This window comes from Pseudopodoces humilis, chromosome 5 (assembly GCF_049639895.1).
Source record: "Pseudopodoces humilis isolate 2021_Gansu_Grassland_sample_001 chromosome 5, ASM4963989v1, whole genome shotgun sequence".
NCBI classification, from domain to species: domain Eukaryota; kingdom Metazoa; phylum Chordata; class Aves; order Passeriformes; family Paridae; genus Pseudopodoces; species Pseudopodoces humilis.
Window position 1 is genome coordinate 69,534,894 of NC_142204.1, and position 120,638 is coordinate 69,655,531.

General features: G+C 46.3%; 2 protein-coding genes across 11 annotated transcripts; both read right to left on the minus strand.

Moving 5' to 3' along the window:
- Positions 1-52,148: 52,148 nt before the first annotated feature.
- PFKFB3 (6-phosphofructo-2-kinase/fructose-2,6-biphosphatase 3) lies at positions 52,149-91,891 on the minus strand. Of its 9 annotated transcripts, none has more exons than XM_088054812.1 (18): positions 71,680-71,812; positions 71,211-71,325; positions 66,863-66,988; positions 66,464-66,560; positions 66,154-66,220; positions 65,946-66,020; positions 65,583-65,639; positions 63,783-63,907; positions 62,838-63,045; positions 62,439-62,585; positions 62,194-62,298; positions 61,092-61,221; positions 60,851-60,913; positions 60,629-60,693; positions 58,995-59,165; positions 57,898-57,920; positions 56,020-56,067; positions 52,149-55,055 (listed from the first exon to the last, which is right to left on the minus strand). In XM_088054812.1, exons 2-18 carry the CDS (start codon positions 71,287-71,289, stop codon positions 55,049-55,051), a joined length of 1,593 nt encoding a protein of 530 aa, XP_087910938.1. In that variant the 5' UTR covers positions 71,290-71,325; positions 71,680-71,812; the 3' UTR covers positions 52,149-55,048. The 9 variants fall into 9 exon arrangements, with proteins under 9 accessions (XP_087910938.1, XP_087910935.1, XP_087910941.1 ...); XM_088054809.1 differs by having other exon boundaries at positions 56,020-56,070; XM_088054815.1 differs by lacking the exons at positions 71,211-71,325; positions 71,680-71,812 and adding an exon at positions 91,753-91,891 and having other exon boundaries at positions 56,020-56,070.
- An 11,771-nt stretch (positions 91,892-103,662) lies between these two features.
- RBM17 (RNA binding motif protein 17) lies at positions 103,663-114,832 on the minus strand. 2 transcript variants are annotated; one of them, XM_088055820.1, is made up of 12 exons: positions 114,678-114,832; positions 113,330-113,470; positions 112,090-112,206; positions 111,083-111,249; positions 109,093-109,187; positions 108,510-108,566; positions 106,707-106,848; positions 105,609-105,760; positions 104,915-104,988; positions 104,482-104,580; positions 104,089-104,161; positions 103,663-103,943 (listed from the first exon to the last, which is right to left on the minus strand). In XM_088055820.1, exons 2-12 carry the CDS (start codon positions 113,450-113,452, stop codon positions 103,840-103,842), a joined length of 1,203 nt encoding a protein of 400 aa, XP_087911946.1. In that variant the 5' UTR covers positions 113,453-113,470; positions 114,678-114,832; the 3' UTR covers positions 103,663-103,839. The 2 variants fall into 2 exon arrangements, with proteins under 2 accessions (XP_087911946.1, XP_005533950.1); XM_005533893.3 differs by having other exon boundaries at positions 109,093-109,190; positions 114,678-114,831.
- Positions 114,833-120,638: the final 5,806 nt, after the last annotated feature.

Genomic DNA, 120,638 nt, shown 5'->3' on the forward strand with positions numbered 1-120,638 from the left:
AGCCGCGTGAGATCAACACGTGCCATTGGAATCCAGGCAGGAGGGGCACTGGGGTTGGATCTTGTTTATTGTTCTTGCCTGCGCCCGGCCTGGAAGGCGAGGGGGAGCTCAGGAGGACACAATGTACCCTGCTCCCTTCCTGTGTCCACCCAAAGGCAATTTATTCTCAAGCTGAGCCACGGCCCCAAAGCAAAATAAATTCCCGTGTTTGGCTCTGAACACAGAATACACTGCAGCTAAGGAAACCTTCAGTGTAAAATGCTTCCCATATGAGAAATGTTGATGGAAAATGGTGGACAAGGGCTTGTCCTGAGTTATTGGCACTCCTGGCTGTTGCAGAGGGTTTCTTCTACCCTTAGGAGGATTTCAATAGGGTTCATGCTCTTGTCTTACCTTCAACTCCTCCTTTTGGGTTTCCCCAACTATCCAGCTTGTGTCCACAAAGCTCCCTCTGTCCTGGAAGGATTCTGGATATTTTAAGAAGGTCATGAGAAGGACTGGGAAGGATCCCTGGCTATAGGGATGGGCTGTGTGCCCCATAGTCCTGGTTCCCCTGTTGCCCAGGTCAGGGTCTCATGGTCTTGGTGTCACACTGAATCTCATGTCCCATGTCCCAACAGGACACAGAGGTGTCTTGGTGACCAGGGCTTCAAGTAAACCATGAATGGTAGTGAACACCATCCTATGCCTACAGGACCCAGGTCTTACTCATATTGGATAAATGGCTTAATTGATGCAATAATAAACAATTATATTCTAGATATAAACACAAATCACACAAATACATAAAACTAATTGAAAATAGAACACTGGCAGAGAATATTTCCCCACTCAAACTCACTTTGTCTCTTGAAAACATTCCCCGTGGATGTTCAAAATCCATTTTTTTCCCCTTGGATTTAGAGGAAGGGGGAATAGGCAAGAGAACTGGAGATATTTATCCCTAATTATCTAAGCAGAAGAATGAAGATGAACCTCTTGGTGTCATAATCTAAAGAGATGGACAAGCATCTGTCCTGTCAAAGTAATGCAATGGAGGTTGTTTGCTCCTGTCACCTCATCACTGTGATGAGCTTGTCAAACCAATGTCTCACAGATGTCTTCTGCAAAAAAACCACCAGAGTCAGACTCCCTCCGCCGCCAGGGAACACTTCTAGCACACAATTTATCTGCTACACATCTGTGTTTGGAAAACTGAATTGAACATGGCAGTCGATAAGCAGTGACATAACTCACTCTGTGTCAGGCACCTGCATGTGACTGGCTGGATCCCTGCCCAGATTCTGTTGGCCATTTCAACTGAATCTCCTTTGGGCTCCTAAATCACAAGGAGACACCTCTGGATGCATACAGTGGGTGCCTGTGTCACTAAGAAGGATCAGATCCCTGTTTTTGCTTTGTTTGTGAGGTGGAAAGAGCAGCACTGAACATCCCTGTGGTCTCTGATCCCCACTGAAAGGAAGGGAAAAAAATGGCAAATGGAAATTTTTCCCGCCTTGCCATTGGCCCTGGGATTTGCAGGTCCTTCAGTGTTCTGTGGACACAACAGGTAGGCTCATCACCACTGCAAAAATAGAACCTGTTTTTAGACCAGATTAGATTACCTTCATGGTAGGTTGTGTTACACTATTCCAACATGACTGTGCAAGTAGCCATTTCCTTCCTTAAAATGGCAGCACCAAGGAAAATACCTTGATATTCTCTTACATGGAAATGGGTGGAGGTGAAGTCTGCAGAGGTGAAACTACATAGAATCACTGAATGTCCTGAGCTGGAAGGGACCCACAAGGATCATTGAGTCTGACTCCTGGCCCTGCACAGGACAGCCCCAGGAACTGCCTGAGAACAGTGCTACACTTTTCCCAAGGGACACCCAGTTAGTTGGAAATGGTCATTTGGTTTCTAAACAGGCAATGAGGACTAGGCAGGAGCTCCAGGCATCCCAGATTGTGGATAACCATGGAAACTGCTGTCAGATCTGCTGGCACATCACACCATAACTTGTATCTAAAGAAAAAGAACCTGCATTTCATCCCTAGCTGCACACCCTGCCCTGAGCTGGTCTTCTTCATCAGGAAAATATTTGTGGGATGCTGGGTTTTGATATGTTCAAGTGTCAGAGTTACAATGCACCAGCCCTTGGGCACCAGCTATTGAAAAGCAGCCCTTCTCTTTATATGGTCCAGCTCTTACCAAGACTGCAACCCCTCCTTCTCAACAGGATGGAATTTGCTGGCACTGCTGCCAGCCTATTCCATCTTTTCAATAATTGCCATGACCGTGCAGCATCCCAGGGTGTTGGCAGATGCTCTTCAGAGGAGGAGGGCATTGCTCTACATGCCTTTACTTTCATTAAAAAAATTCCCCAGAGTTATTATATTTGCCCCTATTCCCAAAACATGTCTAGACTGAGTTATTTAGGGTGGGCTGTATTACAGAGTTCTTCCCCAAAGAACTAACCACCACTGAATTGTTCATGATTTGTTTATTGACGGTATTGCCATCAGAGATCCCTGTCTCCCTACATGCTAGTCAACTAGAAAAAAAACTTGAAACACAGATACCCATCACCTACAGCATATACAGCCTTAAAAAGATGAAATAAATAAAGAGAGAAAAGACACCCATGCATAAGAGTGCAAAATTATTTAGGTTTTAAAGACCTTGGGCAAGAACAGAGAAATTCAAGGGCAAAATTGATGGTGTTACCTGCTTTTTCTCAACCAAAACTTTCAGAATTGGTTTTTAGGGCAGTCTTTAGCAAGAGGGAGTGGAGAGAAGTATGAGAATTGTTTAGGTTTTGTGAATCTTTTGAACTTACAAATTTGGAACAAAGTGTAGCCAAATATTTTTTGGAATGGTGGGTATCATGAAACATTCCTCAATGCAATTTAAGACATTGTTTGTACAAGAGAGATGCCCTGATTGATTTCTTTGACTTTGTAAATGAATGCAAGACTCTGTTATGCACTCTTTAATTACTCTTATTTGGAAACAATTTTCTCTTTTACTTTCAGGGTTCTTTGGGGAATAGGAGGCAGCTCAAAACAACAGGGTTTGCCAAAGCTAAAAAAATCTTCCCAAAAGTTTCACTTTGTTCTGAGTCTGTGTTGTAGCAATTCTGATAAACTTTAATTTTGGCAGAAGAATGTGTCTTCTCCTAATCTTCTCTTAGGTACCAAATATTATCCCAGCACCATTGCTTCAAAGTAAAACTCTCTGGGATTTAGTACACATGAACACTTTGGGGTCTAACAGTTTCAAGAGAATAACACCAACTTCACTGAGATTGGAGAATCAGACATATTAACTTGAGGGTTTACACATTTTATAAGAAAAACAAAGGAGTAAAAAATATCGGGCTGGCTGGAAATTCAACCAGAGTTGAATCCTAGTTTAAGCCTCTGCACCAAGGACTTGTCTACAACAGAATTCTAGTTGAAATGTCATTCTGCTGCAGCCATATTGATTTGATATGTCAAGCAGTTCTGTATATGGTCAGTAATATCTATTCTAAATATCATGAAGATACGTCCCTGAGAAAGTAGAATCATGAGTATTTAGTCTTTCCACTTTGGACTGTGCCATTGAGGAGAGTATGTTCATCCTACAGCTGTGGAATAGGTTAACCTTCAAGATCAATAGATAGAGGGGTGATATTTTAAATATGAAAGTCTCACTCCAGATCCCACTTCTGACCCAAAAGATTATCGTGATAGGCAATGTGGGGTTTTGGGCTTTTTTTCAGGATGAAAGTAAACTCATCTGAGCTTGGTTGCTTCCATGCTGGGTTTTTGGTTTGCTTTTTTTTTTTTCTATAGTGAAATTCATAGAATCACAGAATGCCCTGGGTAGGAAGAGATCTCTGTTCCAGAGTCTGAAGTCTGTACACCGCCTTGCAATCAGTCCCACTTGTGCTCTGCTCCTAATGGCATTAGTGCAATTTTCTGAGAAAATCTATGGCAAATGGGAGCACTGGGAATGTCCTAAAGGTTAATCAGGTTGTCTTGTATCAACCTCCATCTTGTCTACCAGGTCACTGTTGCACATCTGGGCAGGGTACCTGGGGGATCTGTCTCTACACCACTGCTGGGGGAGCGACGCCTCCCAGTACGGACTGGGATAGACATAACCTGCTATGGAACATGATATATGATGCTGTCTGAATGTCCTGACAAGGTTTTGCTGTTGAGGTCTTCCTTTCTTTCCTGTTTTCACAGCAAACAGCAAAAATATCAACCCCTCCTTATCCAAATATTGGACATTTCCTACCACTGCATGCTGCAGATGGTTGGGCACACCCAGCCAAGAGAAGACAGGGAGCAACCTGGTCTAGAGGAAGGTGTTCCTGCCCACAGCAGGGGGTTGGAACTAGATAATCTTTAGGAACCTTTGCAACCCAAACCATTCTGTGAGTCTATGATACTTTGATTCTATGATTCTATGATCAGTGATTCTATGATTCAGCTGTTCTGAAGCTTGTATCATCCAAGCTGCTTCTTGCAGCCCCATCCCATGCATCCACTCTGTGCTTTGCAAAGGGCATTACATTTGTCCCCTTCATGCTCCTACCCACCCACAGCTGCAGCACCAGGAAATTTTGGACCAGACCAAGGAGTGACAGTTACCTCCATGGTGTCCTATGCCAGGCAGCCTTTTCCAAGGTTTTTCTTACCTTTTGATCCCAGGCGTTGCTGTCTCATGCCTTGAGGGTCTGGAGCACATCTTTTGAGGAACAGCTGAGGGAACTGGGGTCGTTTAGTCTGGAAAAAAGGAGGCTCAAGAGGGATCTTAGCACTCTCTACAACTCCCTGAAAGGAGGTTGTAGATAGGTGTGGGTCAGGCTTTTTTCATAACCAACAATAGGTCTGGAGGAAACAGCTTCAAGTTGTGTCACGCAGGGTTTATACTGAATGTTAGGGAAAACTTCTCTTCTTCACCAAAGGGTTATCAAGCACTGGATCAGGTTTTCCAGGAAAGTGGTGGAGTCACCCTCCCTAGAAGGATTTAAAAGACGTGTAAATGTGGCATTTGGGGATGTGCTTTAGTGTTGGGTTAATGGTTGGACTCAATGATATAAGAGGTGTTCTCCAACCTTAATTATTCTGTGATTCTATGAGCATATTCCTCCAGAGAGCTGTCACCTTAGGAACAGCACCACCCCTCTACCCTTACCCCTCTGCCTTCCCTGGAAAATGACATCACTCCAGACAATTTACTGCTAATCAATAGGATTTAACAGAGGCAGATACAGCCCCAAAAGAAGCCGCTGATGCAGCTGTATCCCGCCAGCAGCGAACACCTCCATGCGAGCGGAAGCAGTCTGCCTTTGTTGGCATTTTCTGCTTTGTCTCTCACCAGCATTTGCATCTCCTAATTAAAGAAGTATGGGAAACTGTATAAATATATATATGGCATTGCATTAAAGCCCTGGGATCTGTCTGACAGCCCAACATGATGCAGCAGCATTAGCAATGTTTGCTGGACCATTTCAAATGACCTCATTTGGAGGGGAATTGCAGCCAGGCTGTGCATGCTCTAACCCAGACAGTTGCAGGCACATGGATTTTAGTAGAAATACATCCACTGAATTTCGTTTGGCTGTTCTTTTCTTTGTAAAGGCCATGAGGGCTCTTAGTGAAGTTAATCTGTGCCTGCACGACTGTGGATTACATTCTGATGTGTTCCATCAGATAAGTGAGCTGTCAAGCTGTGATGGCAAACTATTGGAAGCTGACAGATGATTGATGCTTGGGAAACTGCGATTTGGCCTCCTCACACACCAGACTAGGTCTTCAGCTTCTTCTCCTCCAAAATGTCTTTCTCTTCCATGCACAGGATGACCAGGTCTTCAAGGATGGATCAGTGTTCCACTGGGGGAGGAAGAACTGGGATGAAGTAAAAGTGAAAGAAGCAACTACTTGCTTTGGAAGGTGGCCTTCTCCTGCAAGCCTTAGCTTTGAAGAGGATGATCTAATCATTTCTACAAAAGTCTTATGCATTATTTCCATATCACCTTTTCCTGAGCAAACAGTGCAACTCCAGGCTCATTTACACACAGGTCACTTTCGTGCAGGGCAATGTCATGTGCAGCCCAGGCTGGAGATGCTTTTCCTCTGACATCAAGAGTTGAATTTGGTCCAGAGGTGACTTTACAATCTCAGGAGTCATCCCTCTTCTCTACTGAACATGGCCTCCATAGTTCACTGAACAGCATGACCCATGTCAGCTATTGCTCAGCAGAAAACAAACAGGGAAGGGATGATTTAGATTTCTTGGGTTACCTACAAGCTGATTCTTAGAGCATCACTGAGGGTGACAAGCAACCCTACCCTCCCAGCTGCCAGTGTATAAATATGTTTCTTAGTCTTCCAAGCAGGAAGCAGGATGATAAGTTAGATTATCTCATCGTTATCTCCAGGAAGGAGGCCAGCTGGGTTAGTACAACGCTGCTTAGCATGACAGCCCGTGTATAAATAGGATCAGGACTTACAGATGGTGACCAAGGTTAAAAGAATAACTGGTGTATAAATAAGTTGTGATCATGCTCAAATTCTGCCTGTATTTCCTGTGCAGGGGGCTGAGCATGATGAGCATTCCTAAACAATCTTGTTATGAGCATCAGGGGATCTCTGAAGGCACCACAGGCCGACAGGAGAGGGCTGGGTGCCTGCCAGCTGGGCAGGGTGGATCTATACTCCCCATCAACTCCCCAGGCAATGATGGAAATTGGAAATCAGCTTTCCCCTCCCCTTGACCTGGGACAGATGCAGCACAGGACTGTCATGAGGACCAATTAGTTAATAAGATGCCAATGTCCCCAGGCAGGCAGAAACACGGAATGACGCAGGGATGTGCTGTCTGTGGAGGCTGGATTGCTGGCATGGATCTGGAAGGTTTTCTCTGGGTTCATGCTTCAGTGGAATCCAAACTAAAATGTCTTCTAGAGTTCACAGCACCATTCACACAGCACAGGAACCTTCTTGAATAACTGACACAGCTGAGGAGATCAAGACAGATGGAAGGAGAGGGTCAGGCTGCTCCCTGCCAAGGAGCAGACTTTGCTCCTCTACACTCAGTTGGCAAAGGCAGGGAATGAGGGCAAAAACTCCCTAGTGGCTTCAGGAGGCCTTAAGGTGCCAAAGAGTTCAGCCTAGTCCACAGTCTGCACAGCCACTGTGCCTTGGGAGGCCAACAATCGTGCTTTCTCTTCCAAAATCCATGGGCACTTAGTGCTTGTTGCCACAGAGGTCTTGAGTTTGTGCATTCCCTGAGAAACCTCTGCCTTAGCAGTGACCTGCAGCCAATGAGAACAGCCTTAGCTTTTGATGGTGATTTTCCATTCTTTACTTCCCTCACTGCCAAAAAAATTATATAACCCCATCCATTTTTAGAAACACAGACCCAGGGCTTAGCAGATCAGGCTAATATTGATCATTTCAGACTTCATGAATTCAAAAAGCCAAGTCTCCACAGGATAGGATAGGACAGGGCAGGGGAGTGAGAACAGAGCACTTCAGGGGCATGGACAGCATTTTCTGTGTGCCTTGGTGGAACAGGGGATGTGTTATCCTGCTTGCACAGCATCTTCTGACCTGCTTTTGACCCAAGAAGCATTTGCATTCATAAATACTGGAGCTGTACCCATGGGAGGTGAGTGAATAAGAGGGAAGGAAAAGAGTGAGTTTATCTAATCTGGGATCACTGCAGGGCCTGAAAAGAAAACTTTCTTCCTCTCCCTTCCAACCCAACTGTAAACTATACTGCATCCAAGAGGACTTGTTTATTAGCCCGTAGACTGGACAGTTTTCACCAAGACAGCTCCCCATTTGGTAACCTTTCGTTGAGAGCACAGAAAAACAAATTCACAAGATCATCCTGCCATGCCTCCAGGAAGGTGTTGAGTGAATAACTTAATTCTCTAAGACTTCACTCAGTGTTGCTATTCTTTTGGGCAGAAAAAGGCTTGAGAAGGTTCTATATCAGAAACTACTCACCTCTCCACTTTGCCATGTGAGAACCCAAAGAGACAGGGGAAAAGTTTGGGGACAGCTCAAGGTGGGTGGTGAAGAACATTGGAAGAATGGGAATGAAAGCCAGCATCAGGGTACCACAGATATCCAGAACCTTTCCCACATTTGGAATATGAGGCACAGTTCTTGTTCTCCAAAAAAGACAAGCAAAACTGGAAGACATACAGAGAGGAACAATAGGAGAGCTGAGATACAGATCTGACCTTGCATTTCAAGAAATAAAGCATTTCAGCTAGAAATGGGGTGTTGCAAGTGGAATAAAATGCCTAGAAGATCATGAGTGCCCTGAAAGGTAAAAACTCAGGGGGAACACCAACCCCACCTCCAGCTCCTGAGCCTTAGCTGTGCCACTCTGACTGACAGAGCTGCCAGTGGTTTTCTTCACAAGGGATTGCACTTGCTAAGTCAGGCAGGCATAGCTGAAAGATAATGGTTTTCTCCTGTTGAAAATTATTTTATGCCTGCAAGAGCAGCCAAGGCACGCGATGAAAAACCAACCAGAGCCCTAAGGATGCACCTAAAGGACATCTATTCACAAATTTAAAACCTATAGGAACTTGCTCCTGCTGTAGAGATTCTGTAGCTTTTGTTTAGGGTTTCTTTAAGATAAGGCAGCTCAGTGGACAGCAGAGATCTAAATTCAATTCTTTACATTCTTTGGTAGTTATTTCCTCTGGGATCTTCATTACATTTCTCTGTACACTTCAACTTTCCCAGAAATAACTCTAACTACCTGCCTGAAGAGTTGGGGGAGATACAATAAAGGTTGTAAAGAGCTGAGATAATGCTGTAACAGAAGCTGTAAAAATACCTACAGAAAACAGAGATGCCTTTATATCACCACTGGAGCTGATATGTGATGCAGCTTGCGGAAAAGGTGCATGGCTGCTGGAGTGTCTTGGGCTCACTGTGGGAATCCAGTTACACTCAGTGCTAAAATCACATTGTGTTGTTTCCCAGCCTCTGGCAGAGCAGCCAAATGTTTACACACAACTTCCACTTCAGACACTGTCTGAAAGCTCACCCCGTGTCTGGGGAAGCAGCTCTCACCTGAACACACAGTCCTTTGTTTTGTTGCTGGTGGTGGTTTTAGGGGACTTTTGGGGGTTTATAAAAAAGAGGGAAAGAATCTTGTACAGGCAGTGATGTGATAGGATAGAGGGGAACAATTTTAAACTAAAAGAGAAGAGATTGAGGTTAGAAATTATGAAAAAATTCTTCCCTGTGAGGGTGCTGAGGCCTTGGCAAGGGATGCCCAGAGAAGCTGTGGCTGCCCCATCCCTGGAAGTGTCCAAGTCCAGGTTGGATGGGGTTTGGAGCAATCTGGCTGTGGCAGGTGGGTTGGATCTGGATGGTCTTTAAAGTCTCTTACAGCCCAAACTATTCAATGATTTTGTTACTTTTTTCCATTTAGGTAACCACATTGCAAAGTGAATTTTGCTTACACAAAGTCATACTCATGAGGGTGAGGGAAAACCTGATTTATCATCACCAAAATATTTTCTTCCTCTCTTTGAAGCTCTATCTGAGATTATGGGCTCCATTCAAGGACGCATTCCTCAACGCCAGATCATGTGTTGGGAACGTGGGAAGGAGTAAGAAACACAATCCTGTTTCACTTGCAGGCATTTCATTTTATCAGAATTTGATTTTTTGCCACCCCAAGGAATTCTGTGCACGAGTAATTTACTACGAGAGAATGTGTCATAAAGCCTGGTTGCAAAAGGGCAGAGTCCCAGGGCAGATAGAACCCCAAAAACATCAACAGCAGAGTGACAGCGCTCCCCTCGGAGCTGCATGTCACCTGAGGAAGAGAGGACGGTGCAGCCTTGGGGACAGCCACTAGATGGGAGCACGAACACACATGTCCATAGGGCCCCAGCTGAACCCCAGAGCACGAACACCAGGAGGTGACACATCTCCCACTTTCCCTGCCCCTTGGCACGGAGCAGGATTCCCCAGGGAAGTGGATCTGCTATCCACCAAATTCACCTGAGTGAGCCATGCATGCCTCCACTCATAGTCCCCCCACTGGGGTAGTAAGACCTGACTGTGTTGTGGCTTTGGGGAGCTTAGGCTGGGCCATGGACAGCAGCTGGACACCCCATGTGGCTTCCACTTGAGGTCTTTATGGAGCCACAGAACTTTGGTCTCAGAATCTGCTCCAAAAGGTTTCTTTGTTCAATACTTCCAGCCAGTTCTCCCTGACACTACTCAAAGGTGCCTGGCTGCTTCTCTGGAGAGCTCAGCTCTTCCAGACCATCACTGGAAACAGCCTGTGGGTGCTCTCTGCTGCCTTTTGACAAGGTATCCCACAAATTGGCTCTGACTGAACACAGCGCTGCTTTCACAGACCCTGGAGGGATGGGAGCATGTGAAACCTCTTCCCGACCCCGACACATCTGACATGTTCTCTTGGTGAAGGACCAAGTTCATGAGGCTGCCAGACACATCAGCCCTGGAGCCTGAGCAAATCTGTTGTGAACTGCAGTTCATACACTCACAAGTATATTCCCTCCTCCAAAAGGAGCTGTGGAGGGAGGGGGGATTTTTACCCTTCTGGGAATGCTAAGCCCTGTTTGACTGACCAGCTTTGCAGAAACATAAAGAGGCCCTAAGCAGTTTCCACTAAGATGTGTCATAAATTAAGCAGTTTTATGAGGGAAGAAGATTTGGCTAATGCACAGGCCTGATGGCATATCCACGGAAAGGCTCCTTGAGCAGGCGCCACTGCGTACCCATCCTTCAGATGATGAATAAACCAGTGAGACTGGGAGCCACTTGGCTTCTTGACCCAATGATGAGGCAAAACAGTGGAGAGCAGCTTCCCTCCTTGTGTTCTCAAGGATGCTCATAGCAGTTTTTCCAGGAGCCCTTGGATGGGAGCCTACACAGCCAGCCTGTCTCTTGAAATGACTTTTCTCACCCCCAGACTAGAAAGGTCCCCATCGTTTCTTGTGTCCCTGATGACTGACACTGGTCCAGCAGGTTTTCCCTCTGCTCTGAGGCAGAGAATCCCTGCCATTCACTTTGAAAACCTCTGGGAATTTAGTAGTATATAGCAAGTTCATATGTCACACAGAGGTTACAATAAATCCACATCCCTTTTCATCCTCCAGCACCTCATGGTCACCACAGTTTAGAAGCACTTGATCTGAGATCTGGGAGTTGCAAATAATTCTGTCCAGACACTTCCCAGCCAGCCTGACCCTTGATAGCCTCTGCCAACTGAGGAAACAGAGAGTTTTTCAGATGATATTGTTTTCTCCCTGTAACTGAGGCTCCTTGTTCAATGCAAGAAGAAAATAGCTCATTGTCAAGCCTGTCTTTGCCACTGACATGTGACCAAAATATCAGTTTCTTCTTTTTGCTAAGGCCCAGTTGCTCCTTTGCTGATAGAGGGGAAATCCCTGGAAACAGAGAGCAAAGTCAACGGCACGCAGGCTGTACCCTGTGAGTCAGCATGGCAAAGTTCTCCCATTCCCCCTCTGCCAGCCCAAAGCTCCTGGGAAGACCTTGTTATTGTTGTTATTATTGTTGTTGTTGTTGCTGCTGCTGTTCTTGGGTGGATTTGGGTTTTATTTACCTCAGCATTTTCTGGAGCAGGGCACCTGACCCTGACTTCTTCAATTTTGCTTGTGGTGTCTTCATGTGCAAGCACTGAGCAGCTCTGGGTCTACTTAGCATCTGAATTCAAAGAAAAAGCTGGTTTCAGCCCCACACAGCAAAGCACCAAGGAGTCTCAGTTCTGCAAGGTTACATTTTACTTCGGGGTGAACTTAGAAGCAACTTCTCTTCCAAGACCTTCTCTCGCCTTGAAACACCCTTTTCTCTTTCTCCTATTTTTTTTGTTTGTTTGTTTGTTTTGGTTTGGTTTTTTTTCTCTTTTGTATTGAGACAAAATCTTTTCTGTGGCAATGACATCTGAGGATGGCAGCTTCTTTTGAAATTTTGGCTTCACTCCCCTTCTTGAGGGATTCAAAGGTCTTAGCTCTGCATGCTTAGAAAACCTTTTACCAATAGCTGGGCACTCCAGGAGGGCTGGCTGGGCTTTGTGCCCTGAGATGGGCAAAGATTTTCTCCTTGATTCCAGGAGAGTGGAATGGGCTTGTTTGGCCAAGGTCAGCAGCCTCTTTATTTTCTTGTTTACAGGCTGGCAGAAGGAAAACGCTGATGCAGCAGGCACGGGAGAAAATATCAACAGGGGAAAATGCACAAGGGGTATCCTGGCTCCACTCCTGCCAGTTATTTCTCTTTTTTTTTTTGTCATCCTGATTTCTTTGTTTCCTGCACAATTTGACAGTCAGGTTTTCAAAACCAAGGATGCTCCACTTTTTCAATTTTAAAGACTTCCTATCCTAAACCACAGAGGGGGTTGGTAATTGTGCCTGGAGTCAAACTCAAACAGAGCCAGTATTTCTCAGAAATTTGAGCAAAGTTGTAATACAGCTATACCGAGACAAAAATTGGTGACATTTGCTTCTGTGAAGGTTTTTGTGCTCTGAGGCTCTTTGGGAGTGAGTTTCTCTTGATCCTCCTAGGCAGGACATGGACAGTAGTGGTTAAAAAGAGAGATTATATCCACACATCCTCCTGCAAGTCCTGAGCTGATTTTCATAGACCCATTTTGTGCTCCAGCTCCGGGTGTCCCAGTGACCCACTCCTGGCCCTGCCTCTTGCAGACTGCCCATCTTGGCTTGTTGCTTGTATTCATTTCCAAAAACAACTCAGTGTGAGCTGTCACATGCTCAGGGCAATTGTCCATCTGAAAGACTTCATTAAACATTTCTGGTAAAATGCATGTGTCACTAAATGCCTTTAGATGAGACTTTTAAATGAATCTATGTCTTTCATCAGGTCTTTGCTCCTAAAGTAGGCATAATTTTTTTTTTCTCACATAAATAAACTCAGACATTTAGGCTGAAAGAGGGATTCAATGAGTTCAGTCAGGTCAGGGGGATTTGGAAAACCTCCACTCTTCAGATTTTGAAGAAATAGGTCTTTGCTAGAAGCAGCACAGCCAGAGCATCAGCTACAAGAAACCTTCAGGGTGAATTTGAGAAGACTTTTTACTTCTCTATGCTTCTCTTTTTCCCTCTGTAAAATGAGGATCTGGTTCTTCACCCCTTGCTTTGTAAAGATCTTTGAGCTCAGGGGCTGAAAGTTCTGCATAAAACCTTGACAACATGATTATTTACCTACTCATACAAGGGAACTTGGTTCTGCAAAGACATAATTTTCTTTTAAGTCGTTCCCCAGCTCTTCAGGAAAACAGTCTGTGAACAAACACAGAATTAGTCACACAAGGAAAACAACCTGTTGGACAAACTTGGCTTTTTTTTATCTCCACCTGCTGCCCAAGTTTCAGGTGTTTCTCTTGGGGAAACACTCTCAACCACTATTGCTGCTGTTAGAGAATCATGAAATCCTTAAGGCTGGAAAAGAGCTCTACATAGTGTGTGAGAGACTGTGAGAGTTGCCTTGCTTTTGTTTCAAAACATAATGAAATAGAGTTTCTAATTGTTTCAGGCCAAAAAGACAAAAGGAAAACACTCTAGAAAATAGCTGACATCGTTTTGGATATTACTCAAGGCAACAAAGGTGCCTTGTGTGTGCATGAAATGTTTATCTTTGCATTACTTTCTTTCTATATTTGCTTTATAACCACACTTTTCCCTTGCCTTCTCCTCTTGCTGTGTCCTCAGGTGCCTGCACATCTGAACAATTAAACTGAGATTGTCTTCTGTCACCCGTGGCATTTGGAGCCACAGAACCGTGCTGCAGGATTTTGAGAAAGCAAAGGGCAAAGGCCTCGTATTACACCAAGGCAGAACTTTATGGGCTCATTAGAAAATTGCCTGTTATTAATCCTGCTGAGAGTAAAACCAGCCTGGTGTAAAACAGCCCAGCAACAACCCTTCCAACCCATCATGTTGATTTATTCCAGCATGTTGTCTGGGCCAAACTCAATCATGGTCAGCATTGCTGGACCCTTAGATAACAGGTGCCAATCTGCCATGTGTGAAACATCATCAGCTTGAAACCTGAGATTTAACTGAAGCAAGAAAAATCAGCCTGAAGCTGAAAGCACTTGAATTACCAAATCTAATTTGAGGGGGAGCAGGAAGCGAGGAAGATGACAGAGGATGCAATGCTCCATGGCACTTCTTCAGAAGCTTTTTCACACCCATATGAATATTTGTCAAACCAGACCATAAATCAGACCCTGCTAAAAATTTTTATCTGCTTTTGGCTTCAGGCATCTGCTAGAAAGAACCCCTTGAGTCTGTGTTATGCACATCTTGTGAAATTTGCAGCAGTTTTATTCAGAATTAGGCAACAATACACAATTCATCCTTTTTTTTTTTTCTTGTGTGTGTGTGTGTGTATGTTATCAGCCTGCAATAAAGGGAATAAATTAACAAAACACTGTGAGATCATTCATAGCACCCTCATTCACTAAAAAAATTTAGCATTGCAGCCTGACCCAGCGAAGGAACTTCAGCACAGCTGTGTGACAACCACTCCAGGTCAGTGCCAGGGTGCAGAGCTGCAGGGCAAAGGCAGGAGGGGATTTCATCCCGTGTAGCCCAGGGCAGGTATTGCAGAGCCACCACTCCCACGAGTGGAGATGCTCCCGCTGGAGCACACTCGGGATTGTTGACTTTGCTGCAGACAGTCAGACTGGGGCAGACTCAGACAGCAACAAACCCTTTATGAAAGCAGCTGGGAAAGAGAATCAAAGACTTCCAGTAACCACCAGTTCCTGCTGGACAAATTTAACCCATTCAGCATTCCCAAACCACCAGTTTTCCTAACTGGCACCTGCTCAGTTCTTGCCTTGGCTCAATTAAACACCTAAATTCAATGTCTCACAGAACATTTCCAGGGTCAATTCCATAGTCATCCCATAAACCAATCCCCACCTTAAGTTTCTACAGCTTCTTTTTTAAACACTGGTGTGTGCCATGATCAGTTTCCCCTCCCCAGGCTAGCTGAGAAGCTGTCACAGAACTCCCTGTCCATGTTGTTGGCCCTTATGGATAAAAGAGCACCTGGGAGAACATTTGGACTGAAGTTCCATGTTGCTTGTTTTCTTCAAGCCATGATTGCCACAGAAACTGTGAGCCAGGGTGGCCCCAGCTGCAGGTGACATCAGTGAGTCAGAAGGATTGGAGAAGAGTGTAGGAAATTAAATCAGGGCAGAGCTGAGGGAAGAGGAAGAGCTGCCTTCAGCCTTGGAGACCATCTGCTTGGACCTTTAACTTCTTCCACTGTGCTGTGGATGTAAACACTGGCTTTGGGGAAAACAAAACGCAGCACAGTTTATTCTGAGCTGGGGTAACTCAGTGAGTGCAGAACCAGCATATGGGTGGACAGAAGGTGACATCCCAGACAAAGCTGGGCACTCCCACAGAACTCTCCTGGGAGGGACATGGGCCTGCATTAGGGGTGACAACATGCTGTGCCCATCTGCTGCAGATGGCACCTTGCCACTTCACAGCTTCATTTAGCCAAGGGATGCTGGATTTGGGGAGCAACTAGCTCAGCCCTGCCAGGGTTTCTGTCCCAGGGGCATGTGGTGACCTCTGAGCAGGCAGCAAACCAAGCAAAACCAAGGGGGAAGTGTGGTTCAATCACAGTGAGATGTTGGAGGACAACATATCCTTGGGGATACAGTGCCTGTTTCCCTCAGTCCTTGTGAGGAATCCCAAACCCAAGTTTGTACATGGATGTTTGCCTGTGCCAAAAGCCTGGGAATGTTCTTATCTGTGTTGGTTATAGTTTATCTCTCCCAGTTTATTACATCTGTAGTAGCTCCTCGCCATTAGGGCCACTAAGAGTGCACACAAGCCCTTCTGTACTCTGTCTACACTGTCCTGAGGGAAAGTTGTTCATGCTGAAAGTTGTAGAACTGAAGTTCCTCTGTGGCAGGTCCTCATTTAAAGTTTCAGTGCAGTGCCTCCTCTTCCTTAAAATGAGATGAGATGAGATGAGATGAGATGAGATGAGATGAGATGAGATGAGATGAGATGAGATGAGATGAGATGAGATGATGAGATGAGCTGGATGCTTCTTTCTGGGTCACACCAGACATCAGTCTGCAGGAACCACTTATATGTAACACGAGTTTATTAGGAATCCAGTGCTTTGGGGCTTAAAATGTTATTCTGACTATATAGATTGATCAGAAATTAAATACATTACCAGATTTTTAACCACAATCAGATGTATTTATGTATATACACGCATGCAGAGTGTGTTATCAACATTGATAATTGCAATGATATGAAGACTCGATGTTCTTGGAGGCCTTTTCCACCCTTAGTGATTTTGTGATTTCAGGAGAGACCCCCTGGCCATATCACAGAAATCCAAGTGTGTCTTGGTCATTTTGGCACAGGAAAGGTCAGCCTGGATGTGTTCCTCAAGGACAGCAAAGTCCTCCCTGCTTGTGGGATCTCCACCTCCAGAGGACTCCCAGGACAGCCACACTCACACACTTGGAGAGGACTTTTGATTGGAATTGTTTACCTTTCCCACTTTCCAGTAAAACTGGGAGACTCCACTGGCTGTCTGACAGCCACAGGAGGGTTTTGTTAAAATGCACTGGAATTAATTTGTCTGATCGGTGTGAGTTGCATTAATGGCCAGAGCAGGAGGCAGCCAGTAATTTGGATATTTTTTGGCTCTGGGAGAGGTTAAGTGAGGACAGTACTGAGAGCTGCATTGAGATTTGGCAGCCCCAAAGGGGAAACCTGTCTCAGAGAGCAACTGCCTGTTTTTTAGCTGAAAATATATTTCCTCAGCTGTCTCTGAAAGTAAAAGTTAAGCTTAATTTAAAGCGGAGTTTTAGCAGCCTGGAAAACAGAAGTAGCAAGAAAAAAAACTTGTTTCTCTTTTCTGCCAGTCTTAATGCCATTTCCTCTATCATTGCCCTCTCTTCTGTCATTGTAACCACTCCCCTTCTTGCCCTAACAAAGATTTTTTTTTAAAGACTCAACAAACAAGTCATCCAGCTTTTCTTCCAGCTACATGAAGAACTTCCAGATTTCCCCACTAAATCCAGGTAAACAATTCATCTGAGTACCCCTTGAGCTTCCCTGTTACTACCTGGCACTGCCTTCTTTTGCAGAGCAATAACCATCCCCATCTGATTGGGTTGTTGAGGAAAAAACAATGGAAATGCAAAAAAATATGTGGGAATCGCAGCTTGTGGTAACTTGAAATTTGTCAGCAGTGTTGATAAATACGATTTGAGCTGCTGGGCTGGTTTAAAATCTTGCGGTTTACTGGGGGAATGAAAGGGAAGGCAAGTGATCTCCTTGCACAGAGTCACACCTGTGCCAAAGCATGGAGCTGACGCCATCTAGAGTGGCCAGGAAAAGGAGGGACAGAGGGATGAGTGAGGAAAGGAGATGACAGGTTTTGGGTTGTACTTATGCTAGAGTATGTAACATCTGGCACTGTCTGGACATGATGCAAGAGGAAGATAAATCCAGCAGTCTTTAATGGAGCCTGCACTGATAGTGGTTTTGGACATAGTAGCATCAAACACCCCACAGTTCAGATAAGACAAGAAAAAACTATTTTTAAAGGAATTTCCTAATGCAGAAAAACTGAGAGCTAGAATAAAATAGTCACATATAAGCACATGCACACAAAAAGGTAGAAGTCCTGGAATTTGGTGTTTCCCTCCCTCCCTGTATAAATATGTACAGTAAATCTAACAGAGCAGGGACAAATGAGGGGGGATTTTGCCACTGCTGGTCTGATCACTCATCTCTGCAATTATTGAGTGTAACTCGGACTCAGCTCAGGGTGGATGAGATGCAGGAAGACAACTGACCTTTGAGAGCCAAAGAAACAGCCCTGGATCTCATTAAAACCCTGAGTTTACCACTCAGCAGTGATTATTCACAGACACAAAGGTTGGAGCCTGAAGGGTCATTGTGACCATCTCATCAGCCTGATAGTGACTCAGCTCTTCTGTCCTGATAGAGCTGGACACTCTGTAGGAAAATATCCTGTTTGGTTTAAGGTGTAGGGATTGGACTCAACAGCTCAAACACAGTCAGATCTATCAACATCTGAGCCAGTTGTTTCCAATGTCAACAAAGAGAAACTGTCTGGATTGAGGGTTATTGAGCCTCAATAGGGCAAATGAATCACACTTCCAAGTGCCTGGTGCCTTCCAGGGATTCAGATGGAAGCTGTCAGTGGTTAGCTGGAGGTGACATCTGCACAGCAGACACTGAAAGTGCAATTTAACACTAAACACTGTTGTCTGGGGATAACAAGTCAAGTAAATGTCCCCCTCCATTTTCACACATCATTTTCTGGGTGTGTGTGGTTTCCTGGGGTGCAGGAGAGTGAAGTGCTCACCACAAGTAAAGCCCTGGAAGGAAGCACAGGTGGGAGCTGGACAGTTGGATTCCTACAGATCCACAGATTTTGGAAAGCAGATCCAAGCTGTCCTTGCCTCCAGCCAGCTCCCCACATCCCTTGGCTTCCCTCACCTGGGACAGCAGGTAAGGACACAGCCTTCCCAATGTGAGTAAAATCAACAGGTGTGGTCAGCATTGGCTTCTCAGTGGGGATTGCTCTTCTTGGGATGGGGCAGGAACCAGTTAGATGCAATGGGATTGGGAGAGAAGGAAAACTTCTGTCTCTTTACTTCAGCTTTTGTGGTCCCAAATTCTTTGTCACCTCCTGGGAAGGGGAATATACCAGGCTAGGGGTCAGGAGAAGCCTTCAAATCTTCTCTGGTCCTTCCATGCGTGGGGAGAGAGAACTTTCCTCTTCTAGGCCATAGGTTCAGCTGCAATGCCAAAGAATGCTGATCTCAGACCTTGCTGCAGGACTTAAAACACAGGATGGAATAAATTGTCTTGTGACAGGTGTGAAGGCCAGAATAGATTATCATGATGGTCCTTTCTGCCTTACAAAGTTGTGACTATTTAAAAACCAGCATGCCAAAAGGGGTCAGAGAGACCACACTGACAGGTTGCTCTTTCAGTGCTGAAGTGCAAAGACGTGTCTGAGCCTGTGCTATTTCACCTGACATCCAGAATATCAGTTATAGCAACAAAACAAAACAATTGCTTTCCCTTCATCTAAGGGATGTGACTGCAATCACAGCATCGTACCCAGAGCCTGCCCAATGGTTTTAGGCACTGAAAATGCTTGGATTGAGAAGGGAGACAATCAATCCTCACAGTCACAAGTGTGTTGGATGTGGCCAATAATCTGATAGAGGGCAGGTTTGGATTAGCTACTAGGAAGAAGATATACAGCATGAGGGTGGTGAGGCCCTGGCATGGGTTTTTCCAGAGAACCTGTGGTTGCCTCACCCTGGAAATGTCCAAGACCGGGTTGGATGGAGCTTGGAGCAACTTGGGATAGCAGAAGGTGTCCCTGCTCATGGCAGGGGGTTGGAACTAAATGATTTTTGAGGTCACTTCCAACCCAAACCACTCTGTGATTCTGTGATTGCGTTTGCCTCACAGCAAGGCCACAGCCCTCCAGTGTCACAACACCACAGGGAGTTCATGTCTGTGAGTCCTGGGAAGGCATCAATCCCCTCCATCCAGCCCAGAGCAGGGTCTGTGTGATCATGCCATGCTGGCAGTGTGAGCTACACCAGCCACTGTGGGGCAAAAGGGATGAAAACTTCATTAGTATTGCCCATCTCTCTTCATCTGTCCAGTAAATCCTATCCAAAACAGTGTAGGGAGAGAAGCTGATTTGTCTTTGGGTCCATTCCCTCACATTTCTTTCTTCAACCTCTGAGATTCTCCTCTCCCTCTTCACTGCTGTCCTTGGCCCTCCACATTCCCACCTATGTAGGAGGTTGTTTTTAATGTAATTTTATTTCTCCTAATTGCATTCCGGGATGTGAGGGAGGCTGGCAATCCACTCTTCTTCCTAGATAAAGAGGTTTTTTTAATTTTTTGAATTTTCATTCATTTCTCTTGAATGCTCATGAAACCGAGCATGTCTGAGAAATCAAATCACCCCACAAGCCTGAGGATTTTCTACCCATTTCTGTGCATTAGGTTAATGGAAAATACATTCTCTGTATAGCTGGAGGTTCATATAATTTGCCTGTGAATTTGAATTCCCACATGTAAGCACAGTTTTACTCTTTTCCCTTGGGGAAGATGAAAACAAACCACTTCATTTCTGCTTAAAATCACTTGAACTCATTTGTTTTGTTTTGTTAAGCAGAAACAAAGCATTTTGCTTGGGTCATGCTGACCTCATGTTCTGCCTATTTTCATTATACAGGGACTTCATAAAAGTGCTTTCCAGTGTCTTAGACCTTTTTTTTCAGCTGGGAGGCAACATTCCAAGATAGACAACATTTTCCTTGTACACCCTAGACCTTGACATGCACTGTGTCCATGTGCATCCAGTAAAAAAGGGGAATGCAGTATCTGGCTGGGGATAGAGGGGAGCCTGATATCATTAAACCCAAACACAGATGGTCTCTGACAGCTCAGAAAGATTCAGGTTAATTGTTATGGAAAAATACACCCCCCCAAAAAAACAACAACCCACAACAAAAAAATAACGATTTTTAAAATAAATAAATAAATAAATAAATAAATAAATAAATAAATAAGAACCCAAACCAAACCCAAACAAACAGAACCATTATTAAATCCAGGAATTTGAAAATGTTTCCTTTGGACTATAAATACCAAAATAAGGTCTTTCCAGAGACATGTTTAAAGGGAGGGACAGCTGTTCTGGAAATGAGAATATTTCAGACTGGTTTTGACAAATTTGGGAAGAAAATAACGGCATTTTTCTGGGTCCTCAGCTCTTGTTTTGACTGCCCACATCCAGCACCTCCAGACCTTCTGGGAACTGGACAATCCACATCTTTCATGAGAAACACAGTTTGTCCAGGCTCTTTGGAGGTTGGCTCCTGTGCTGGTGGGCGCAAGAAGAGATGAAGCAAGTTTGAGGAAAGCACTGCAAGAAAAATGGGGAAAGAGGATCTGTGGAGAGCTTGTAGAGCCAGAAGAGGAAACCATGAGAATGGACTTTGTCTAAAAGGAGGAGGTACAAGTTGAAATTAGAGTGCGTAGCTGAAGCCTGCACCAACGATTCCCTTTCCAGGATCGTAAGAGAGTCATGAGTCACACGCTGTCCCCATCCTTACCTTGGAGGGATGAAGTGCAGCATTACAGTTTGCAGTGCACTTGACTAGAAATAATCTCTTTGGGACAAAAAGGAGTTGTTGGAAGTGGCTGCCATTTCCAAATGCCAGCATTTGGAAGCGTGCAAAGAATGACAGTCACAGGAACTGGGATTTGAACAGGAAAAGCAGTGCCAAGTGCTATATTTGGTCATGGTTATTGCTGTGATTATTATTATTATCACCACTTGAACTATAGCTCTGTTTGGAGACCATGCTTGAGATCAGATCTCCTTTTAGCAAGGGCTGTCTGCAAATATTGTGAGAAATGGTCCCTTCTCCCAGAGCAAAAATAAACAAAAATGTTAAAAAATATTCCTTTTCAGTAACAACAAGGTTGCCCTGTATGTACAAGGAGAGGGGACTTCAGGATATGCAAGCAAGTTCTGATAAGTGCAGCCCAAATCGTCTATCTGAGAGATAGCTCCTCTTATCAAGGAGTTTTATCTCCTAGTAGATAAGAAAGAGTGAACTACTGCTATCTCCTTCTGAGGCACAGGGAGATGAAGCAGTCTGCCCCAAAACCTACCAGAAGATCTCCCTAAGCTCAGCCTTCCTTGTTCAGAGGAACAGAAACCTGGTTTCTTCTAAACTGGAGTTTGGTCACAGGTGGTTTTGATTACAGATGTCACTGCCTGGACACCTGACCCAGGAGAACCCACCTCTTAAAGTCAAGCTTCCAAGGAGACTCACTAAGGGAATTTGGTTGGGCTGGTCTCCTTCAGAATTCCATGCCAATCACAGCCCAGTTGGGCATTAAAACAGGCATCTGTTTTCTAGGGCACCAGAGTATTGGGGTGTACAGGAGACCTACAGTGCCTAAGGTGACACAGTGACAGGATTCAAATCAGTAAATATAAGCATTGTGTGTCATTCTTTCCACACCACACTTTCCCAGCAGCTCTCCAGCTGCTCCTCCTCAAGGCATGGATCTCTCATAGACCTCTGTCCTATCTGCCTGCCCCATGTGGGGACATCTCAAGTGACAAGACACCTCTGTTTAAGCAGCAGATCCTTCTACATGTGCGGGTATCTCCCAACAGCCTGTTACAGCCAACGGAGAGGGCTCCACCAAGCTCTTGGAGCTGCCAAGAGACAGGTGAGGTGTTCTGGCTTCCCTGAAACATCTAAGCAGCACAGATACAAAAGACATAAGACCTTCGGGAAAATTATTCCCTCCTGGAGTGGCAGCTGAAAGGTGGGAGGTCCTCACATATGGCACAAAACACTTCTGCTGGGAAGCTGAATCGTGTCCACAACCTCTGAGAGAAATCCCTTCCATCCATGCTTCCCTGTTGGGTGTTAAAAATCTCTCTTCACTTTCTTATGCGTTCATCTGATCTTGTGACTGTTTCCCAGCAGCATCCCAAATGACTTTCCACAGGAAAACGATCTATTTCATGGGTGAGGGAAGTGTGGCACAGAGAGGAGAGATGAGATGCCTGTGGTCATCCAGAAGGCAGAGCTGGGAGCAAAGCCCAGCTCTCGACCATCAATCCAGGCCTTCTAACCATGAGGTGTAGCTCTGCATCTCAGCCTCTGATCCTCAGATCCAGCACAGGAGCCAGTGCACTCCAGCTGCTGGCTGAAGGATGCTTTTTTCCCTTAACCAGAGTTTGAAAAGTAGTGAAGATTCCAACATTCATTTTATCTAAGCCCCTACGCCTCACTCCTGAATTGACTGGAGGACAGATGTCCATCCCATTTGCATTTTGGCACCCTCAGAGGAAGATTTGAAGCATGTGAGCATATCCAACTGCTTTGATGCACCCAGGAATTCCCACTCCCATTTGCTGCTGGGCGCTGAAAATTCAAAAATTCCCCTTCCCCATTCCTCCTCCTGGCTTTGTGCATTGGTATTCTCCACCACCCCAGTGCACTGATGTGACTCTGTGCACTGAATTTCAATTAGTGGGTAAGGGGTACAGTCCTCATGCAGAAATCCATTAGAAGCTGCTTGCTATTGAAGGGCAGTGAGCAGATAAATGTGATTGTCTATGAGTCTGAAAACAAAGGGGATGTGCTGTGATTTTACTGGAAGAAAGTACTGTCAGTGGAAATGGTTCAATATGAAAACTACTCTCAGCTGCTGCATTGAAAAGTCTGAGAAAATTGAGATGAATAAGGAAAGCAATTTAGCTAGGAGGGGAAAAAATGGGGGGAAATGAGCTTTATTTTATTAAATTACAGCTGTAGCTTTCCTTCTTTTTTTTTTTTTTTATTTTTTAATTTGTGGGATGGTTGAGACAAAGGTCAGGAGCCTCATTCTTCAAAGTTGATGTTCAAGCCCCACGCACAGCAGTTCAGAGCAAAAGTTGCCTTTTCACACTGTGTTCCTAATGTGCCAGACATCCCTGGGGCTTCCTGAGCAGCTTCCTAAGAATTTTCTGGCAGATTCTCTCAGCTTTAACTGGAGCAGCCACTTTCCCTGGGTGCAGGTGAGTCAAATAAAGCCTCCATAAAGACCTGTGGTTGGCTGCATGCTAAAGGAGGCACCACACCTCATTATCCCTGTGGATCCACCCCTTAGAATTCCACTTTTATCACCCTTATCATGGGGAAGTCCCTTGAAGGGGCCACCCAGTGTCAACCAACATGACCTGTCTGGTTTCCAGCTGCCAACCCCAAAGGCAGCCTTGTGGTCCTGTAGATCCTGGGTCATATCCTCAGCTCCACGTCTCATACCTCATACAAACTCACATACCTGGGGTGAGTTTGAGCTCGTGAATCAAGGTCCTGAAGTGGGGTGAGATTATTGCCAACCCCATCCCTAAACAACTGGGCAATTCACCTGGAGCTGGGGAGCGCAAAAGTAAGGCAAAAGCCTTGCCAGCAGCAATCCCCACAAGCTGTGCTGGCATCTTCACCTGCACTCAAAAAGGTGTGATATTAATTTAGTTTTAATTCTTCATAACGCATCTCAGTGGTGGAAAACGCAATTCCCAGCTAGGGCAGGAAAAAGCTACAAAGTGACTCAGACTCATCTCTGCTTCACCTTCCTGTGCCCTCCAAATATGAGATTTCAACTTCTCTGCCCTGCAGGCTCCATTTCCCAGCCTTCAAACAACAGCCACGGCACAACATATCTGTCTCTAAGTGTCACAGCCATAATTTACACTTTAGTGCAACCCTCCAGGGTTTTACAGAACCACTAAATAGCAGGGATGACTCTTTAAAGTGGGGAACATGTCCATTGATGGTGTTTCCTGCTCTGCGTCCTCTGACTTTTTAATAGACTGTCAGGAAGGAAGTTTGTCATTCCAACACAAACTTTATGCCCAAAACACAGTTTTCTGCATGGTCCATGTTGGTATCAGCACCATTGCTTGAAACAGGTGGAATGAGTAAGGGATCAAAGAACGAGTGTAGAGAGCTGTTTTAGCTGGCAGAGCACTTCCCTTCTGCCTTTATTTCTGCTCTCACCCTTAGCTGTGTGGCCTCACTGCTCTGTGGCTCCCTGTTTTTACACATCCAGGTCCCACTGATCAGCTCTTCCAAGCAGACACAAAAATCCCACTTATGGTCCCTTCTGCCTTGTGGAGTTGGCTGGGACCAGATCCAGGAGCTTGATGCTTTACTTGGTTGTTTCAATAGCACAGAGGCACCCAGGGCCATTTGAGACACCCGTGGGTAACAGAAACATCTGCAGAGGACTTGCAGATGTGACACATCATCTGTGGAAGGTCAGGAGCAGATGAAGAAGGTGGGAAGTCCCACTTTGGAGCAAATATCTGAAAAAGTTCAGAACCCTGCACTAAAATACACAAATAGTTCTACAGTAGACACTATTCATCAGAATGAAAATAGTGTCAGTCCCTATTGCTCTTCCTGCCTGTTCCCCCAGATTTCTCCACCCAAAACACATCAGATGGTATCCATTTTCCCTTGACTTTTAAGCTTCCATTCACCTTCTGCATTATTTTCACATATCCCTTTCAGTCAGTACAGGGTTACACATCTGCTCTCATTTCTTACCCTTCCACAACCACACAGCCTTTTCTGTAGCAATAAAGCTACTCCATGTCTCCATCCACATCCCAATTCCTCCTTCAGGACACCCTGTTCCTGGCAGATCTTCACTCAAACACCTCCTTAAGACAAACACTGGAGTGTCAGTATTAGGATGACACATCCCATCATGGAAACAAACAAGGGGAAGAAGTTCAACAGAAACTAAATTTGGATTGGTGCACATTGTGTCACCACTTAAAGACCTGAAGACCTGGTGGGGCTGAAGGAGAGCCCAGCTTTCAGTTTTTGGGTGTTTTTTTTTTCCCTGTTTCTGCAGAGACCACTATTTTATGGGTGCTAATTTTACTTCAAAAATCACATGGTAAGAAATTTGCATGTCCTGCAGGCTAAATAAAAGCACTTAGAAACCCCTTGTGTGTGGCTGATCCTTTTTAGAAGGGCAAATGAGCAGCTGTGATCAGTCAGGTCTTGATTTCACCTTTCCACCATGTATCAATACAGGGTGTGCCACATTTTTAGGCTCTTTACTAGAAAAACAACAACCAGAAATGCTGTTGCTGTCTCCCATGACTCTTTTTTTTCAACTGGGCTGTAGCAATGACAGATAAAACTGGGATTGCAGGGTGGCCAAAATATTGGAGCAGCATGAAGTCATGTGGCATTAATGCACCAGAAAGCTTAATGCTAAACTTTTCCTTTAATCATTAATCATCTTGTAAATAGCATTAATCTGAGTCTCAAAGGAATTACTCTGCAAAGGGCTTTGATCCCAGCCTTTTTGGGGAATAAAGCCCTTTGGGAGTGGTTTTAAAATCACTTTCATTCTATTAAGTATGATGAATTTTATGGAACCAGCACTTCCAGTCATTTTCACTGTGCTTTAAAACACAGTTAGCCAAAAAAGGGGAAATTGCAAACACCTGAATTCTCCTGATTTTATTAAAAGTTTTTATTTCCAGACATACTTACAAGAGATTATGCCAACCTTCACTGCCTTATCCAGAGCCAGCTGTTCCAGCTTCCCAGGGCATATCACAAGTTGGCATGAGGAAGAGACAAGCCTCGCAGGAGGTCAGCAGGAGTTCAAAAGAGCAGAACGAGGACAAAAGGCAAGAAGCATCCACAATAAAAAAATGCAAATGCATGAGACCGAGCAGAAAGGCACATGAGGTGCAGCTGTATCCACTCACTCTGAACCTTGTGGAAGGGCAGGTTGTCTAGACTGCAGCTGCAGGACTTGGTGAGGGATGGAGCCACATGTAATGAAGGAAGGGCAGCAGGAGAGCAGGGAGAAGCATGGTCTGGTAACAGCCCCTGCAATTCCCATCTGCCTCAACCCATTTACATCCAGTTTAAAAGAGATGCAACCATGACACAGCATCAACTTTGGGATTTGTGAGAGGCTGGAGATTATAAAAAGCTTCTCTCAGTAACTTTGAGAAACTGGAGAAAAGGTTCATGATTTCTGGTGCAGGCCAGTCTCATTGGGACATCCTTATATTTGTTCACGCACCACTCCATCACCTCCATACTGCACACACACATCCCTCAGAGGCAAGAGATGTTCTTCCTGGCTAAAAGGTTTTTTTATTTTAGACAAAAAAGCTGCTAAAACTACGTGGCAAAGATGGGCACAAAATGAGTCATGCTGTGAAAGGATGCGTCTGAAAGGAAACTTAAACCAGCAGCTTCCTCCTCCTCGTCGCAGGCTGCAGTGTGCTGCCACATGCAAGGGGTCGAGAGGAAAGTGTGAATGTGGCCTTTCTGCTCCATGGCCAGGCACAGCCAGTGCTGGAACCAAAGTCCTGGCCTCTCCCTGTGCTCACACTCCATTTCCCCAGTCAGGGCTGCAGTTGCAGAAGTGAAATCAGATTAAATTCTGTCGTGCTTCAGAACAGGCGAGCGAAAGCTTTGTATCAAAAAATACGTGATGCTACAAGTGATGGCAAAGTCAGACCACAGGCAAAGTTCCCTGTGAAGTGAAACTCAGATTTCTTCACCAGATCAAGCCGAAACACAGGTTTACCTGAAGTCATCAGACAGATGTTTTCTCTTCACTGTTGCAGGAGAGGACAAATCTCTTCTTCCCTGGTCCTCTGCTTGTCTGTACAAAGCCCTGCACCCCTGTAACTAAGATGACCTCATGAGGGAAAACTGAAATTTAAAATAAGAGAAAAGTTAAAAAAAAAAAAACTTGTCTTGGGGTTTTGTTCGTGGTTTGCTTCTGTGGGTTTTCTTCAACTTTTATCAGAAGCCACAGTCTGCCTTAGTCCCATGTGCTTTCAGACACTCTGCCAAGCCATCTGGAACAGGGGCAGATCAGTCTGAATTTCTACTCAGTGCAGACCATCAGGGTCTCATGGGTCCTTGGTTTCTCTTCTCACCCCAAGATTCACCCTTTCTCCTATTTATCTAGTGACAAAACACCTCCCACCAATACAATGGGTAAAAATGAGGAAGAAAAATTAAAACTGCATGGATTTTAGCAGGCAGTGACTATTAAATGATGCCTGAACCCCATATTTTAAAAAAATTGTTTCCAAAATCTTCTTCACCTGTGATCATTTTCTGAATTCATGCAGAATCCACAGCAAGATTCTGCCCATCTGAAGCTCTGATTCTTGCCAAGACCACTCTCTAGGCCTGAGCTGGAGCATTTAAAGTCACTGGAACACCAAAGCCCAGTCCTAACGCACATATTGCAAGGCTGGGTCTGCTAGGAAAATGAACAGAGATGGAAATTAATTCCCCATGCCCCCATGGAGGCACTGACTGCTTTCTCAATTATCTGAAGTGGTGAAGAAAAAAGTTTACAATACAGGACCTTGGATCACATAAAAGCATGTTGCCTCCCTTTTCCTTTACATCCTTAGGGAATCATCTCGGGAAACATTCCGCCTTAATTTGTCAACCAAACTGAATATTGACATTTAGCCCAAGGCCACTTTGCTCCAGCTTCCCCCAGCTTCCTACAGGAAGCTGCCACCAGCTTCTAACATCTTTCACCTTAATATTTACTCCTTTTCCTTCTGCTGACATTTCCTGGCTCCGCACCTTCCACATGACTCAGAGACTTCCCGGACCCCAGCTCGGCAGTGACATCAGCTCTGAGAGCTGAAGTTAATAAACACCACTCGTTATGTCAAACTGGAATTACAGGGGAGGCAGAGGGACAGGTTGTTTGGCTTTTTTTTGAGTGAGTGAGTGAGGATGTTGAGTTTCCTCTAAAGCCATATTTAGACCTGAGCTGCAGCACGCCTGCTGTAAGGAATCACTGTGATTTTAATGACCAAAGGACAGAAAGGGGATCACAGGGCTTTGTTTTGGTCTCAAGAGACAGAAGTATGTGTAAAGCAAACTGTGCTGCAGAACACCTGGTATAGACATAAGGCAAAAGTCCAGCAGAGCTTCGAGGTGATTTCCATGTCCTGAAGTCACCTCTGAGAGTGACTTCATCTCCAGGAGACTCAATGACTTAAAAAAAAAAAAAAAACCAAAACCAAACAAGACCATGAAGACATTTCAGACATGCCCAGCATCTGCTGGCTCAAGCAAACATCAGTAACTCTATAAATACATCTGCTTTCTCTGCTAGATGTTGTACATTCACTTTCTGCTGTAAAAAGAAGCAGATATCTTGTCCTAGACAGGCAAGGTGAAGCAGTACTGGGGCAGCATGTGAATGTCAGTGAATCATAGAAAGGTTTGGGTTGGAAAATCATCCAGTTGCAAACCCCTGCCATGGATGCCACCCAGTAGATCAGCTTTCTCAGGGCGCCATCCCTCCTGGCCTTGAACAATTCCGTGGAAAGTTGTAGTATTGATATTGTTTATAATGGGTTTCAGCGCAGCAAATTTTGCACCAGCTTAAGCACAAGTCCCCTAAAATCCTTCATAATTTTAGAGATTCTGAGTTTCCACCAAAATTTACTTGAAATCACAACTTTTCTGTATTTTTTATATTATTTTTGTATATTTCTTTTTTTCTTTGCAGGGTTTTCAGGATCACTTCCCTGATATCTCAATTCTTCAGCCAGAGTTCAAACAGAGCCAGCTGCAACCACATCACCTTTTCTTTCCAGGACAAGGTGACACACCTGCAAGCACTAGCAGGAGTCATGAGCCCCAGGGACCTGCCAGGCCACTGGTGACACGTGTCCACACCGGGGAGAGGTCTGAGCTGTCACGAGAACAAGGCGTGAACCTGTTGGAAATTGGAGCCAGGCATCTCCTGTCAGCACAAGAACCAACGAGATTACAGAGCTGGGGAGGTTCTTGCAGCACTTCCAGGCTGCAACAGGTGACTTTTAATCTGGTTTATCAGTAGGTCCTGTGAATTTCAGAGAAGTAATTGAATCTACCTCACCCCATTAAAAAAAAACCAAAACAAACAGACTTCATAACATAAGCAAGATGTTATGAGAAATGCCCCAGAGTTCTGGTAGAGATATTTGTTTTTTCAGCCTGGATTTCTTTTTTCTTTTTCCTTTTTGGGTGTGTTTTTTAATCTTTTAATAACTCTGTCTGGAAATATTTCTCTGTGAAAACTGCCACCCTGCTCATAAAAGGTAGAAATAATGTTCTAAGCAAATGCAAACAGGCACTTTTTCAATGTCTAAACTATTCGGGGAATTCAGGGTTGACATGTCCAGGTAGGGAAATCTTGCCTAGTGTTTCAAGGGGAGATTTTGGCAAATATCAAACTTTCAGGGCAGGGATTTTGGGCCGCCTTTTCCTCCAGGGCTGGTGGTTTATTGGCCAGGTATGGCGAAAAAGCACCTCTGCCATGGATTCAGGTTGAAGTAGCTTCCCACATTTCTGGGCCTGGGCTTGGAGGTGACAAAACACCTCTTTAGTGCTTGCAGAGGTGAATCTGTCCCCTGCCCTGAGCCCTCTCAGCTCTCCCAATTTATCCCCTCCAGTGTCTGTTGTGGACACAACCACCTCAACACCTGTTGCTCACAGTCCCACAGGTCCCCATGAATTTCTGCTCATCTTCCTTGCTGATGTTTAAGGTCAGTGCTTTACACTGAACAGCTGAGACTCAGAGTGGAAGAAACAGGATTCAAAACAGCCAGCAACTACATCCAGAGCTGATGAACCTCACTTTCCAAGCTGCTCAGACCAAGACTTTCCCTCCAACCTCAGCCCTTCCCATGAGTATTCTGTGACTCACAGCCACAGGTCACTGGAAGGCTGTCCTAGGAGAAGGCTCCCATATTCTGCTCAGTCACTGCTGGCAGTGCTTCATGTGGACCATCAGTGTGATCCTGTACAGCTGCTCTCATGCCCATCCTGTTCTTACATGTTTGTTTCCTTTAATTTCAGGAATGACATTGGCCTGATCCTCTCACATCCTGCTCTTGTGCTCGTCCTGTGCACTGTGGGCTGGAACCAGAGAATACAAACACAAGTCTTGTACTTATTTGTAGAAAACAGCATTAAAATGACTAGTCAAGGGCCATCTAGTCCAGTATTTTGGTTTACAGCAGTGATCTAAGGGAAAATATGACAAGATAAACACATGGTCACATTTTTCCTGAATGCTGTCCCAGTGAATTTGTGCAAATAACTTTCAAAACCCTGAAAGCAGCAGGACTCTATCCGTGGCATATGTGGTGATGGAAAACATGTCCCTGGCAATGGAGAACATCTGTGGATACACAGAGCTTTGCTTTTTCATCCCTTGTGCTTTAAAAAGACTGAGGTGAAGGTGCTGCAGCTCCGGGAGCAGCACCAGGATAGGGGTGAAGGTCCCAGGGGAACAGGAGAGCAGCACACAGCACAGAAACACATCAAATGTTAACACTGTTCCTTTCCTATAGTCAGATTTGGGTTATTTCGGGATGTCTAATGGGGCCACTACTATCAAATAAATAGGATTTTGCCTAAGCTGTGTTACTGGAATAATTCTGTGAAGGATAGTCCTGCTGCAAGAGCAGAAAAGAATGAATGCTTTGATGTGCTGGATAAGAAACTCTTGTGTCCCCAAAAGTTGTCACACCTGTGTTGTACGTCCTCCTGAGCAGACCTTAGATTTTTCTGCCTGGTACATTGAATATTTTAGTGTTTGGCTGCAAATATCCCAGAAGAAAGGCTACAACGTGGCTGTGAGTTCTGGAAACAACAACAAAAAAAATCTGAGGTTTTACAGGTGACCGAATGATTTTTGAATTTAAATAGTGTGGGAAAAAACTTTGAAGAAGTATGAAAAGGAGTCTGCAACAGGCTCCCCAGAGAAGTGGTGGAGTCACCATCTCTGTCAGTGTTCAAAAAACTTTGTAGATGTGGCACTTCTCAATATGGCTTAGTGAGAATGGTGATATTTGGTTGAAGGTTGGACTTAATGATCTTAGAGGCCTTTTCTGACCTTAATGATACTGTGATTCTGGGATATTACAGGACCAAATAACTCTTCTTTAAACCTTAAAAACGACAGGAAAATTTACTTTAAATGACTGAAACTGTCAGTGCAATGTCAAGATTTGTTTCAGATCTGGTTGCAAGCGAAATATGAACACTGCCAGCCTGTGTGGTGAATATCTGTTTCTCAGACAAGCTGCTACTTGAACAGAGCCTGTTGAAGCAAAATAGGTCCCCTCACACCACTTCACTGAATAATCCTGCAGAGGAACCGTTTTTGCCTGCCTTATTAGCAGAGAAGCAAAGTATTCCATGGATACATGAAAAGCATCACTTGGAAGACCTTGGTTTTTGTCACAGTCACGAAAGCAAAACTCCCTTGACAGTGTTTTGGTCCCTGGAGCTTCATCACTGTCCCTGTGAGTGCTTCCTTCTGTCTGTATCCAGCAGCCTGGAAAGGTACAGCTAATGACAGCAGGAGTAATCTGGCATAGAGGAGGGAGCCTTCAATGAGTCTGACCCATTAACCCTAATCTTGTAATTACCCCGCCATTGATCAGGAAGTGTGCGCTAATTAGCAAAGCGTTAGAGCAGAAATTCGCACCCAAGGCATGAGTCATGAGCCTAATTATCAACACCTCCTCGCAGGCCTCACAAAGGCTGGGACTGTAGCAGGTGATGTATATTTGTGTCCCTCTCCTTTTGGACAGGAGTAGCTCACAAGAACATGAGAAAATTAGTTTTGTCATTTATCTTGCACCATGTTGTCCTTCTCAGCTGCTTTAGTGGCAACCTGGTCCCAAAAGTATTTATGTGACAGAAATGTCATGAAATAACCAAAGAATGGTTTTGTTGGAAATGAACCTTAAAGATCATCTCATTCCAACCCCCTGCCATGGGCAGGGACACCTTCCACTGAACCAGGCTGCTCCAAGCCCTGTTCAACCCGGCCTTGGACACTTCCAGGGATGGGGCAGCCACAGCTTCTCTGGGCAACCTGTGCCCTCAAAGTGAAGAATTTATTCCTAATATCAAATTCAAACCTATTCTATCAGTTTAAAGCTGTCCTTCCTTGTCCTGTCACTGCATGCCTTTTGCAAAAAGTCCCTCTCCAGCCATCAGGGTCAGCCAAGAAGAATCCAGCCTTGTTTTTTGGGTGGCACTAACTCAAAAGCTTGGGGACTAGTTCTTATTTATGTTGTCTCATTTTCTTATGCAAAATAATCCACGGCTCCTGCACAAAGTAAAGCAGCTCTATAACAATAATTTAAGACCACCAGGCTGCAGAATCCACATTGGATCCATGTCTTGCTTGCTTTCTCAAGCCTTCCCCTTGCTCTGCAGGGCTGCAGTGGCCCACTGTAGTTGATCCTTGAAGACGTCTGCCACTGAATTCCTCTAGGTGACAGGTTTGTTCCTCCTCAGAAGGGATATGGGCTTCATCCAGACACATGTTCACCTGGAAGGGTTCCTGTGGAGATCTTGGGGAGGGGGATTGAAGGTTTCACCAGGGGAGGACGAGCTCTATTCCCAGTGCTGTTCTCACAAAGATAATGGGAGCTTTTGGGAAGGAAAAGCCTCCCTCCTGAGCTCTGCTGGGCCCAAGGGAATGGCAGGTCCATGGAAGATCACTCTGCTGTTGCTGTACAGTCACATCTGGGTTTTATTTCAGGAGTTCTTAGATGTCTTCTTTTGGCAGGCACAAGGTCCAGGTAGAGACATCACCCACCCTTCCACATGTTGGTGATCTCCAGGGGAGGAGCTTACTCTTCCCACCATCCTGAACTTTAGGCCCAGGAGATCTCACAGAGCCTGGGGAGCTGGGCCAGAGCTCTGATGGGGGACAACGAAGAGGAGAAAGGAGCCTTGGGCTTTGCAAACTTTCACTTCTCACCTCACATTGTCAGTGCACTCACCACAGTGGTGCCTGAGACCAAACAACTTGATTTTCACCTGTAGGGTCTTGTGCAGTGCTCAAGAGGAAGAGCCAGAGGTAAAAGCCGTTCCATTTGACATCAACATTCCTACTGAAGATAAAGCATTTCTGATCAATGAATCAAAATAAGGCAGTTTTTCTTGATTTTGTTAGTTAATTTTGCAGCCAGAGGCGATTGCAATGTGGGATTGGAGCACTTCTTGGCCAAGGTCTCCAGTAGTCCTCAGGTGTAGGCAATGAGCTCCAGAATACAGCCCATATCAAGCCCTTCCTTGCTGCACGACCATGAGTCAGGAATGGATACACATAGCTCCTCATGTGCCAAATGCAGTTTTACTTTTGGTTTTATTTCCTCTAATTTCTGGTGTGGAAGGAAAAGAAAGTAAAAGCAACAAACAAAACTGCACATGGAATATATCATTTTGCTAATAATGCCTGAAAAGTGAGATTAAAATTTTGCAAGATTCCAGGAGCTGTCGAAGTCCAGGTCAGCTCCCACAGCAAGAGATTAATTTGCTAAGAACAGTGTTATTCTGCCTTGTGAGTTTGAGAACATCTTGGAAATAAATCTCAGGTTTTTTTGTACTGGGCTGACAAATTATCTGCTTGCTTTAAAACTCTATTTTCAAGTCTTGTAAGCAACCTGTGACTGGAAATGTTGTCTGAGGTGGTACAAAGTCCAAATAGCAGCTCACCCTGCAGCAAGGATCAAATTCCACTGCTGAATGTGACGTGCCACTCTCTTTTGCCCTGACCTTGGGATCTTGCTACTTCATGTGCTTGGAGAGCAGAATTTAAACTGGTAATAATGATAATTAACAACCGATAATAAATTGCCCTTAGAATCTGTTTTTCTTCCAAGAATCTTCAGGTGTTTTAGAGCTCCTGGGAGGCTCTGGCCAAGCTCAACATCACACCTCTCCCTGAATTGTTTTTGTTCACTACTGTTTCAAGCATCACCATGTTAGCAGGCTCTGAACAAGTGGGAGTGGTGAGAATAATGGAAACTCTTTATGTTGGATTACTTTGTACCACATGTGTGACTCATCTTTATTCCCTATGATTTTGGTGGGATTTCCCACCGCAAATTACCACAATTTCATTAAATCCATGTGTAAAGTGGCCCTGAAAAGATAATTCTGCCCCAAATCATCCTTGAGGATGGGTGAAAGTCATGGCAAATCATGTCTTTCAGGAGCTTTTGTTACTCTTATAAAATACTTTTCGTATGTCTTCCACAGATAAGTCAGAGTAGACAAGAACCTGAAAAAAACAAAATGAAAAGGAAATAAAGAAAAAAAATTGCTAAAGCACTACTGACAGCAAAGGATGAAGGGCAGGTGTAAGAGATGATCCTGTGAGGGGTAAGGACAGATTAAACGTGTCCCTTTTCTCCCACAGAGGGAAATCTGAGCTGCTTTTAACTCTTTGCTTGGAAATGTTTATCTCTGTAAATCTGGAAATAGCCACATCTCTGGGAAGGTGGCCCAAAGCTATCATCTGACTAATTTAACCTGTGAGTAAAAGAGAAGCAACTTCTCAGTGGAGAAATTTCCTGTGGAAACCACCCACGAATAGAGTCAACGTGACAGGCAATCTTAGCTCAGACCAGAGCCCACATCAGCAGAATTCAATTGCTGTGGCTACTCATAAAGAGTCACTTGTTCATCAAGTTAGAGCCTATTAATATAAAAAGCTTTAAAAATCTCTGTTATTTTGTGTTTGAAACAGAATCACAGAATGGTTTGGGTTAGAAGGGACCTTAGAATGGTCACCTAGGGCAATCCCCCTGCCATAGGCAGGGACACCTTCCACTAGATCAGGTGAAAAGCCCCATCCAGCCTGATCCTGACTAGGGCAGAGTAATACAAGCTTTTACTTTTTCCTCTTGATTTTGGAACATTTTCTACCAGAGGTGTGGATCCCTTTGTTCCTGTCGGTTGCCATAAGCCAAACCCAAACTTGCCATCACAGGCCACTCCAGAGCACGGCCTGGATGCTGAGGTCACAGACTGAAGCCACAAACTGAAAGTGATAAGGGCCTTTGCACTCCCTGGCACTCAAGGCTTCTCCAGTCGAGCTGCAGACAGGGAGGAATTCATCCCTCCCGCAGAGTTCTCATTGTTCTTCCTGTTTAACACACAGGTAACGTGAGCCACAGAGATGTTTAAACATCCTGGCCAAGGTCTTGGAGGAGTCTCAGCCACAGATTCCGAAACGGATCAGATGTCTCCTCTCCAAATCCTGCTGATGGAACATGGTCAAAAGCTCCTTGTCCCATCACCTCAGGTAGATTCCTTTGTGCTGAATCACTGTTAGCAAAAGGAATATAATAATTAGAATAATTAACTCCTACATGAGCAGGGCATGATGCAGTTTGCAGAGAGCTCCAAGAATTCCTTATCAGTAATTCATATCTGCGTAAATAAAAGCACTGGAAAGTCAAATCACTCAACCCGAGGCCTGTCCTTTTCAGTCACAGGCATTTCTGGGATCAGAGAGGTCGATGTGAACTCCTGAAACCCAGCCCTCCTCCTGCCAAGGTGCTGGAGTGCCAAAGGGGGAGGTGACACCAAAGGTGAGTGAGAACACAATCTTATCACATGCCTACAAGCCATCCCAGAAAGGCTGCTTGCAACACCTCATCCTTGGAGCATTCAGCATGTGATCAAGGCCACATTTTGCATGTCCAATTTCCCAGCTGGAGACTGGGCAATGCCCATGAGGAATTTGGGTGTGTTTGCATAAAGTGTACCTTTATCCAGACGTTCAGCATGTCAGGAGGAGCAGCACAAGCATGTCAGCTAGAAGAAATGCTACTCAGGATTTGGTAAAAACCACATTTTTTTCAGGAAGTTATGCATGATTGACAAAAGTCTGCCTTTCTCATGCCCTTTTAGACTTGTCTTCAGAAAAGGGACAAAGCCAATGCTTCAACAGGAGTTCCATTCCTGCAGAAACCACACTGAGGTTTTTTGTTTGTTTTCCTTGGAAAAAGCCTACAGGTTGCTATGCACAGCATTCCTAATTTACCCAGCCATCTGCAGCACAAGGCTGGTGGTGAATCAACACCAGCTGGAGCTCAGCAGAAGCATTTAAGTTGCAGTTATGCCGGGCTATGTTCTGAACCTTCATTAATGTGAGCCTCCCAACTGCTTCTAATATCTACTGATGTCCTGATTGATCAGATCCTCACCACAAGAGCAAGCAAGAGGTCCTGACATTGTATTTAACTCACAGTCCGCAAGCATTTCTAGATGACTGTTGGTGCCACTAAGCAAACTGGTTTTAATAATCTCCAATTTTCAGTTCATCTTCCAAAATCTACCCTCCTTTTGCTCTACAAGTTCCTCAAAAGCTGCTTCCTTCAATTTTCCAGGACCCAGAGAATCTGACAGCATATTAGACCTTGGGGAAAGCAAAGTTGTTTGTTTGTTTGTTTGTTTGGTGTGGGAAGATGCTGAGATCAGATCCCAGATCTTTCAATCAATATGTTAGATGAAGTCCAGGTCAGCTGGAGGATTCCCTGCCCTGTTTGTGAATCACAGGAGAGGAATATAAAGTTGAATGTGTACATTTTGTCAAAACTGCGACTTGGTGTCATCCCACAGCCCCTCTCATTTGGTCAAACTGATCCAAGTTCCTAATAATGGTTTCACTAACCAGAAGAATTAAGTGCAAACAAATGTGTGGGGCTTTGAGGTACCTGGTTTCATGGAAGACGTGAACTCCTCGCATGGCAGGAGTTTGGAACTACATTATCTCTTCTGACCCAAACCATCCTAGAATTCTCTGAACTTGGCTATTGGCAAACACAAGTGTATGAAATCAATCATTATTGAGTAAATGAGCTGAAATCCATCATTTTTACATCTGAAAGGCTTTGTACTCCATAAATAAGGGCAAGTTCAACTAAAAATGGTTGGTATTTTCTCTGGAGCCCCAAATATCTATGCTCACACCAGAGGAGACCTGGCTGTTGCTCATCTCCCTTATGTTGAAACCCTTTTAATGCTCTCTGATGGTTTTATAGATGATGTAAAACACTCACACTTTGTGGTTCATCTTCCCCTTCGCCTTGAGTGTGGACTGGGAGATGCCAAAGCTTTCACATGGCCTTTGGCTTCATCTACAGGAGCAGGAGATCCGAACAGAATCCATTTTGAATTTCTTCATTTCATAAAATTAATAACCACATTCTGGAGCAGGTAGAGAGGAACGTGTGTATTTTGAACTCCTGCTACACCTGAGAGTATATCACAGAATCACCAGGTTAGAAGAGACCTTCAAGATCATCGAGTCCAATCCAGCTCTAACATCTCAACCGTGACACTGAGTGCCACATCCAGTCTTTTTTTAAACACATCTGGGGATGGTGACTTCACCACCTCCCCAGGCAGACTGTTCCAATACTTTAACACCATTCCCACACTTTAAGACCACACTTTAAGAAGGGCAGGAACACACCCACAGAACGCCTTAGAACAACTCCAGCTCCTTAATACTGGAAGAGGTGGATTTTAGGTCTGGCTGTCAAGGCTCTTCTCACAAGGATTAAATCCTGGGACACGTCAGAAATTACTTGTTGCCTTGCTCCATAAATTCCATCTTTCCTAGGCCTGGGACAGTTTTGAACCACTAGTTTTTTGGCCTGAGAAAGCACAATCAAGTTCCATTCTTAATACACGGTATTCAGTACTGCAAATTCAATATATCTTCACTGAATTCAATTGATTTGATTCAAGTTGGTTGAGACTGGAACATGACATAGAGACAGACCCATTTCTTCAGCTTCACCTGTCCTGTCACAAGTCCCTCTAACATTTCTTCACTTATTTTAATGTGAAGGATGCTTTGTATCTGCTCAGTTAACTCAACAAACCCATTATTTGACAAACTCTGTTACAGAATCATAGAAGGGTTTGGGTTGGAAGGGACTTTTAAGATCATCCAGTTCCAACCCTGCCATGGGCAGGGACACCTTCGACTAGACCAGATTGCTCCAAGCCCCATCCCACCTGGCCTTGGACACTTCCACGGATCCAGGAGCAGTTACAGCTTCTCTGGGAAACATATCTTTGTTTCCCTCTGACCTTCACTGAAGGATCTGCTCAAGCTTCATAAATTTATGCTGATAATGAAGAACATCCTATAGGCAGACACAGATCAGAAAGAACAGCACTGTAGCTCCCAGTCACTATCTTTTGCCTGGGGCTTGCTTATTCTCAGATAACAGTCCTTAGGTATTTTCTTTTGCTTTGCTATGAATTTTGAAGGGAAATGGCACCAGGTTTTTATCACCATACACTGTTTTTTGTTGTTGTTGTTGTTGTTGTTGTTGTTTGTTTTTGGTTTTGGGTTTTGTGGGTTTTTTTTTGCAGTCAGCCCATAAAAATAGGATCTATCTACTAATTATTCAATCCGATGATCCTGGAAGTATCCTCTAAGCCCACTCCTGGAGGGATCACAAGGGAGCCAAGACGTGGCATGGCAGTAGATGGCGCTGAAAGCCTTGAAGCCCATCAAGGAACCCTGATCAACCCACTCCCACCTTTTAGGGCTTCCCAAAAAATCTTCCATCACTCTGTTCCCCTCTTACAGCAGAACACAGCTTGCCACTGAAACCTGGGGCATCCTGAGACCACGTGCTGTGGGTGATGGTTAGAGGGTCTAACTGGGAGTATGAAAGTGGCAACGAGCCAGGGACCACAGAAGATGCCTGGTTTTGGACAGCAGCCCTGTGTAGAGCCTTTTCCACTACCAGTCTGTCTGGAGGGTTCCACAGAGCCACAAAGCAGCTGATGGCTCCTTGTTCTGATCTCAGTAATCTCTCCAGAGGCAATTTATGTTTATAGATTCAGAAGTGTGTCTCCAGTTATAGAAGTGCTGCAAGGTGGCTCCAAGGCACTGTCTGCCACTGTCACCATGAAACTCCTGGGGACTCGTGACAGCACCCAGATCAGGAGCCATCCTACTTCCTCTTATCTGATAGAGCACTGCTGTATCTTAGCTGGAACTTGACACATGATTGAGAAAAGAATGCTGTGACCTCCCAGACTTCCCTGCCTGTTCCTCTGATGGTTTCAAGAAAATAAAAGCAGAGGAAATTATTCCTTTGGCCTGCTCTGTAGGTGATACTCAAGTGGTGTGGCTGGAGGCTGTATCTCATGGTGACTCAGACCTGGGACCACAAAGGTTTCTTAGCTGAAAAAATGCAAATTTGTGTCTATTCTACTGGTGGGTGGAAGAAATGCACATTTCCAGGTACCCACAGCAAGGAGCAATGTAAGGATGACTTCAGGTGGAGAATGTGCCATATTGAAGCACTTTCTGGCATGACTGAGTTGTGCCTTCTGTACCTCAGAGAGAGCAGAGATGGCCAGATCTGCCTGATCCTGGCTCCCTGTCCAATCAGCTGAGTCAAAGGCACACGGAGGTTTAGTCACCTAAGTCTAAACTGGACATCACACCTGCTGCTTTCTCTGGGAGCTGGGCATCACCCACGTTTCCCTTGAAGTTAAATTGCAATATGGGCACTGCTGGGGCACCTTGGTTAAGTACTGTGTGTTCCTGGCAAATTGGTGTCATAGAGGCACTAAAAGTAGATAAGGATAAAATATGTCCTTAATTGCTCATGAGGCTGGGAACAACCAGACTTGCGCCAGACAAGAATCTCCATGCTACCCTTAATGCCCCTTTGAGTTATCTGTTCCAATTTGGGAGCCTCACCAGGGCAGTGGAGAAATACCCTGAGGATCATATCAGAATAAACCCCAGCTCCATAAAATACTCAGGAGAGTATCCCTCTTTTTCACACCCTTGTAGACACTGGGAAAAACCTTCCCCTGGGGCCAGTTCCCTGACCTCCAGCAGCCCATGGTTACTCATCACATCGAAGCTCATTGTGACCATTTTAGAGAGGAAATTAAGCTTCTCGCTGAACACCCCTTATCTAATCTCCATGGTCAGTATTTCCACCTTGCTTGCACTAAAGATATTTCCTGAAACATCCATAAAGCTGGGACACTTCAAAGGACAGTTATCATGGTTTTGTGCCTGCTCACAGTGAGGGGAAGTTTTTCTCACAGCTGCAACACTTCCACGTTTTACCTGCAGCCTCATTAAATCAGACCTTGGCTGGAACTCTTCAGTGGCTTTGTGGTCAAGCCAGGAACTTACCCTCTTTAGTCACATAAGGACATTTCATTCTTCTCATGGCAGTTACCTTGAGATGATCAGGACATTGATGCCTGCACTGGATCCATATTGATTCTGCAAAGTACAACAGGTGTGTGTTGTTGGGTTTTTTTTATGAACAGGAACAAGGGCATGTGGTGACAGGTCAAGGGGGAATGGCTTTTAATTGGAAGAGAGTAGGTTAAGATTAAGTATTATAAAGAAATTCTTCCCTATGAGAGTGGGGAGGCCCTGGCACAGGTTGCCCAGAGAAGCTGTGGCTGCCCAATCCCTTGGAAGTGTTCCAAGTAAGGTTGGACAGGGCTTGGAGCAACCTGGTCAAGTGGAAGGTGTCCCTGCCTGTGGTAGGGGGCTGGAATGAGATGGAATTTAAGTTCCTTTCCAACCCAAACTATTCTGTGACTTTTAATTAATTGCTCCTGCTGAGGTTTACTCTGGCTGGGATAACAAGCGCTGTGTGCTAACTTAATTCATCCCAGAAATATTCCCATAAAAGCCCATGCTGGTGTTAAGCACACCTCAATGTTCATAACTAGACAGATGGAGAAAAGATGCACATGTGTGTGTGCCAAGACTGAAATGGCATCATCTGTCATGCATTCTTACAAATTCTCATACTCTTGCAAACATCTGATTTATGCATTATTAATGCCAAGGCACCCAGATTATCATTTCCAGCACTGTGTACTCATACGTAGGTGAACATGGGTGGATAGAGATACATGTATGTTAAATACTTTAGCATACACACATGAATATGTAAACATTTCTGGGTGCAAGATTAGAAGTGGATAGGCAAATGTGTGGTGCAGAAGAAAAGCTCAGATATCCAAGAAGAAATCTTGTGCACCTAGATGTCAAATTGCTAGAAATCCCAGCATATTTATAACAGATCTTGCCATCTCCTTTCCTCCCCTTCCTTAGCAGATGAAAGTGTGCCCAGGTTTGCTGGGATCAAAGGCATCCATCATGCACGAATGAGTGTGCTCCCCCGTGACACAGAGAAACAAATACTTGGATGCTGACTGGCAATAAATAAATACCTGCCAGTGTTTATTCCACACCCCAGGGTGGGGCTGGCACTCCAGCTGATCAAGTGAGTCCCTTTTGTTTGTTTTGTCGGTCTCCGGGGGGCTTTTCCCGTGATTTCCCAAGCCCTCTGGCAGGGTTTGGCAGGCAGGGTCTGACATCCCTGCTCTGTGTAACAAGAAAAGCTGCAGAGGTGGGCTGGGGACCGGCTCATCAGGGAGATTTAATGAGCAGTGTGGGGAAAGGAGAAGCATCTCCCTAAATACAGAGTGAGTCAAACTCACCACTGGCGAAGGGAGAAGAGGACCTGGAGCAGAGGAGGCGTTGACAAGGCACCGTATGTGCTCTCAGTCACATCCTCTGCTGTTTACTCAAGCTGCAGGGATGTGAGCAGAAGTTAAACCTCATTTAGGTCACATATGCCTTTCTCTTTGCTCAGTGCTGGAGTCAAAACATCCCGTGGGCAAGAGGAGGAGATGAGGACCCAGTGCATTGTCTGGGAGATGAGATAGGACTTGATGCACAGTCCTGGACTAGGAACCAGGCCATTTCTCCCAGCAGAGAGCTGGTTTTGCTTCTCTCTAAAACCTTTTTTTCTGTTGTCATTGTTGTTGTTGATTCATGACAGGTAAGTTTGGCTTATCTGAGACTTTATTTTCATAATCAAGCAGATTTGCATAACTAATAAACTCTGTTCCCAGCTTGTTCTGCAAAGCAAACACTAGCTGGCAAGGAATTTGTTAGATATATGCAGCTAAACAATAGGTATGGTTTGCTTCCTCATCTCCTGCCCACCCACCCAGTCTTTCCAGTGCAGCCTCTGGGCTCTGCATAAAACCATGTGCCCCTGGAGTCAGAGAGTCAATCTGGGACCTCTCACATCCATCTGCTGAGCAAAACCAGAAGGAGCTGTGCCAGGAGCCCCACTCCAGGTAACCCAAATCACCTGACCCCATCTCGTGCAATTTAGATGTGGGGCAGTGCTAGGGCCATCACTTCCAGGGATGGGGCAGCAACAGCTTCTCTGGGCAGCTTGTGCCAGGAACTCACCACCTTCCCAGCCAAGCATTTCTTCTTTTTATCTAATCTAAATCTCCCCTCTTTTAGTTTAAAACACTTCCTCCTTGTCCTATGACCATCTGCCTATGTAAAAAATCACCCTTCTTTTTATATGCCTTCAGGTACTGGGAGGTGTTTTAAGGTCTCCCCAGAGTCTTCCCTTCTCCAGGTCATCACCCCCAGCTCTCCCAGCCTGTCTCCAGAGCAGAGGACCTCCAGCCTTTGGAGCATCTCCATGACCTCCCCTGCACTATCTGCAACCCTCTGCTGTTGGGGTCCGGGAGCTGGAGGCAGCTCTGCAGGTGGGGTCTCACTGGAGAAGGGCAGAGAATCCCCCCCTTGACCTGCTGCCCACACTTCTTGTGATGCAGCCCAGGATGCACTTCAGTCACAACTCCAGGGAATCAACTGGAGGACCCCTCTCACCAGGAGGCCACAGGTAGGGATGGATCACAACGTCAGTGCTGCTGCTTGTCTCTCTTGCGGCAGCAGCAGAGAAGAAAAAGGAGCCTTCAAGCCCTGTGACCAAGCAGTGGGAGAGCTCTCCACCATCTGCCTGCTGGTAAATTAAACATGAGCTTTGCCTGAGTACACGCCAATTACTGGAAAAGGCTGACTGTGACATGTGGTGACATCCTCCCCCTCGCTTCCTCTTTCCCCCGTGTGAGCGCAGCCGTGACTCTGGTTTTGAGCAGCTGAGCCAGCGCCAGGCAAAGATGCAAATCTCAGTAGTTTCTTCCACTCACCACGTGTGACAGGGCTGCATTTGCCAGAGAAATAACCCCCCTCTGCCTGAAACACCGCTGCACTCACAGCCCCTGCCTGCCCCCAGGCTTCCTCCTCCTGTGGAGGAGCCAAACCTGCCTGCCTCAGGCTTTGTAGAAATGAATGGACAGAATGCACCTGAAGTCCAGCAGTTTTATGGCTTAGGCTGGTTGCTGTTAACCTTTTCCAACCTGGTGGAGAGTTGGGAATACAACAAGTAATGCCTGGTTGTCAACTGCAAAAGGAGCTGCAAATTTTGCCCCTGGCAGCACCTGCCAGGCAAGGCATAGATTGTAAATCAAATCATCAGCCCTAATAACTGCAATCTCAAGAAGCTAAAGAAAGTAAATATCCAGTTTGGATATCAGTTAGAGGTTGTCCTGTGCTTTATGACTACTCTGGTCCATCAGGAGATAGTGATAGGACAAGGAGAAGCAGTTTTAAACTAAAAGAGGAGAGATTTGGATTAGATGTTATAAAGAAATTCTTTACTAGAAGTGTAGTAAGGCACAGGAATAAGTTGCCTGGAGAAACTGGGACTGCCCCATCCCTGGTAGTGTTCAAGGCCAGGTTGGATGGGGCTTGGAGCAACCTGGTGTCATGGAAGGTGTCCCTGTCCATGACAGGGGGTCTGGAACAAGATGATCTTTAAGGTTCCTTCCAGCCCAAACCACCCTGTGATTCTGTCAGCATCTGCCCCATTAGACAACATCCCTTCTGCTGCAATCCCCCAACCACAGCAGTTCCTAAACTAGAAGGCAGTGACTGAAGTGAGGTGAGAGCACAAGGCTGATGTGCCCTGTGGGAGCACTGCTTGCTTGGGATTGCCTAATAGCAGGTCTCAGGATTGCAGAAAATCTGTTACTGGGACCATGGGGGAGGAGGAGGATGTGTTTCCACCTTGTCTCTCTTTTGAGAGATGCCCTGGCTATTCTTGAAAGCAGAATGGGCTCCACATCCGAGCCCTGGTTTTGCTCTCTTCCCATACAGGTTCATGAATCAAACTGCTGCAGATCCAGGTGGGTGTGTGACTCTTCCTAGAGGCCCTAACAGAAATTTATCCCTCCAGGAATCACTGAAGTACCCCTGGGGATCACAGACAGTGAGAAATGAGACAATTCACCACTTCTGTCAGACCATTCCTGGACAAATAAGCCAAACACAGGGTTTGAGCTCCAACAGATCTATCCTGAATCCACTCTTTGGATCCCTCTCTGGCCTCCTGGCTCCCAAGATGCACAGATGAGCTCATGCCACTCCTCAGGCATAATTACAGTGATACTAACAAAGGCAACAATGATAATAGTAATAATAAAAATACAACTTTTCTGTCCATCAAGGCCAGACCTGCCTTGGGGTGATTTGCACACGCACAGACCCCAGCACAACACACAACTTTCAGTGCTTCAACAACCACAGCTGGCAGCTGAGGGAGGAAATATTTTGTGCCTCTGCCCAAAAATGGTGTAAAACCAGGTGTTTTCCCACACCTCTCCCCTTCCATGTGCAAGCAGTGGGGATGGAGTTTCCCTCTGAGTCCCCTCTGGGACTTTCCTGGGCTGTGCATGGTGTGGCCATGGTGTGCATCATGCTCATGTGGCTGCAGCTGCTCCCAGTCCTACCCAGCTCATCCATCTTCGTTATTGTCCCCCTGACAGCAGAATGCCGCCCTCAGCTGCATTCACAGACCTTGTAGTTACAATCCACACAATCCTGTGGTCCACAGGCTGCACCTGTGGTCAAAATCCTTCTCAGTGTGCCTCAAATCAGGAGCTGATTTGAGCACTCTGATTTATTCTGGGAGAGTAATTTTGGGCAACAGACACCCCCAGCTGATGCATGTACCCAAACTGGGTGATGGGTAGGGTGTGACTGCACCCTGGCATCCCCTGCACTGCTCCTGGTTAGTCCAGGCCACACACCAGGGACACACCAAAACTCCACTGATGACCCCTGCCCTGACCCTTTGCCAGTAGAAACACAGCCTGGCATGTAGATGCAGAGAGCTTCAATTTTTGACAAACCAACATTTTCATCTAGGAAAAAAGCTCACACAGAAGAACCTTGCGTGGCTCTGCCTGCATTCCCAGCCTTACTTAAACACAGATGATTTCTCCCAGCAGCCACAGCCCTGCTCTGATCCCTGCCTGCTCGGATGAGCTCCTACAGACAGTGGCTATAAATAATCCCAGCCAGCTTCAAGAATGACCTCCCTGACAGATTTATTTACTGCAGGCATGACCAGCACACAGTGATTTTGCTCTTTGCACATAGTTGCTTGGGCCCTTTGGTTAATTACCTAGAAGAGGATGCTACTGGATTTCCACCCTGGAATATATCAGTTTTTGATGGCTTCAGTGCTGTACTCTGTCTCAGCAGAGGTGATGATAACCCAGAGAGGCTCGCAGCTAATGGGATCTGTCTGAAACACATCCAGTTCACCTGAGGACACTGGGCCTGACCCTGATACAGCCATTAGGTCCATTTCCTTGGATGGATTTATTCCTAAGCCCTCCCAGTAAATGTTTCCTTATCCAGAGGTATCTTGATCTCTGGCATTTGCCTGCTGAGGCATGAGGTGATTGTGAGTGAGAGTGGATCTCCCACGCAGCCTGGCCTCAGACTCCACCCTTCAAAATTGGACCCAGACCTCTTCCAGAGATGGATTCCACAGCTGTTTATCTCAAATCAGCTCTTCAAAACAATACAGGAATTTGGCAGCTGCTTAATATTTCCCTTTACCTTTACATAGGGGCAAACACATCCCCTTTTGGAGCAGGGACAGTTTGCTTGTGCTCATTTAGCACTTCAACATTGATTTTCTGGACAGTTAGTGTTTGTTAGCTGTTGCTTGTGTTTCTTTGGCACTGATGGTTTAGTTTTATGTGGTTCTGTGAGGAGCAAGGAGTTGGATGTAATGATCTAAATGGGTCCCTTCTAACCTGAGATGTTCTACACTTCTACAGCTTTGATCCATAGCCTGCAAGAGATGCACAGGCATGAGAATTCCATCCACAGCCAGTGGATAGGCTGGACATTGGGACTGTGTGGGCTCCTGCATGCTTTTGGCAAACATCACACTTTCCAAAAATCCTGGCTGTGCCAAAGACAAGCCATGAAACCAAATCCTCTCCTCCAGGCTAGCACAAAAACCCTCCAGAGCACCCAGAAAGAGAAATACTTTGCAATACCTTGCAGTGTCATCGGGAAGTACCAGAGGGGCAGATCCCCAGGCTGCATTTGAGGGGGAAAAAAAAATAAAAATTTGAAGAGGCTCCTAAAGAAGCTGCAAAAATCAAATTTTGTGGCTCAGACACACAAGCAAACCATGTCAGTGGCAGCACATCAGGCAAACCCAACATGTGCACGGGCTCACCCCGTGGCATCCCTTCGATTGCCTGGCTCAGAGTAACCCTCCCAGCTCTGCTGAGTCAGCCTTTCTGCAGGAAAATCAGCTTCACAGCCATCCCGGGCTGGCTGACACCCTCACAGCCCTTAATCACCCACCAGCCTATCCTTCCTGGCCCTTGGAGCAGCCGTGCAGGCACAGGGCAGCAGAGCTTTGCTAGGAGAGGCTTTGGGAAGAAGGTGCAGACAGGCTCCGATCAGCTCAGCAGATAGGAAAGTAATTAATACCCGGGATAAAACCACCAAGGGCAGACAGGTGGGCTTTGTGCTTCAGCCTAGACCTCCCAGCCACTCTCCCTGTCTGGGGCACTGCTGACAGAGCTGCTGAGAGCATTTCCAGGGATGACAGTGCGGTGCCAGAGACACCAGGCTGAGTCACATCTGCATTCCTGAGGCTGCTCCTCTCTGCTGGGTCTCCCAGGAGGTGCCTGGGGTGTGGACAAAGTGGGTGTCCAGCCCTGTGCAAGATAAGGGCAATGAAAACCCCATTTCATCTTTAATGAGTGATAAGGGGTCACCTCCATTCTCCCATCAGTGATTCTTCCTCCCCCACCAATGTGGTCTCCAACAAGGGAATATTTTTTCAAAAAAGGCCAACGTTTCTTTAAAAACATCTTCAGCAAAACAGGGAAAATGATATGTCAGTTCACGAGGTCAAAAAGAGCTTCAGAAATTTTTAAAAATATCAGTTTCCATCCCATTTGGACTGGAAGGTATTTTTATTTTTATTTATGTTTATAAAAGAAGATCTCTGGTGAACCGAGATCCTTGGTTTTCAGCCAACTGTAACCATGAGTCCTTCAAACCCTTTATTAAAACTTTTCTGGCTTAATTCACTTTCTTACAGTCCCATTTCTCTCCAGGGTTTGCAAACTCCTGCAAGTGATTTTATTTAAGGGTTGCAGGTGGACTTTTTTCCCCTCTGCAACAGACCCCATCACGGGCAAAATTGTGCCTAAACCAGTCCCTGCACAGTGGCCATGCTCAGAAATATTCACCATAAACCAGTTACCAAGTCTGGAAAGGCATCCCAGTCATTATTTCAAATCAGTTATGGTGAATATAAATGCTTTATTATTTTCTTATGCCTTGCTTACACAGCAGCCAGTCCTTGCTAGGTAAATTATAGACAGATAATAACCTCCCTGTACCAAGTGACTTCAAAAAGGAAGGCTCATCCACACCAGTGATGGTGTAAAAATGTCACTGAAAAAGTGCCTGAGTGGATAGTAGGAAAGACTGGGGCAAAATACCAAAACAATGCTGAAGGATGAGGCAGGCAGAGAGAATAAGGTGGATGTGTGGCAGGCGAGCACATCTGAACTTGTCACAGGTGAATCAAGGCTGGCAGGAGGAGGAGTGAGTGAGTCAGGGCACCAGTGAGGTGTCACCGATTGGAGAGGGTGACATTAATGCTGCCTGAAAGGGAAAAGAGCAGCCCTGGACTGCCAGGGTAAGCCACAGTCCCTGCAGCAGCACCAGTGGGAGAGGCAGGGAGGCAATCAGCCGTGAGCACTGGTGCCATCACCCTGACATCCTGCTGAGTTGTGTAGGGACACCTGAGGACAGCGTGCCTGAGCTGTGTGATGGGGTGATGTAGTGGGTCTCACACAGGTGACAGAGGTGTGTGAGAGCCTCAGCCTCCTGTTACTCTGTCACTGATGGATCAGTGCCCTGGGGCAATGAGTGGCTACAGATGGACCAAGAACCAGAGAAATGCAAGGAGACATTTGCTTCGGCATGCTGCCGCACAATGGTCCCAAGGGAGGACATTGGTATTTTTAGGTGCCACCAACCTCTAAACCAATGCATCCCCTGCTATCCAGAAAGCCTTCTCCTCTCTTCATCTCCAGCTCTGCCCACAGGTTGGCACCCAGCTTTGGTGGAGGCATCCAACACAGGCTCTCCAGCCTGGTTTGGATGACATTTATCAAAATGCTGGGTTTTCTTTCTGCTGATGCTCAGGCAGTCATTTGGGTGGATAAAGGCAGCAAATGGCAAGACACAGCTCTGGAAATATCTCCTCATAATGACCAAAATCACAGCTTAATTGTGGGGTTTGAGCTGCAGCTAGAAATATCTGGATTTGGGGCTGTGCACATTCTTGAGCTGCCCTCCCCCGTGGTAATTATTCGTTAGGTCTTAATTACTGTTTCTCTCTGTAGCTCTAATTCAGATGCATTTTTTGGTCACAACCTCTGCCACCCACTTCTCGAACTTCTTCTCTGAGCCACCAACATCAAATCAGTACAAAGAACACTCAGAGAATCACTCTTAAAGACCAAGTAATGTTTGCTGGTGTCTGTCCAGGAGTGGATGCCATATCAGTCTGCACCTTCTACTAGAGGAAGAAGCAATTCATAAAGCTTGGGGAATCCCAAATACTGTCCCTTCAGACCATGTTAGATATTAGATCAGCAAGAAAAAAGTCTCACTGCTCAGCAAGCTGGGTGACAGATACATCAGCTGGGTTTTATCTGGCTTGCCCTGAGGCTCACCGGACTCAGTAACATTGTCCCAGTGCCAATTAGATTTTCTTTAGGGTTGTAGGAGATAACATCCACAGAAGACCTCTCAAGGCATTCAGGCCACCATCAGCTGAGCTGGAGCTGCTGGGTCCACCCATGCCCACCCCAGAGCAGACACAGCTCCTGGGGATGGGCCACAGAGCAGGGCACGTCCGGGTGGAACATGAGAGGTGAAGCTGACTTTGATGTAGGCACTGCAAATTAATTTTCTAGAACAGGATCATGGGATAGTTGGGGTTGGAAGGGACATTTAAAGGTTATCTTATCCAAACCCCTGCAATGAGCAGGAACATCTTCAGCTAGATCAGGTGTTTTGGGGTTATGTCAATGTTTTTGGTGTTGACTCTTACCACTACTCTTCCATCCACATGTTCTAGGGTCTTCCAGCATTGCCTACAAATAAATCCAATTTTGATACACTTTCTCTACCCACCACACCACTCAGCCTCAAAGAGGACACAGTTAGACACAGGAACAAGGGAAGTGTGAGGGACAAATATTCACATCCACACAGCTTTCCATTAACCATGAATGCTCCCCTGGGGATGGGGAAGGGGCCCTGACACTTGGCAGAGTTTAGGCATGGAGCAGCAAGACGGTGATTTACACAGAGCTACAAAATAAATTTCCCATCTCTCAGCATAAATAACTACCTTCCCAGGAAGTCTTGGTTGCAGCAAAGCTGCACAAGTGCATCTAGACACCTGGAAGTATTGCAAATAATTCCTACTAGAGGCCCTTGCAAAGCAATTCCCAAAAATAGCCTTTTCTTTTTATATTTTTTCTCAGAAATGGATAAAAAAGAAGAAAAATCCCCTCCAATCCCATGACATGAGGGCAGCCACTCCCCAGCCAGAGGCAGGTGAGCCGGGGCTGGCTGTGCTTCACCCAGTGTGTTGCATTGTAAAGGTTTGCCCGTGGTTGAGTTAATCCCAGACACATTCCTGAGCCATCAATCAGAGCTGAGTCAGCCAGCGTGATTGGTCTGCCCTTTTTATTTTTTTTAGCCATCACAAGTTCTCTTGCCTTGTTTGCCAGCAGTGAGCTGGGAGTTTATTCTTTTATTTTTTTTTTTTTAATAAAAATGGGACTTGACTGGGAGCAGGGAAATGTTCCAGCTGTCGAGTATAACCTTTAAAGCTCTACTGCCTCAAGGAGTTTTCTCCTCTCTGGGATGCTGCTACAAAATGCACCACATGGAAGAAAAATAAAGGATGCTGCCTGGGATGGCACTGATTCCACTCCCTTACTTGGGGGTGGCGTGACACAAGCCCCATCTTGCACATGGAAAGAGGAGAACAGATTTTTGGAGGCAGGGGGGGGCGGAATTTTCTTGCAGAGCAGCCTTGGAAATGCTGCCCAAAGCCATTTTCAGGGAGGCAAAACCTTCCCCCGTGCTCTTCCCACAAGGACAAGGTTTTATCACGGCTTCCAAACAGCCCCTGCCTGCCGTGGGGAGGGCAGGGGAGCTGCGCTGATGTTGTGGCTTCGTGTGACCTCAGCCCACCCCGGCTGGAGGTGTTATCAGAGCCCCTGCAGGACTCCGTGTGAGGTGGGTGCAAGGCTGCACTCTTTGCCCTAAAACAAGTGTTTTGTCTCTGCCTGGCTCAAGGAGATAGCCAGGTTGCTAGAGATAAAAAGAACAGCTAAAAAAAAAATAAATTCAAATCTTATGGCTGCTGCTGGATTTCCCAGAGAGCACAGGTCCTCCCTACCCTCAGGATGTGCACAGGGATGAGTATGGCCACAATCTCACACCTCAGCAGGTCCACCTAGAAAATATTATTATTGCAGATGCCTCAATCACTTAAAATGAGAGAACACCCTCCTTGGTGAAAGGGCTTGGAGCACAGAGCAGTTGGGAGAAGGGGGATGATCAGCAGCCAGCAGGAGCCAAACCACAGAGCTGAGCTGGGATGCACAGCACTCTGCACCTTTTAGCCCCTTTTGCTCCTTACAAGCTTTTAAAGATACAAATCCTATAGTGGGACAAGCATCTCAACACAGAAAAAGCATTCACTCAAGGTGGGCTCCCGAAAACCATGTCAAATTACACCTTTCCCTCCTTCTCCCACTTCTTCTCTGGAACAATGAATTAATATTAATTAATAAAAAGTCTACACACAACTCTACAGGGAGGTTTTCTTGCAGGTGACAGCTCCTATTTTCCTGCCTTCAGGGCAAAGACAGCCCTGATCTCAGGGGACAGCTCTTGTCCAACCCTTCATTCAGCAGCCAGGTATTTGATTTCAAGAACTAAGACTAGGTTTGAATAAAATGCCTAGTCCTGCCTAAATTGCAGCCTAGGTTTAGATCTAGGCAGGACAAGTCCCAATACATCACTTTTCTAATCAAGAGTGATGTAGCATGCAGAGCTTGGGGGGGCTTTTGCTTGTGCTAAGCAGGTGTTAACACTTGTAGAATTCATAGACTGGTTTGAAAAACACCTTCCACCAGACCAAGTTGCTCCAAGCCCCCTTCAACTTAGCCTGGACCACTTCCAGGCATGGAGCATCCACAATCTCTCTCCTATGAGAATTTTTGTTTATGAGGCAAAGGAAAATGTGTGAGGCAGCACAGGGTGGCACATGGTGACCCCTAGGGTGTGAGAGCATGATTTCTAACACAAGGAGAAACCAGGTCACATCTGTATTTCAACAAGATATTTTATTGGTCCAGCAACTGCAAAATATACAAATTTCTGAAAGGCATACCCTGTCTTTAAGCTGGCACAGGTTTTTAATCAGGCAATTATTCCAGATGTCTATACAGAACAGTTAACATACCACAAATCAAAACAAAAAAGTAATTCCAAGTAACTACACCCTTCTCTCCAAGCTTTGCAGTATACATTAAATAAATAAAGAGCACTTTGCTATAAAAAAAAATTAAAAAAATAAATTCAAGTATTCACAAAGGAAAAAAAAAAGAGGGGGAAAAAAAAATGGGGGAAGAAATCATTGGTGTGGTTTGACATGTCCTCTCTCCCAGTCTGCCTTGTTTGAGGCATCAACTGCCCAGTCCTTGGCTCTATTAACCAAAAAGAAGGACAGCAAGTTTTTTGGGGCAGCTGTGATGGTACAGGGTTGACACCATCCCACCAACCCCTCCAGCACAAGAGGAACTCAAGAGAGCAGCTTTCCCAATGATGGAAAACACACCTTAACCAAATTTCAGGTTTTTGTAGACCTACTGAGACATCTATTATTACTAAAGGATGAAAGTTTAGGGCCATTTTGTTGGTTTTTTTTCTGTTTTATATCTATATATTTATATATATACCCACACACAAATGCACACCAAAACATCTGCAGAATTACACGTGTACAGGATTGATCTGGGGACAGCCAGACGTCATGTTTGTATTTGCTGGCTTATCTTTTTGCAGCAGGAGGAGAAGAGAGATAAAACTCCCCATGAAGGAGGAAGTTGAAAAGAGCCAAGTGAGTGGCCTCCCCAAAACATTCATTTATCTGAAAGGCAGAGAAACCAAAAGCGCAGATGCCACCCCGGGCACAAAGGGAGAAGTTCATTTTTAATGAGGCTATTAAAACAGAAATAAAGCAGGGGAAGTGTTCTTTTGTTTTATCTATACAGGAATATGATACACATATGCACAAGCTCACACAGGCAGGGCACTGCCAGGACTTCCAGCCCCGTGGGACATGGGCTGAACACGGTCCTGGCCCCCTCCCGCCATCGGTGCCGCTCCGAGCACGAGGCTGAAGCGTGAGGCACTGTGGTTCGCCTTTTCCCAAAGGAAAAACAGACCAAACCCACCCCCAAAACATACACACAACTCACAAAAAAAAACAATTTCTCCACCAAACCTCTCCACCCCCATGGCTGGGGACGGTGTTCCCCACAGAGGGCACTGGGGAAAGCCATGGGAAGGGTGAATCCAAAGGGTTGCTCACCTCCAGCTCCCCAGCCTAGTGCTGCAGGAGCAGGGGCTGCCTTCACCTCCTGCCTCCAGCAAAAAAAAACAAACATGATGGGCATGGAGACAGTGCTGCACATAGGTGGGGGAAAAGACCCAAAACCAAACCCAGAACCCTAAAAAAAATTAAAAATAATAATAAAAAAATAATCCAAAATCCACAGACTCTTGCAGAAAGCAATAGTGGTTAAATGCCACTTAAAACTGCTATCTCCCAGCCCAGGTCAGGCTGTCAACAAGGGATCTTATGGATCAAACCACTGGGAGTTGGCTGATGGAGTCAGTCAGGACCTCACCCTGTTCCCCCCACCTCAAACACTGTAACAACTATTATTTTGTAGTCCCAGCTTTCCAGCATGCAAAATACAATTAAAAACAAACAGAAAATGTTGCCTGTATTCAGGCGTCCCCTGTTAAGGGGCAGAACTCAGAAAAAAATAAAGTAGTTATGCTTCTGCCACAAATAAAGTGCGAAAACCAAGCAGTTTCTAAGTATACACATATACACACACACACGTGTGCATGTATATATAAAATTAAAAAAAAATACAGACAAAGCTGTCCCTTCTGGTGGCTTTTTTGTAGTCACACAGGGACTTCTGCAACCCAGCCAGGCATCTGGCCACCTCCATAAGACCTGTGTGTCTACAAACTGCATCTAAGCCTAGGGATTCAAACCCTTCCCAATACCTCCACTTCCATCTAAAAAAGAAGAAAGGGGAGATGAAGTACCAGCACAGGACCCCAAACAGTGCTCAGCCTCCCCAAAATTCAGCCCCTGCCTGAACTCAGACCATCCCTGGCTGCTCCCCAACATGAAAGCATCACCCGAGCCCCTGCTGGCATGGTTCCTCATGCACTGCAGGCAGCTTTCAACCAGTTTTAGCAGCAGATCTACATTCTCTGCAAACCCCTTTAAAGTACGTTGATTTAAAAAAAAAGTGAAAGAATGGGTTATTTTTTTTTTATTAAACCCAGCAGTTCTTGCAGTGAAGGAGTTCACACAGCTGCTTTCCTGGTGCTCACAGATCTCCATGACCCAGGCTGGCATGTGTGACCAGTTGTAGTGTGGGTGAGGGACTGCAGCACAGCATGTTAGGGGCTTATTCAAAAGTAATTAACATTAATAATAATAATAAAAAAAATGCAAAACCCCTTTACCCACCCCCCCTTCCCCCTATTTCTCTGCTAACCCCACACCATCCACATATATACACACCCCACCCAGAGATGGATGGGTACCAATCATCTATACAGAAGATCCAAACCACTGGAAAGGGAGGAAAATTAAACTCCTGTGCACTACAGAAGCACTTTACAGCTCGCTACAGGATGCTGGAGAGGAGAGCAAACGCTGCAGCCTGAAGAGCTGGTGGTGACCCCGTGAGGGAGCTGGGCTCCTCCGCCGCTCTCCTGCATCCCTCCCCCCTCAGCAGCGCGGGATTTTGCAGATGAACGGGCAGCGTGAGCGGAGCCTCACCGCGGCCGGAGGGGACCGGTTTGTAAGCAAGCTTCGGGAATGGCGATGGGATGAGAAGCTGGCGGCACCGGCAGCGCCAGCGGCCTCGTGAAGGTGCCCACGGAGTCACGACAGCTTCTGGGAGTTGCTCATGTTCTGGAACGAGAGGGGAAGGAGAGGCGTTGGGGGCTGTGCTGGGGTCAGGCTCCAGCCCAGCAGCGCCTTCTAAGAACACATGAACGAGGGGACAAGGGGGAACAAAGCCACGCACGGGTCACTACGAAGCACCCACCATAGAGGAGAGGACACTGCCCACCCGAGGAGAGAGGCAGCTGGCTGACTCACTGCCCACCCCCTCCTCAAGCATTGCCTGGCTTTAATTACAGAGTTAGAATTGAGATATCCCTTAAAACTGAGCTAAACCCAAGGCAACCCTCCCACCCCACCCTGTCTGTCCTTCTGAAGCTGCTCTTTGGTCCACACAAGGCAAGGTGACAGGGGACCACAGTGCTCATTCAAGCAGCCAAATTCAACATCTCTCTCTTGCTCCCTTCAAGGGTGGGCAGTGTCCCCCCACATCTGCCAAGGATGAGGCCATTGTTTGTCCATCCTTAGCAATGCCAAGAACAGGCAGCTCCCAATGGCCATGCCAAGGACCACCAGTGGCAGAGCAGCAGCACAACTCCCCTGGTGACACCCCATGAGTTTTCATGGGCCCAAGAGACACTCCAGACACAGCCCTGGTACAGAGTGACAACAACAGGTACCCACCAGCACATGGTGAGGACTACAAAACCAGAGACGATCAGCTAAACAGAAGCAGGACCAGCCCCGAGGAGAACATCTTCTCCAGGAGAAGCCCAGGGAACGACAAGGACATTTCCCAACTCACAGAACTACATGAAACAAGGTAGGGAAAAAAAAGGACTAGGAAACAGCTAGGAAGGGTTCTTTTTTTTTTTGAGGTTTTTTTTTTAATGCTTTTACTACCTAAGCTGCCTCTTACAAGCACCAGGAATCCTGACCAGGCTAAGAGGCAGAGTGGGCTGAGCTGTTCTCTCTGTTATCTAAGGAGACAGGAGGAAGGTTAGGAAAAGCCGCATGCACCACAGCCATTTACCTTGGAAATATTAGCAAAGAGAAAACTTTGAGAAAGTGACAAACGGGTCTTCTTTTTAAGCATGAAAAGTGAAGGGGAGAAGAAGGGAGGGGATCAGGTGACTGTTCAAAGGTGCACTTTGGATCACAACCAAGCAAAAAGAAAAGAAATCATCACGCCAGCTAGTCCCACAACCCCCAGCCAGCTCAATCCCACAGCCAGGAGGACTCAGAGGTACTCAGCCACATCCCCAGCCTCTCCTGGTCCTCCTGGATGGGGATCAAGACCCCCAGTGTGAGGGCTGATGCAGTGAAGCCCCCACTACCAACCCAGGTCCAGGATGCAGGTTGTGAAGGAGGTACCTTCCACCTCCCCATACAGGTGGTGACAGTGAAGGACTAAACCAGTGCACAAGACAGCAGCCTCCCAGAGCTAACAGCAGTGTGAATGTCACCAGGCCTTGGGTTTGGCAGGTCCTTGTAGGTCCCACAAAAGCAGCCTTTAAGTCCCACGCTAGGAGGTGGAGACAGGCTCCCAGCAGGTGGAGATTTTCAACTTGCTGCTGCCAGCCTATACCTGGTGTGGGTAACCATCACTGCCTGCTCCAGCAAAATCTGACACATCCATCTCCCAAACTCATCAGCAGAGTGTGTTTTCAGTGTCCCAGCCAGCACCAAGGCATGCACCGCCCTTTGTTACAATACAGATGTGAAAACGGTGGAGGGAAGGATGGACAAAAATGAAAATACTTTCAAGTGCAACCCAAGAGGATCAGGTTCCATCAGGGGCTTCAGTGGCCATGAGCAGCAGGAGAAGGGTCACAGGCATGCAGGCCATGCTGAGGGACTCAACCTCTACACTCGTGCAGGAGCACGGTGATCTCACCCAACCCATCCACCAGCAAAGCCAAGTGCAGCAGTCCTAACTTCCTTTTTCTCAAAAATGTTTACTCTAAAAGGGGAAGAAATATGAGCTTCAACAGCTGCTGCAGGGAAGCAGGGCTGAGCTCTGGTCTGGTCATGTTAGAGCAGATCCCTCTATCTTCAGCCCACAAAACAACCCAAGCCAGGGATGCTCACAGGCTGATTTGAACTGACCCTCAGAGGGCAAAAAGGCCCCCTGGACACCAGCCAGCATCAACTTAGCCGCAAAGTCTTCCAAGCCTTTGAGAAGACACCTGAACACATAACTGCTGCTCTCAACTCAATGTAGCATTAATTAAGTCCAAAGGCTTCAAATTTATCCAGGAGCTATCCTGTTCCTCGGGGATACAACAGCACTAAGCCAAACTGCCAGAGCCTTGATTATTCATAATTAGTGCATTGAATGCTCAACGTGTTCTGCTTTCGTAACAGAGGTAGAGAAGGACAATTTCCATTCACTCTGCCTACAACATCTAGACTGGGTGTTTCCAAAACCCAGGTTTGCAGAACTGCAGTTGGCTGGTCCCATCCAGCTCCAGGAAACACATTCCTGAGAAGGTCAGAAGCTTCTCAGATACCTCTCTGGTGCCAACACTCACAGGCAGAAGTCAGAGCCCTCAGGAAGGACAGAGCACCCAGGTCTCTCACAGTACAACATGCTATCACAGAGGACACAACTCCAGGAGAACCCAACAGCATCACCCATAGGCATCATCATCAGAGTGAAAGTGATAATTTGCTTAATTTCACAACACAATTGGGACCATTTCATCAAGCTAGGATACAAACCAGCACCCACAGTCTCCTCTTTACTTTTCCTAAAACAAATCCCACTCCCTCCATAAACAGCAAAATACTAACTCCCAAGAAATCCACACCCCGTCTGGATTTTGCAACAACAAAACAACCCAGCAGGATGGCAACAGACATGGAAAAAGAGGTTGGAAGGGGGAATAAGACGCAAGAAGGTACTTACAGGCATGCCTTCCCTAGTAAAGGCTGCAGAGAGACAGAGAGAACAGAGAGAGGTGTCAGTAACCCTGCACCACACCAGGCAGAGGACAGTGGGCAGCAGCGAGGGGCACTGGGCAGCCAGAGTTGGCAAAAGGTTTCCTTGTGAGGATCAACCAGCCCAAGCAGAGCCCTGGGAGCTGAGACAGACCCAGCTGCCCTGGGAGGCTCATGCAAAGCAGCAACCAAGCAGAGCAATGGGGGAGCACAGAGCCATTCCTAACCTGGCCAGGATCTGGGTGAGGAGGGGAGAAAGGACATCACACCAACATAGACAACAGAGAGAGGGGCTGGGCATGACAGTGAGATCCAACAGGCAGCTGGTGGGAAGGGCAGCATGGCAAAGGCTCCTATAGATTATATAGGATTCCTTAGTGAGCTTAGGAGAGGGGTTTGTGCCTGGAGAAGTGAGCAGCAAGCAAGGCCTCTCTTCCTATGTCCCTTCTTGGGTGGGTGAAAGAGGAGAGGACACATGAGCACCATGGCAGCTACCCACAGGGTTTCACCCAGGCTCACCACACCCAGAGCCCTCTATTCAATTGTGATCCAATTTGTCTACACCTCCAGGATGAAGGAGACCCTTCCAGCCAAAGATGAGTCTTGGCAGCTCCTCCTTAAGGAGCAAATGAAAAAAATGCACAAGAGCATTTGATTTATTGCCATGCCCAGCCCTACACTGGAGCCAAGCGTGCCTAGAGGAAAGGCACGAGCTCTTTGTTCCTGCTCACTCCAGGGAGGAGACCCCTCAGGAGAGGTTGATTCTGGATAGTGAAGGCACTAAATTAATGCAGCCTAGAGCTTGGTGGAAGTTCATGATGCTCTCAAAAACCCAAGAGAGGATCAACAGTGACCCAAGGCGGGGAGGGACAGCAGTCGTGGGAGGAAGATGCATCTCAGACAGCAGCACAGGTTACGACAAGTGCAAGCAGTTCCTCAGCTTCAGGAGTGACAGGAGGACAACAAACAATAAAACAACAAGAACAACAACCAAAAAAATAAAAAGAAAAAAAAAGGGAAAAAAATAGAGGGGGGAAAAAAAAAAAAAGTAAGAGTTCAACTAACTTGTCCCGGCATCTGCGTGGGCACTTCCTGAGGAACACAGCCTGGCAGGGCAGAAGAAACAGCCACATGCTCCTCAAAGCTGTTGATGCGAGGTTTTTTGGTGGGCTCTGGGCTTGCTAGAGGGGTAACGCTATTACGTCTCATGAGCGGGTTAGGTCCCTTCTTTGCTTCCTAAATTAAAGTGAGACAAAGAAAATAAAAGTAAATATAAAAAAATAAAGCAAAATAAAGAAAAGGGAAGAAGGCGACAGTTATAAAGGAAAAAAAAAAAAGAAGCAAGTTGCTTTGGTTTTCTCTTTTTTTGATTTTTAAGTGGCCTCTGCTTTTCCCCATAGTCACTGTCAATAAGCAAAGAATGCACTGGAAGGCTCTGGACACAAAAAACCCTGATACAAAATGTTTAAGAGAGCAGAAGGGGAGAAAAAAAAAAATGGCTCTGCACTCAGACATGAGACAGACTTTCTCCTCATCTGAGTCTCAGCTGACAAAAGAGAGTAACCACATGTAGCTAAACACACCCAGCAGCAATCAAGCCATGGCTCTGCACGACAGAGGTGCCCATCGGTCTCCTCCTCAAAGCCAGTCCCTCCACCCAGAGAGAGGAGTGAAAGCAAGAAGAGGGAAGATGAGCCAGCCCAGGCTGACCAGGAAGATTTGGGAAATGGGAGCAGAGCAGCCAGCGAGGGTCGGCACCGCACCAAGCTCCAACTCAAGCGAGGAGGGATGGAGGCAAAGCTGAGCATGGGGCACCCAAGCACTTGGCACCTGTCTCACCCCATCCTACCCGAGGCCTTGCTGCCATCCCCAGAGAGGGCAAAGCAGGGCATCAATGGCTCCAAGCAGGGGGAAGGACTGGCTTCCCCCTACAGCTGCAGGGGAAGCAAAGGCAAGGAGATGTGGGCCAAAGGGGGACAGCCCAAACTGCTCAGCATCACTTTGGGCTCCACCAGCACTAAGCACAGGTTAGAAATGTCCCAGCATCTTGGGACATGGGTGCTGCCAGGGTCCCTGTGGCCCACTCTGGGTGGCTGCCCAGCCCTGACACCAAGTTGGCATCTTCCTGTTCTGGCCTCTGAGCTCCAGTGGAGCACTTGGCAGACAGACCCAACCTTACAGGAATTTTTCTCTACAGGGGGGGTCTCCTCCACAGAGCATCCCCAGACCAGCACTGCTACTTCCCACACTGTAGAATGACAGAGAGCCACGGGCATACCAGGAAAAAGACCCTCAGAGGCAGAGGTAGGGCAAGCATTGAGCCCAGGCTCTGCCAGCCAACTGGGAGACTTGGAGGAAGTCATCTTCTCCATTCTCAGCTCCATTCCCTGCTCAGGCGAGTGCATGACTGTGCAGGTGAAAGTCAGAGACCAGGGAGGAGTTTTCCCTGGGCAAACACACTGGGAAGCAGGAACATGCAACAACAGTCCTTTTCCCATGGAAAACCCTCAACTGGCCACAGCTTTGCAGAGCAATAACATATCTGATGCTCCCAGTCTTCCAGCAGCACTTCCAAGCACCCAGCTGAGCAATCTCCCCATGCCCACCCCAGGCATGATTTGGCAGTTCCCACTGCCAGCTGACCACAAGGGACAGGAGGGGGACACCCAAGAACAGCTCCAGGGAAAAGCAACACTCACCTCTGGCCGATCTCTGTGGGTGTTGACTGCTTCAATGTTCAGTGAGATGGATTCCACACGGCAGCCTGCAGAAGGAGCACAAGGAGACAGATCAGCAAGCCCAGCAGGCACAGGATGTTACCAAGTGCCCCACCATGGATCCCTGCTTTTCTCCCAGCCAGCCTGGATTCAGGATGAGGTACAAATCAACCCCCCTGGCATGTTTAGGCAGGTCTCACTCACCATAGGCTACAGGAGTCAGCTTCAACACTGTGTGCAGGGGACACTTCAGGTAGGGCATTTCATCTGCAGAGACAGCAAAGCAGGAGGATTATCTCACCTCCTCCCCAAAGGCAGGATCAGACACCCTCATCCCACACCAAAGAGATGCATGCTCCAGGATGTGAACACAATCTCCCCAGAGCTGTATCCAGCATCCCTCCTCCAGCAGGGCCAATCCTCTCCCCAGAGACAGGGAGCTCACCTGCACTCTTGTCCAGGAAGTACGCCAGGAGACAGCGCATGACAGCCTGGTGGCAGATGACAAGGACGTTTTCTTGCCTCTCCAGCTCCATGATGACTGGTTCCAGGCGCTGCACCAGGTCTTGGTAGGACTGGGACAGAAAGGAAGGGAGATGAGGCATGGAATCAATGCAACGAGCATCCCCAAAGAAACAACAGCTCCTGTCTTGGTACACCTCCTGATTTCATGCCTCTGAGTAAACCAACAAACTGCTAAAAACAAATTGATTCTCATCCTCAGGCTACTCCGAAACATCTTCTGTCAGAGAAGGAGCCATTCACATCTCAGTGAATCACAGCTCAGTCCTGGAGAATTAATTAAGGTAAACAACAGGGGCCTTGAAGATAGAGCCTCTCCATCATCTTGATATTTGGTTTTGTAGAGGATTTCAAAGTTCTGAGAAGTCTGGAGCAACCTGAGAAACCCCAGGGTTTTGAAGGGCCTCCAAAAGCCATGACAGGCAGCCAGAAGGAGCCCAGACACCCAGAGTTTGTGTCTGGTATTGCCACATATTCGTCTCTTAGATACAGGGTCATATGTCAACAACAGATTTTTCTGAACTGTCTATAGGCATGACTTTCAATTTGGGGATAATTAGCTCAATTCACAGCCTAAAGTATCACCCAGAACTGATGTCAATTCGCACCTCATTGTGTCACACCCGAAAAGCAGACTGCCAGGAACAGAGATATTCCCATCAACCCTTAGGGAATGATACTGAGAACAAGGTGAACATTTTTAGAAATGAAAGAAAATTGGGGCAGCACAAAACTGTGAGCAGGTATAATGATGGAGGTTGGACTAGAAACCTCCAGAGACCTTTCCCTACTAATTTTCTATAAAGTCAGTGGGACTGTTTGTTAAGTGACATTTCTTAGTGAGATCTTCATATGCCAAAATTTCACAAGAGCTCAAGTAGAGGTAAACATGTGCCCTGATCTCTTAACTCTAGTTTCCTGGAGCTCTCACTGCTTCTCTGCTCAAGAGTAGAGGACAGAATGAGGAAACAAAGGCCATATTTAAAGTAAAAGTCCTGTCTCTGAAGGTGTCCCTGCAGACCTACCTCCCCAGAAGGATAACGGTAGTAATATTTATCCTGATCACGCAGAGCAAATTCCTCTGGATGTTGCTCCCTGATTTCTTCATAGGTCATTTCTTCACACACACCCTGCCAGGGCAAGACAACCATGAGGTTACTGGACATGCTCAAGTCCAACAGCATCAGCACAGCCACCAGACAAAACCTCACTTTCTCTTGTTAAGCAACAACCAGCCTCATCCAGCTATTCTGGCTGCACAGACACTCACAGCATCGATTTCATTGAGTGCCTTCCACTGCTCATAGGGCAGCTGGAGAGCTTCTGCTGTTTGGATTGTCCTCTTTAGCTGGCTGGTCCAAATTTTGAGGTCCTTCAGGTTCTGCTCTTCCACAAATTTGTTCAGCGCCACTGCAAACTGTGGGACATAAGAAAAAAGAGGTTGATTCCTGGTCCATAGCTTTCCAATGGGCCTTCTCCCAGTAGGCCAGAAAGATCAGCCTTCTGCTCTGAGGGGAAGGGCAGTAACACATTCATTGGTGCCCAAGAGCTACAGATGGACCCTCAGCAGCCCAGCTGTCATCAAACAGCCACTTAACCCAAGGCACAGCATCTACTACAGCCAGATCACTCCTGGAAGCCACAGGGGAGTATTTTCCTTCTTCCTCACCTTCTTGCCCCTGTTGGAGAGGCCAGAGTCTCCTCCAATCCTCCCCTTGAGGTTGAACTCGCTCTCGCCGTGCCGACAGAGGTAAATGGTGCGGGGCTGGACGTGGATGTTCATCAGGTAATAAACAATCCTGCTCTGGATGTGATCCTGAACCCTGTTGACCAGGAACCGCCGGCCAACATCGATGACTTTGATGAGAGAAAGTTCCCTGGGGACAGACAGACGTCATTCTCAAAAGCAGCCCTGTGAGTTATCTCTGTCCGTGCAATCACCGGCTCAAAAGGATTTCCTGCAGGCTATTTTCAGCAGGGAGCCAACAGGTAATGGGGGTTCATGGAGGGCTGAATAGCAGCAGTGTAATCACCACCTCTCCTCTTGCAGCAGTAAAGAGGATTAAACAGGACTAACAGGGAACATGCTCCTCCCCAGGACAGGGATCAGCAGGACTGGGATAATCTGTGCAGGGCACACAGACGTGTTTGTGAGCAGTGGAGAGGCTGGGAGGTGCCTGCAGAGTCAGGCAGGACAGCAAAACTCTTCCAAGACACACAACAACCAGGTAGAAGCCACAGGGCTTGCTCAATCCTGTGGTTTGAGCCAAGCAGTCCCTTCCTTTAACTGGGACAATGAAAAAAGCACCTCAACCACTCAAACTCAAGTGCTTTCCCAAAGCCTTTGTATTTAGGCCAGCAGAACAAGGTTGAAAACAGCTCATCTGAGCCCAGAAGAGCCTGGGAAGGCATCAGTGCCCATTTCTCTGGCACAGGGCCTGGGGAAACCAGCATTTTCCTATAAAAGGCCTGAATTTGAGGTGAGGCCTGGCCATAAACCATTCTAGCACAGTCAAGTATTTGAAGACAAAGTGAAATACAGCTCCACCATTCACTGCTCCTCTCCTGGGAGAGGGCAGGTGCTCAAGGCAGCTCAGAAGCCAAGGTCTCTTACCTGTCATAGTCATCAGGGTCAAGGGGCTGGTAGCTGGCTTGGTAACAATTGATCCTCTTCATGAAATCCTCCATGGCATCGGTGGAATTACAGTCCCGGTAATCTGGGCTGGACAATTTGACTTCCTGCAACAGAAAAAAAAGCATGCCACAAGGAGAGGTTAGGAAGCTTTCCAAGCCAGACAATGCTAATCTGGAATTTCAAAGACCTGCCAAGATGCAGTGATTAGCTGAAACCAAGTGATGACTACTTTACAGTCATCACTCATCACAGGGCAGAAAAGAAGCAAACTAGACCCAGAACCAAGCATAATTTGATATCAACCGTTGCATGATTAGTAGAGACACTCATCAGCCCACTCCCATTCTCCCAAGAGTTGGGGTAGCACTTCAGCACCCAACAGCAGGAAAACAGCTTCCTAATGGCTAAACAAACCCCATCAGCTTCAAATTCAAGCTGAGAAAGGGAAGTGCATGAGCTTAGACAAGATGCTTATCCCAGCTCAGCAGCAGGACAACAGTAAGATGGCAACATTCAACCCCTTCCTGTGCATTATTTGCCGCAAGCTGTTAGGCTGAAAGACATTAGAAACAGAATATGTGAATATCCACAACCATCACGGACTAAGTCCTGCCTGAACTAATCTAACAGGCTGTTTTTCCTGAAGATTTGGGCTTGAACAGCAGCATTACACATTGGTAGCTTTACAAGCCATCCTGAAACCAACAGGATAACATAATGGATTGAGACATGTGGCAGCATCCCAGGCCTGGGGTGTATTTTCCACACTGATCTCAGCACTAAGAGCACCATTCATCTGCAGTTCCCCATGGAGCAAAATCCCACGCTCAGCTAGGAGCTCATTTTCTCGCCCTTCAAGCAATAGTTTCCAAATAAAGGGATTAAAATCCTCAAAAAAAAAAAATCCAGCTTGTGAAAAAAAATAAAAAGGAGCAAACTGTGCATTTTGTTGTAGAAAAGGCTGTGTGCAACCTCCCATGAAGCTGGTCATTGGGACAGCAGCTCCCAGCAGGAGAAAAAGTCACTCTTCAGCCCCAGCCCCTGGCTGGCAGCACCATTTTTCTCCAGTGAAGCCATGTTGGCTCTCACCAATCACCTTTTAATTTTTCATGTGTCTCAGCAGAGTTTCCAGGATGGTCTGCTCCATGATCTTCCCAAACACTGATGTGAGGCTGAGCCTGTAGTCCCTCAGTTCTGCCAGGGTTTTGGCTTTGTCTTTCCTAACCCAATCCCTGCTGCTCAGACAATCTCTGTATTCCTCCCAGGCTGCCTGTCCTTGCTTCCATCCTCTCTCTGTAGGCTTCCTTTTTGTGTTTGAGTTTGTCCAGGAGCTCCTTGTTCATCCTGGCATTTTTGATGGCTGCTCCTTTGCTGGGAATGCATCACAGCTGAATTTGGAGAAGATGATCCTTGAGCATTAACTAGTTTTCTTAGGCCCCTCTTCCCTCTTGGGCTTTTTATCCCACAGTACTCCAGGCCAAAATCTGCTCTCCTGACATCTCACTTCACAGCCTCTGCAGCCCAGGCTGCCCTGGAGCTTCACATTCCTCACTAACCCCTCCTTGTTGGTGATAAGGTGCAACATAGAGCAAAGAAGGAGAGAGAAGGAAGTCATCAACACATTCCAGGAACCTCCTAGACTGCTGTGCTGTCCCTCCAGCAGATACCAGGGGGGTTCAAGTCCACCATGAAGACCAGAGCTTGTGAAGGTGATGCCATTGCTACCTCTCTATGGAAGGAACGTAGAAGCAGGACAATTCCACCAAGTTCCACACTTACCATAACGTTGGTGGCAACTACGTTGGGATCATTGCAGACAGATTCAATGAAGAACACCTGTGAAGCAAAGCAAAGCTCAGCTGAAAGACACCAACAAGGTTTGTAACATCCAGCCAGCTCCTTGCTCAACCCAGCCTCCTCCCTGCTTGACCAGAGAGCTCTCCCTCTGCTCCACTCCCATCCTTTCCTTCCCCATGGCTCAGAACACGGAATGAAGGAAAGAGTTTAATATTTTTAATCAAACCCAGCACTGAAAACCCCCTCCCACAGGATCAGCATGAGAATAACACAAGTAAAAGAAGATACACCAGCTCTACACCACAGTAGACTTCACAATGCAGGCATCAGCCCCATAGCACCAACCTTGAATCCGTTCTCTTTGGCAAAGTTTAGGATCATCCCTCTCCTCTCCCTCGTGGTATTGGTGGCATCAAAAACCTTTAAAAGCAAAAGATCTCAATTAGCACCACAAGGGCGTGGCTTCCCAGTGAGCCCCTCCTCAGAAAAGGGTCTGCAAAGGAACTCTTGGGCAGCACAGCTGCCAAACCCCAGAGCACATCTGGGAGCTCACCGCAATCTGTCCAGCCTCCTCCGTCAGGTACAGCTTCACATCCCTCAGGGCAGCCATGGCACATTGCCTGCAAAAGAGGGGACAGACATGTGGCTCTGATGTCTTCTGGCTGTGGTCACCCTGAAGTTACCCATCCTGTACAGATTCAGTTTTGAGCTCTCAGAACCCTCCTTGGGCAGGCAGGGGAAATTCAAATCCAGGGCAAACTCAGAGCCCAACTTCTCTGTTCATCACCCCCAAACTGGGTAACTGTGCTCCCAACCACAGCTTCACCACCATGTGGGGTCAGGGACAGGGTGCCCACACTCACCTCCTGACTTTCATGGCTTCCTCGTTGTCAGGGCGGAAGAAGTCATAGGAGCTGTAATGCTTCACGGCCTCGCGGCGATACTCCCCAACATTGAAAACTGGGTGGAAAAACAAAACAAAACAAACCATCAAAATGACGGACATGACTCGGTTGTGCAGCTTCTGCAGTTAAAGCAAGCTCAGGCCAAGAAATTACATCCTCAGAGCAAAAGGCTCAGGGCATCCCTTGGACTTCAAAGTGAAGGAGAAGCTGAGCTGCAGCAGGATGTGAAAACAGATATTGGGCCTGTGGGATCTTGGAAACATCCCCCACTACCTCCCATCTCCCAAACCACTGATCTAGAGGAATTCCTGGGGACCAGACCCCCTGCTTTGCCCTGGAAGCCAGAGCAAGCCTTACCTTTTGTGGGGACACCAATCCAGTTGAGGTAGCGAGTCAGCTTCTTGGAGATGTAGGTCTTGCCACGGGCTGGGAGGCCAACCATGACAATCACAGTGGGGGAATTGGCAAGCTGAGGCCCACAGGCTGCAAGGAAAAAGAACAGGAGCTGTTAATTCTCCAGCTCTTCTTGCATCAACCCTACAAATCACTTGTTTTTATCCTGACTCTTTCCAAGTCCTTCAGCATCTCAAGGAAACCTGAAAGCCACAGCAAGAACATCCTGATAGGCGCAAAGTAGTCAAGGGCCCAGGAGCTGGCCTAGTCTCCCAGAAAAGCCGGAGCCTTGGTTTCCTTATCTGCAACCAAAAATTAAAAAAAATCAAGGGAAGCACACTTCACATCCCAATGGCTTGGCCAATTCCATGAAAAGATTAAGGATAGCCAAGGACTTTAAGACTCTGCAGCACTGTCTGTGCTGAAAAAACAGGCCTGGTCCAAGATCTTCACCCACAGAAAGCATCCCCCAAATTACTTGACTAGATTTTTAGATGAGACACAACCAGCTAACTGGAAGTACCAGCATTTAGAAGCAGATATCCAAGTGATTTATCACTTTTTTCCTCATAAACCCAAGATGGGTTGTTGGGATTTTTTTGATTTTTTTTTGATTTTTTTTTTTGTGGTGGAGAGGGCCCATATCAAACAGCTGGAAAGGAAATCCAGAGGCAGCATTTGCAGGACAGATGGGACCCTGCAGGGGATTTCTCACCCACCCTTCCATTCACCCTGTGAGCCCAGAGACCTCATAGGAAAGGAATGTAAGGAGTGAGTGGCTGGTGGCAGAGCCATAAAACCCAGCTTAATTATGGCCTGGGTGGAGAGCTCTGCCTGCCACAGCTGCCTGAAGATAGGACCAGAGGATGGAGACAGGGCTGGGGTAGTTTTTTGTCAGTGTGGCTCTGGAAAGGGCAAACCAAGGGGTACCCACAGAACATGCAAAGTACATGGGATTACCTTCCCCTTCTAAGAAAGGGAATAAATCCAGCAGCTGGAGAAACCAAATTAAGGCCACAAGGAAGAGTTATGGCACTTGCTCCCAGATGGCAGAGGAGAGACACCCATCATCCTCCTAAGTCTCTCACCAGAGCAAACTCAGCAGGCAAGAGATTAGAAACTACCTAAAATACATTTTCTCATTTTTTGTTTCATATATTTCCACATTGCCCAGTTTGGAGCTGCCCTCACACTCACTCCCATTGTGAAACCTGTTTCCCCCTCAGTGCAGCATTTCAAAACCCCAGGGCAGCTCCCAAAGATTTGGCAGCAAGTGCCAATTTTCTGTGCTGGGGCACAAAGGAGCTGTGCAACATACCCAGAAAAATACTTTTTCCCCCCTCTAACAATCTCGCATCCTCATCCAAGCTATGGGTGCAAGTCTGTTTTACACAAAACCCACACACTTATTAGACAAAGGGAAGAGGAAGGAATTATACCTGAATAAGGAAACTCTTCCTTTCCCTACCTGCCAGTGGACAAAGGCTGTCAAAGAGTAAAGCCAAGAGGATTTGGGACCATTAAATAGCACTCCAAGAGTGAAAGGACAATGCTGGGTAGTGTTCATGTCCCTGTGGCTCCAGACAGCTGTGACAGCCCCAGGGCTGGCAGTGTGTGGCCACACAGGTGCCACCTCCCCAAGGGTGCTGCAAGGGTTAGACACACCTAATTCAGGAATCTCCCCCCAATTTTTGCTGCCCTTGGACAATGGAACAGCACCTGGGAAGCACCTCCCAAAACACCATGGCATCAGCGAGAAGCGAGAAACTTTTCATCAGGAATTTGAGCCCAAACCAAAAGTCTACGGGAAACTTTGCATCAGGGATGAAACAGAAGTCAGTGTTTTGCTCCCAGTCTTTCACAAAGGCCTCATTCATCATTTCTTTTCAGCACTGCTGGGAAGCTATCAGGGATTTCAATACATATTCATTACTCCTTATCGACATCTAGCCCGGTAAGTCAAGGGCAGGGATGACTTTCAGGCACAATCAGGATATTTAGAAGGAGCTCATCACTTTTGCCATTTGCAAGGTCAGCTTCACCAGTGGGTAAAAAGGAAGAGAAGTAAAAAAATAAGAACCAAAGAAAAAACAAAAAAACAAAAAAAAACCCCAAAAAATAAACCAACAGCACGAAACGGAAGGAGATTTGCTTCTATAAAAAGTCGAACAAAACAGCCACCTCTCCATTTCAGGCATTTTTAGTTTCCTCATAAGTATTCCCCAAAACCTCCCACAAGCTCGGACCGCACGTCCCATTAGTCCTACTCCCCCCTTTTTCCAGCTTCTTCCCGCTGCAATTCCAACACCTTCACGGATGCACTCCCATCGCAGGCACACATCCCAGGCGTGTGTTCCCACCGACCGGAGGGACGGGCAAAAGCAGCGAAGGGATGGAGAGAGGCAGCGGCAGCTCCTTCCTTCCCTCCTGGAGCATCCCCCTCCCCTCGCCCGCCTCTGCCCAGCCAGCGCCTTCGACGGCTCCGCTTTCCCAGCCCCTACGTGAGAGACGTGCGGAGTGACAGCAATTTAATGGATCGCCGTCAAAAGGCCAGCTGAAGGAATCACTGCAGCCTCCCCTGGACGAGCGATCACACAATCGGACTCGTTATTGCACGGCCGGGGAGCGAGCGAGCGTCCTTCCAGGGGATGCTCCCAGGGATGCGCCCGCTCCCTCCAGGCATCGCGCTGGATGCGGTCTCGTTATTCCTCCCTTCCCACACAGCTTTGGAGCCCTCGCTCTTTGTTGCTGCTGAGGAATTAATAGCACCTCGCGCTTAAAGTACCTCGAGTTAAAAAAGGGTAAGCTAAAAAAAGCCTAAAAACCCTCTTCTCACATTGCACAGCGTCTAGCGCGGCTTGTTCCCACCCCAAGAAAAAATAATTAGAAGCCACATTATGTTATTAATAAGCCCTTCGGTGCCTTAATATATTTAATATGTTCGGTTTTTTCCGCTACCAATAGGGAGCTCTCTCTGAGAAACCAGGTGACTGAAGTGGCAAAAAACCACTACATGCACAAGGGATTTCTTTCAGAGGTGCCAGTCCTTGAGAAAAATCCAGCCACAGAGGTACACGTGCAAAGCATTAAGCCGGCAGACGTTTTACCCTACTCTAAGCAAAGCCCCTTGGCTGCCCAGATGCGCAGGCTGTTGCTGAAATCCATTTCCTCGGCAGCTCCCGCTGCAGAGCTGCCCTTGCCAGGCACAGGCTGCGCATCCCAACATCTGCTCCAGGGTGCCTGACCCACAGCCACGGGCAACAGCATCTGGCAAGTTCATAGGATAGATATTTTTTTAAAAAATAAGTTCAGCCAAGGTAAATAAACATCGGAAGCGACTTCAAACGCCTGATGAAGGCAAGCATCGGAAAGACTGATTCACCCAAGCCACTTCCATCCCTCGCCAGGCGAGTGCCACCCCCCCCATCCCGGCTCCGCACATTCCTGCGACGCTCATTTAGAGTTAGCAGTCGCACAACTAGCAGGCTGTCAGCGTAGCTGGTGGGCGACTTAAAGGAGCTGCTTCCTGAGATTTCGGATTGGATCACGATTCAAGATTTGGTTTATAGTAACACTGGGATGACCCAAACATTTTTATATTCCGAGCTTCAGAGACAAGGGGAAGCCACTGCAGAAGTTTCAGCACTAATTTCTGCCTTCCCCTCCACCTGCCTCCTATCTCATCCCCACAGGGTTGTAAAGTGCACACGGCTGGTGTGTGGTTGGGTTTTTCTTTTTTTCCCCCCTAAATCCACTGCCTGAATCCTCCCTCCACCTCCAAAAAAAAAAAAAAAAAATCACACTAATTAGACTAATTAGGTTTGGAGCAACCTGGTCTAGTGGAAGGTGTCCTGTCACATGGCAGGAGGGTTGTGGAACGAGATTATCTTTACGGTGCCTTCCAACCCAAGCCATTCATGATTCTGTCATTAATAAATCCCCGGTCGAGCCGCTTGACACCGTGAAAATCCCAGCTGAGCTGGCGCCCCGGGTGCGAGGTGAACAACCTTTTAATGGCAGGGCTGGGAGCGGAGAGTGGAAATGGGGCCAGGCGTGTGCGGGCACCTCCCCGCAGCCTGCGCTCGGCCATGCGGGGCCATGTGACGGCTGCACCTTCCGAGCGAGTCACGGGATGGCAGCGCCGGGATGCGGGACCGCGGGGATGCTGGGCACGCCGAGGGGAAGGGATGCTGCAGGGATGCTGCAAAGAGCCCCGCCGAGGTGCGCACAGAAAGGGGAGAGAGCTCCCCACCCTTCCCATCCCTCCATCCCAATCCTCATCCCTCCGGGATGCTGCCGTGCCCGTACTCACAGCGGCGGGGCAGCGCCGGGCGGTTGTCATTGGGAAGCCAAATCTTCTGGATGCGGCTTTGCGTCAGCTCCATGGGCATTTTTAAAACAAAGGTCTTTTTGCGCTCCGCGTCCACCTTGATGCGTTTGCGGGAGGGAGGAGGAGGAGAAATAAAAAAAGGGGGGAGGGGGAAGGAGGTGGGGGAAATATATGACAAAAAAAAAAAAAAAAAAAAAAGGGTTTTTGTTGCAGTCGGTGGCTTTCGGCGAGCGGCTGCGGCGCTTTCGGATGCTGCTCCGAGCCTCGTGAAGGTTTTACGGCAGCAGGGGGAGGAGGAGGAAAAGGAGGGCCGGGTCTGCAGGGCACAAAGCCGGGCAGGAACGGCCCCAGTGCAGCCGCTGCGTGCTGGGAGGGAGCGAGGACGAGCCCCGCCGCGAACCGCGATGGAAAGCGGGATGAAAAAATATAGTATTAAAAAAAAATAAATTACCTCCCCTTTTAAATTGGAAAAGAAAAAAAATTATAATAGGAGAAGAAAGGCAAGAGAATCTCCACGCGAGGCAGCCGGCAAAGGAGTGGTGCTACAGTCCGGGCTGCTGCTGTGGCCGGCTCCGCTCACGATGTGCCGGCAGCCGCCGGGCCGCCTTTTCTATCCCGACAGGCCGGGACCGCCTCCGGGGCGGGGCGGGGACGGGCGCTGCGGCGGCGGAGGAGGAGGAGGAGGAGGAGGAGGAGGAGGGTGGGGGGAGGATGATGATGATGATGAAGGGGGGATATCGGCCCGGCCCCTGCTGCCCCCTGGCGCCCGCCCCCCCCACTGCAGCGCGGACAAAGGACGCGCTTTGTTCCGCGGGGGGGACGCGGCCCCGACCCCCCCCCCCCCAATACCGCGGCTTTGGGGACCCCCAAACTAAAATATTTATAGTTAAATAAATGCCCTGTTTAATTTCTCACGTCTTTTCAACCAACGAGGGGAAATGATGCAGAAATGATGGAAGTTGATTTTTTTTATTAAAAAAGGAAAATTAAAACTCGAAAATAAATCGCTTTTTCAAAAACTATTTTAAAAATGAAAAACGCAGTGAAAAATGTAAAGAGAAAGAACAAAATTAACTAAAATAATTAAGAAAATAAAATAGGGAATAGAGGCGAAAATAAGAAGAGGAAAAGGAAATAAACTAAAAAATTGGGAATAAAGTTGAGCAAAATAAAAAAAATGCAATTACAAAAAGAAATAAACTAGCGATAAATAAAATAAATACAATTTTTAAAAATAAAAATATAGGGGAAAAAAAAAAGAAAAAATAAAAAGGAATCCTAAGTACACAGTGGTGGGATGGGGGGGGGGGCTCCGCCGGCGCGCCCCTTGCGCCCCTCACTCCGCGGCCAGCGGTTCGGGCCGGGGGGTCCCGGGGGATGCCGAGGGGTCCCGGGGGGCCGGGGGATGCCGGCCGGGCGCTCCTGCACGGCGCTCACGTCGCACATGCGGTGCCGAGCCGCCTCCCCCGGAGGGGATGCCCGGGATGCGGCGGCTCCGCCTCTGCCCGCGGCCGCTCCGCCCCGCTCCGCGCCCGGGCGGGGCCGAGAGGCGGCGGGGCCCCCCCTCATCCCTCCGCCAACAGCGGCTCGGGGGCGGCCGCAGCGCTGGGGATGCTCCGAGGGCAGCCTCTGCTCACAAACGGGCGCATAATGCTAACTTTTAATAGATATTTTTAAAATTTAATATTATTTTAATTTAATAATCTCGTTTAATTATTTATTATTTAACGTTTTCATATAATTACTTTATCTATATTATTTTATCATTTTACTATTATTTTTCTTAATTGTGTCATTTTTTATTATTATTATTATTATTATTATTATTATTATTATTATTATTATTATTATTATTATTATTATTATTATTATTATTATTATTTTGTTAAACTTCTTGATCCACTCTCCAAGTTCCTGCAAGTTACGTTTCCACCCTAAATCAGGCACAAACAGCACCCCAGCAATGCTGACACACCCACACTGCCTTTCTTTGCAGCACGGGGAAGGGTTGGGACCACCCTGAAAATTCCTGTGATGACACCCAAATCCCAAACATGCAACTGATCAAACCCCCTTGTCCCCCAGCACTGATGGGGATGATCCCACCTGGCATGGAGGGGTCTCACTGGGAGGATTCTGGGTGGGAATTTGCCACAGCAGGGAAATGTGGGAATGTGTAGTGGGTGGGAAGAGCTGTAGAGGTGGGAGCATCTGCTTTGATGGTGTTTAATAAAGCAAATTTTGCTTCAAAATTTAAAGCCTGATAAGGAGCATCTCAGATACCTAAAATGTTCAATCGCTTTTTTTACTTAGGACATTTTCCCCCTCTGGAAGCCAAGGCTTGTATTTTTATAATGCATTTAGAAAGAAGATATTTCTGGCTAATTCCTTACATGGAGCCAAGATGGAGTAAAAAGTGCACAATCTTTCCCTCTCCTACACAGGGAAAAAATATTCACAGGCAGAAAGGAAAAAAAAATAAAAATAAATTTTAAAAAAAGCTACTATGAGGGATCTGGAAAAGAACCAGAGATTTGGGATGTGGGAAGAAAGATGGGAGAGAGCTGTGAGTGCTCCAGTTGGCAAGGATAGGATGGGAGTCAGGCACAGCCCTCCCTGGACCACTCTACATAAAATCCCCAAATCCTTTTCACATGTAGGGCAACAGAAAGTCGGTTCCCAGCTAGAGCATGAGTCAGATGGAGGACAAAAATTCACATGATTTTACAGGACAAGGAATTTGGGCATCATCCCCCTTCCTCCAGCAGCTCTCTCCCCTCTCCATGGCTCTTTTCCACCTCACAAATCACCACCCCCACGACATGAAAAGGAGCCCGAAAGCGAAACCCTGCCTGAATTAAAATCACAGTCGCTTCAAATTAGATCAACCTAGTAACTCTTGGCTTAGAATCTCCTAAATAACTGGAGCGGAAAGCTTCAACTCCTAAATAAGTGGCCTGGATTTCAAAGGCACCAGCACCCAGCTGCTCCGAGGGAGGTCAGCTGGAAGAAGAACTACTATTTATAAGACACTTGCACCCCCGGGAGAGGGCAGGGAGCAGGACTGCACTAGGTGCACTCAGAGGATTATTTTTCCCCCTCCCAAACCGTGCTATGCAAAATCCCAGCGCCCTAAAAATAGCACCTGAACTGGTAAATAAGATGTTGCTCGCAGCTGCTGTGCAAAGAGCCCAAAGGGGTGCTTAGCTCAGCGATTTTTCGGGAAATCAAGTCACTGATGCAGCCTGAATGTTGTCAGGAAGAGGTGTCAGCTCCTCTGGAGCCACACAGGCACAGTGTGACATGGGACAGCCAGTGATGCTGACCCACAGCCCCACTGTGTGACACAGGGTGGAGGGAGGTATCAACAGCCAGCGTAGGCTGGAGATGTGCCATATATACCTGTCCCTAAACCAGGACAATGCCCCAACCAGGACCTGGAAAATACGTAATAAATGAGAAGGGACAGAGCTATAAATGTAATGCCAGGGTTTGAAATATGAAAGTGGTAGATGGGAAAAAAAACTGGCCTTGAGCATCCAAAGGATGAATGCAGCAGGTCCAGAGAGGTGGTAGTGGGAAGTACAAAAAGGGAGAGTCTGGGAGAGGAGGGGAAAAAAAAACATTTCTGTGAGAATAGGTATGGGGTTTACAGTCTTCAAACTTCTCCGAAACACCAAAACTAAAACCTCTCAATTCCCTCTTTTGTTCCACTGCTGCTCCAACGTCAAACTCACCTAGCAACCCATCCTGAACAGTGGTATTAGGCTCTGGATGCATCCCAAAATAACAGCTCCAGACTTCATTCTCCATCTCTTTTGGAAGAGCCTACTGGTCACCAGCCAGCCTTCCCTGACATCCTCCCCCTGGCATTAAAATGCCAGCACCAGCAGTGATTGCTCTGGCGAGCCCCAACTCTGACTAAGCCATGATTCACCCTCCTCTTTTAATGTCTTTGTATTTAATTTATTTATTTGATTCCCTCTAAAGGAAACTTGGAAGGGAAGGACCAGTCACGTTCTCGCCTGCATTCAGTGCAACACGCATCCTCTCCTTTGGACGTGGCACGGGGGTGCAGGGGAGGAGATGCCTGGTGGGGTCCGAGTCACACATCCAGGAATTCTTTGCACAGTTAGAATTTGGAGAGGGTGGCTGGGAGCTGTGAGTGCATCACTGTGTAGGTGCAGCCACACATGGGCTCCATTCATGTCAGGGAAGCATCATCTGCAGCAGTTTCCAGCATGGCCTTGGATTATCAGCCTGGAATGTGGGCACAAAGTTCAGAATCACAGAGTGTTTTGGGTTCAAAGGGATTTTCAAGATCACCCAATCCCACCACCCTGCCATGGGCAACATCTTCCACTATCCCAGAGTGCTCCAAGCCCTCTCCAACCTGGCCTTGGACACTTCCAGGGATCCAGGAGCAGCCACAGCTTCTGTGGGCACCCTGTGCCAGGGCCTCAGCACACCCACACAAAAGAATTTCTCCCTAATATCCCATCTAAATCTACTCTCATCCGGTTTAAAGCCGTTCCAAAGTGCTCCCTACCCCGGGAGGGTGGTTGCAAAAGTCAGGCGGCAGCTGCCCAGATTCCTATTTGTGTGTTAATGACATTTTCTTGCAACAGAAAAATTTATTCCTCTGGACTGACCAAGGGACATTTATATGGTTTCCAGGGGAAAAACACAAAAAAAAAACCCCAAACAAAAAATAAACTAAAACAAAACCAAAACAAACAAAATGCTACATTTTGAATTTTAGAGGGATACTAAAGAAGTCAAGAAAATTGTCTGCAATATTTTTCGGGGAATTAGATGCTTTCAGAAATGTCAGGAAGGAAACAAAGTGGTTGATCCCTCCTCTTGCCAGCTGGATGCTGAGTAGTTTTCACTGCTGATGGCGCTTTCTTTGGAAGGACTTGAAAAAAAAGCTGCTAAGGGTCACGCTCGTGGCGGGGAAGGTGATAAACGTCTGATTTTTATCAGGCTGATAAAAATGTTTGGATTTGGAGAGGCAGCTGGAGTTCACGGTCCTTTGTGCCTGCAGTTTTCAATTGCCGCCCTCGCCCCTCGCAGGTATTTCTGTTACAGGAATAAACAAACAAGAAGCGAAGTGTGAACTGTGCCTGTATCACCAGGACATCACCGCTCCCTCTCCTTCATCCCGCCCAGCTCCTGATGCCGGGGAGAGAATACCAAGAGCTCCTGAATCTGTCCCTGTAATGGATCGGGGTGTTTCTGCCATGGAAAAGAGGTTTTTTATTTCATCTCCTCTAAGCAAGTTGTGTTTTCCTTCCTCATTTCTGGCCTCACCCCCTGTTCTTGCAGTCTTTGCTTTTCCTCCTGCTGCCGCATCGGCCCCGCTGCCGGGCAAAAGGGAGCAGAAACCAAGCAAAACCGTCTCTTCACGATATTATTTGCAGGGATTAAGGGATGTTGCTCAGCACGGGATTTACAGACCCCTACCCTGAGATCAGGGGAGAGCTGCTGGTGCCTCTGCAGGACCCAGGCAGGGCAGGGAACATCGTGTGCCCCAGAGCTCTCCCTCCTTTCACCAGCCAGTGCAGACACGCGTTCTCCTGGCTGCAGACGAGCCGTGCAGTTTTTCAGCCTGTTGCACCCTCTAATTGCACCTGATGTGCTCATGGAACTCCTTCCTTGGCCGGTTGTAAGAAATTCCGATCATTGCTGACAACAGCAGGGCACTGGGACACCGCAGCAGCAAGACCTGGGCTGCCACACGCCTGCCTGTGGGTGCAGCTTTGCTTAAAAATAGCCACAAGCAGAGAAAAGGGGGAAATTCAACGGGGTTCAGCTTCTGCCATTGAGAAAGCAGGGCTGAGCCCCAGAGGGGGAAATCCCCACATGGACACAGGGCATTGCTCACCCCGCATTATCAGCCCCAGTCAAACGCTGCACCCAGGGCTGGCCTTGCTTTCCTGGCAGCCAAGGGACAGGAAAAGCCAGGAAGGGGTTGCAGAAATGCAGAATTCAGCTTCATTCAGCTGATTCCAGTTTGGGGACCTGCTGCTTTTGCTCAGCCCTCTGCACTGAGCTCCCTGTGCGCCGTCACTGTCACATTCAGAGCCATGCAGTAAGCTCTTCCTGAAGCCAACACTTTGCAAAGTTGTTTGTTTGTTTAAATTCTTTTAATTTATAGCTCTTCAGGCAGGAGGACAAGGCTTCAAACCTTATTTGTTTTGAGTGGTCGGATCTGTGCCAACTAGAGGTCTTTGGTTTTAATTGGCTGAGTTAAAAGGTAGCAGGAAAGGAAATGGGAGAGCTGTAAATGCAATGACTGGCTTTGATGAATATGGGGAAGAAGGAAGGATGAGAGCCTGTATTCAATCTCAATTAACCAAATTAAAAGCAAAATAATTCAAGGTTTCCTCTACTGTCCTCAGAGAGATGGATGCCTCCAAATGTTTCTTGGATGGTCCTTGGGAAGACCCAGTAAATCTTAAGACCAAAAATGGGGAGGTGTACATTGGGTGTCCATTAGCCAGGACTGATGACCCCAAAGGAGCCTCCCAGACAAAGGTTCATATTTAAGAAAGGAGGCTTATTTGTAATTTTAAAAAATAATTATATTCTGTAATTCTCAAAAACTGTAATTTGGAGATAACATTCTGAAACTGCAAACATCCATTAAAGCAGGGACATTTCTCAAAGCTGGCAGGTCTGCTCAGAAACGGGTCCAGGAGGATTGAGCAACGTCCTGTGAAAGTTCCTGACTTTACAAGACTAGTGCAAAACAAAACTCACCCCATAAATGGGCTAAGTCATAAAGCTAATTGACTCCATTAGTTGCAGAGAGGGTAGATTTAGGGTAGATATTATAAAGAGATTCTTCACTGTGAGGGTGGTGAGGCCCTGGCCCAAAGAAGTTGTAGCTGTCCCATCCCTGGAAGTGTCCAAGGTTGGACATAGCTTGAAGCAACCTATTTTTTGTGGAAGATGTCCTTGCCCATGGCAGGGGGTCGGAACTGGATGATTTTAAAGGTCACTTCCAGCCCAGGCCATTCTGTGATTCCATGAAACACGGGTTTCTAAAATTAATTAGAGGGTAACTAAATGACAAGAGTTTGGGATATTCCAGTCTCAGGAATTTAATACTGGTTCTCCTTGAAATAAAACCTGCCTGCAGAAGTTCAATCCCAATAGCAAGGGTCAAAGGGTGCAGATCAGTCAGAGAGCCGTAGTTCAGGTTTTGGCACTGTCAGAGCTTCTGAAAAGACAATATTCACATTAGGCTGACACTGTGTTGAGCCTTCTACTCCCAGATATTTTTAGTTAGTGGTGAAAGGAACACTTCCCTATTTGCCCAGTTATTTAAAGTGTGAAATTCCCCACTGAAAATCCTGAGATTGCTTTAGGGTGCAAATCCACAGGATGTTGAACTTGACTTTATGTTACCTCATCCCTAATCAAGAGGCCACAACCACCTGCGACAAGGCACTGATCCAGCAGAAAAATCCTGCTGGTCTGAGGGAAAAGTGTGTTTACAGGGCTACTCTGTCCCTGCTGCCAGATCAGATATTCCCTGTCCTGCTGCTGCCAGCAGAACTTGGCATGTGTTACCACAGTGCCTTCTCCGGGAAAATCAGCAGAATTGCAGCCATTTGCTCACACCTGAACCAGACCTAATTTAGGATTTTCATGTTTTAACCCTGGCTGGGAGCTCAGCCCCACTCGCTCATTCCCCCACAGTGGGATGGGGGAGAGAACTGGAAGGTAAAAGGGAGAAAACTCATGGGTTGGGCTGCAAACAGTTTAATGGGTAAAGCAAAAGCCACGTGCACAAGCAAAGCAAAACAAGGAATTAATTTCCCACTTCCCACAGGTGTCCAGTGATCCCCAGGAAAGCAGGGCTCCATCACATGTAGTGGTGGCTTGGGAAGGCAAACACCATCACCCCAAATGTCCCCCCATTCCTAAACACGACAAAATATGTTATGGAATATTTTTGGTCAGATTGGGGTCAGCTGTCCTTGCTCTGCCCCTCCCAACTCCTTGTGCCCACCCCCCAGCCTCCTCACTGGTGGGGTGGGGAGCAGAAAAGCCTTGACTCTATGTTAAGTCCTGCTCAGAAAAAACAGAGACATCTCTGTTACCAACACTGTCTTGGTCACAAGTCAGAAACACAGCCCCAGAGCAGCTACTCTGAAGAAAATCACCCTGTCCCAGCCGAAGCCAGCACAGTGCTGCAAAGCAATGCAGTATTTTGGAGATCTGATGGGAAGAACAAAGAATTCCAGCCCTCCTGTACGCAGAGATTGTTATAAGATTTATTTTCATGGAGGTGCCCAGTGCCTGAAGTTGATTGTGCTCACGAAGACCTTAATTCCCAGCCTGGTGATGTACCTGGGATGCAGCTCTCCAGGTCTCCTGCCTGCAGGTGATCAGTGCTGGATGTGAAACCCCCCAGGGATGATGAGCCTGTTCAGCCCATTTACGGTGGAGGATGATCACCTCCGGAAATCACAGCCTGTCATTATCCCATGGACTTTGCTATTGAACTCTTTCCTAACTTCTCATTACCACCCACCTTTCATTAAGAGCCTGGATCGTTATCTCATCATTGCAGGTTATTAAATCAAACAATGGCAAAGGCTGTGGCCTTTCTGGGGCTGACTCACCTCATTATGTAACAAGCCCGGGCCAGTGACAACCTCAGCATCGTCATGGTGACAGAGAAGCATCTAAAAAGTTGTAGGCAATGATGTGGTGAAGCCAGATACCCCAGAGATGCTGGGGAATCTCTTCAAAGTAATGCCAAAAACCTAAAACACAAAGCTCTGGGGGAGAGCATGTGGTGGTTTGTATTTCTGATGATCAAGGAGGACGTGCTTGTAGGCAGCAGCGGGCAGCAGATTAATCAGAGCCTAGGAGAAGGGGTATTTTTTTATCTCAGGTCTCAACCCCCGCTGATAATCAGTTTGGCTCCTGATACAGGGGCTTTTGAAGCAGCATCCCAGAGGGATCTGCATTGCCTGGGAGGCTGAGATGGAAAGGTTCCCCTGAGGGATGCTGAGCAGGGAGGAGGCGTTGAAGCTCTCAGCTCCTGCTGTTCTGCCTCCATCCACAGCAAAGCTGTGGGTAGAGTTTGGGAAGGATTTATGTAATTTGGGGATGTCTACAAGGAACTGGTCACCTTTGACCACTTCTACCGCTTGTGGAGAGAAATGGGCACTCTCTTGCACAGAGAGCAATTCAGCTCCCCTGCTGTGGGTACTGACTGCAAACCAGAATAAGATGTGTCCTGGAGGAGTTTGTGTCCTCTGAGCACAGAGGGGACCTCAGAGCAAAACATTTCCATGCACATCTCAGTGCTCTCCACCACGAGGTGACCCAAAACACAAGTCCTTGTCCAATCCAGAGTACCATGCAGGCAGGAAAAGCGGAGCTGCGTTTTGAAATTCTGTACGTGCTGAGGATCTTCCCACCTACACCTCACCTTTGTGAGCACGTCTGCCCCATGGAAAACCTGCTCATCCCTGCTTCCTCACAGGGCTGGGGTGATCCAGAAATTGGTTGCCCAACAGTGGCCCACACACCTCAGCTCTGGCCAAGAAGAACCACTTTTGGGACCAGCACCACTCCTGAGGTTGAGCTGTTCCCTGGATCAGCCTCCCCAAGGGCTCCCCTCTCCATTCAGCTGGTGGAAACCACAAGGCATCCAGAGGTGAGGTCTAAGTGTCCCACTTTTCCAGTGTTGCCATGTGCTTTTAAACTCAAGACCTGCAGGCACTGCTTTTAGGAGGTCTGTGAAAGACGAGTGAGAGGGAAAGTGTGTGGTCAACAAGCTGAAATTTAGAATAGTAAGGTCCAGTTTTGTTTCCATATCTTTTTGCTGGAGGTCCTTACAGTCAAAACCTCTCTCATGGAACGTCTCCATACCAAGTTTTGGACCCAAATCACTGGAATCAGATCACATAGATTGCTGGAATGCAGAAATTAAATAACCAAATTTCCTTGTCATAGTTTTCCTAAAATTCTTCCACTTACAGAGCAATGATTTTAATGCATTTAAGTTCTAGCAGATGATTTTCATTTGTGTATTTCATTTACTTTTTTCTACTCCATGGAGACCTGGCTGGGAAAGACAAAAAAGGCTTAAATTGTTAAAAACCACTACCAAAATAGTTTTCCTCTTTCCCTGATATTTTCCAATCAGACATGAAAAATATCAATGGAAAAATTCTCTAGAATTTTGGGGCAAGCTGAAACAATATGGGGAGCTTGCTGCAAACATATTTTCTCAAATACATTTATATTTTCCAACTCGCAATGACAAGCTGTTAACAGCTCCTTGGAAAAAAAAAAAAAAAAGAAAAAAAGAAAACTGAGCTTGATGTTTAGATTTCTGCCCTGGAGTTTAACAGGGAGTAGCAAAGCAGCGTCTGGGTGCCTGGCAGGGGTCGCAAGGATGCTCTGCTTCAAAGCACTTGGGAGGGCCTCAGTTTTCTCCCAAACAGCTGCTGTTACTTGAGCTGAGAGACAGAGGCAGGAGGGCATGGCACAGGTGGAAGCACATTTTGACCATTGATTGTGACTCATCCTCACTGAATAACCGTGGAGATGGGGGGAAAACATTTTTATTGTGTCTGCTTCAGCATTTCCAGCAACACCACTCTTTAGGGAATCACAGAATGGTTTGGGTTGGAAGAGACATAAATGATTATCCAGTTCCACACCCCTGCCATGGGCAGAGACACCTTCCACTATCCCAGGTTGCTCCAAGCCCCATCCAACCTGGCCTTGGACACTTCCACGGATGGGGCAGCCACAGCTTCTCTGGGCAACCTGTTCCAGCACAAACTTTGTGCCATAAATAGGACACCTCTCAAACCAAACAAATGACCCCAGGAGAGGGGCTCACCTCACCTGTCCATCCCCCTGTGCCCCCCTGCACTGCTCTGGTGGGTTCGTGCTCCCCGCACGTCCCCGGGCTGGCGCCTGCGGTGACAGCACGTCCCCAGCCAGGGTTTCACATTTCCCAGCCCAGCTGTTTACCCAGAGCTCAGCCTGAAGGAAAACAACTGCTAGGCAGTCAACAAGAGATCTGAGGGCCACCCGACTCCTGGGCAGGCTTTCCTGCCAGCTTCCCTATAAAGAAGGAGAGCTGGGCTCGGGCTCAAGGCATGACCTTCCTTCAGTTCATGTTGTTGTTACCCAGGCTGGGACAGCCCCCAGCACCCGACTGATGGGCACCTTTCACCCACTGCTGGGTGAAGATGTTTGTGATGCCTCCAGAGTTCCATAGATGGTCACTGAGGCAGTGGGAATAGAGTTTGTACCCATGGAGCAGAGGCCAGCACAATTCCCAAACCTGCCAGCTATGCAAAAGCAAGGTCTTTCTGCAGCTGTGGCTGAGGGGGATCCCACCAGGATGGGCCTGGGATGAAGGTGGGGTAGCCAGAGGGTCCCAGGAGCTGTAGTATCCATGCTTTGAGTACGGATGTGCTGTGTCCCTCCCTGTCCTGCCTTAAACACCGGTGCTCATTCCAGACCTGACCAAATGAATATCCCTGAAAACCCATCTTGTACAGGCTCAAACCCATCTCAGCCCAGAGACTGAGCAGGAACAGCTCCCTTGCACACGTGCAAGAGCACACGCAACCACCCCAGTCCCTGGCAGCTGCCAGGGCCTTCAGATGCTGCTCAAAAATCTGGTCCTCTTGCATTCAGGCAGAGCCAGTCATCGATGGCAGGGGTGACTAAAGCTCAGCACTGGCACATGCCAGCCTCATCCCACGCTGCCTTGTCCCATCTTGCCTGCAGCCAGCACAGTGCGACAGCACATCCCTAGCCAGGCTGGAAAAGGTAACCTCAGGTCGTCCAGAATTTGGGCTAGGAAAGTCACATCCATAAGAAGAATGCTTCCCACCCTCATGCCTTCCACCTAATTGCTGCTGTTGCAACAGCCCTACATGATTTAATGGTTTATTGCATTGTTCTTTTATTTATGGTGTAAATGTGTTGGACGTGATTGGTTTCTCAGCAGCTGAGCTGCACCCAAAAATTAATAGGAGAAGAAAAAAAAAAAAAAAGGAAAGGAGAAACATGGCAGCAATCAGAGTTGATTTAATGTTTAAGGGAAACAAAGGCTTTGCTGACTGTGTTCCCCTGTGCACAGGATCTTCACAGCTGGCACGAGTCCATTCCCTGCCTTTGGCAAAGCCACCTTGGAAAAAACGTAAACATAAAAATCACTGCTGGCAGGTGCCTTTTCTGTCTCAACTCATCCTGCTCAGCTTGGTTCAGCAATATGGAGCTATTGGTGGTGAAGCTACTCCTGAGTCCCTCTTCCCACCCCAAGGCCTTGTTTTCAGCCAGGAATGAGATCCAGCCCTCCTGCCGGGAAATGGACCCAGACTGAAAAAAAACCCTACCAATTTATTTTTCTTTATTATTATTCTATATACTGTTTCTTCTATAAATTTGTTTTTCTTTATTTTGCTCTGAATGGGAATGTTGTTTTGTGAGCATGGATCCATCCCTGGAGCACCTGGTGTCAGCACAAAGCCATCCCACATTCCTTTTGTGGAAGGGCTTTATCGGGCTGCCTAAGCCCAAATCACAGCTATGTCCTAGTGTTCGTGTGAGAAATCCCTTGCTAACGAGGAGGATTTCTAAGAAGGTCAATGAGAAGGAGAAAAAAAACTAAGTAGAATTCTTAAATTTCTGCTCCAGCCATGTTAGTCTCCTATAGGTGTTAAGGTGTGGTGCTTGCCTGGGTCATGTTGTAGTGCATCTGGGTCATGTTGTAGTGCATCTGGGTCATGTTGTAGTGCATCTGGGTCATATCTGGCATGAGGGCACGAGTTGCCTCCAAATAAATTTATATTGGTGACTGAGGAGCCTTTATTTTGCACTTGTGCCAGGTGTCCTAGCAGTCCCCACTTGCATTTTTAGGGGTGGAAAAATTTGGTCTCCCAGGCACAGAAATCAGCAGTTGCTCAGTCCTCACCTTCAAGACCCAGTGCAACCCTGCTTATCCCCCAATAAAGGCAGCTGGAGCATCCTGGCTTGATAGAGACTGAAACTGGGAAACTACATCCCTCCTTGGGGCTCATGGATTTGGGAACAGGAGACAAAACACCCAATTTTTCTCCCAGTACCTTTTGGGCTTCCTAGAAACAGAGGCCAGACAAGAGAATAAAAGCAGATATATTTAATGAAGGGCCTTCAGGTATATTAAGGGCAGACAAAGCCTCTCCAAGGAGCTACACCCAAAAATGGACTATGGTCAGGAGATTTTCAGACAGATACAAGTTTGGTCCATTTACATATCAGGCGTTAATCCTCCAATTACAGCTTCAGATAAAGAAGTCATATACCCCCAGTTTGCTCCCCCCTCCCAATTCACTTTTATGTAGACTTTTCAGGCCTGAGGTTGTGGAGTGTCCTTGGATCTCAGGCCCAGAGGGATTGTTTTGTCTGACCAAAGCGTGAAGACAGTTAACTAACACATTATATGGAGTTTAGAGTTATGCACTAACTCAGTACAGGATTTGAAAAACACAAAATCTAAGAGCATAGGGCTTCAGTACCACTGGGTAAAAACAAGGCCTGATACTGGCGGGTTATCCCTGCTGTTTACCAGCCTCAGCTGCTCTTCTTGGAAAGAGCTGGAAAGCAGCAGCAGCACGGCTCTGGCACGCTCCTTTCGCGTGTCTCCGGATGAGGAGCAGCTGCTGGAGCCGCAGAGCTCCCTCCCCGTGCCCTCGCCAACAGGACATGCAGGGCCCGTGCTCTGGTGTCTCCGCCGTCCCTCATGCCAGCAGGCCAATAAAATAATAAATAAACGGCGTAAACAAGTTCACCCCGCTGCCCTGGGAAAGGTTCTCCCCGCGTCAGGTCGGGTAAACAAGCTCCAGAGGCGGTGGGGAGGGGAATAAATAAATGAATCAGGCTGGTTGAAGGGATGCAGCTGTTTCACGCCAGCCCTGCCCGAAGAGAGCCCAAAATGGGGCCAGGACTGCACAAGGACAGGACAATACCTCCTTTGCTCCGTGGATTTACCATCACCTTCCCCATCAGCACTGTTTCTCCCCAGACCATTTCATGAGGAGACACTGGTCTGTCTCACCTTTCCCCCTCTGTCCTCAGATAATTCTTATCAGGGCTGAGCAAAGCTTTCCTTGATTTCCAACCCAAATCAACATCTTTCCAGGTGGGGTTTCTCTCCAGCTGACTACAGGGGCTGATTTGGAAGCTCTGCACTGTACTACAATGGAGTCTGCACCAGTAACATGCCCCAAAATGTACCTGCACAAGGAACACACCTGAGGATGCTCTGGCACTGCCAGGATTGGTGCACAGAGAGCTGGATCTGTGGAAAAGAGCAGGTAAAGTCACCGTCAGCCTAGCCTCCAGCCCATTGCTGCACCCTCCTGTGCTTCAGTTTTCCCTGCCTAAATTGATAAAGCTGGAAATCATCCAACAAGGAGTAAAGGACGGGGGAAAGAGGGAACAAAAAGGTCTCAGCAATCAATTCTGAACAAACAGCATGAAGTCCCTGGAGAAATAGAACAATATTGCTATTATTATTAATTTTATTCATAATAATGAAGGGAAATCAAAAGGAAAGCCAAATTCCATGATGTTTTAGCAATAGGGTGGCATACAAAATGCAGAAGGTTGGGTTTTCTGGATGGTGCTGGTTCCTCAGCACCAAGGAAGGGCACATCTTACTCCAGGCCCTGTGCTTTTGGGAAGGTGTTTAATCTGGAATGGGACAGGGTGGGCAATACCAAGGAGATGTTTTCAGAATGGGGTACATGGGAGAGCACAAAATGAGAGTGATTTTGTTATCCAGGAAGGACAAAACTGGGGAATAGCTTTCAGCCTGGAAAAGGATGCTATGGAGAAGATAACAGCTCTTCTTTATACCAAGGAATATTTAAAGTTTATACAAGATATGCTGCCCCAGTGGAATCCTAATTAGTGGAATTCTAATACCCCTTGCCAGGACAAGGAATTCTCCATGGGAAAACACAGAGGAAATCTAAATCTGCTTGTGTGGTTTTGATCTTGAGTCCCAACTGAGCTCCTTTTTTTTTTTTTCCCCAACCTTAAAATGTAGTTATGATGGGGAAAAGAATCAGGTGCCCTGCAGAGATGTGTGTGCCTGCACGCACGCACCAGGAAAACAGGGATCACACCTTGCTGGCTGCTGGTTTTGAAATCCTCCCACGTCCCTCCATGAAAAAAACCTGTGGTCATCTGATTTAAAGCCTTTGGAGCCGTTTTGTGCCGAGATAAATCTCTCCATCACAGAGGACGTGTTAGGGAAGGGTTCGGCAGGGCAGCAGCTCCCAGTGGCACAAGGATGGTGGGATGCCAGGTGGAAAAGGGGCCTGGGGGGTGTTGGTAGTGGGATCTGAGCACTGGGGTGAAGCCCAAGCCCAGTCTGAGCTGCTTTCCTGTGTGGCACACCCACTGAACTTGGTTTCAGCTGGTGGCTGGAAATACAGCAATGGAGAGTCCTTCCCCATCTCTGTCAGGAGGGAGGCAGGACACAGAAAGGAGGGGTTTTCCAGCATCCTGAGTTGCTTGGTGGGATGCTGGCCCTGGCAGGGAGTTATAGGTGTGTCTGCCTGCTCCCAGGTTAGGACATGAGGATATACCTTCAATATTGTTATATGGTTTAATTCCCAGACTCAGGAAGTCTGAGAGGTGCCAACAACCCATATCTCTCCCCACCAGCTGGCTTCTGTGGAGTGAATGCAGAGTGGGTCCCAAAAATCCCACTGGACCTCACAGAGCTGCACACCCCTTAGAAGCCTCCTACAAGAGTTTCTAGTGGAGTGGTGGTTCCACCTGCAGCTGGTGGCAGCCAAGGTTGTCCCACCTGGCCACCACAGCCTGGCAGGTGCCCCCCTGCACCAGCACCATGAGACATGGTGGATTCTGCTGTTTGGTTGTGCATGACCCAGAGAGCAATAATGGGAACAAAACCAGGCATGGTGACCCTGAAATCCACTAAAAACTCCCCATGAGTGGCCATAAATGCTAAAGAAAGTGCAGACACCGAGAGGCAGCAGAAAGTTTGTGCTCACCGAGTGGAATGGTGCAGGGAGGTGCTGGGAGGGCTGTGATGGGGGACAGACACCTGCTCCTTTGGGTCCTTTGGCTCAAGAGGCTGCTGAGGTGAAAGGGGATGAAATGAAACCAAGAGCCAGAATGAAAATACCGCAAGAAACACAGGTCAGGGGGCAAAGCAGGACGGGAGGGGATTTCTAGCCTTCCAGGAAAGCGTTCAGTGAAAACAAGGTGATGGCTTGACTCAGGCACAAGCCAGTGAGTCAGGAGAGCTGGGGCCAGTTCTGCCACACATTTCCTCCTTGCCCTTTGAGCAGACACCCTCAACCAGACTCCCCTCAAGCAGCTCCTGACTCCTCACATGGCTTCTCTGCATCCATCAGTGCCTTAAAATGCTGTCCAGTGCCTCTGACAGGAAATGCTGAATAAAACCTTTTCCAGGGCTGCCAGGAAGACACGACATCAAGGCATGAATGTAACGTGACCGGCAAAGGCATCGGCATGTGGGTTTGCAGGGCATTGCCAGCAATCCAGAAAGCCTCCCAAAGCAAAGATTATCCCTTCCAATACCTAAAAAAAGCTGCAGAAAGGCAGTTCTCCACCTTTAGCTGTAAGCACTCTGCAGAGGCAGAGTTTCCCATCAGGGGGTGTTCTAATCTGAGTCACTGCAGGAGCTGGGACAGCAAGGAAGTGCTCGGTGGCGCAGGGGACAGGCAGCAGAAATAACAGTGCTGGGATTTGGCACAGTCCTGCCCTTTCCCTTCATGCTGCAGGCAAAAGGCACATCTGCTCCTGCTAACAAGAGCCCCCTTGATCTCAGCAAGCAGAAATGAGACCAGGGGATGTTGTAACTCCTGCTAACAAAATGTACAAACAGTGAGAGCAGTTGGAGAGCAAGGGATTCTGCCCCTCCACTTCACTCTCGTGAGACCCCCATCTAGAGCACCGTGTCCAGCTTGGAGTCTCCAGTATAAGGAGGATGTGGAGCCACTGGAGCAAGTCCAGAAGAGGCCATGAAGATGCTCCAAGGGCTGGAGGACCTCTGTTATAGAGGTGGGCTGAGAAAGCTGAGGTGTTCATCCTCAAGAAGAGAAGGCTTGGGCAGATCTTAGAGCCCCTTCCAGTCCCTAAAGGAAACCTATAAGAAAGATATTTTAGCAGGATCTGTTGCAATAGGACAAGGGGTGATGGTTTAAAAGTGAAGGAGGATTGATTTATATTAGATATAATATATATATATATATATATATAAGATATATTAGATATAAGGAAGAAATTCTTTATGATGAGGGTGGTGAGACCCTGGCACAGGTTGCCCAGAGAGGTAGTGGATGCCCCATCCCTGGAAGTGTTCAAGGTGAGGTTGGATTGGACTTTAAATAACCTCATAGAGTACAAGATGTCCTTGTCCTGTCAGAGGGTTTGGAACTAGGTGATCTTTCATATCCTTTCCAACCCAGACTGTTCTGTGCTTCTATCATCATGTGTTCAATCTCTGCTCTCTGCCTTTCAGTCTTATCTCCAGCTCCTTCCCAGACAGCAGCACCGGGACTTTATTTGTCCTTTGACAGATGACAAACGTCCTGCTCTCTGGCAATGCCCTGCCAGCTTATCACCTGCACACTCCCAGGCTTCCTCGCTTCAGCTGCAGTAATTAAATCATATTTTTCAGGAGGGGTACTTTAGGTGAAAGCTCCCAACACCTCCTGCCAGCAGAGCTGCAGCCACAGACAGGCCTTTGCCAGGGGATCAGGGCTCTCTCCAGTGCTCCCAGCTGATGAAGCAATGATGGAAGAAATTAATTTCTGTCCTAAGCTCATTCCTCCTGCCTGTCCTTGAGCATCCCTGCTAGAAATACCTTTCTTTAATATCTGAAACTGCCAAATGCCTTGAGGTCGGCTAAATGGCAGCTGTTACACAGCCATGAAGTGCAGATCCTGTGGCAATGCCACTGGCTATGATGCCCGAGGAGAAAGGAGGCAGAACAGAGCCAAGGTAACCAGGATTTCACACAGACTTCTCGAGGAGACACAGAAAAGTGATGCCAAAGCTGCAAGCAGTGAGAAACTGGCCAAGATGGGGGTGGAATTTGCATTTTCTGCCACAGGATGCTCCATTTCCACACACAGGGGTGTGCAAAGACAGCTGAGAGGCTCCAAAATGCTCATCCCAAAGTGTCCTTGTGCCTCAAGCTACCGAGGGTCTACAGAGCAGTAGCCCTTGGGCAGGGCCTCCTCTTTGCACCCTGAATTTGCTGTGAGCAGGCCCTGAGGTGAGATGCTGCTCCCAAAAGGCTCCCAGAGTAAAGGCTCAGCTCTTGCTGAGCTGCCTGGAGTCCCCATATTCCTCTGGGAGGGTCAGGAGCACAGCCAGATTCCAACCCAGCTGAAGCCACCAGCTTGAGCAAGGATTTTTATGCATCAAGTTGAACTAGAAGGGAAATATCTTCACGCCCAACTCTCCTGCAAACTCAGGATGTGCTCAGCTTGCTGTGGGCAGCTTTTGAAGGGCAGCCACAAGGCCATGCTCTCCACAGCCCTTCTGCCTGGTGGCTCATGGATGTGTCCCTGGGAAGCCCAGGCAGCCCAGCAGCAGCCACTGAGCAGTGCTCCGGGCAGGGCTGGTGGTGTGGGGTCCCACCAGCCCAACGGGATGCTCTAAACTGAGGTTAAAGGCTGCAGCCAGGTCACAGCACTGCTAAGCCACCCCTAAACCTTGTCCCCAAGTGCCACATCTACCTGTCTTAAATCCCTCCAGGGAGGGTGGCTCCACCACTCCCACAGGCACCACTTTTCCAGTGCTTGGCAACTCTTGTGGTGACAAAATTATTCATAAAATACACGAGCAATGAACAAAACCTGTCCACTCCGGCCTGGCTGTCGCCCTGGACTCTCTGGAGCTGCAGGCTGATGCTCGGAGCTGCTGGAAGCTGCTCTGGCATTTCAAGGTTGACCTCTAGAGGAAGTTTGTAGACAGACGAGCTACGGCTGCGACGGTGACACAGGGGCTGCAGGACGGAGCTGCCGGGGATTTGCAGGGGTCTGGCCAGGATGACAAGCACAGCACGGTGTCTCGACACAACTGAGGTGTGCTGGGCAGGAAAAGCCTCAACTGCTTCAGATCCGCAGTGTGTCCCCAGGTGCTGGAGTCCGTCATTCCTCCCCCTGCTGAGGCTGCAGCAGGGCCACGGGAGCTGCCCTCCAACACGGGAACTTCCCCCGGTCTCTCCCTGCTCCCCAGCTCGGCGCTTTTAAAGCCTCGCACTCTCTGCTTTCCTCCCACCGCCTACCCCCAGCATCTCTCCCTCTGCTCCAAATTAATCCGTTTATCACCTAAAATTAAACCGAGCCCTGCAGTCTGCTGCGCTGTCAGGATGCGAGGGTGTGAAGCACATCACGCTCCGCTGAGCCTTAAAAGGCAGCAGAAACCTCGGCGCCGGAGATGCGGCTTCTGTGAGCATCACTGCGGGCACTGCCTCATCCCGTAACATCCTCCCCAGGCAGAGCGGAGAAAAACAATCCCAGCCCCCTCCTCGCTAATCTCATTCCCTCCCTGCTGCCCTTCGGTGCCGTGCCAGTGTGTGACACCTCTGTCCCTGCCCCAGCCCAGGGCTGCCCGCCGGCACCTGTGCTCTGAGCAGCACCTTCTGCCCGTGTCCGGGCACATCCCCACCCAGCCCTGCCTCCTCCGGCTTCTTTGCCTCGTGAAGATTTTTTCCCTTCTGTTTCTCCACCCAGGAGAGCTGCTGGGAAAAGGGACCACCACAAGCATCCCACTCTGTGTCCCACCGTGCCAGAACTTCCCTCTGGAAAGAGGAGGCGGTGACATTTAAGAGTCACCTCTTCACAGCAGCCCGGAGAGGAGGGAAAACTCATCCACAGCAGCACAGGAGCACACATCAGAGCTTTAGGTCCCGTACTCGGAGCTTCTTGCCCACACTGCCAAGCCAGGGGGTGGCAAGTGGGGATTTCTGTGGAAAAGGGATGGTTTGGGGTGCAGGTCTGGGGACACCACGGTATGAGAGGGGCTTGCCCAGGTGAGGGTCGTTTTCGTCTCCAGTCTCTCCTCAGCCCCTCAGCCGAGCCCCTCCCAAGGACACAAATGCCCGCAGGTCGCAGTTCTCAGACTGCAGCCCCCCTGCCCAGAGCCATCCTGCTGCCCTCTGTCCCCAGCCTCTCACCAGCCAGAGCAGCTCATTCCCCTCGCCCGGGGACACACGAAAAACCCCACAGGGAAGGCGGAGAGGGGACAGTTGCCCTTTTCAGGCTGCACAGAACACACCCACACCCCACACAACCTCAGGGGTGTCCCCCATCCTCCTCCGGAGCCGCCGGTGCGGCAGAGCCGGGCACAGCCCGGTGCTCCCATCTCCCATCCCTGCAGGAGGCAGCGCCAGGGGCACGGACCCAGCCCTGCATGCCCAGGTGGTCCCTGCGGGGACATCCCGGGATGCTGCCCACCCAGCCAGCCCTACCTTTGCGGAACGGCATGGAGCGGGAGGAGGCAGGGCTGCGCTCGGACGCCTGGCTTCCACGGACTCGGACGCGTTCTCTTAGATGTGCACATAAAAAAATATGTATTTTCTTCTGTATCTCTATTTCTTTCCTTCCTCCTCCTCCTTCTTTCAGAAGGAAACGGACATATTTGGGCAAAGCCCGGCAGAAACCAGCGTCATTCCGAGGGTGGCACTGCAGAAAGGAGGAAGTTCTTGCAGTTTCAGAGCTTTTAACCCTTCGCTTCCCGGAGACAGCAGGGATGGGAGGGAGGTGACAGGAACAGGACAGGGAGCTGATTGCCTTAGAAGGGGTGGAAGGCACTGGGAAAGGGGTTTTGAGTTGATTCGTGGTGTTTTTTTCTTGGTAGGACCAGTACAGAACTGAGTGTAATGGATGTGATAATGGAATTCTGGCCTCCTGCATCACTTATGCAAATTTCTGAGCTCATAAGAGCACCAATCCCATCTTGTCTGTGGTGGCACTGGGACGAACTGAGAAAACCCAGCTGCTTTAGAAACAAGAGGGTCAGAAACTCAGATCCCCCTGTTCAGCATCTCCTGCCCTTGCACAGGCAGGGTGCTCTAAAGCCTCCCCATCCATCTCCTGCAGGCTCCAGCCCCACCCAGACCACCTCGATGCTCCAGGTGAGTGTTCTTCATCCTCCCCAGGAAAAAGCCTGCCAGGTTTGGCTTAACCCCCACTGGAGAAACCTGTCTAGGGTAGTGGGTGAGGAACACTCCATAAAAACACCCCCCAGGCTGTCATGAGAGCTGTGGCTCTGACAGAAATGCCAGGGACAGGGACATCGATGTCCTAAATGGTTTTGCTGCCTCTGTCCTGCTCAGGGAGTGTTGGCTGCTGCACGTGGAGGTGTTCCTGAGCCCCAGCACCACAAAAGTGTTCAAGTTTTGATGGCATGGGGTGCTGGGCCTCTTCCAGTGACTGGAACCAGGTACAGCAGCTGGTTTATGCCCTGGAAAACACAGCAGGTCAGGCTAGGGGTCTGCCCAAGCAAATTGAGCAGGTAACTGTTTCCTTGGGGAAAAAAATCCAAAAATGGAATTTCCCAAGGTGTTTAGTAACGTTAAAGGGCCACAGGCTGGAAAAATTTAATGCAGATGGGTTGGACATCCACATGCTTTTGCCAGACAGCCCAGAAGGTAAAGGAGAGTCCTCCTTCCCTCCATGTGTCCCAGCACCCAGGTGGAAGGGAAGGACACCCCAGCCATGCCCAAGGCCAGGGCAGCAGGACTCAGGAGTTCTTGTCCACCTCAACTCTAACCCAGTACTCTGCTCTGGCAAATGAGTGAAATTCCTTGGAGTCATGAGCTTTCAAATCTCTACAAAACTAGATTTTCACAGTTTGATTTCCCAGGATGAATGTGGATTATCAGTTCATCTCCAGAAGGATATTTCCAGCACATGATTCCAGGGCTTAGCAAAAGAAACTTAATGCAATATATTCAGGGTTAGACCCAAAATGAGTGTCTTATCCATGAAAATCCAGTTTTGGATATTCTTGTCCAAGTTTGTTGCCCATAACATCCTGCTCAGTGCCTGCACATCTTGGAAGGGGCTTAACTCCTCAGTGTTTTTTTTCCAACACTGATCTTGCCTGGACAATGGCATTTCAGCTCCAAAATCTTCCCAGAAGGAGCATCCCAGAGTTTCGTAGCTGTGACCAGGACCTGTATGACAGGATGATGGTTCAGGTCCCCATTAAGGCCCTTCTGTCACCTGGTCCTTGCCCTGGGATTTGCCCCAGTTATTCTATCCATTGACCTAGGAAGATTTCGGATGGAACCATCCTTGGCGTCCATACATCTGCTTCCCATTTTCCAGAAAATTCCAGAAACCAGCTTCCAAGCTCCAGCCATCACAGGATCAGAGTATCATTCCCTATATCAGATAATATTTGGTTTCACCCACAGAAAGCACCTCAGGCATCTCAGTGGTGCCAGGCAATTTAAGTAAGCAGAGATGACTTCAAACACAGTCTGGGGATTTCTGGTGTATGAGGATCTTCATCCCTTACTCACAGTTCAACATTTCTCTCTGGCATCTAGAAAGAACAACTTAAAAGTAAAAATAGCCATAATTTAAAACTATTACTGAGAAACAAGCTGGTCCCAAAACAATATTTAGATGAAACTAAACAAACTCTGGTCTAGGACAGTGAAATCAGAGCATCTCTTCTCCTGGCACAAATGCCAGGCTGCACGGCCAGAGAGGGTGGCAGTGGCTCAGCATCACTTGAGGTTTCAGAACATGTTGAGCAAACATGGTGGGAAGCACTGATTGTGCCCCAGGGCTGAGGAATGGTCCAGGAAGCTTCCTGAGATCTTCTCAAATCCTGGTTTCTGTGGGAGAGGCACTTGGGATCCTCAGTGGTTGCTACCAGCTTTCCCAGCCATGTCCTGTAGGAAGGTGTATACAAAGGAAACAAAAGCATAATTTAATGACTAATATGTTAGGGGGGTTGTTTAGTTAGAACTGACACAGCAAAGAATCCTTTTACCTGTCTCACAGGTTTAAAACCCATATTTCATAGACACATGGAAAAGTTTGCGTTGGAAAGGATCTTAAAGACAATCTAGTTCCAGACCCCCTGCCATGGGCAGGGACACCTTCCACAATTCCAGGTTGCTCCAAACTCTGGCCTTGGACACTTCCAGGGATGGTGCAGCCTCAGCTTCTCTGGGCAGCCTGTGCCAGGGCCTCCCCACCCTCACAGTGAAGAATTTTTCCTTCAGCTTCATCCTTAAGCCCACAAAAACCTCTTTATCCAGGATGGAAATTTAATTTGCCTTCCCCACCTTGCACTGAATCCATCTGTGTGCACAACCAGGCTTTGCATCAAGGGGCACGGGGATGAGATGAGCTGATGAAATCAGTATTGAACTGTTCTCCCTTCCCAGGTGGTGAGATAATGGGTGGGAGCAGTGTGAGACAGGAATGTCAGTGCTTTCAGCCTGAGAAGCAGTCACGGAGATCTCCTTCGCTGCAAGGCTTGTACTCTACAAGCAAATAAGAATGCAAACATCTCCTTTGAAATATTTATAACATTTGGAATGACTTGCATGGCACAAACCCAAGGAAGACCAGGGTGCTGGGAATTGCTGGCACTGTGTACACCAGGGGACTTGCTTACATGATTGATTCGGCTTGCAAAGTTCTGTTCTGTCCATTTATAAGATATCTGAGTGCTCAGGCAGGCTCTCCTCCTCCTCCTCCCCTGGGTTACACACTGCCTGAAGGTCCCTATCAGCATCAGGCCCCTTTCCCACTGCTCAGCTGTTCTCTGGCTGCCCTGCTGTGGTCAGACCTAAACCAATCTCCAAGGTCTCACCTCAATGAGCAGGTTCTTCATTGCACTTCTGTTTTCAGCCCAGCTTTCAAAGGCCTTTGCTGATCCTGCCACACTCCAGCAGCCAGGCACTGGTACCCAGCTCCCTTTCTCACAGTGAGCTCTCCCCATGTGCTGATCACCAGCCTGATGCTTCAGCCCTGCAAATTCAGCAGGGGAAAGTTGCAGAGAGGCTGGTGGCTGCTGGGAGAACAGGCAGCACAACCAGGTCATTTGGGCTTAAAATGCAGAAGGGACTGGGAACAATGAGCTTTTGGAGAGTTTACAGCAAATCTCCCCAGTGTAGCCTGACCTTGAGAGATTATTTTCGTTAACCTCTGGTATTAGTGCTGGCATCTTCATATCATGGAGATTAGGTGCTCTATAAAGGTGTGGAGACAAGATTGGATTAGAGAGACGAAGGTCAAAGACTTAGGACAAGGAGGAATGGCTTTAAACTGACTGAGAGCAGTGCTAGATTAGAGATTAGGAAAAAATTCTTCCCTGTGAGGGTGGGGAGGCCCTGAGCAGCTGTGGCTGCCCCATCCCTGGAAGTGTCCAAGGCCAGGTTGGACGGGGCTTGGAACAACCTGGGATGGTGGAAGGTGCTGGCATGAGATGATTTTCAGGGTGCCTTCTAACCCAAATCATTTTGTGACCAGGTACTCTTGGTCCCTTCCAGATCCTAGTCTCCTGTTTTACACAATTTTCAGTTTTTGGCTTTTGGAGAGAAAGAACTGGACAGCATTTTCCAGGAGTGATCTGCAGGCAGTAGTTACTGCAGCTGTCAGGTACAAACCTTCCCAGCTTCTCTGCTGCTGCTAGCTTCAGCAGGTTCCTAAATTTGATTTTGCTCTTTTCATGCAAGAAATTCACTTTCCCATCTCCATTGATTTCTGTGGCTTTGAACTGCTACCACACACCTACCTGGCACTGAAGAGGAAATGTCACATTTGGAGAAACATCTGCATCCTTCTTCTGATGCATCATGAGTGACAGATAATCAATTCTATTTCACACAGTCCAGGCTTGCTGTGGCAAATTCTTGCCATGCAGTTAACTCCCCCTGTTTTTAAATCAGGGAAAAAAAAAAGGACGTATTGATTTTATGATGCTAATACCATTATTTTTTCACATAAATGCTGATAGCAGCCGCAGGTTTCCAGGCTTTCCCCAACACTGCAGGAAATGTGAAAACCATCAGGCTTTGCCCATGAATAAATCAGGCTGCTGGATAGAAGTTCAACAAAGCAAAACACTTTTAAGTGATCAGATGGAAATCCAGGTGAAGAAAGGGGAAGAAACTATGACCAGTATGTGATAGCTGAAGATATTTTCAAAATTTAATTTCCTTCTTATCCCTAAATCTCAGATTTGCTGAGAAGAGCTGAGTCCTTGCAGGTGAATGTGATACTTCTGGGACAGTGTCTTTGGATGCAATGGTTTTGTGTCATATGGGATGATGGGCAGGGCTGTAGCTGGCGCAGGGAGATGGATCTTCTTCTGAGATTTGTGCTTGAAACAAATCTGTGAACCCCAGTTTGAGTACACTCCATTGCCATGGGCTTATTTCCCTGGAAAGATCTTTAAATTTTGCTGTTCAAGTCCAACGTCCCTTCCTACAAAGAGGGAAGCCAAGACACTGGGAATTGCTCACATCCTCTCCCGGTGGTAACTGCATCACTTCAACTGCACAAACCCAGCACTCTCCCAACGTGGAAAAACACAAAACCCCACTGGTTTTCACCTTCCATCCTCCCAAGAGGAGGTCGGTGTGTTTTGCCACAGTATCGTTTGAGTTTTGGTTCACAGTTGCTATACAAGTTTTACAAGTTCAAAGCAGAGAAGTCCAAAAGTGCTACCCAGCTTTGTGCCTGCGGCAGAAGGTGGAGAAACCCAAGATGAGTGGAAGACCTTTGTCTTGGCAGGACCATGTGGATTCCTGAGCTGTTGACTTGCTGCAAGCTCTCAAATGGAGGCCAGAGATCAACACCTTAGAGACTGGGAGATGAAAAACAACTCAAGGGCTGTGAATTGGCAAGATGCTTAAAAGCTGCTTTGAAAAAAACCCCATGCTCTTCCCAGAAGAGAAATAAGAAGCAGGAGAGAAGAAAGGAAAGGGTTAGGCATCTTCCTGGGAAAGATCTTGTTTTCGATAGAGCTGAGGGTATCTTGGGCTTTAAGCATGTGCTGCAGGTGCTGGGCAGGGGCATGTCCTGCATGGGGAACAGGGCCTGGTGGGTGCAGGACATTTGTGCCCTATCCTCTGATTCCCACATACAGGGCTGAAAGCTTGGAATGGGTAATGTTGTTTGGACACAAGACATAAGGTTGTGTTTCTACATTTCTGTACTAACAACCCCGTGCTCTGGGATTTCCCAATTTCCTGATGTTAAACAAAAAAAAAAAAAAAAAAAAAAAAAAAAAGAGAAAAAGACAAAGCCACAACCATGAGCTCAGCAGGGATCAGGAATCGGGGTATGAGAGGAAACCTCTGCAGGAACACACCAACATTATCCCTTCAACTTCAAAATGTTTCCTTTGGCTTTCATAGCTGTTCTTCCATTGCACCTTTTCCTCTTCAGTGTCCATTTCCCCCCCTTTCAAACAGGACTTTGCCTACCCTGACATGGAAAGCTGTGTTTGTACCTGTATACAAAAAGCCACCAGCAAGATCCAGCCCCTCCTGACACAAACAGGCAGCAAGGTCCCTAAAGGAGCACAGGATCTCATTTGTATTTATTGTCAGTTACTGCACGGTTCTGGTAAAAGAACCAAACACAGGCACACAGACAGGGCCTTTGTCATTCATGCTCTCTCTTCAGAAACAGAAGTGAAAGACTTAAGGTTTGCCCACTTTTTTGTCCAGCACTTAAAAATCTTGCAGACTTCACAGCATTTTTTTTCTCCTTGCCATTAACTGGCTGGGTTGCACCTCGATTGGCACAAAATATTTTCTGCAGTAAATAGGAGGTAAAATCACTTGGACATTCAAAGGCAAGCAGCACCTTTAACCCACTGACCCGCAGAAAGAAAGGCAATCTTACCAACCCAAGCACTCATTTAGAAAAAGTTTCAGAGTTGATAAATTCTCCTAAAGCAGCTACTCCTTTACTGCTCCTCACATGAGTATCTATGATTATATCCAGGGCTGCTCAGGGGTTAAGGTCTTTCAGCTCTGGCTGATGTTATGAACAGCTCGTATAATTACCAGCTTTTGCATCCTTAAAAAATCCTGTCATCCTCTGTGTAGCAGGAAATGTCATTGAAGTCTTTTGAGGAGCAGGTTAATTTTTGAACAACCTAGTCTAGTGGAAAGTGTCTCTGCCCATGGCAGGGGTTTGGAACTAGATGGTCTTTGAGATCCCTTACAATCCAAACCATTCTATGATTTTATGATTCAAAACAAGGCAAAGCAGATGAATTTATCCTCTAAACTACATCACAGGTAATAAAATGTTGTGTTCACATATTAAACACAAAGTCAAGGGCCACGTGTCCTGCCAGAAGCTACCTGACCATCTCCAGCTGGACTTCAGAAGTACCTTCTACAGCCACAACTAGAAGCCAGTGGTGATGTGTGAGGATAAACCAAACTGATGGATGATAAAGGCACTGGGATTGCTCTTTAACTGCTCTGCAGCTTGAATAAAATCACAGCATCACAAGGGAGGAGGGAAGTCTTTCAATGAAAGTCCTGTCTATTGGACACACCAAAAAAATTCCTAAGCCCGGGTGCTACTTTCAAACCCATCTATGAAGAATCTACATCTCCCCAGGGCAGCACAGCAGGAATCCAAATCTCCTGGCTGTGTCCTCTCATTGCTCAGCAAATTTACAGAGCACACAGTGCTAGACACAATCAATCCCTGTTTGTGTTTAAGGACAACTATCTCATCACCTAAAGGCAGGGATTTCCCTAAGGACTCAATCTAGTACTGCACTTACTGTGACAGAAAGTGCTTGTAAGCAACACTAAAGCCTCCATGATCACAAGCAGCTCACGCCTTTTTTGGGAAAAGGAATGGGGTTAGTCTTGTACCCAGCTAGGAGCACATTACCAGTGCCAGAGGCATCCATATATTGACCTCAGCTGTGTGGATGTTCTTGCTCTCTTCCAAGATTTAGAGAATTTTAAATAATTTCTACAATTCTGGGAGAAGCTAGTCTAACACTGTTTTTATGAATGATGAGAAAATCAGTAGCAGCCAGCTTGGATTCACTGAGGGGAAATCTTGCTCACCCAACTCAACCTTTCACAATGAAAGACTGGCCTGGCAGGAAGAGCTGTGGGTATTGTCTACCTGGACTTCTGTAAAACTTCCAAACACTAAGATCCTCCTAACAAAGAAGTTCTTGAAGCTGCAGGAGCAGACACCAAAAACTGTCAGAATGCCTGGTCCCAGTGACCAGTGGCTCAGGGTCTGGCTGGAGGCCAGGAGCTGCTGGTGAGCTCCAGGGCTCAGTGCTGGCTCCAGCCCTCTTTAAAACCTTCGTTAAAGCAAATTTGCAGATCACATAGACTGGGAGGAGTGGCAGCTACCTCAGAGGGTCATGCTGCCACCCAGGGGGACCTGGGCAGGCTGGGAAGAGGCTGGCAGGAATATCACAGAGCTCCATGAGAAATGCCAAGCCCTGTACCTGAGGAGGAGCAATCCCAGGCATGAACATGGGATTGAATTAAATGTAACAGAGGGTGAATCTTAGTCTTGCTCAGGGCCTCTTGCACCAAGTGCTGTGAGGACTGAAAGTTCTTACTCCCCCATTAAGCTTCTGCTTGTGGAACAAGAAGGATCTGAGAGTTTAAGTTTCCTCCTTGAAACCTTCCATATTTGTCTTTCTATCTTTAAGAAAACTGTATGAGGTTACAACACATATTTTCCCTTGCACAGAAGGGTAAAATATCCTGACATGCTCAAATTTCCCACAGGAGCCTGGTTTCAGATAAGCCCCTCCTAAGGCAACCATTTACATGGACTACAGCACATGAATTACATCTCCTTCTGAACTTGCTTCAGAATCCAAAGCTCAAGGCTAAGAGATTTTACCATTTTCTGTTGCCACAATAAAAAGCAGCTCCACCAGGAATGTGGGTTTTGGTTGCAGAGTTGCAAGTACAGGGGAATAGGGTGTAATCCCCACACTCCCAACCACCCTCTGCATGTCCTTGGGCAAGGTATTTCTTGTACCTGCCTCCCTCCCTCCATGGCTATTCAGACAAAGTTCTTCAGGGCAACAATTCTCATTTTCATGTAACTGTGGCAAAGCAAACTTAAGATTTTGACAACAGTAATGTTAGAAATGTTCCCTGCAAGCTCCATCTCACATCAGATTTTACTCTGAGCAGACAAAGTGATAGTCTGACAGGTTCAAATTCAACATAGCTTAAGTGCAGAACAGTGCAGGTGAGAAAGTAAATCATAATCTATGTGCTTAACGATGGGCTCTGAAATAGCTGCTACTGCTCAGCAACAACACCTTGGGGTTTTAACAATTAGAAAAGTAATCAAGTCACTAAATCCCTCCTATTAAAATAGTAGCCAGTGTTCTGAATTAGGAAGAGAACAAGGCAGCAAAGGGTGATGCCACTGTGCAAATCCCTGTTCTTAAGACCTCAGGGTTGTTAATACACCAGGCACCTCATTCAGCTTCGGGCTGACACGTCCTACACGTCCCTCTCAGCTTCCTGGTGGCTTCAGGACACTCAAATCTCTCTAAGAAGGCATCTAATCTGAGTTCCCAGAAGCAATGAACAGTTCATACTTAGCCCAAGAGGAGAGACAGTTATTCAATGCATTAGAGAATCACAGCATTTACACAGGTGCTTAAACCAAGGAATTAAAGTTTAAATTTAGGAAATCATACCTGAAAAATACCCAGTGCTTCACCTGAAGCACTATAACCAATACTGCACTGCCAGTAAGGTAAATATTCTTAACAGACCATCATCCTCTTCACTTGCTGTGAAATCAGAACCTTTTAGGGCATCACACAAAAACAAAAATATTATCGCTTCAGACTAGTCACTACGTACGTACATGACAGAATGAGGTGGCTGCACAGTTTCCAGGGTGCAAAGACAAACCACCAAATAAAACTTGGTAGCTGCAAAGAGCTCCAAATTAAGCACTGGTGAGCCTTTGGAAAGGGCACTGATGAAAGAGAGGAGAAAAAGGGATGTGTAAGCAGGAAGAGCTGGAGGTGTTAGAAAAAAAGTTATTTGAGAAACTACTAGAAATAGAAGTCAGTGGCAAGATTCCAGAGGAGGCCAATTCTCCAGCAGAGAATTCAGAACCAAATTTTTCAAGGCATGCAAGATACAAACATGCCTGCGAAAGTCTGAGGCAACACGTTCAGAGTGTTGAAAAACAGGGAGAAGGTGCATTTGCAAAAAATTGCCTCCTGCTAAGGAAACAAAGTCTGACACAGAGCTCAGTGAGTGTCTGAACCTTTGCAGGTTTCCACACCTGTGCAGGTTTGTTTGCATCACCTGCTTACACACCTGGCTCCACTGTCACGTGTTTGTACAGCACCCACCATGCAGATGGAACTCAGGGGATGCAGATCTGCTCCAGGTTTGCTTGCTTCAGTATCCCCATGGTACAGAAGAACACCTCATTTACAACATGAATCTCCTACACTAAATACTAAATTAACAAACCCTCTCCCCTACATTTTCATGGATAAACTTTACTCCTGTCTTCAACCACAATAAGGATTCTCAGAATGAAATGGTTCAAAAGTTGTCAATAAAGCCATTCTCAGCAAGTGGAAAACCTCCAAGTTACCAGACTGGAAGCTCAGAAGCTGGTGCTAAAAAGCAGAACAGCGGCTTAAAGGCACAAAATCCAGCCTGTGCACCTCAGGAAATGCTTACAGCCTAGTCACTCAAGAGGTATTTTCTGAAATAAAAGCCATAAATAAATCACTTTGCTTAAAGCCAAGTCATATTTCAAGCTATGTTCAGATCACCTTCAATCTGTTACCAGTGGTTAAACTTCCTACAGCAGCCACTCAAATTATTTGAGTACCACAAGCAAACCTATGCTAACTCATACCAGGCTACCTTTGTTTTACTACATAGCAGCAAAATAGTGTTGCTCAAAGCCAAAGAGAAAATCAAAAGCAGAGGTAAGAACATAATCTAGATTCTGTTTTTGCCCCAAGTCCTGTGGTTTTGGTGTCAGGCCTGTTCCTCACCTTTACTGCAATGAGGGTGAATCAGAGAAAGTGCCCAGCTCTGGGGGACTGCCTTACACAACACATGAGCAGAGTAAGGAAGCCAACACACAGCAGATAAAATACCAGTTTTTTTAAAAATTCTGTTTTACAAGCAAATGTTTGTACAGAGGTTAGTGGAACACAAGCAGACAAAATAAGCAAAACACAAGACCCAAGGGTTTGTCATAGAAATCTGCAGCGAAAACTCAACAGAAGGGCAAGAACTGGAGATATTCACAGCATTGAACTACAGGTCTGTCCCCCCTCCCCCCAGTCCGTGTGTGTAACAGGAAGAAGATATCCAGCATCAGCTTTTAAACAGCTAAAATGCTCACAGCCACTTCAGTATCTGCACAATTCTGGGTGCAATGGGGCAGAGACAACTGCCACCACTGCAGAGTCACCTCTTGCCAACTCTTTGTCACATACTGTTCCCAAACAAAAAGCAAACATAAAACCAGGAGCAGAGAGCTGTGTACTATTTTACATCAAGTTAAAAATAAGAGTAGTAGTGTTTAGTAGTTTAGTCTGTCAGCTCTTTAGATTTTCATGAGAACTTCCCTCCATGGCCTCCTATGTTGAAAACTTCCACAGGCACTCCTTCCCAAAAGGAAAAGAAATCTTAACCCTGATAGTGTTTGACCTCAAATATAGAAATATAAACAGAAAGAGCAAACAGCAGGTTTGAAATTATTAAACAAAGTCAGTTGCCTATGTGTGAGTTAGAGAAGTGAGATTCTGACAGCTGGCCACATACAGGAAGGAGTTTCCCATCTCCCTGCCTAATGACCTGAAATCAATTATCCCTGGATATTCCCAGCACAGACTGCCCAACAGCACAGAGCTCCTGCCAAGAGTCCATTAAATTCCCTCCTCTTTCCACTTCCCTGGATTAGACATGGATTTTTTTTTTTTTTTTTTTAATCTGTGAAGACAGACTCAATCCGTGTTATCTTAGTCTCCATTCTGGCACAGAAGCTTTGTCCTGGAGTCAGGAGAAAAACCAGCTGTAACTGTCCCAATGACCCAAATCACTGCTGTGCAGAGATGAGGACTCAGGAGAGCAAGGCTCTAACTCTAGGAGAGACCATCAGGGAAGAGAAGATCATACACACAGTCCTTGTCCAAAGCTCCAGACTTATTGTGGATCCAGCACAGGGACTCCGTGATGAAGCACCAGAACAAAGAAAGCAGGAATACAGACAAAGCATCTCCTCAGCAGTGGGTTTTCAACAGAGCAGTCATCTGAAAGCTCAAAAAAACCAGGATCCCCAGAGCAGAAAGCAGAAATGTGCAATTCAAAACCACACAGACGTGAATCTTACTTTCAAAGGGCTTTATATTACAAAAAAACGTAAGTCACAACGAATGTGTAAAATCCATTCAATGAGGCTTGTTTCCAGTCTGCTAGGAAAGCTACTTTTCTCTTCTTTATTCCCAGCCTACTGCTGAAAACGTGATTGCCAAAACAATGACACCTTGAGCTAGATTTTTAAAATCAAACTTGTTCCGCCAGATCCAGCACTCTGAACTTGTCCAGGTTGTAGAAACAAGCCTTCACCACTCTGCCTCCAAAATATCTTCCATTTAGATCCACAACAGCTGAAATTGAAATGAAGAGCAGATCAGCAAGCAGCAATTCAATAAAATAAACATCTCTTTAAATGAACAGCCTGACCAGTGAGACTGTTTAACCTCTCCACAGAAGTTAACTCTGAGGTTCACAGGACACAATTTAGGACCCTACCTTTGATGGCAGATTCAACCCGTTCAAACTCTAAAAATATTCTTACAGCTTCATCATCAGGGGCACCAGGGATCTGAAACAAAACAAAAACCCCAAGCCACAAGTAATTAGAACAGTAATGAGAATATTGTCTTCAACTGCTGTTCTTCACAAAGACAGTGAAAGAACAAAATAAAAAGGTTCCAAAAACACAATACTCAAGTGATTTTTGCACAGTTGCTATTCTTAGAAGCTTGTATCTTACAGATGCAGAAAATCTGGAATTCCAACACAGTAAAGGACCCTGAGAGATCATCTGTGTATGCCCTCTTAGACAGTAACACTCCAGTTGTGAGGGATAAGTGCTCAGTTTATTTACAGAGCAGCCAAAAAGAGAGACAGATTATTTCTCACCTCAAAGATGACACATTTTCCAACCTTGCCATATTTCTCACATTCCTCCTTAGTTTCAACTTCAAGGTCTTCATCCACCTCCCCAGCACCAACCATGTTCTGAAAGTCAAAGAATAAACCCAACTCACTGGATGGAGTCTGTGCAGGTGACAGTGTAAACAAATCACAGATTCTCTGTGAACTGTGACCACAAATCCTTTACAAGCTCAACAGCTACAGGAGGAGACAGATCCCTGTCACTAAGACAAAGGAATTGAACAATTTAAAGCAGTGTTGATTTAAAGTCACAGCCTGTACGTCAGGAAGTCACATAATTTCTCCAGAACACCACATGGGTGCAGGCCAGAACCATTTGTACTGTGCAGAGTTTTGTATCAGGAACAGAAGTTTAAACATTTCAACACCAAGACGCATTCCTTTACTCCCGACTCACCCTCAGTAAGACCACTTTAGTTGGGCATTTCAGTATCTCAGTCAAGGGGTTGGAATCCGCCTTCTTGCCCGTTTCTGTTTGAAGACAGAACAGTGAATCATGGAATAATTTAAGATTAAAGCTCAATTAGGGACTTTTATCAGAATCTTACTGATCAAACAATGGAATAAAAGACACAAAATGTAATTTCATATTGGTGAGGAACAGTTACTTCACAATCACTGGAAAGACAGTAAGCAGAAAAATCAATTCCAATGGTGTGAATTAAGCAGCAACACTGACAACGTACTGCTTCTTTGAGGGAAATAATTCCTAAGTTCAGAATTGTATCATAAGAACTACAAGACTAAAAGTATTCTGACTTCCACCACTTGTGCTCAGAAGCCTGGATGTTGTCTCGAGATCAGACAAGAGCAGGGAAATGACAAAAACATCACCAGGATGTGGCAGGGAAAAAGCCATCAGGGCAGAGCAGGATCAGCCCTGGAAGTGAAGATGCTTCCCCAACACTAAAGCAGGAGAACTGATGGAGGAAGGGGAGGATGGGCTAAAAAAAGAAAATCTATACAGGATCACTTGTCCACAAGAACAAATATGAGTAATTTTTCCAACTCCAATGTTTTCAACAAGGACAGATGGTAAACAGAAGTCCAGGAGCTTCATTTCTCACACACTTGGTGCAGGACACAATTACCTTTCTCTGTAGATTCACCAACAATGATCTTGCCACCTCTCTTGCTTGTTTTCTCTACTGACAGTGCTGTGCTGAGCCCCTGTTCATGTTTGCCCAGCCCCTGGCCTTCTCTGAAACCATATTTCTGCATGATTTTGTGAGCTACTGTCCCCCTGCAATGAGAAAAAAAAATCAGTTCAATAAAGGCTCCTTCCACAAAACATTAACACTGTATTTCTCCTGAGTGCTCAAATATTCTACCTCCTAAAATTTCTTTACACAGAGGCAGAAAAGACAGGAGCTTCTACAAGTTACATGTTGTTTTTTTTCCTAAGCAAAAGGCTACCAAGTCTGGCTAGGTAATGCTGAAAGATTAAAACAGTAAGTCACAGAAGAAATAGCAAATTGTGAGGTCAAAGTAAGGCAGGTGAGGTCAGAGTTTTAGTCATTCCTTCAATGAAGTGAGGGTTCCATGGTACTGTTAATTAGAGGTGGTAACAATGCACAAGCTGGTCCTACAGTACCAAGTTTGGTTATCTTTTTCTGGACAACTGAAAAAACCCACCAAACCCAAAAACGAAGTCTCTAAGCTGTTTTTAGCTGAAGATTCACCTTCACTCTGTGAAGTTAGTCACGGTAGTTAACACAGCGTCACATACAAGGCAGGAAAGTAGATGGGCAGATTTGCAGCCACAGCTGCTGTTACACTCATGCAAATACACTCTGAATTCTTGAACAAAGCAGAGCTGAAATTATTTGAAATACCAATTTGCTGCTATGCAGCAAATTTAAGACAAAGCTGGAAAAGAAACCTAGAACTAACACGCCACCTGTGTTTTCAAGTACACTGCATTGTTTGGCTTGTACAGGCCATAAACACTTTATGCTGGAGTGTGGCTTAAAAGCACAGCCCTGAATGCAACCACCTCAGATGTGTTTCCCCCAGTCCTGTCAATCCACATTTTTTCCTGTATCCTGCCATTTTGGATTCTCTGAACTCAGACTAACCACATACATGCAATGGGTTGTGCTCTTCTCTCCTGACAAACTATTTCAGTTTTGGTTTCCACCACCTTCCAATGCCTTTTCCCACAAAATGTGCAGGAGTCACTCATTTACCCCATGTTGGCGAGGAAGGAGTTGCTGGGTCCCGTGGGAGAACGAGGTCTCTCTGGCTCATCATACACTGGAGGAGGAATGGCTGCTTTGGAAGAAGGTGCTCGAGGTCTCGACTCTTCCTCATATGGGAATGATGCTACAGCTGGAGAAAACAGACATTTGGGATTTTTTCAATAAAATCCTAACAAATTATGAAAAGGTCTCCCACATAAATCCAAATCAGAAGAATGCTTCTTTTGCACACGGTGTTTTAACATCCCCTCACCTCTCTGTCTCTCTCAGAAACAACATGTGAGTTATTCTGGGTTTTCCTCACTGGATGCAGTTCTCCACAGCTCTATAATGCATTTATTAACCTCTTATTAAATGGAGAAAAGGAACATTAAGAGACCACCTGCACTACAAAGACTTTATCTGGAGGACAAACTCCCATTCATCAGGAACAGAATTATGACAAAAATAGATCAATGCACACAACTCAGGGCCCAAGGACTAATAAAAATACACTGCACATTTGCAGAGAAGAGAAGCCAGTCTATTAAAAAGAATGAATGAAACCCATCTCACTGGCAATTTCTGAACTGCAGCTCTTCCTGGGGATCTGGATATCTCAATCGTACTGATTAGATTTAATAATCGCCTTTCACTGACAAGTTAAATAGCAAAATGAAAAAACCCCCACATACTAGAACACTAGAAAAAATAACTTTTGAATGGACTTACAGACTTTTATCAGACTGACCTAACTTTAGAATATTTTCTTGTACACTAGCTATTGTATCTTATCAAATAAAAGGTCAGACATGAAGTTTGAAGATATAAGGAAAAATAATTCCTATTTAAAAAGCAGATAGATTGGACTATGGGACTTTTGCCACACCGATATTTTCTTGTTTTCTTCCAGTCTGGATTAGAGCATCAAGTAAGAAGCCATACAAAGGTTTCTTTGTGGGACCATGTCACATTTTAAAGTCTCTCCTTAAGGATATTTCTACTATTTCCAGCCTGTATTTACTTTTCCTTGACACTGATCAATTTTTCTTAATTATTTACTAAAAACAATGTCTTTCTGTTTTGAATGTTTACATATGTCAAATGCTTTCACTTTATCATTCACTTGAGCTTTGAGGTATTTTTTCATTTTAATCTTGTCATAAATACAATGACTCCCAAAGAAAAGCTTGTGTGCATAAGATTTTTCCTTATTACTTTTAGAAATATACAACATACTGGTAATTATTTTAAATTTTAGAATTTACAACAGTTAGACATAGGGAAAAAAAAGGGAATTATTTTGTTCCTATAGCAGGATGATGCCATCTCGTGGACAACTGAGATCCTCACACCACCACTGCACACAAATCTCTTCAGCTAAACTACCTTGAAAAACTTCTAAAATTTCTAGTGCGTAACTCCTTTAGAAAAGATATTCACTAAGTACCTCCTCAAGGAAAGAGTAATGGAAAAATTCCCTCTCCACACTGTAGAGATTTCTAGTCTACCCAGAAAAACCTGCCTGTGACACTTCCTCTTTTATATCAGAAGTGTGTAGCTGCACATGGTTGTAACAGCCCAGTTTGCCAAGCCATTTGTCCAGCAATACAGAAAGATTTCTTCAGAACAGAGATGTGAAGCAGGGCAGCATCACAGGTGCCCCAGAGCCTGCCCCCATGAACCAAGAACTTGTTCATGTCCTGCTGCTAAAAGAATCCAATGGGAAAAGCAGGAGGACTGAACTGAATAGAAAGCTGAGTGAAAAATCAACACTGCTGGGTTTAGAGAAGAGGATTTTGGAGTACTCACGTTCTTTGTCCTTCTCAACGAGAGAAGTGGGTGGTGCAATGGCAGCCCCTCCCATACCTATAAGCAAAATGGAACACACTTGGAGGATATCACAACAAACCTGAATTATTTACTGTAACTTTGTTGCTGAAAGAGAATAAAGACTAATTTTGTTTATGCAAAGATGTATTTCTGATCCACATGACCTGACAAGCTCTAAGGGCACTGATGTAACAAATGCAGGAATGAAAAGCTACAATAGTGAAAAACTCAGTGATTCTCACAGCCTGATTTGATGTCATGCTTCACCCCTTCCCTGGAACCTACACCATGCAGGAACTTACCACAGGTATCTACAAACCAAGGTTAAACAGAAATATTTCCACAAGTAATTTGGCTGCCATCTGCCTCCATGGAAAAATACCAGTATTCTGGATTATATTATGTTGTAATAAAATGCCAGATTTATTCTAAAGGCTCAGAATTAACAGTGTACTCTACTCATATGAGGACAGAGAAATACAGAATCCATGAAATAGAACTGTGAATTCCCCTCCCTCTTTTTCTCCTCTGTCCATACCAAAACCATAAGTAGTTCCCTTACTTCTTTTCCGTCTTTCCCTTTCATAATCTTCATCTTCATCAGAATCTGGATCTGGTCGTCTTGAAAACCCACTGGCTTCATGTCTGTCTTTACGCCTTCTAGGAGATACAGCAAGTTAGGATGAGAACCCATGGAAGTTACCTCTTTGTTTTAATTTGTGACCCCACCTCTGCAGGGTGAATTATTCTGCTCCATCCAACTGGCATTTAACATGTTTCCCATGAAAGTGCAAGTTAACACCTTCACCATTTGTTTCTTTGCTTTTACCCTCATGGGGCATTTTTGGCAAAACAGAAGATGGATCTAAACTAAGATAATTTTCCACTTGCAAGTCAGCCAAGAAGAATGCATGGAAAGGAGAAAGCACCTGAATAAATCCTGTCCAAACACACCAGAGTGACTGAATGACTACTGTAGAAAAGGTGTTGGAACAAAGAGCAAGGTAACAGACATTGATTAATCAATCACCCTGCTCTGGACAGAATCCCTTTTACATTTCCCATCACAGGCTATATAGAGTAGTATCATTTACTCAATTAAAAAACATCCTCATGCTTAAACATCAGATTGTTGAGAAGCTTGCTTGGCATTTAATGTAAGATTCAGGAATAACTTCTAATGTGAAATAAAAGAAATGCTTGAAAATTTACTTGCACTTCAGGTGTTATCTGATGCGAGCAGGAAATTACTCATTTTAATATAAAAAAAAAAAAGAAAAGCACTTTTCCTCCAAAGTTAAGAGCACCACCTGGTGCACAAATCACATCTCATTCTGAGATCACAGCCACCAAAACTGTGCTAAAGGATGCTAGAAACAGGTCTACTATGGAGCCACACAGAATTTCTGAATCTCTACACTATGAAATCAAAACAAATGCACAGCCTGTACTCTCAAAGCACACAACTGATGCAGGTTTGGCTGCAATTGTTTCCCCAGTCTGAAATCGGAATTTATTATGCATTTTTCATCTCTTTTCTCTAATGTTTATATGTATAAAGACTCTTGGCCCACACACAAGTACAAATACAACCAAAGAGCAGTAAATGCTGAAGCTGTGGGAATGACATCACAGAATCCTGAGGTCTTGCATGCCAGTAGGGCAGAGCCTCAGTCATTCCTTCTCCATCAAAACAACAAAGATGTAACCAAGAGAAGACCCAGTGACTAGAAATATTAATTTCCACAATCTAAACAGGGCAGCAGAACTGTAATTCCAGATTTCAGATGATTCATACTGTGATGAAGACAGTTTATTCACTTCACTTGAAATGAGCAAATATAATCTTCTGCCTGGCTGGCTGACATTTTACCACTTAAAACAGTCAGATACTGAATCTGCATTCAACTTCTTTAACATGATTACAGAGATTTTCCTTTTCAGGGAAAGGGCATTAAAAATAAAGCAGTATTTTCTTTTGTGCAGAGACAATAGCTTAATAAGCACATAATTAACCTACTTAATAATTAAATTACTGATTGTAGAGTATTAAAAAAGGAAATGCAACTATGCCTCTCAAAGTCTGGGCTAGCTACATTTAAAACTGAATGCATTCATGGATCAGTTTGCAGTTTTTAGGAGAAGAAGGGATGTTTCATCACTGAGTGTGGATAAGGTTTTTCTGTAGTCAGGTGACACTGACATCAAACACTCTAAAACACCTGCATGGTCAAAGTCTGATAACGATGCACTAAGTGCCCAAATACTGCTGCTATTATTGAAACAAAGTAAATTTAGAATAATTTTGACAAGGGTCTTTCAGCTGAAGAGGCTGCAAAGCTGGTAATTCTTACTGGTTTTGCACTGTTAGGTGATTTCTACCAGGAGCATTAAAACATTTTTTAAAACACTGCACTTGTTTCTACAAGCATGCAATATATACAAAAACTCTAAGAACTTCCATGAAAGTAGAAAAATAAAAATGAACAAATTGATGTGTCTGTTCTTTAGATAAGAGTCAATAAGTCAAGTGTTGAAAAAAAAAGCCTTACTTTTCTCTCTCTTCAATCTCCTTTTGCCTCTCCAGCTCCCTCTGCCGCTGCCGTTCCTCTCTCTGACGTTTCACCACCTTTTCGTAGTCATTTGGGAACATGGGATCATACTCATCTGCCAGGGGAATCAACACATCTCCTGCAGAAAAACCACTAGGGACAGGATCCTGGAAAACAAAGTAAATAATTTTGCTGAGATCTGAAAACAGCACCAAGTTGAAAAGCAAAAATTTAACACTTCCAATTCCTGATTTCTGTAATGTCAGAAATATCCTAATCCATCCGTGCTAGAAGAAATCTTGGCTTTATTTAAAACTAATATTTCATCCAGTCTCTCGTTACATCAAATTTTTCCCATGAAGAAAGAACCACCCCCTCCCGTTGCAAAACGCAAAGCAGCAGCAAATCAGCATGGACAGGAATTTTTCAAACCCCATTAATGCATTATTAGAAGCTTTACGGCATCTTGCTGCTGCAACCATCTGCCAGAGTCCTCCTGCTCAATCTCATCAGGATTTTTATCAGCTGCTATTAATAAAATACCAACACAGGAAAACAGACTACTCTCCTCTAATCTGAAAGAACCGTTTCAGAAATTTTTCTTTGAAAAAGCTGCAGGGAAAGAGTTTCTCTTGATTCCTTACCATGAGAAATCCGTTTAAAAGGTTAGGTGGCTTTTCTTTTATTTTTCAGTTGATTGTTATACAGGTCCAGTTCCAACACTGGTGCAAGCACAATTATAGTCATTATTTAGCTGCCCAAATTGATGTCTTAACAAGTAATTTGAAGCTCTCCAGGACTTTAAGAACACTGTTTTATAAGTGCACATTAACCATGGTAATTCCATGCTGTACCACACAGAAGTCTGAATAAAGTTGAAATGTTAATTAAATAATTCTCAGCAGAGGAAGACATTCTCAGAAAATAATTACTTTTTTGACCACTAGAAAACATTCAATTTCCAAAACGTTTGTTAACAGCTGTGCTTTCAGCTGCTCTGCTCTTACCTTTAGCCCAGCTGCTACATGAGGGGGTGTGTCCACGATCTGTCTCTCATCAGAGGAGCTACCTCGTTTCAGGTCAATCACTGGAGCAAGGACTGTGGTTTGTTTTGTTCTCTGACTCTGCAAAAATCACCAAAAACACACAATGTCTAAAAAAGATAAAGCAGTTTTCTAAAAATCAGCTTACTTGATATACTTTGCAGTGGTAGGTGAATGGTCCTAGGTTTTGACTGGGACCAGAAACACACATCAAAAACTCATCCAATCACTTCAGGTGAGTTTGAACAGAGTTAGTTTCTAAGAAACTCAGATTTATTCTAAAGATCTACTGTTCTTCCCATTTATCATCAGATAAAATATTTTAATCTCTTCTGAACTCTTGAGTTTTCTAATCCTATCCTATTCTTCTGTTAGGCTATGGATACACTGCACATCGGTTACATGGACAAAGAATATAACTAATACAGAAGTTAGGAAATTTCATCCATGCAGTTTGTTCCAATTATCAACTAAATCCTGCCCCTAATTTCAGCAGCATAAATCAGGAATAATTCCAGTGAAAAAATGCTATGGCTACTTAAGTATCTGATATCAGTACTACTGCTTCTTTTAATTAAGTAGTCTCACTACAGAACCTGCACACCGCAAAGAGCACCTGCGTCCTGCCTGAATCAAAATATCAACACTGCTCAAGAAAAAGGGTGAAATAAAAAGAAGCAGAAATAAAAAGAGAAAATGGCTCTGTCACAGTCCAATAAAAATCAGCTTGCACTTCTCCCTTTCATCTACTCTGGAAATACTTGCTGTAAAAATTTCTAATACATGGTGACTTGCAGGTTAGCACCAAGATCCTTTTAAGTAACAACCATGAAATGACATAAATATGTAAATAATAAATCACAGTGTGACCCCTACCTGCATTAAAAAAAATGTATAAAGCTGAATTTCATTATCTTTAAAGCTAAACTTGAAGATCAGCTTTTGGCTCTGCTGGTTAAAAGCTCAGAGGTTTGCTGCACATACATCAGTGCTTCCTTCAGTTTTAATTTTGCAACAGTCCCTCCAAGAGACATCAAGAAAAATGCATTTGCCCTTTTGCCCTTCAGCTTTGCCAGGCTCTTTGCTACAACTTTGCAGACAAACACCAGCAAAATTACCCCAAATCAGAATTCTGAGGTCACAAACACAATGCACTGAACACAAAAGAAGTCTGAAAGAAAGCAAAACCATAAAGGGACTGTACCTTTGCTTGTGTGAGAGCTGCTTTCTTCACCTGCAACTGAGACTGCAGCAGTTTGAAATTCTTGGACCAGCCTTCTGTTTTAGAATCGCTGGTCTCAACCCCCAAGTCATCGTAAAGTGACATTTTCCCTTCAATTTAAAACTGAAAGAAAATAGAAAAAAAACACAAAACTCCAGATGACACCACAAACCTATTTCCAGGTTATTTGCTAATAGTTTGCATACATGGGTACACCACCTTTTGTTTAACTTTTCCTAAAGCCAGAGAAAATTGACCTTTTTCTGGCTACTTCTGGTAAATACACATAACTAGAGCAAAGCTGTATAAAAGAGATAGTTTGAAAGGTAATGAAAACTGTTCAAGAATTAATTTAATCTTGCAGTGGAATATGAACAATCAGGGCTCAATAGCAAGAAGTTTACTGCATAAAGAAAAAAAGGAGGTTTTGAAGATTATTAAACATCTGGCCTCGGGATAAAACACAGCAGAGGTTATAAAGGCACAAATTCACAGGATGAGGACAAGGTGTTGTAGGAATTCCCACCTGCCACAGAGCAGTAGGATTTTGGCAGCAGGACTGATGCTATCCAAGGGGAGACAGAATGTACTGTCATAGGATCAATCAAGTTGGAAAAGACCTCTGAGATCATCGAGTCCAACCTATGACTGAAAACCACCTTGTCACCCAGATCAGAGCAGTCAGTGCCACATCCAGTCTTCCCTTGGACACTTCCAGGGATGAGGACTTCACCACCTCCCTGGGCAGTCTGCTCCAACACTTAAACATCATTTCTGGTAAGAAATTCTTCCTAATGTCCAGCCTGAACCTCCCCAAGGGCAGCTTGATGCCATTTCCTATTGTCCTGTCGCTTGTTCCCTAGGAGCAGAGCCCGACCACCCCTCGGCTGTCTCCTCCTGTCAGGGAGACGTGCAGAGCCACAGGGTCCCCCCTGAGCCTCCTTGTCTCCAGGCTCAGCCCCCCCAGCCACTTCTCCTCAGACTTGTGCTCCGGACAATTCCCAGCTCCGCTGCCCTTCCCTGGACAACATATGGATGTACGGATGTACGCAGGGAGGGCGCTGTCCCCGTGGGGAAGGGACAAGTGACAAGGCACAGAGGCTGTCCCCACGATAAAAAGGAAGGGTGGGCTGCGATCGTCGTCGCTCGGGGAACAGAGGGGGCGAAGCAGGCCCTGACTCCCCGCCCTACCTTCCACAGGCCCAGACCCCTCCGAGGAGCCTCTGAGCGCGGCACAGCCGCCCTGTCCTACCTCCACACACCCCGCGGGGCGCGGGGCCCGGAGCCGCCTCCCCACACGGCCGGGGCAGGGCCTGAAGCCACCACTCACCAGTCCCGGCGCCGCCGCCGCCATGAGCCGGCGCTGAGCACGCCGGGAAGGGCCGCGCCTGCGCACTGCGCCCCGCGCCCCCTCGCCAGCGCCCCTCGGCGGCGGGAGGAGGGTGAGGCGCCGGCGCCATTGCAGCCCCTCAGGGCCGTCCCAGTACGGACCGGACCGGCGGGGCCGGGGACTCCCGGAGACTGGGAGAGGAGGGGGCGGCTGGAATGCTGCCCCCGTCTCAGCTGCCCCTGCAGTGGCGAAGAAGCTGCCTGCCCGAAGAATAAGAAGCCCAGGTTCCTTCGGGTTGTCACAGCGCACGTCGTGTGTAATCTGCGCTCGGAGCTTTTATTTAATCATGGAGTCCCTGAGCCACGGAGAGCGGCCGAAGGAGGCCACGGGGATGGGGAAGGGTCTGGAGGGGAAGCCCTGAGGGGGCTTGGGTTGTTCTGCGGAAGAAGAGGAGGCTGAGGGAGGACTTCCCTGGAGTCTCCAGCGTCCCCCCGAGAGCAGGGGATTGATCTGTGCGGTGACAGTGACAGGAACCGAAGGCAGGGCTGTATTTATGCTCATCACTATTTGATGATGCAGATGAACATGCAAGACTGTCTGCAAAGCCAAACACAACCTCCAGCCCTGAAGCGGATAGATCTGGCACCTCAACCTCAAAACATTACAAACATTATCTCTGTATTTATCAGAAAGTCTTTATCTCCAGCATTGCTTCCGACTGTGCTACTTGTGTAGTTTATTTCTCCGTGGTTAAATGAAAAAATAAATAAAATAAAGCTACTACTTCCTCTCCCACTTACACTGCTTTCTATTAACCCAGTCTTTCTAAAAACATTTACAGATGTGTCTGTTTTCATAATGACAGTGAAAACTTCTTAAATATAAGAAGCAATTGTCTTCATTTTATTTATAGAGGCTCAAGCATCTTCCTATGGTTTCTTCCTTTAGCAATGTCAGCATTTTTTAAACGAAGAATTGATATAATTCACATGTCTGTAACCTTGTGGAAGAAAAAAAAATCAGCAAGGCACTACTTTTACAGCTTAAGAATCCCACTGAGAAAATAACTATGTATCCTATGTTGAAGGAATCAAATAATTAATTGCATCAAAAGGTACTGAGAGAAATCCCTGCGGATTGAAATGTCACAGAGCAATACCACAGCATGACAGCCACAGGGGGAAACTCAAAGGAAATTAGAGTCTGCAAAGGTGGAAAACACGATAGCAACAGGAGATTTCAGTTCCTTCTCAGAACAAGTCATAACAGGGAGGGTAAAGGTTGAATTATCAGACCTGTAAATAACTATCTATTAAAGCCATGAATCAGATAACTCACAAGGAGAGAAGCAGCTCTTGGTTAAGTCTAGAAAGTGCATTAGGCATGGATCAAAAACAATCCATCACTGTTTGTAGAAATAGCTGCAATGTATTTGTACACACCCATTTAAGAGCAAAGGAGCCAAGAAAATCCTTCTCATTAAATTTGGGGGGGAGTTGCAGGCAGATAAAGAAACCTCACCCTGCTGCTAAGGTCTCAGACAGATGAAATGGAGGAGAAATATATGAGGTCATCCCCAGCACTACACATCTTGAAGGTTGGTTAATTGTGGCTGAAATCTCCTTTTCAGCTACATCTGCAAAGGTGGGGGAGCACTGGCCAGCTCTGTGCCTCCTACAGACCCTCACAGATGCTGAAGTCTGATCTTCCAGCTATTTTTACTTTTTTTCATTTGTATTTCAAACCTTTCCATGTTTGCTTTTCCTCTTGAATCCCACGCATCATTGCTGGGTCACCAGTCCCACCTCTACCTGCCCTTCTAATCTCATGTGGCTCTGTCTTTGTGTTTTCTTGCAGCTCTTTTCTCCCAGCCTCACAATTTTCTCATCATTTTGAGATGAGTTTGATGCAGCTGGGTCTCCTGAACTCCGAAATGAGGTGAGGAGTGGAGGGGAGATGGGATTAATTATAGGGAGATCCAAAAAGCTGTGAATAAACTGATATTCCCACTGTGAGAAGAGTCACCAGACTTGAATGGAACCCCTCACTGTACCAACAGGCCAGCTGGAAAAGGTGAACAGCCAAGGTGGTGAAATTTGCTGCAAATTCCAATTTTTTCAGAGTAATCAGCCAAAAGCTGGAAGCAAGAAGTTGCAGAAGGGTGGCATGGCACTGGCTTGTTGATGAGATGGCAGATGGGAGTCAGTGGTAATGAATGCAAAGCAATGCACACAAGAGAAAATAGCACTAACAAAACACACACAGCAGCAACTCTAAATCAGCTGCTTCCATTAAGGAAAGAGATGCTGCATTCATTGTGGATAATTTTCCAGAAATGCCTGCTTAGTGAAAGAAGGAAGGAAGTACGAAAGCAAACAGGCTGCTGGGAAGCATTGAAATCTTAAAAAGGGAGAAAATATCCTCATAAATCCAACATGCACATGCATGTTTGAGTGGCCACCTGCACTCCTGGGTATCTCATCCTCTCTGAGAAGCAGCAGTGCAATAAAAAAACTAAAGAAATCAGATGTGTTGGGTGAAAAGAGGCAGCTGAAGGGGACCCTGGAAGCATCAAGCACCCAGAACGGTCCAGAAAAGGTAAATAGGGAGTCCTTATTTTTCTCCCTCATGGTGGTCTCTAAGAATGTGTAAAATAAAGCAGTGCTGGGGGATTGGGGGAAGCAGCCTATAAATGTGTAATTTATCTCATTTCCCTAAAGCATTGACAGCAGTTTTTGGTGGATGTGGATAATTTGTTTTGTGTTACAGATATATGAGGGTGAGGGCTGCTAATATGCCAAAATGGCATTAGAGGGCAGTGCATGGCAACCTAACTGGAGGTTTTTTGGGGTTGCTGTGAGAAACCACTCTCTGGAACCTCTGAGGATCAGGAGAACAAAGGGGCTCCCACTCACACAGGTGAGAAATGGTGGGGACCAGCACATGACACAAAAGCAAAACATGAGGGCTGATCTGCGCAGTGTCAACCTGCTGTAAAAGTAGTTAAAAGCCATTAAGTGGTGGTTTCCAATCACTGGTGGAGATCCCGAGCAGAGAACCAACCCTGCTACACATCACACTTTTTGTGGTGACCCTGGCAGAACCTCCAAACCTTTCTGGATTTGATTTTCCTTCCCCATTCCCTCCCCCCCCACCCCCCCCCGCCCGAAAATGTTTTCTGTTGTCCTCCCAATGATCTTCAGCTTTGCCCACAGGGTAAAATGAATTATGAAGAGGAAAATCCCTGTAGAAAACTTGTCCTGGCTTGGGAAGATCGGCTTAGGTTTGCTGCCTTAAAAAAAACCAACCCAAACTTCAAGAAGTAACAACCTGAAGGAATTGAAAATGGTTAGAAAGGCATTTGAAATAATCTTTACTCTACTAAGGGAACAGCTGAAAATGTGGCTGTGAAAGCAGTGAAGGATGACTGTGAAAGCAGTGAAGGAAACAGTGTCTTTTGCCATATATAGAATAACCCAAACCCCCAGAAAATCGTGGGGGTTTTTCCCCTATTTTTTACTTGCTTCACATTTTCACCTAGTTTCATACTTTGGCTGAGTTCCATAACTAAAATGAGTAAGAAATGTCTCAGAACAGAAACATTTCAGCACAGATGAAGTTTCCAACATACTTCAATATTTTTGATGACAGCTAAAGAAAACTCCATTGCTTTTGACACTGCACAGGGAGTGTTGCAGTTTGGCCAGCCATGGGAAAAAAAACATGCTTTAAATGAGGAAATGACCATTTTGTCCTACCGCAGCTGTCTCAAGCTTGTTTGAAGAAGCGAGAAAATGTCAAAAACATAACAGTGAAAATATTACACATGACTAGACTCAGTACATATGGGATATCTGCCATCACTGAGGAAAAAAAGAGTTGTGCTGCTCTGCTAGAGGAAGGATTTGGATAAGAAATTATTCAGAGCTCCCCTGTGTTAGCCACACAGAGAGTTTCTGTGCCAAAAATGCAGGTTTCTTATATGCTGAAAATCCCACTGCCTGAGAAACTGGATGGATTTCAGGAGGTTTGTCTTTTTTCAAATTCTAGAAGATCCTGAGTTGAAAGGGACCCACAAAGATCTGGATTAAGAACCTTTGCTGGGAGTTGGACTCAGTCATTCATCCCCATATGTCACTTCCAGCTTAAAATGTTCTATGATTCTGAGATTTTATGAAAATGAGGGGGATAGGGAGAGTTAAAGCTCTGTTGGATTGGTCACAAGTTTTAAAACTAGTAACTGAGAAAGATACTGGAAGCCAAGTCAAACAGTGAGGGAGGTTTTGGAAGTGGAGAGGAAAATCAGCTTTACAAACATCTGAATGAAAGCTCTATCCAAGGCAAAAAGTCAGATAGTCTTTTTGGACTGAAATAAAATTCTGGATATGAGATTAAATTCTAAGAACTGTGGGTTGTTACCGGGCAGAGCAACATTGCTCTGGAAATGCCTCTGCTCTGATGATTCACAGATAGGTGAGGTTACCCTTCTGCTTGCTCAAGATCTATATCAAGTTCTCATGAACCACTGTTTTCAGCCCAAAACAGCTGAGTCCAAGAACTTGAAGTTCAAAGAGAATTCTCTGACGTCCTGTCATGGTGGCTGTCACAACATTCTTGGCATAAACAGAACTATTTGGTGTTAAAGCACAATGATGGGCACTGAGATGCTCATGGATAGTAGCAGGTTGCCCAGAGAGGTTGTGAAATCTCCATCCTGATCCAGTCCAATCTGAAATGTTTGATGAGTCTGTGGTTATTTTTATGGCTTTGTTACTTGCTGCACTACTCCAGGGAGATGAAGGAGAAGATTTCAGACTTGCTCTGGATTTACTCAAGTGCTCTCACCACTGGGAAAATGTCAAAAGGAATTCTGCTCCTCCATTAGGTATCCCAAGTTTTTAAACAGAAATTCAGCTTCTTTTCCATGCAGAATTTTATGCTGGGACATGGCCTTGTCTGTCTTTTTGCATGGATTTCTTCCCATGTGGATCATGTGCAGCATCCTGGGCTCTGAAGTGTATCCAGTGACACTGATATTCCAGGTGAATTTTTGAAGCTGAAACAGATGTTCAGATTCTGTTGAAAGAAGAAAATGCTGGTTTAGGGTAGTCCTAGAGGACTTATATGCCAACACTTCCAGATTGTTTCTGCCACAGAGGTGTGTGATGCCAACAGAGACAGGAACACTGGAACATCCTCATGCCTGACCAGTCTGGTCTAAGGGATATGGCTGGTTTAGGATTTGGAACTTCCTCAAGTTCCAGGCAGCATTTTCCAGCTGTTTAGAAGTTACACTTTCCATCTTACAAGAGGACTACATATATATATATATGGAAATATAGACTCAGAGGTGTTGTCCTGTACAATTATAATATAATTAATTACATCCAGGTTTAACTTTCTAAAACTGAGATGCCCAACACATTTTCAAGCATGGGCTGTGGCCAGTTGATCTCTAGAACACAATCCCTGGAACAGCACTTTCCTAATTTGCTGGGGCACTTTCCATATTCTACTTTATATTCTAGGACTTATTTTTGGTCATAGTTTTAATTTTATGAAAATACATAATTGCTTACCATGCAGTTTTTGATAACTCTACAATTCACAAGACTCTGCCACACTAAGAAAAAAAGAGCTAGCTGTGTGTGTATTCTGAGTGTATATCTCATTCAAGACAGGAAAACTTTTATATGTTATAAAACAACCTAATGACTTAAACATGACTGGAAGTTAAAACAAGATTAGGACCAAAGTCTGATTATTCTGCATTTTTCTGGGCAGGATTTCTTGCCTCTTCCTTCAGAAATATTATCCTGATTATTGAAAAGGGCTTGATACTGAACTGCCCTGATGGGTAATGTAGCCCAGCCTGTCAACTCTTATATTTCTTGGAAAAAAAAAAAAAAAAAAAAAAAAAGCAGTGTAGCCAGAGAAAGAGTCCTCTAAAGTGATTTCCAC

What these genes read in the sequence shown, in the direction of transcription:
- PFKFB3 (XM_088054809.1), bottom strand. Translation starts at nt 71,289, where the DNA reads ATGCCCATGGAGCTGACGCAAAGCCGCATCCAGAAGATTTGGCTTCCC. An exon ending in CCAAAGAGAACGGATTCAAG is followed by an intron (nt 65,640 to 65,945) that starts GTTGGTGCTATG and finishes TTTGCTTCACAG; the next exon opens with GTGTTCTTCATTGAATCTGT. An exon ending in TAGTTGCCACCAACGTTATG is followed by an intron (nt 63,908 to 65,582) that starts GTAAGTGTGGAA and finishes TTTCTGTTGCAG; the next exon opens with GAAGTCAAATTGTCCAGCCC.
- RBM17 (XM_005533893.3), bottom strand. Translation starts at nt 113,452, where the DNA reads ATGTCACTTTACGATGACTTGGGGGTTGAGACCAGCGATTCTAAAACA. An exon ending in CAGCTCTCACACAAGCAAAG is followed by an intron (nt 112,207 to 113,329) that starts GTACAGTCCCTT and finishes TGATTTTTGCAG; the next exon opens with AGTCAGAGAACAAAACAAAC. An exon ending in GAGATTGAAGAGAGAGAAAA is followed by an intron (nt 109,191 to 111,082) that starts GTAAGGCTTTTT and finishes TGTATCTCCTAG; the next exon opens with AAGGCGTAAAGACAGACATG.